This window comes from Rattus norvegicus, chromosome 10 (assembly GCF_021556685.1).
Source record: "Rattus norvegicus strain SHRSP/BbbUtx chromosome 10, alternate assembly SHRSP_T2T, whole genome shotgun sequence".
Taxonomy (NCBI): domain Eukaryota; kingdom Metazoa; phylum Chordata; class Mammalia; order Rodentia; family Muridae; genus Rattus; species Rattus norvegicus.
Window position 1 is genome coordinate 33,987,494 of NC_141543.1, and position 143,665 is coordinate 34,131,158.

Sequence of the window (143,665 nt, forward strand, 5' to 3'; positions counted from 1 at the left end):
GCAAGGGTGAAGTACGAGGGGACAGAGAGATGAACAGGACTGGGGTGCATGATGAGAAACTCACAAAGAATCAATTAAAAAATGTGTTAAATGCCTCTAAACCAGAAAGCATGTCTAAAGACGTTCCAGAAAAGATGGTACTAGCTAAGGTTTAGAAGAAAAGCGAAGTTTCTCCTGTGGCAGTGGGGTGTGAAAACACTCCCAGCAATGGTAACAGTATGAACCACAGTATTCCTTTTCATAAAGGAACGACGGGTGAGAAGGTGGGGACAGCAGGAGGAAGACCAAGATGGTAGCAATGGGTTGTATGTTACTATAGAAACCCTGAGCAGTGGGCTCAGAACTACTCTCAGGAAGACTGAAGCTAGCTGGCCGCGGCAAGGAGCAGTGAAAGCGAAGAGGCCACTGAGGAGACTGCTGTAACCGGTTCTGACAATGAGCCCCAACACCACAGGGTTCCAGCTCTCAACTAGCATCACAGAATGCCAAAGCAGAGACGAAGCTTGGAGGTCAAGCCAACTCCATTCCCGGTGACAGATGGGAAAGCTGCATCAAAGGAGATATCAGATGCTAGGCCACACAGCAAGTGAGGGCAGAGGCGAGCCAGGCACCTGTGTTCCCACGAGCATGCATGTCAGTGTGCTTCCGAACCATACACTCTCACAAAAGAAAATCGGAGGTCTGGCTGCCTATGCGCTGAGGTCAGAGCAACCCAACATAAAATCCGAAAGCAGCCGGAAAAACATACGCAACCATCCAAGTAACTCCAGTTCCAGGGAATTCAGCGCCCTCTTCTGGCCTCTGAGGGCACCAAGTTTGCATATGGTTTACATACATACACGCAGGCACACCGCTCACAAATGGAATAAATACAATTTTTTAAAAAATCTAAAGGAAGTTTGTTTCTAAAATAAAAAAAGAAATGACAGTTACTCGTACATTTAAATTTTTTATTTTATTTTTATTTATGTTCATGTATGTGTATGCACGTGCTTCTGTTGGATCCCCTGGAGTTGGAGTTACAGGCAATTATGAACTGTTCAAAATGATTGCTGGGAACAAAACTTCATTCCTTCTGCAAGAACAGTATGTATTTTAAACAGCTAGGCCATCTTTCCAGCACCAGATACTCATAGTTCTAAAATTCTAGTTTTTCTGGAGAGCAAAGAAATATGAATAAAAACCATGTATTTAATTTCACAGTCAATTTGAGGGCAAGTTGAAATATACATATTTTATATTTATACATTTTCATATATTCACATATATTTGCATTTCATATATTCACATATGTATTTCTCATATACTTATAAATACTTCATATAGTAATATATATATACATATATATATGTATATATGTCAGATGTTAGACCACACAGCAAGTGAGGGCAGAGGCAAGCCGTATATATATATATGTGTGTGTGTGTGTGTATTTTTTTCATTGGCAACTTATACTTGGTGAATGTCCTACTCTAACATTGTCATCAATATATTTTATTATAGTTTTCTTGGTGGTCAATTTATGATCTGTCTCAGAAGTCACAAAACTGTTGGTAACTTTATATAAAGTCAGGATTCTCCAGAGACTTAGGATCAACACAGCATTGAATGAATGAATGAATGAATGAATGAATGAATGAATGAATGAAAGAAAGAAAGAACGAATGTAGCAGAGTTCTTCCCTGAGTGCTGGAAACTCAGGAAGAGAAATGCATATTCAGAGTCAGAGACTAGGAGAACGTGATGTCTTAACCCAAAGGCATCAAGCAGAAAGGACTCTTTCCTATTCAGCCTTTGTCTTCTGTCTACAGAGCCCAAAGTTACTTTCTACTAGAAAGACTTTCCTAGTCACACTAAGAATTGTGCATGACTCACTTTGTGGGCATCCCATTGCAGGATGAGGTTGATACACAATATCAACCATCACACCTTTGATCATGGCAATTTTACTTCTAGAAATGTATGCTCCAGAGTTCCTGGCCAACTTGGGCTGTGGAATAAGACTGTCAAAGAAAGAAAGAGGGGTGGGGAGAGAGACAAATGGACAGGCATACACAGACAGGTTGAAGGGAGGAGGCAGGTAGCTAGCTTTAGAATACAAGTGATGAAATATGAAACATGGCTTGAATTTAAAAAAAATTATGTGTATATTTTTTTTGCCTGAATGCTTTCTGTGCACCTCATGCACTGCAGTGCCCTTGAAGATCAGAACAGAGTGTCAGATCCCTTGGAACTGGAGTTACAGGTGGTTACGATGAACGGGTGCTGGATACCAAGCCTGGGTCCCCTGGAAGAGCAAGCGAGCAGTGCTGTTAGCTGCTAAACCATCTCTCCACACCTAAAGATACTCTGCTTTAGGCTCTTTATTTCAGTGTGTGTCCTACAGAAAGAAAGGCCAGGATCTGTATTAGAGTTACTGATAGATCTGAGTTACATTTTAAAATGTTTAACAATTTTAAAACTGGTTAAATACACTACAGGGCTGGGGGGTGTAACTTAGTGGTACTGTAGTTGTCTAGCTTGGGTGAAGTTGTAGGCTAGTCCACTACCACGATAGATAGATAGATAGATAGATAGATAGATAGATAGATAGATAGATAGATAGATGGATGGATGGATGGATGGATGGATGGATGGATAGATGGGTGGGTGGACGGACGGATGGGTAGATAGGCAGACAAATAAACAAATACTTTTTATGTTAAAATATTACACAGCCATTAAAATGTTTTGGGGAAGCCAGAAAGATAGCTAGCTCATCAGCAATACTGGTATCTCATGACCTGAGTTCAATCCCTGGGACCCACACAATGGGAGCAAAGAGCCAATTCCCCAAAATTATTCTTGACTTCCACACATGAATGCTCATGTGTGGAATGCTCATGTGTGGAATGCTCATGTGTGGAATGCTCATGTGTGGAATGCTCCTGAGTACACATGCTTACACACACACACACACACACACATACTAAATAAATAAGTAAATAAATAAATGTTTAACCAAAAAATTTAAACATTTTGAAAGATTTTTTTTAAAGTGACTTATAAAAATTTACAGGAGGTAATTTGGGACTTAAAGTAGCAAAACATTAAACTATGTACACATCTGATGGCAACTTAATAATTCCATACCAATTTGGCTCATATTTACCTGGTTATCATCTACATGATACGTATTCTAATCGTTTGTACTTGACATAGCCCTATGGAGTGGACACTGTTACCATTTGCAAATGAGGAATCTGAGTTAGCAGAGTTTCCAGCAATCATCAGTGGGACAGAATGGAGGCCAAAAGTGAATCCGAGGCAGCCTCACTTAGAAGCTTAGCTCTCCTCTCTGAGCTGGTGGGATGTGGGCATGGTGGTGCATGCTTGGTGCAGACAGAAAAGTCATCCCCATAAATGTTCAGATACTCAGCAGTAAAACTCAGAGCCACCCCAGCTCCCTTCTCTCCCTCATGCCCCACACTAGTCCTCCGGACAATCCTATCAGCCCAGGATTTCAACTCGACTCAGCCTATTCTCTTCTTACGCCCGCCATTTCTCTTCCAAGTCGACTTCCCTTTAGAGGTGGGGCCTTGTGTACCTAGGCTGGCCTGGGACCCCCCACCTGCCTCCTGAGTGTTGGAATTATAGCCAGGACACCCAGCTATATTTTTAAGAAGTAGATTACTGGTCCCTCCCCCCACAGAGGCCGCAGCCTCCTCTGCTGGGCAGGCCACTCCTCACATCTTCAGCTCCTCTTTCTTCTGTCCGCACACCTGGAAGCGTTGACTTCCCGGTGGCCCCAGGGAAATAGCGCCCTGTGGCTGGCCGGCAGAGTTTCCTCAGCTTGAAGGAGTCTTGTCTGGTCACTTTTTACTGTTCAGTCTCAGCCTTCTTCCTGTCCATTGTCTGTCTGTCAGGGGAGGGAGGCCGGGACCGCTCCCTTGGGGTCTTTGAAGTTAATGACTCCTTTTATTTCTTCCCGCTGCAGTCGTGAAGTTCCGACGTCTTGCTTCACTACTCCCCACAGAAGCCTAATGGGGCGGCCCGGCTTCTATCATACACCTTGTTTAGGGCTCCCAGGCTGGGGCTGGAGCTGGGGGCTGTGTGTGGCCTACATGGAGTTAGAAAGAGACAATAGATTTTAAAGTCAGGAGATACAGATATATTCAGGAATTTTCACAGAATTTGCTTCAAGTAATGAAAAGCAATGTCCTGAGAATTTTTTAATAATAAAATCGTATTATTCAATCGGTACAGTCATTTTCAATATATTTACTAATAGGCAGGGGAGAATGTATCGTCTGTGGAGTGACTTGTTATTTCAATCAGAGACAAACTAACCTTAGACTAGGGTAGACGCTCTCGAGTCTTCTTTCTCGGCCGTATTGATCCTGTAAGGAAGGTTTGTTCCTTTTGCTAATATGATCAAAAAAGGTTCACGGAGCAGAAGTGGCTTAGCCAAGGCAACACAATCTTCCAAGTCTCACCTGGGAAACGGGGAGTAATTTTGTGCAACGTGGTTCCTTTAGCTGTCTGTCCCCATTGTCTGCTTTCTGTGACTGTAGTTTACTGCTCACATGAGCTGTGTACTAGTGACTTGAATGCGAAAGAGACACCTGCCTTCCTTGCCTTCAAGGGTCCTGAGCCACCGTTTAAAAACTAGGATCAGCCTGGCATATGCCACTAAGTGCCCCACAAATGGTACACCTTTCTCAAAACTATTCTCTCTCTCTCTCTCTCTCTCTCTCTCTCTCTCTCTCTCTCTCTCTCTCACACACACACACACACACACACACACACACACAAAGAATTACCATAGCAGCAGAGCTAGAGAGATGGCTGAGCTGTTAAGAGCACTGAATGCTCTTCCAGAGGGTCCGGGTTCAATTCCCAGCACCCACGTCGAAGCTTACAACTGTCTGTGATTCCAGTTCATACATGCAGGCAAAACACCAGTGTGCACAAAATTGAAAAAATGAAAATTAACCTCTTCTTCCATCTTCCCTCCCTGCTCATCTACATTATATACCTCGGTTCATCCTGTGAAGGAAGAGGAAGAGGAAGAGGAGGAGGGGGAGGGGAAGGAGGAGGAAGAGGAAGAGGAAGAGGAGGAGGAGAAGGAGGAGGAGAAGGAGGAGAAGGAGGAGGAGGAAGAGGAGGGGAAGGAGGAGGAAGAGGAAGAGGAGGGAGAGGGGAAGGGGAGGAGGAGGAAGAGGAGGAGGGGGAGGGGAAGGAGGAGGAAGAGGAAGAGGAGGGAGAGGGGAAGGGGAGGAGGAGGAAGAGGAGGAGGGGGAGGGGAAGGAGGAGGAAGAGGAAGAGGAGGAAGAGGAGGAGGGGGAGGAGAAGGAAGAGGAGGAGGGGGAGGGGAAGGAGGAGGAAGAGGAAGAGGAGGAAGAGGAGGAGGGGGAGGAGAAGGAGGAGGGGGAGGGGAAGGAGGAGGAGGGGGAGGAGAAGGAGGAGGGGGAGGGGAAGGAGGAGGAGGAAGAGGAGGAGAAGGAGGAGGGGAAGGAGGAAGAAGAGAAGGAGGGGGAGGAGAAGGAGGAGGAAGAGGAGGAGGAAGAGGAGGAGGAGGATTACCACAACAAATAAATAATAATTTTTAAACCAGCCAATAGGAACATTTTTCTCAATGTCTCCACAAGGACAATGGAAAGTTCAGGCTAATAGCAGTGTAGCACGGTGTATCTTTAGAAGGAAGTATAAATGAATTTCCTCCAGGGATAAAATTCAGGAGACACAAGATGGAAACCTGAGTACATAATTTGTGAAAGCTGTGCAAAGCGAAAACATTGGGCCTTTGCTCAAACAGTAATCTGGGCTTTCTTTTCCCTTCCATTCACATGATGTTTTTAGCAATTCTTTTTTTTTTTTAATGTTATTTACCATATGTGTATGAGTATTTTGTCTGCCTGTATGTCTGTAAACCATATGCATGCCTGGTGCCCTTGGAGGCCAGAAGAAGGTTCTGGATCCTGGAACTGGAATTAAAGGCAGTACTGGGCTTAAAGATAGTTGTGAGCCACCATATGGGTACTGGGAATCAATCCCAGGTCCTCTGGGAGAGTAGCTACTGCTTTTAACCGATGATCCATCTATCTCTCCAGACCAACCTTGATGGCTTGGAAATATAGGCTTGCAAAGAAAAGTTCAACCCATCAGTGTGTGTTTATCATTTATTTTTATATTGTAAAGTTCCCATTTTAAATGCAATTATTGGCCTAGTGATCTCAGTGGATAAAGACATTGACTGCCAAGCATTATGGCTTGGGTTCAATCTTTAGGACCCACGTGATGGAAGGAGAGAAAGAACTCGTGCCTGCGGCCTCATAAAATAAGTCAATGCAAAATAATGCAATCACAACCATAACTTTAACTTACACTCAGAACCACTGAACTGCATAGCCCCCTGTTTTGTAGTGGTCCGTGCATGGATACTTAATTCTTGCACAATGGTGGAAACACTACATAAAATGGATGTGCTTTTTATTTGACGTCTTGATACATGAAATTCCAATCAACACTCCCTGCCTTTGGCTCACTGATGAGTTAAGCAGAGATGAATGAAAGGGGAGTGTGGATGGCCCCATTGTTTCCTTTCCCCAACAAGAAAGCAGACCGGGTTTTCTTAAAATGCTATTCCCTCTGGGAACCAACCATGTCCCCAAATGATGTGCTAAAGTGACTTTATCTTGGAAACAAGGTCATTGTAGACCTTCATTCATTAAAACGAGGCTGTCTTGGGGGCCAGGAAGATGACTCCATGGTTGAAAGCCCAGAGTCCAGGAATTCCTCAGAGAATGCTTACAAGCAAGAACAGCAATATTGGGTAGCTCTGAGTTTGATTGCAAGACCATGCCTCAGTGAATAACAAAGAGTGATCAAGGATGATTCTCATAAGTCTCGGGCCTCCAAATGTACCCCTCACACGAGTCCCCACGTGCTCACATGTGCACACATACATCCATGCAAACAGAAAATGAAAACAAGCCCATACAAGAGAAGAGTGGCCTCATAGTGCAATATTATTAATGTACAATATTTGGATGTCTAGGTAAGGACCGGAGGAAGACCGTAATCGTGCAGCATAGTTTGGTGTCATGTGACTACACAGCAAAATAGAAAAGGCATAAAATGATTCTTTAGTAAATTCAGAGGCAGCATGGCCCTCCTGACAATGGACTTGAGACTTCTGCCTTCCAGAACCGAGAGGTCACTTTCTGTGATGTTAGGCCACCCAGCGAGATGCTCGGTCACAGGGGTTCCCAAACTCACAACGCCTTCTTTCTGTGCTCAAAGAAAGTTCTGTTTCAAATTGAATGCATGGCTTTTCCAGGTTGCCATTGATCCCCACCCAGTGTCTACTTGTAGATTTAGTCCACCTGCCTTCAACTCCCCTGGAATCTCATGCATCACAGATTTGCAGGAATTCCGTGCTCCCAAGGCATAAGGGATGTAATATCCCAGTGGGCCACAAGAACAGAACACTTATTGCACATATCTGCTGGCTTTACCTATTCTAGAAAATGTCATTAAAGAACACAGAATCGAAGATGAACTCTTAGCGTGTCAACAGACTAAGGATATAGTTCAGTGGCAGAGTGTGTGCCTAGCATGCTAGCATGGGTTAGGTTCTGGATTTGATCCCCAGAATTGCCAAATGAAAGCTCAAATGTATTATGTAGAGAGCCCCTCTAGCACTGTGTGCCATACAGCTACATAACTATATAGTCAGACACCTATGTGTGTAGCTAGTCCTAAAGGAAATGCACTTTCACTTTGTATCTTGTAGGTTTTACTTTTCTTTTTTCCTTTTAACTTAAAAGGGTAATGTGGACCAGCTTTACAGATGTCCTAAACTCTGTGTTTTGAAGCAAAATGTTACTTTTTTTTTTTATCCTTCCTGCTTGATTGTTGAGCTTAATTGCAGAATTATTATCCAGGCCTGGATCTTAGAGGGCTTGGCAAATATGTTTATGATTCTTCTGGACACATGGCTAGAAACAGTTTGAAAAGGTTGCTTAGTTTTGGTCAAAGACCAAAGTGTAATAAGGCAAGTGTTTTCCTTCTGTCCCTATTAATACAGCCAGCTCTCACGCTCTGGGCTCTAAATGTAGTGTGAACTACTAAGACCAGAGGGAACGCTACTCAAAGTGTTGGCTTCATCTTCCTGTAAGAAGCTATTCTGAAGAAATTGTGTTACTATGCTACAGGCCCAGGATCTTCTCCACAGTGTGACTACAGCTACAAAAAGCTGCAAACAGTCTTGGTGTTCAGCAAAAAAAAAAAAAAATGCCCATCATGATGGGTCCAACTGTGAGACACCAGAGGACCATGTAGCTCTGGAGACATGGCCATGAAAGAACAAGAATAGAAGGATGTTTGTAGCGTATGCCATTAAAGGAGCAATGTCTATGTTGGTAAACACAGATCACTCCATGTGTATGTGCATGCGTACACATGCGTGTGTGTCTGGTTATATACTTCTTGTTGGCCTTGTACTTTCTATCTAGCTCAAGGTGTCCTCAAACTCATAGCAATTCTCTCTCCCCAGTCTGCTGAGTAATGAGCTTAACAAGGATATAGCCCCTCCCTATATCACTGGTCACTTTTGAGGGGAAGGAAGAACCAGGCTCTAGCCCGGGCTGGCCTTGAACTCACTACATAGCCAAACTTCTGAGTCTCCTGTCTCTCTCTTGAGACCTCTCTTGAGGTCTGTGTCTCCACACTTGGTTTATGTGATTCTGGGGATTAAACACAAGGTTTTGCGCAAATGAGGGAAGCACTCGAACTCAGCCTTGCCTTCATCAGCCACTTGAGAAGAGTATTTTTATGTATGTGCCTGTGTGTGTATGTGCAGTTGTGTGCAAGTGCCTGAGGAGAATGGAACAGCCAGAGTTACAGGGAGTCGTGAGCTGCCTCACGTAAGTTCTGAGAATTGAATGCCAGTTGCCAGTTGTCTGCGAGAGCAGCAAGTACTCTTAACCACCAAGCCATCTCTCTAGCATCCTAGTCCTATAAGTCACTTTTGAAGGAAACAAGCTAATGGCCATCCTTAGTAACAGAATGGGCCCAGGGAGAGCTTGTATCACATGAAAGGGGGCGATGGGAGGAAGGCAAGAGGAAGTTTATGGCGGAGTTAACAGTCAATAGTAACGTGGTGGAAATACTAGACTCGCTGTCTCTAAGTGAGATTGTGATGGACAGAGTTTTCTCCTCTCTCTCTCTCTCTCTCTCTCTCTCTCTCTCTCTCTCTCTCTCTCTCTCTCTCTCTCCATGGGAAATTTGAAGGTAGCTAGAATGGTTTTGCTTCAAAGCTCTGGTTCCTTAACTATGGGTGATGTTTGAGGTGGAGGGTGGGAGAGCAGTCATTGGTCCATAATTTTAATTAGTAAAGAATTTACTTTTTTGAATGATCAAAAACTTTTGGCCCGATTGGGAGAAGTAAGCCCAGCTACAATGTTTCCCAGCAGTCAGCACAGGAAATGGCCTCTGCTAAGGGCACCTGTGGGCAGCCACCAACCTCTCAAGGCATCAGTTTATTGGTACAATGTATTTTTATTCTTCAGAGATAGTGGGAAAATGAGGGAACCTGAGGACACACAAAAGGGGGCCGGGTGAGTGTGTTTAGACTCCTCTTAAAACAGCTCCTAGGGAAAAGCCCAAAGTGAATGTTTCTCCTTCCATTATCAGCTTCCTCGCTAAACTCACTGCTCATGTTTAGGAAAAGGAGACAATAAACTAGTGAAGGATCAAGGCCTTTCTTATTTCCAGATAGCCAGAATAGGAAGGTTATTGCAAAAGAAATATGTGGTCTTTTAAAAAAAAATAACTAGCAAAACACAAATAACAAAAACCAAGCTGTTGGTTGTTCAAGGCAGGCCTCCCCAGCAACTGTAGCATATGGGTATTGAAAATAACATTCACCCTTTTTTTCTCCAGTTATGAAAGCAATATATGTTTCTTGTAGAAGATTTAGAAAACACAGATATACTGGCAGGGGGTAAATTAAAGATTTCCAGGACTGAAGATGAAACTGGGAGGCGAATGATGCTTGCCTGGGATGTGCCAGTCCCTAGGTCCAATAGCTGGCACCAATTCCTTCTGCTCCCTCCCTTCCCTTCCCCTCCCCTCCCCCCTTCCTTTTCTTCCCCCCATAATTACCACTCTGATTATAGTCAAGACTTTTATGGATATTTTTCAATTTCTTTGGGTGTGAATAAATACGTATGGAAGTAGTAAAACCACATTCTAGCCTCCTGCTTACTTAATATATTGTGACTGTTACCCTCCCCCCAACTCATTACACATTGCATAGTCATTCCTTTCAAAAACATTTTCATAAGATCATCCTTAGCCAATTCCAATTCCTTGGTCAAGCAGTTTGCCACTGCCCGCGTGTGTGTGTGTGTGTGTGTGTGTGTGTGTGTGTGTGTGTGTGTGTGTGTGGTGTCTGAGTTAGTTTGTTTTTTTGTTTTTGTTTTTTGAGATGAGGTCTCATTGTGTAAGCCTTGGCTGGCCTAGAACTCACTATGTACAACCAACCTGGGCTCAAACTCACGGAGGTGGAATGGTTGGATCAAATAATACTTTTAAACTTGTTGAATTATGTTGTTTTTTTCAGAAAGATGGCATTTGTATTTCCATGGACACTGTATATTACCCACCTTAGGATTCCTGTGCTAAAAATAAACCCTTGCCAGTGGGGGAGGGTTGATGACTGAGAACAATGTATAACGACACATAGGTGCGAAATGCCACAGTGGCCCTCATTACTCTGTATGCAGACCTAAAAAATTAGCACACACACACACACACACACACACACACACACACACACACACACAAGAAAACATCCTTGTGTTAGTGAATGTGGGCACGCAATTTTTTTTTTTCTATGATGGCCTGCCTATCCATACTTTTCATCTGCTTCTGCATGAAGGTCTTAGGTTATATTGATCTAAAGATAGACATCTATGCATTCATATATATGACATTTGTTTAATCCCAGTTTGTTTGTTTTTTAAAGAGGGCTCATGAATGCTAAAAACTACTTTTCAGTGCAAGTTCGTCAAAGCTTTACAAAAAAAAAATCTCACATAACCTAGACAGGGCTCAAACTTCTGTGTATCCCAGGCTGCCCTTGAACTCCTGATCCTTAAGCTACAGTCTCCCGTATACTAGTGTTGCAGGCACGCATCACTGTTAGGCTTTCAGAACTAAATGATATTTTTAACAGGTAAAATTTTATTTGTGGCTTGGTGATGGTGGCACACACCTTTGGTCCCAGCGTTAGGACTCTGTAGTCTTTTTCTTCTAAGATCTCCCACAGATCTTCAAGTTCGAAGCCAGCCTGGTTTATAGAGCAAGTTCCAGGACAGCCAGGGCTACACAGAAAAACCATGTCTCAGATATATATATATATATATATATATATATATATATATATATATATATATATATATATTAGAAAACTAGGCAGAAACGAAAGTCTTTTTCATCTAATTATTTATTGACTGGTGACTTTCTAACAGGCCTAGTGGTAATCCTATTTCATATCCTTTCTCATTTTTTTTTTTTTTTTTTGGTTCTTTTTTTTTCCGGAGCTGGGGATCGAACCCAGGGCCTTGCGCTTCCTAGGTAAGCGCTCTACCACTGAGCTAAATCCCCAGCCCCATCCTTTCTCATTTAATCATAATGTATCCCCAGCAGATTATTGTAGTTTGTATCCCCCTATTACCTGAAGCCAAGCGGGGTGGGCAAAAACACCCAGGTAGTTGGTGGATTTTATTCCAAGTTAGTGGAATCACCAACGGGCTCACAAAAATCAGCAAAGCGGGATGTCCATGCCATTATACCATGGACTCCAGAAAATGCCTTTGTGAAAATAAGTGAATTTAAAGGGCTTTCTATCCCGCAACCAGCTATAAGGACCGTTTCCCTGCAATGCTCGGCACGGATGCACGCTTAAGAGCACAATAAAATACTCACTGAGCCCCTTTATAAAGAGGAACTCGTGCGTATCCAAGGGTGGCTTTTCTGGGGCTCCTGTGGGAATTGTTTGAAAATCTACATCCCCATCGCAGGACAGGCTGAAAAAGAAAGAAAGACAGGTGGAAGCGTCTGCAGGTTGGCAGGAGCAGCGCATGCGGAAGTCAGAACTTTCTGGGGGCGTCCTGGACGCTGGATCCTCGCGCGGTGCACGCAGGTGGCGCCGCGTCCCCTGCTCCCCAGGATCAAGGGGGCAGGGTGACTGGGGACCCCACCCCCCCAGAGTCCCAGGGAAGGTGAAGCCTAGCTTTCCGCCAGGGCGAGGGAGGAGGGTGGGCAGGAAGCGCAGCCCAGCGCCGGGGAAAGAAAGACTGCCATTCCCAGCCCCCCGCCCCGCGGGGCGCGGGGTGCTGGCAGCGCATGCGCGAGGCCCGGCCCCCAATTCCCCGAGCGAGGGAGGGAGGCCCCCGGCGGCCCGAACTGCGAGCCGCGGCGGGACCGAGCGCAGGCAGGGGCGCGCCGGTGGCCGGGCGGGACGGGCTGCGGAGGCGGCGGTCGCGAGCACGCGAGGCCAGGGGCCGGGCGGCCACCGGAGGGCACTACGTTCCCGGTGCGGGAAGGGACCCGCCACCCGCGGACCCCCACTCGGGGACAGCGATGCGTGAGTCTCTCCCCGGCTCGAGGGCAGGATGTGCGAGCAGGACAAAGGCTGGGCGGCGGGGGAGGAGTTGGGGACTCAGAGCCAGTGACCCAGTCAGCCCCGGGAGAGCTACCGCAGCCAGCAACTTTGCAACTTTTGCAGAGGGGGACATTGGATATTCTGCAAGTTGTTGCACACAGTTCCAGATCGCCCCAGGTTGGGCGGGCGGAGGGAAGGGAGGGGGACACTACTGGCTCTTCAGGACAGCGGGCGACAGCCAGCTCCACCGTGCAGGGCAGGAGGGGGCGCCCGTCCGGGACTGGGACGGGGACCGAGGAGGATCAGGGTCACTGAGGGCGGGGTGAAGGAAGTGTCTCAGATCGCTGAAGCTCCGGGTATCCTCACAGGGTGCGCCCCAAGATCCCGATAGCCTTATATCTGCGGCGGTGATGGATGAGCCGTGGTGGGAAGGGCGGGTCGCCTCGGACGTCCACTGCACTCTGCGCGAGAAGGTCAGTCCCTCCCCGCCCTTGTCACTCGCAAGGACTGGGTATTTAAAGTCACTTTCGCTCTCGTGTAAGTGTCTTCAAGATGCCTCGCGTGGGAACTCAGAACTCTTGGTGCCTTTCTATTTGTGCGCCTGCTCCTTTACCTTCATGGGGAGTGTGTTCTTCCTCCAGGGAAAGGACCGGAGCTTGAAGTCCGTTTTTCAGGAGTAGAGAGCTCCGGGCAACTAAATGAAGAATAGTTTGTACCCCATTGGATTACCTCCGGAGATTACATGGAACAAGAATGGTCTTTAAAAAGAAATTGTGTATCCATGTCAGTGTGTAATTCAAAGACACATAACACAGGGGGTTCTGCATACTACACATGATGCTGGATTTTCCCTTTATTGTAATGATGTTGCAATTGCTTTTAAAATAAAATTATTAGACTGGTGCATAGCTCAGTGGTAGAGCAGATGCCTCCACAAATTTATGTAAACGTAGTAAAGTTGCAGTTCGGTGTAAAGAAATATTAGGTAGATGGTGGCAATTCATTGTTAAGGCAGGAACTGAATGATTGAAATTTAAAAGTCAGGCCCGATGGTAATCCCCGCACTGTGGAGACTGCAGAAGGATCTCCACAAGTTCAAGGCCAGCTGAGCTGAGTCAAGGTGAGCTCCGGGAAGGACAGGGCTACACAGTGGGACACTTAGTCTCAGAACAAGAGAAAGAAAAAACACACTAACCTTAACCGAAGGAGGTTACAGACTAGAAAGCTAAGGGAGAAAACACAAACTCCCCTGCTGGTTGGCCTCCTGTGGTAGAAGGTGGGATGGCTGAAACTTGATCCCCTCTCAGTTCACCTCTGGAGGCTGCCGTTGGCCACTGGGAAGCTGGGAAAACCCAGAGGACTGGAGGCTTCTCTGTTTCTTCCTTCCTGTACCTGGACCGGGAGGGAGTGTTTGGAGTGTTGGTGTGAGGCATGGAAACAGAGCTGCTGTAACCGAGTACTAGAGGCTGGAGGGCGTCCTGCAGCAAAAAATGTATCCTCGGCTTTTGGAAGGGTACAGAAGAGGATCTTTCCTTTTGCTTTTGAGACAGGGTCTTGTTATGGAGCTCAGGTTAGCTGTATACTTTCTGTATAGCCCAAACGGTCCTCAAATCCATGGTCCTGTTGCTTCAGCTTTCTGAGTGCTCTCAACTTCCTCACAGTATCTGCCTGTGTCATCTCCTGTCTAAGAGTCTGTGTCTGTTTTGTCATAAAAGCCCACCCTATCCCAATAAGATGTAACTGTATTTTAACTGGTACATCCGAAAGGATATGATCTTCAAGTAAGGTCACATTCTCAGATTCTAGGTGGGTATGAATTTAGGGGAGAGGTATTCTCAACTGGTTTGTCAGGCCAGGGTAGGACAGAAGTTGTCTTATTGGGACCTGGGGGTCCCTGCAGAATTGGGCTCCCACTTTCAGCTCATACATATTCAGTGTCTGTGGCAGACCTGTTATAGCGTCCCCAGATTCTCAGGTGTGGTGTGTATGAGTGGGGTTGCCTCATTGGAGAGTAAATCTCTTCTAGTCATACTAATGCTTTATTTTTTTCCTCTCTTTTCCTCTACCTGCTGACCTGTCTCCCTCTGACAAAGCTTTCCCATGTTACTTTGCTCTGTCCAGAACAGAATGTTCCAGTCTGGGGAGCTGGAGACAAAATTGGGTCCTGGTGGTTCTTTGCAAGAGCAGGATGGCACGGGAGTGAACACATTTAACTGAGCTCTCAGAGGTTGGAGGATCAGTAGTGCAGGGCCAGAAAGCAGGGCCAGAGGAGGTAGGGGTGTGCATGAAACGGTATATTCTTAGCTCTTTCTAGAAATATTGACTGGATGCAGGTAGTGAGGGCCACTGGGGAGCATGCCTTCCTGATTTAACGTAGCTCAAGTGGTTGCCATTTCTGCACGTAGCTTAGGGCATAGAGGAAAGCCAAGGCTTTGTGGAGACAATGTAACTCCAGAGTTACTTCCCTGAGGCACTCCAGGCTTGAAGCTGACCTTAGGGTCAAATCTCATGTCCTTTTAGTTACAATGTCCCACTTCCTCCAAACCACTGCTAACTATTCTTGCTGTATTTTTTTCTCCCTCTTCAAAGATGTTTAAGAATGTTTGGTTTGATGGCGTTTTGAGTAAAAATACACGGTAGAGGGACTGGTACCCCGCTGATCTCCTGTGTTTGAGGAACAAGGGCTGGCCTTTTGTCTTTCCCTGACAGGATAATTTTTTTTAATTAAACACCAGCTCTAATAATGTGTTCCTAGTACCACAGAACAACTTTACAAGTGCCTGGCACATGCTGGGCATTCACCCTTTGTTCAGTGTTGCAGAGGAACACAAAGCATGCTTGCATACAGGCTGTGCAATTGTTTTTGTGGAACCACTAACAGCCATCCTCTCCTGGTGGCTGCAGAAGGTACAGCTGCCATCTCAGGAATAGCGGGAGCCTCACTTTGTTGGATGAGAGAGTCTGGGGTAACACCGTACTGACAGTGTGGAAGATTTATACCATATAAACAAGTCTAGGTGCTGTACGCACACTAGTAATGGTGGTGTCTCCCGAGCTGATGAATTCACCTCTCAGCCCAGAGGCCGTGGTTCCTTCTTCCCCTATAACCAAAATCCCATGGTGTCAGTTTCTTCCTTCAAGACCTGTTGTACTTTAAATAAAATTCCCAGGGGACTGGAGAGATGGTTCAGTGATTAAGAGCACTGGTGGCTCCTGTAGAATACCCAGGTTCAATTTCCAGCACCCACATGGCTGCTCACGGCAATCTGTAACTTCTGTCCTAGGGTATCCAACTCCTTCTCTTCTGGTTTCTATGGGCACTGTGTGCACACAGTACACAGCTATACTTGTAGATAAAACACCTATACTTATCTTCAAATAAAGTTACTAGTCCACACTATTGCCTGGAGTCCCTGACGTAGCCTCCCTGGCCTACTCTCTTATCATGTCCCCTCTCCCTCCCTTGGAGCCACACAGACTTCCTTTCTGTCTCTTGAACATGTCGAGTGTCTTTCTGCCTCAGGCCCTTAGTACTGGCTTGCTCTTTTGCAGTCTGCATTTCTCAGTCTGTCTCATAGTAGCCTCCCAGTAATGTATGTATCCCTCATGGGATTATTATGTTTTAGTGTCCTTATAGCATTTATTAGTATCTGAAATTGAACACTGTTGATTTCCTATCTTTCCCCTGATTCTAAAAATATATGCTTCACAAGAGTCTGCCTGAGTCTGTCTCAGGCGGTTATGGGGCCTCCAGGCCTACAATGGAGGCTTCCCTGTATGTTCAGATGATGAAAATAATCAATCAATATTTTCTCCTGTAAACTGAGGAGAAATCATTTTTAGGAATGTAAGGATCAAGGGAGACAATCTAAGAATATGAGTTATGTAGAAGGTATGTGGCTGATGTCCTGCCTTCTCCCTTAGGATTGTTCTGTGGGAGACCAGTGAATCCCTTTATATAATGTGCGCTCACCTAAGGCTTGGATTTTTGTTTCTCAAGGGGTCCCTAAATGTGACAGTGATACCTGTAAGAAAGGTATCTCAGGGGTCTGGGGAGGGGGGCTCTGTAGATAAAAGTGCTAGCCATGCACGTTTGAAGACCTGAGGGCAAATCTCCAGCATCCTCACAGAAACCAGGAAGGCAGGGAAGCCCCTTTAATTCAAGCACTTGAGAGACAGAGAGAACCTGTCGTAAGGGTAATGGGAGTTCCAGGTTCAGCGAGAAACCATTCTGTGTGAGCTTCAGGCATCTACACACATATGCATACTCACACTCACACACTTGACCACACACATGCAAACATGCATCACACATGTTCCATTTGGTTTTTTTTTGTTTGTTTGTTTTTCTTTAAAAAGACAGCTGTGTGTGGTGGCACACACCCTAATTCCAGCACTTGGGAAGTAGAGGCAGGAAGATCAGGAGTTCAAGGCCAGCCCTGGCTATGCAGCAAGTTGGTGGCTGGCCTGGACTACATGAGAACTTACCTTACCCTCCTCCCTCCCAGAAAAAGAAAGGTTGTCAAAAGCCTTCACCTGCCTGAATAGGCAGCAGGAACTCATTGGGGGCAGGGTATTTCATACTGAATGTCTCTGGAGAAATGTCTCCCACCTCTCCCTTTCCAGACCACCATCCCACATTAAGGCCTTAAGTTCCTCCCTTTGGTCCCTCTCAGCCCTGCAGCATCTCTGAAAGACCCCCTTAATCCTAAAACACACTGCCCTTAGCCCCACCCCTTCCGACCTGTCTGCTTGAGTTGATCATCAGCTGTAGCTCCTACAGGAGAAATGGGTTCACCCATGCACTGAACACAAGAGAGGACCATATCATGGTCACCTGGGAGGCATGGAGGATGATGGTAATGATATTTTTTATGACCTATACTCTCTTGAGTATCTGATTAAAACCTAGAGGTATTTTTTAAACCCCCAGAAAATGCATCCTCCTCAGTCTTCTACCTACAAGGTTCGCATAAATTTGGGATGCACATCGAAGTAGGGCACAGACAGAACCTATCTTGAGGCTCGCCCTCCTCATTCCGCAAGCTTTGCCCTCCCCACTATGTGTCCCAGCCCTACTAATCTTAGACTTACTTTTTGTGATCTTTTTTTAACCTGTGCAATAGCTACTCCCTCCAACTTGACTAGGAGCAGCTTGTGGGCTTTGTGACACAACATTCCCAGGCCAGTGTCTGGTGTAGAGAGAACAGGGGAGCTGTTGCCTTACTTGATACAAGCACAGCATGCTGAGAAAGGAAGCAGGTGGACCTCACTGGGACACGTTGCATAGCTGTGCAGAAGTGTTATTTCTAGGACCCTGTACCTGGTCTTTGGCATTGGGCTGGGTTTGGGGGCAGTGAGGGCTCGTGGTTCAGCTGAAACAGATCAGAGCCATGGCCAAGGGGAAAGCACCTTCTTAGCTCCCTAGACACCTGGGTACTCTCCTCTCAGATAATGCTGGGAGGGGTCATGAGAAAATAATTAGCCACAGAGGCAGGTGTCCTGTCCTAGACCAAAGTACACTGTAAGTAGCTTGGGAAAATGACTACATATGAAGCTCACATAATAGGAATGGTTTCTCCCAGACCTCAGTCAGGGAGGATCTAGTTGCCTTCTCGATCTTATCCCCAAATGAGCAGCAAATGTAGATAAAGCTTTCTCTCATCTCCTTTGGACTTATGTTCGATTTACAGCCCTTACTCTCCAACTAGGAGGAGGAGGTTATGAAATCAAGCAAAGATGGTGTTTGAGGACCCTTCTTCTTCGTGCCTACCATTCAATGCTGGCTTGGCACGAAGACCTGACTTTGGAGGTTTTAGGGGTAGATTCACCCTTCCAAAGCCACAAGGCCATCTCCCACCTCGACATGACATAGTAGATCTAGTTCTCTGGGCTCTAAGGAGCCTAAAGCCTAGAAGCCTTTTCACCAGATCCTCCCTGTCTCCTGGAATGGAGTCAAAGATCCCTTAGCGTCTCCTCATCCGTCCCCAGATTATTATCTTCCTCAGCACCTTGCCGTCAGGCACACCTCCCCTACTTCCTGAAACTACAGTGCACACTGAGAAGACCTCGCTACGAGAGATGTATGTCTCTAGTTCCTTCGGTTTCGTTTGTATTCCTAAGGATCAGACCTAGGGCTGGCCTTTGCTAGGTAAACATTCTCCCCCTAAGCTATGTCCCCAAGTCTGCTAAACCAATGGATTAGTAAAGGACATTTTTAGTAGTTGGTGATTGCATTTATCACGGTCGTCTTCCAAAGCCATGACGACAGAGGTTTCGTTCTGGGATGACACTATTGGGGCTTCTGTACTCAGTAGAAATTTTACACCTTGCTAGCATCTGTCCATCTCTATCTTGTTGATCCCCATCTTGGTTCCATTGCTGGGATTTGCCCATTTTGCAGTGGGGACCTGTGAGGCACTGAGTGGATAACTGTCTTAAAGTTACTTTTGGAAAAAAAAAAGTGTTTCAGCCAAGAGGAGAAACAAAAGCTGGGCTGGAAGGACATTTAAGCTCTGTGGTTCAAGACACTGTAGTGTGTTTTGTTGCACTGTGGTCTCAGGAATGAAGCTTTTCCTATACCACCCGAGAGGCTTGTACCTGCAGGCGCTGGCCTCCCTCTGGGCTGTTGTCAAGTGCAGCCTCTTTGATTGATCCTGGCCGTGATCAGTGTCTCGCCTGTGTACGATACCGCTTGCCTCAAAGAAGTGTGGCCTCTGTCACCGCCTGTCCTTCGGTAGACCGAGCAGCTGTAGTTACTTACCAACTCTTTCTCTTAAACTCCTTTAATTTCCCTACACTAGGCCAAGCCTCTGTCTCCTTAAAAAAAAAAAAAAAAATTGTGACCTAGGTCCGTGTTCAAAAATCTGACTAGGAGGCAGGCCTAATGGTGCAGGCCTTCGATCCCACTACTCAAGAAGCTGAGGCAGGTTGGAGGTTCAAAGCCTGCCTAGGCTACAGAGCAAATTGAAGGCCAGCCTAAGACAACTTACCAACATCCTGTCTCAAAAGTTAGCTTTAAAAAGAAGCAGAGGAAAGCTGGGTGAGGTGGGTCATTCTGCAATCCCAACACTCAGAAGACTAGGTCAGGAAAACTACCTTGAGTTTAAGGACAGCCTGCATTCCATAGAGAGCTTTAGGCCATCCTGGGCAACAGAGTACAACCTTGTCTCAAAAACCACAAAATAAAGAAGTCATAAATAATGATATCTAGGTGGAGAAATATAGCTCAGTGGAAGAGTGCCTGCCTGGCATTTCTGAGACTCTAAGTTCAATCCCTAAAAGAACAAAATAAATTGGCCAATAAAGCAGTCCGTCTGGTTACAGTCTACTTGGGTTTCTCACTGTCTTTTCTCTTTTGGCTTCTAAACACACGAAGGGCCATTTCCCATGTGTCTGAGACACATCCAATTCGTGCTAACCTACTTATAACAGCAGGGCTATCTCATAGCTGTGGTCTTTACTGTCACTCTAAGCAGCTGTCCTCGGTGGTTCCTTCCTGGAAGCGAATATAGCATAAGATGATAAGGGCTTTTCCTGCTGTGTGAACTGCAAAGCTGACTTTGCCACCCTGTGTCCAGAGTAGTCATGCCCTGTTGTATACCTGGCTGGACTGGAGGGAGGGAAGTTTAGCATGGAGACGGAGGGTGCTGGGGGTGGGGGAAGGATGCCGCCAGATCTTGTTGGTCGGAGAATGCACACCTGGGAACAGCTTTGAGAACTGGCTCAGTTTATTGTGGGGAACAAAGGCTATTTAAGCCTTTTGTGGATGAGTGTGCGTCACTGGCCGGCCAGGGTTGCCTCATCTGCATGAGGAGTAATTCTAGGTACTTCTGGACATGATCTTAAAGGGGAAAAGGAACTTTAGCCTGGCTACTGACTACGTGACCTCCTCTGGTGATGCAAAGGTGTGGGGTATAGGGTTATATGTGCTAGGACTTTAAGGCCTGGGGCAGTGTCGGGGAGCGATCCTATCTATTCCTGTCCATCTAAGGATGAGATTTCCAGGGTTTGGACATGCTTTGGCACACACACACCCTTGACCCTACTCTTCCTTCTGGCCTGCTCCTCCGGTCCCACTGCTCCGTGGCTATACAGACTTGAGCTGTCCAGGAAGATACTGGTGGAAATGGAGAACTGTCCAAGAAGAATGGATTACTGCTTCGGACCTAAATAGCATTTCAGATGGCATTCAGCTATCTGGCTATGCAGCCCCGGATCCCAGTGAATCACATTTGTATATTCGTGTGTGTGTGTGTGTGTGTGTGTGTGTGTGTGTGTGTGTGTGTGATACTGAGAACTAAACTGAGGATCTCACACATGCTAGCTAGTAGAGCACACAGCGTCCTGCCACTGAGCTACATTCCCAGCCTCCCCCCCACCCCCATTTTTCTTTTACTTTTTGTTTTGAGGCAAGATATCACTCTGTTGCCCAGGCCAGCCTGAATTTTGATCCTTCTGCCTCTCCCCCTAAATAGCTGAAATGACAGGCCTGTACCAAGAAGCCCAACTCCCCGTAAATGTCTCATAAGAGGAGAGTACAAAATATGAAGGACTCTGTGTGTGCACTTGAGACGTCAGGCCTTAGGGTAGCAAAGTACTTGGTGTGAGCACAGGACCCAGTGGAGACTTGGTCTCGGGGATTCTTGTCTTTTGGTTTCTGGACCAAACATTGTCTCTGAGAGAAGACAAGGGTGCATGCTTTTAGTGTTCCTCCAGTTTTTGAAGCAAGGGATGCAAAGACTGGGCTGGCACCCTGGTTGCTGGGGAAGCCTGTACTCGATAGTGAAGACAGAGCTTGTAAGGCCAGCGCTGGCCCTGAGCCTTTGCCCCTGGCATGGTCTTTACCTTCTTAAGTTATTCAGTCCTTGGGCAAAGGGAATGTAGTCAGGGATTTTCTAGAATGTGTACATTTGGCAGAGTGAGGTGACACTGACCTTTGTACACACACACACACACACACACACACTGCAGGTGTCAGTCAATCTCTTCTCTAATCAACTGGGCAGTGGCTACATGTTCCTCCCTACTTGCCCCAGTGTTCCGGGTTCCTGAATGAAAGACACACACAACACAGCCTTATATTTTATGCCTTAAGTAGCTTAATGGTCAGGTCACTCCCAAACCTCCATGTGGCTAGCACCTCCCCTTTGATATTCCTGAGTTATCACTTACTAAAATCTCTACTCCTTCGTTGTTGTCCTAGACCCAGTTCAGGGGGCTCTTCTCTGGCTCTTAAATGTTGACTGTCTCTCTGTCCTTTACTTCTCAGGTGTGACAACTACTCCTTTCCTGGCATGGCAGCTAACTCCTTCCTTTTCTCTCAATCCTAAAGGTCCTGCCTCTGTCTCCCTGTCCCGCCATTGGCCACTGGCCACCAGCAACTTTATTTACCAATCAAAACCAACTGGGAGCAGGGTTTGCCAGCATCTTACATGTAGATTCCCATGTAATTTTGGGGACCAAATTAACATAAGTAGCACTAAACCAAATCCACAACATTTCCCCCCTTTTCATCTATTGAAAAGGCCTTTCTCTCAGATATACACTGAGCATAGTTATAACAGTTATGAAAATGATAAAATATGACATACATCAATAGTGTCTAGTCTACTCTAACATTTATTCTAACTTAAAGAGTTTATAATTTTATACCTGAATTATGTTTTGATTTTTAACTTACATTAATTACCATCTGAAAACCACCCTTTTAAACCCACATCATCTTCCTTAATGTTAAACAACTTAATTTTGATTATGAGACTATAATTAGTCTTTATTTACCAATCAAAACCAACTGGGGGCAGGGTCCCTCTACATCTTACGTACAGAATTTTGGGTTCCTCTGTAATTTTGGAGACCAAATTGACATAAATCACATTAGATCAAACCCACAACACAAACACACACACACAGAAACAGAGAGAGAGAGAGAGAGAGAGAGAGAGAGAGAGAATGAACGACACACACACACACACACACACACATACACACACACACACACACACACACACACACACACACAGTGGGGTGAAGGGTTTTGCCTGTTTTGAAAATTGCAAAAAAAATAAACACAAGAGAAGTTGGAAGGATAGCTCAGTGGTTAAGAGCAGTGACTCTGCTCTTCAAGAGGACCTGGGTTCCCGGCACCCACATGGTGGATGACAACTATCTCTAGCTCCAGTTTTAGGGGGATCCAACACCCTCTTCTGGTCCTCCTGGGTGCTGCACTTACATGTTGCACAAACATACATACAGGCAAAACTCCAACACACAATTCAGAAAAAAAAAAAATCCAGGCAAGTTGTGACCCTGTGATCCTCTTTCTGTAGCTGCAAGTCCTGAAATTAAGTGCCTCTAGTCTAGCCCACGTCTTTAAATTTTCATTGTCAGCGTCATGCACTATGTTTTACTTTAGGGTTGTGTCATGATTTGGTTACTCTCCTTGCCGTAAGGTTACGTTCCAACATTGATTTGCTTATATCAAGTTCAAGTGTGATCGACACACACTGGCACATAGTAGGATGTACTGGTCGGAGGTGTGCGTACAGTTTACAGCATATTGTGAGTTTTCAAGGATGCACATAAACATGTAACTAGCACGATCAAGACAGAGGACGTTATGTGAACCTAAGAGGCCCCCTTATTTCTCTCAGTCATTCAATCCTGACCCCCACCCCAGACCATCGCTAATCGACTGCTTCCTCTTACAGCTTGGACTTGGTTTTATGTGCATGTAAATGGAGTCACACATGCCCTTACTATTCGGTTTAATATGATGCTTTTGCAATTCATCTGTACTGTTTTGCCTTTCAGGACTATGTTATAGCAGTTTGATCAGCCATTCTTTCCCCGAATGTCTATCGGGTTGTTTCAAGTGAATCACGTAACTGTCTGTAGCCTTGAGGTGACAAGCCTTATCTACCCGTCTGTCTAGGGATAAATTCCTAAAATGGAGCTGTTGTGTGACAAGATATGATCATTAAGAACCTTACATGTCACCGGTCAAACTCTCAAGAGGGTCCAGCAATGTACACTATTGCTGTTGAAGACGTCTGCTTCCCAGTAACTTTGCTGGCCAGATAAAATCTCTTTTAAAAAATTAGTGCCCTTGGATTAGCTAAAAACGATGTCTCATTGACTGTGTGTACAAAGACCAGGACCCCAGAGCAAGAAGACCCCAAAACAGAAAGGCACAGCCAAGGGCACCCTCTTATACCTCTCAGAGGCCCATGAACTCCCAGTTGTAGCAGGGGATGGGCCCAAGACCCTGCAAGGGGCTGGCTGGGGGCTGCTGGTAGTCTGTGCTGGAAAACCCTTGCCCCCTCTTAACCCTGGCGCTGCAGCGTGCACTGCAAGTGGCAGGCACTCGGTAATTGGATGCTTTGGAAGCAGAGTTTCAATTATCCTGAGGCTCGGGGTCCCTCGCAGGTCACTGGAGCAGATGGTGCCAGAGTCTGGAGTCATTAGAGTGAACCTCATAGATAGCCTTATCTTTTCCAATGTGGATACTTTTAGTCAGAAGAAAAAAAAAATCCAATCAGTCCAGAGTCTCTCCTCTGCCTCTGAATCTAGCCATTACAATTTTTTTTTTTTTTGCTTGTTGGGTCTGTTCCCTTGATTTTTTTTTTTAACTATTAAAATTTTTTAGACAAATTTATTTTGCACTCCCCTCCTGTGCGTGTGTGTGTGTGTGTGTGTGTGTGTGTGTGTGCATGTCCGTGCACACACAAGCATGCACATATGACAGGCCCTCCTTATGCTGCCTTGGCTGACCTAGAACTCTTTATGTAGAGCAATCTGGCCTTGAACTCACAGAGATCCACCTGCCTCTGTGTCCTGAGTGTCAGGATTAAAGGTGTGTGCCACTCTGCCTTGCTTACCTTATATTTTTGAGCCAAGGTTTTTCAAGCTCATCTATTCCCTACACTGGTGGCCATCAAGCTCCACAGATCCACCTGTCCCTGCCTTCCTGCCATATGGTTAACTTCTGAGGGCAAGGACTGCATCTCCTTGTCCTAAGCAGGAGGTGCTGTGGCACAGGGGTCCTTGTCAGGGCGTGCACAGATGTTTTATGCAACCAAGGACTGTGCATTACAGCCTCCTGCAGACTCCCCTGGCCCTGTTTCCACAGTCTGGAGGTTCAGCTAGCTCAGGTCCTCGTAACTCTATCATACCTGTAGAAAAACAGTGTCAAGACCTGAAATGTGCCCAAGGCCCCTAGTAAGTAGGAAGGGTATATTTGTGACACCTTGCTAACTGCTGTACCTGGAGCTCCACCTTAACCAAGACATAGCATTGTTGTTGTTGTTATCCCTATATATCCGTGACTGGGCTAGAACTCTTATGTAGTCCAGACCGGCCCCTAACTCACAGAAATCCACTTGCCTCTGCCTGCTGAGTGCTGGGATTCAAGGCTTTTCTCAAGAGTTAACTTTTAATGGGTGTTTGCAGTGAGTCAAGAAGTTGATAATGTGTCTGTATATGCATAGACAGTTGCAAATGGGGATGGCAGCCCTTGAACAGATGACAGCTGGGCTATCACCGGGCTAGGCGAGAAGGCTGGTGTTAGTTGTACAGTTTTCTGACTTTGTGCTACAATCTCCTTTTCTGCTAACTCCGGTTCTGACAGAGCTGCGAACGAAGACTCAACGTTGTGAACCTTTAACACTTCTTCTGCCTTCTCATCCTCTTCTCTGCATACATTTCCTGAACCCAGCCTCAGAGACAATGCTCCATCTCCCTGAATACTAAAGCGTCTAGTTCTCATAGTTTTGGGTGTTTATAGACAGAGTCACTATGTAGCCCAGGCTCACCTCTAACTTGCCATCCTCCTGCCTTAGCCTCTAGAGATTATAACCTTGTAAACTTCTGTCCAGTTCTTACCAATCCTTTAAAAACTGTGAAGTTGTTTCTGGAAGAGCTTGTCGGGTGGATGGGGACCACCCAGGAGGTAGCATTTCTCAAGGAGAGTCAATGTATCCACTTAGGCTTTGAGGCCTCTGAGTGGGGTGGGGGGAAGCAGAGTTCAGCGTTCAGCTATCTATCTCTTCGGATCATTTTAGCTTTATTGGCACTCAGTGTGGCCCACTCTGGAGCCTCTTCATCTTGCAGCACTTAATGAGCTTCACATATAATCTGCCATCCCGATGCTCTGCCAGGGGAAACCGTATCCCAGAATCTGCCCTGAGAACCTTAGCATACCTGAGGACATTCCCATAAAACTAGGTACGGCCAAATGCTACTGGCCATGAGAGCCAGTAATGACAGCATACCTTTAACGGGTGCTTATGGTATGCTAAGATGTGGCTATCTGTAGCCACTATTTAATGAGTGCTCAGCTGGCTGCTAAGAGATGGATTTCCCTTCTGGTGCTAAGCCCTCTCGAGACCCCATCTAGTGGGTCCCAAGTCTTTACAGATGGGACGTGCTAAGTTTAGAGAATTGAATATCTTTCCTGAGTCCATGAAGTTAGTAGGTTGGAAAATTCACTATGACTCTGCAACGTTCACCCCCTTTGCTTAGAGAGGATGTTGATAGAAAGCTGGGAGCAGGTAGAAACTGGTATGAAGAAGTTGCTCTAGCACAGGCCAGGGCAGCATGGGAAGGTCGTGCAAAGTGTGAGCCCACAGGAACTAGCCTGGTGATTTGGAGGAAGATAGGGAGATGGACCAGGAGTGTTGGCTTTGGGGGTGCTGGTCTCCCTAGAAGTTCATGCTGTATCCCTGTGGGAAGAATGTGAGGCAGGCAAGCTGGCTCACAGGTATTGGACCCTGCTCATCAGGGGTGTCGTGGCCTTCCAAGGCAGTGGTGTGTGGATCAACACAGGAAGGGTGTACGCTGCTAGGTTTTGGTACGAGAGTCAAGAGAACCAGTGGACAGAAACAAAAGGCTGCACAATGCTCCCCGGTTGGAGTGTTGGAGTTCTGTAGCTGGGGCATGTCCGTCATTTTCAGAGCAAACATTGTTCTTGGAGAGTCTCAGAAGGAAACGCTGTCTAGTGATGTTGAAGGACATGCTGCCCACTACAGGACTTTGCTCGGTACCGGACACCTTTCCGGGATGGCTACCGGAGACTGCCTAAAAATCCCTTGTACGCATAATTTCATCTGGTAATCAAAGTGGCTTCAGAGACACTGAGAGTGTATGTAGCCCAGTTGGTCGAGTGCCTGCTAAGCATGCACAAACCCCTGGACTGTATCCCTAGCATCACATGAAACAGCATGGTGGCACATACCTATAATTCCAGATCTCAGGAAGTGGTGGCAGGAGAGCCAGACGTTCAAAGTCATCTTTGGACACATAGCGAGTTGGAAGACAGCCTAAGTCCCTGTCTGAAGAAGGAGGGAAAGGGGAGGAGAAAGAAGTAATTGTTCAAACATTCCTCGCATAAACATCCTTTTATGTGGTACTTTTCATTCCCCCCCTCAGCTGACTGCACACCCAGCACCAGGAGCCCCTGTGATTTGACTGTAGAGCCCTTTTCCCTCGTTGAGGTATATGGGAGATCTACAGCTGTCTCCTCAACTCTTGGTTCCTTGAGTCCGGAGTTTGGGAGATGAATGCAGTTGCTCCGGCTGCTGTAACAAAGATGGAGCTCTGGGATTTAAAATAGCAGGAAAGCACTCTCCTGCTTCAGAGCAGCAAATGTGTAATCATTCTGTCACAGAGGGGGTCCGTTCCTGCCTCTCCCAGTTTCTGGGGGTTGGTGGCAGTCTGTGGCTTGTGGTTTTTGGTTGTATCTCTCCTGTTCCTGCTTTGTCTTTAACAGGATTTTCTCTTTACCTCTTCTTTCTGTGAGTCTGGTTTTTCATTTGTTTGTTTTTCCACTTAAGAAAGATTTAAGATTTATCTTACCTTATATGTGTGAGTGTTTTACCTGAATATATATATGTCTGTATATTACCTGCATGCCTGGGGCCTTTGGACATCAGAAATGTCCAATGGCATTGGATCCCTTGGGCTCAGGAATAGTTGTGAGCCACAGTCATTCTGGTTCTGGAAACTGGGCCCTGATTCTATGCAGGAGCGAGTGTGCTTCACTACTGAGCCACTGATCTAGCCTTAATTTCTTTCCTTTAAAGGAAGTATCTTAATCCATTATGACCCCCATTTTAGCTTGATTTAACCCGAGTCTAAGTACGGTCACATCTGGGGTTCTAGGCAGACGTGGATTTGAAGGAGAGGCTGTTTTCGAACCCTGTTTAGGGAGGAGCCTCTGTTTGCAAGCCAATCTTCAATAATTATTGGTGCAGGTTATCAACGGACCATCACCTGAGAGACTCAGGCGTGAGTAGGCAGGGGACTGGGCAACTCATAAGTAACGTTAGAAGTTAGTTTCCCATCAGGTGCCTAGGAGAAGCCATCAAAGGAATCTGAAGATGGGCCACAGGAACTAGGAGTCTCCGTGAAGTGCTTGCTGTACCAGAGGCGTAAGTCGAAAGGCTGACTGGTGTCAAACAGCGCTGGTTTAGCACGGGCCGTGCCTAGCTTCCCTCCCCAGCAGAGAGAGTGGGTGCTGGGAGAAAAGAGAAGCAGGTACTGCTCACCTGGGCTGGCCATGAGAAAGAGAAGGGGAGAGGAGGGAAGGAGGAGAGAGGGCAAGACAAGAGAAGGAGGTGAGAGAGGAGAAACCCAGAGAAGAGAGTTCTGAGGACTGGATCAATTACACAGTCATCTGTGAAGAAGGGTCACACTGGCCTGACCCTAGATAAGAGGATGTAGGAGGATGAGTATCCACAGTCCAGAAGGTGTGAGGGATGTGGTCATCTCTGGAAGCTGCCTGACTTGAAGACCTTGGGGGGCGGGGGTATGAGAGGCACCATGAATATTATCTATGGCGGTGTTTGGAGGGCTCGGGGACATGAGCGGGGTGGCATACCAGTAAAGGGTGAACAGGCATGTGTAGTGTGTGGTCACTGTCAGACATCCTGGCTGTACCTGGGCCTGGTACTGAATGCCGATTAGAGAGCCAGTGACTGTGGCTCTCAGGAATGAGACGCTGTGTCAAACGCGTATGTGGAACTGCCGTTTGCCCAGGAGTCCAGGGGGACTGGGACAGATGTCACAGACATGACTTCCCAGCCCGCCGAAAGGAAGTTGAGCCCAACTTCTGCAGAACAGGATGTGACTGGCACTGTTGGTTTTGAAGAATGTCAAAACAGTGTCTGAGTAGCTGTTCATGCCCTGAAGATGCGTCCTCAGGCTGAAACAGTAGGCCGTGAGCAGGAGAGGAGACTGGGGTTGAGCTCAGAGGCCTTTGAAGACCCTTCCCCCCTCGAATACTCTCTTGTACTTTGCAAGTCCGTACTTCCTCCCAGTCACCTTAGTTGCCAATGGTATTTCCTCACCTCCTGCTTCCTGATAAATGTATACGCTCCCAAATGGTGTGTTTCAAGTCTGACTGCATGGCTGTCGGGCAGACCTCTGCAGCTATCAGGAGGCTATGCACAATTGTTTATCATACTGAGAAAGCCAAACACGCATGAAGTCCTGAGAGACGTGTCAGAGCTTAGGGAGCTAGATCTCAGGAAATAAAAAGAAAGGCCTCGTCCTTCCTTTGCCTTAAGGTAGTCATGTTGCTTAGTCTAGTAAGCAGTAGCCCAGGGAGGGCTTCCTTAGAGGCAGCAGGCCAGCGTTTACAGAGGACTGGAAGCCACCAGAATTGTATATAAAGTGTTTTTGCACGAAATGGGGGCATGGTGTGCATTTTATCCTGACCCTAGTCCCGGTGCCTTCGGTAGCCACCCAACCCTTGGCTGCCTGGGGCTTCCTCACCCCAGCTTCTCCAGCTTGTCAAAGATCCCTCTCAAACTGCTAATGCCATGGCCACGGGGAAATTCTTACCGAGGCAGTTTGGCAGGCGGAAGCTGCAGTTCTTAATCTCTGGAAGCTTTTCATAAGTCTCTGGGCTTAGAGGAATCATCGGATAACGAAGGCCTGGGACAGGGGTTTTCACCGGAGTCCCGCCTTGTGCAACACTCTGGACTTTTCCTCTTCCCGGGACACTCTGGTGCTCACCAGCCAACCCCCCCCCCCCCGAAGCACCGCTTCAGTCCAGGCTTTCTGGAATGCTGTTGTTCTGCCTCCCAGTGCACACCCCCAAAAGGAGGTGGTAGCGGTGGTATTCTGTGGCAAAATCAATTGAAGGTACAGTTCTCTGAAATTGTATATATATATCGTCCTCACTGAACAGATGTTTCAGGGAGTGTGTTACTGTGTGTTTTAGGAGTGTGCAGGGCGGTATGTGTTGTTTCCCAAACCGGCCCACAGAACACTTTTCTTCAGGAAGCATGTCACATAGCACTCACGTTGGGAAACTTTGGCTTCGAAGTGTCTGATTGGTAGGTAGATACTTCATCAGTTTTCTCATGGTCTTCTTATATATTTGGTTGTGAGCCTAGCCTTTAACGGCTGAGCCATCTCTCCAGCCCTTTGGTCTTCTTAATATATCCCGTTACATGCAAAATAATGGGCTTCATTACGGCATTTTCGTGCATATGCATCAGGGTACTCGGCTCACGTTTGCAATCCTTCGTGGGGTTCGCTGTCCTCCCCGAGAGCACCTGTGCTATCTATACCTAGCAAGAGAAATGCTTCCTCTTTCCCTGGACTTCCGTTCACCCTGTTTGTCAGACCTCCCCGGTGGTCTTCATGAGTGTGAAGGCCCCACTGTGATAAGCCTGTCAACCTGTCCTCACCCGTATAGTCCTACTAGTATGTGACGCTCTCAAAAATAGGAGCTTTGGACCTGTGCTGAGCATCTCTTTTGTATAGGGTATTGGGCTCACAGGCTGAATGACGTGAGCCTAATCCCCACCCCACCCCCACCCCCCGCCCCGTGCTGTGAAGTCCATCAGGGAAGGGCAGTGGGAGTGAATGACTGAGATGCTTAGGGAGTGACTGACAGAAGCTCGACAGGGAAAGGATTTTTAAGCCAACGTCGGAAGAAAGTAATGCAGAGCAGGACACAGAGGGTGAAAAGCGGGGGCTGTCACTTCCGCTCCTGATAGAGAAAGCCAGCAGAGACTGGATGCACGTCACAATGCCCTGACCTTCAGATGCCAGTGTTTCAAGGCATCTTCGACCTCCACGGCTCAGTAACTACAGCGATAGCTGCCTCTGAGCTCCCATCTTATGCACCTGCACTTGGGGGCTGGCCCTGCACACCAGAACTGCCAGCCACTTCTAAGGCCAACACAGACATCAAAGAGTTTGCTACTCTGCCAAAGGAGGGGTGGCGGAGCCGGGTGGGGCAGATATCTGGGATCTTTGCAGACCTGGCCAGACGTCCCAACTGCCTATATATGTGACTTAGTGTGGGGGCTTTGTGCAGATTGCGATTCATGTATCCTCACTTGGTTCTTCAAGCTCTCCCTCTGGAGTAACCCTCTTTCTAGTGGAACCCCCCCCCAGGCAAAGCCGAGAGGCAGAAACAGTGGTTCTTTTAAATATACATTGTGTCCGTTTTCACTTGTTTTGTGTATGCATTCATATGTATCTGTGTGTGAGCACAGACACGTATACCACATGCGGAAGTCAGAGGGACACCTTGTAGCGCTTGGTTCTCATCTCTTCAATACGTAACGTGGGTCCTGAGGACCATCCGGCATGGTGGCGAGCACCTTTACCTTGTGAGCTAGTTTGCTCACTGGCCTCAGAAGCAGCGGTTCTAAAGCAATCCAGCCTGACGACATCACCATCCTCCTCCCCTCTGAGTGGTTCTTCCTGGCTCAGAAGTGCTGCTCCTAGCTATGTCATAGCAGAGGGGAGTCCCTCCATGGGCAGTGACAGCCCAGAGAAGGATGCAGGACATTTAAGGGGGCTTGTGGGGGGGGGAGGACAAAATGTCAAAGGTGCGGGAAGGATTTCCCTGAGACATTCCATTCATTTAGCCACACATGCCTTCACCAACTCAATAGGTATTCATTAGCCCTTCCTGGGTGGACAGTGCATGGCTGCATTTCATGAGATGAAGGGAATTTAATGGAATAGCACCTCGTTGGAATTACCCGCAGGTTGTGAGAAACTCCTGAGATACTGTCATATGGGACAGAGGTTGGGGACGGTCTCTTCTAAAAAACAGTGGCAGAACAGGGCTGAAGGAAGAGAAGCAGTTCACGTTTCTAAAGTCAGGGTTTATTACACATCGTTGCCACGGAATCCTATGCAGTCATTGCAAATGTCCAAGGAGCTCCCTCTTGAACAGGAAGCTGTTATGTGAGCCTCTGCTCTGAGAGTTGCATGAGGAAAACTCTAGGGAATTCACTGTCCTTCACTGTGAATTTCTCCGCATCAGAAATCAAGCAGCATTTGGGTACTTCAGTGAAAAGCTGGAGAGATGACTCAGTGGTTAAGAACACTCGATGAGCTCAACGAGGACTCAGGGTCAATGCCCAGCTTTCACAATGGGTGGCCTTCAACCGACTTTACTCCAGTTCCAGGGATTTTACGCCCTCTTCTGGCCTCCAGGGGCACTATGCACAAATGGTGCCCATAAACTCATGGAGGCACACACCTGCATACTCATAAGAACAAATGCATCTTAAACTTTATCCCTGAACATGCAAGTTAACTACTCAGTAGTTGGAAAGACATTGGCATGCAGTGTACATTGTAAGGATGCTGTGGGATGTGCACTAAGCAGGACAGCTTCACAAACAGAGCTGATTAAAGGGTCAGGGGAAAGAACCTTTGAGTTTGGCCTCAATACAGAAGTGACCTGGTTCCCTCCATACCTTTTTGTTTTCAAGCTGGAAACCTAGTAACTGAATTATACAATTATATCTTGAGGTTTTTGTTGTTGTTGTTTTTTTGTTTTTTGTTTTGTTTTGTTTTGTTTTGTTTTTGCTTCTTAAATTCAGACAATGTTGAAAAGTTCAAAAGCAAAACTCATGCAAAATATTGGCCTATTTCATCCCCTGCCCAGATAGCCACTGTGAGCGTTTTGGTGTGTGTTGTAAAAAGTATTTCTTTAGTCAATGGTAATTATTTAAAAAAAAAAAAAAGAAAAAGAAAGAAAGCTGCCATACTGCCATGATAACAAAAGCAGGTTTTTATAAGGTATATTTCCCTGAATTCTGATGGCCATGGCCATCTGTCCCTGGCCTCCATCTGCTCATCCCTACGTGCACCTGGGACAGAAGGCACTCCTGCCTGGCTCAGGTGATAAGGGGGCCAACATCTGGGGAGTTGGGATGGTCAGGGAGCCCCTTCCAATCTGTCCCTGTTGTCTCCTCCCTCCTGCAACCTTGGTACTGGCTCTACTGCCGCTGAGAGGAAGGTCACCCTGCCTGGCAATGTTCCCGCAGCCCACCCTGCCAAGCTGGTTGTTGATGCCTGCCAAGCCCCTGTCTGGTCTTGAGAGAGCTTTGCAAGCGGTCCTGGGCAGGCTGCTCCTTTGTCCCTGAAATCCAGGCCACTCGCCAGGGAGGCCTGCTTCCTGTACTCAAGCTGCTAGAAGGCTTAGGTCAAGAGAGCTTGGGGGACGAAGAATGCAGATCCTTAGGGCAAAGCCCTGTGTAATGAGCGCCTCTTCCCTGCTAATTGGGTTAGCCACGTAACCAGCTGGACTTCCAAAGTTAAATGGGGCGAGCGGGCAAGCCCTGTACTGCTGTTCCTATGACAAAGTAGCACCCTTTTCTGGGGGCACAGAAAGAAGCCCAGCCTCAGTGTGACTAATTCCATTTGGTTTGGGGACCTGCAGAGCAAGCTAATAGACAGTTGTCCTTCTCACCAGAGGCCTCCTCAGTCCCAGCTGTCTACACGCCCCAAGGTAGAAAACTTTGTTCTCTGTTATACGGAGCAAGTTTCCTTTACTTTGAAAGTCCTGTAGCCTTCCACTAGGCTCTGGGCCTCAGATAAAGGCTGTTGCTTATCAGGGTTTTGATTACTCAGCTCCAGGGAAGGGCCATTCTCCGTCCTCATTTGGATGACTGGTGTGTGCCAAATACGTTACATTTACAACAATATGACCCATATTTCTCAGACAAGGTCGATGAAAGTCAGAAATCTGTACCCGAGGTTAGTAAATAGTGCAGCTGAGTTTTCCAGCCAGTGCAGACTTAGCTTAGCGCTGCTACCACACATCGGGGAGTGTTTGATACAAAGAAGGATGACCATTCTTTTTCGCTTAACATACATTTTTCAGCACCTGCTTGCGTATCCGCCTTTAAATTGGGCGTGGGGCAAATTGTATATGCATCACCTGACCTTGGCCTTCTGGAATCTGTCGTTCAGTAGGAAGGCACATAAGCAAGCAGAATTCCGGCCATGACGAACAAACACGGGGAATGTAGGTCAGTGGGTCATGTGCTTGGCCTAGTACGCGCACGAGTTCGTGGTTGCACACACTTGTGATCTGTCATCCCAGCACTTGGAAGGTAGAAGTAGGAGGACTGGGAGTTCACGGTCACCTCTGACCACATCTCGAGTGGAGGGGCCCATATGAGCTACATAAATACACCTCTCAAAAAAGGAGGATAAGGAAAAGGAATAAGCAGAATGGGAAGGGAGAAAGAAAGAAGAACCCCACCCACTTGGTAAAAGAGAAGTCAGGAGAGCCTCCCTCGGAGTATTAGAGCGTCAAGATGAAGCAGGAGAAAAAGTCTCAGAGAGACGGCTGCGGCTGTCAGGATCTTGTCTGTGCCTAGTCTTTCCTAAGAAGCCCCCCCTCCCCTCTCCTGCTACCCGGCATGCACTGCCACCTGTTACCTTTTCCTACATCTTTCTCTATGCTTCCTTTTCCAGAAGCTGCTCAAAGAAAAAAGAGCCTTCCTGCAGAGGACCCGGCAGGGCACTCACCCCGGGGAGTCTTTTTCCCTCACTTGGCAAGAAGGTGGGAACTGGAAGGCGCTTGCCTGCCTTGAGCTCTGAGGAAGGGAAGCCAGGGCCTCGCATATCTGACCCTTGCCTTGTGGTTGCGCTGCCCTGATGAGGGTAGCATGGTCCAGGCAAAGGTCATTTGGCAAAAGCTAATACAGCAGCTGCAGCCTGACAGACTGCATGGGCTGAATTTAGAGCCTCCCCCCCCCCCCAGAGGAAATACCCAGGCAGCTGCTGAAGGGTGGATGCTGAGGGGCTGCAAGCCCAGGGCAGCCGCTGCTCCTGCCTGCCTGGCTTGAGCCCAGGACTGGGCTGGTGCAGAGATCTTAGGGAAAGCTTCTCAGGCAGGTAGGAACCCTACTCTAAACCTTTCTATGGCTCCTCATTTTTCTCAGGGCAAGACAGATTTCTTGCATCCTACAAAGCTGGTACCCTACCCACTTGCTCAGTCTGCTTTAGCTAAATTCGGGAGTGCTTGGCTCAGTTTTCTTCCTAATTAATTTATTTACTCACTTTACATCCTGACTGCAGTCCCGCTCCCTCCTCTTCTCCCACTCCCACCCTCACTTCCCCCTCCCCCATTTCCTTTCCCCTTCTCCTCTGAGAAGGGAAAACCCCTTCCTCGTGGGTACCAACACACCCTGGCACATCAAGTCACAACAGGACTAGATGTCTCCTCTCCCAGTGAGGCCAGACAAGGGAGCAAGACTAGGGGAAAGGGATCCAAAGGGAGGAGGAGGAGGCAGAGTCAGCGTCAGCCCTTGTTAAGGGACCCACAGGGAGACCGTGCTACACATGGGTTTCTCTTCCTAGCCCTGGCTGTCCTGGAACTCACGCTGTAGACCAGGCTCCCCTGGAACTCACAGAGATCCGACTGCCTCTGCCTCTGCCCCTGCCCCTGCCCCTGCCCCTGCCCTTACCCCCACCTCCTGAATGTTGGGATTAACAGCCAGCTCTTTTAACTACATAAGACGTTACCTATGTTTTGCAGGTACTCTTAAGCAACCTTCTGTTGCTCCATGTTCATAGGCAAATTCTTACACTCCACTCAAGGCTTGGCACTCTAGTTGGGCAAGGCACACATTGGTGATTCCAGGATTCAGGAAGCAGAGACAGGAAGAGCTAACATTCAAGGCCAGATCAAGCTAAAGAAACACTTGTCTTTGTTTCCTTTTTGATGTTCTCCTGTATCTTCCAGACCTAGAGCTGTGCCTTGAATACACTTCCCTCCCTCCATTCCTCAACAGTTAGTTATTAAGCAGCCAGTGGTCGTATTCATACTGAGGTGCTGGCATTTGAAACCCACACTCTTGGAGTGGCCACACCAATCCACCAAACAATACAGGCAGAAAGATGGCCACGGAGGCATCCGTCTTCTTAATTTAAGCTGGGAATAAAATATCTTTATGACTTCAAGCATAAAATGTTGGTCTCCTCATGGTGCCTCACACTTGTAATCCCAGAAGCTACTGGACTAAGGAGGGAGTTTGAAGTCAGCCTGGGCCAACTTAGCAAGTTTGAGGACAGCTTGGATGGCATTATAAGAGACTGACTCAAAAAATAAATAAATAAAAATTAAAAAAACACATCAGCCAACCACAAGGACTCCTACATGTAATCCCTGCACCTGAGAGGAGGTTATGGCAGAACCAGGAGTTTAAGGTCCTCCTGGGCTGCACAGTAAACTAGAAGTCATCTTAGACTGCAGGAGACCATGTCTTGGGGGGGAGGGCAAACAAACCATTTACTGGGTCACACTGAGCCATAGGAACTCAAGGCAGCTGGGTCTGCCCAAGAATGAGCTCGTCAGCAGTCAGGCTTGGATGGGGGAGGGGCTCAGGGAACCTCGTTCCTCTCCCTCAAGTTTGCTACTGTCAGCCAAAATTCCTCTCCAGGGGGAGAAGTTAGTCTATCCCTTCTCCTGAGGTCTCAGCTACTAGTCGTTACTCAGCCACACTTCACCCTAGAGGAACCAAGAAGCTGGCATGACTTCCTTACAGAACATGAGGGGTTGAACTCACAAGGGTGAGAGTGCTCCTCCACTGAAAAAGCCACACCTTGACCTAGCGGGGATGATGGCTTCCAATGGCTTGGTAGTTGGAGCCTCCCTCCCAGTGGCTCCCCAGTCCTATAGTTTATCCCCTCCCAGAAGCCATGTGTAATAAAGAAGGCATTGGGACAGAGAGTAGAGAATGGATAGATACTTAGGTGACAGCGTTGTGATCCTGAATGGGTATAAACTGGTAACAAGCCCAGCTGGGATAATCCTTTTGCAAGAGGACATAGCTGAACGTCCCAAAATGGTGTGTGCTTGGAACACTTATAACAGCTACTGTGTGGTCGTTGCGCGCAGTTGTGCACCAACTGGTGACCACACAAGGCTGAAATGGGTAGGTCTAATCTAGTGCTCACACAGATGGCTCTGGCTAAACTACCTGAGCCACACACACACACACACACACACACGCACACAGAGAGGGGGGAGGGAGGGAGAGCAGTGTACAATGATACATGCATACGAAAATGTCAGAATGAAACCCGTGATTTTGAAAGTCTTCTGGCCTTCAGCTCTCTGGCTAATTCAGTAAAGCCTTGGGATTAAAGGACTTTTTCAAACTCGGTTTCTTCATGAGTGAGCCTAAGAGATAGGAAGGAATTTATCCAGGCTGTGTGCATCTTCCGTTAGCAGAGCTCTAGGGCTGCAGAGACAGCTAGCTGATCCTGACTTCTTGACCTCTGAGGACAAGCCAGAAGAGAAGAAATAATCAGGAGATCAGAACCTAAGTTTCAACCAAGCCAGCCTCTCTCCCTTTAGGGAAGATGGACTGTCACGAATCTGCAACTTTCTTTGTAGCACAGCCATTTTGTTGTTGCTCTCAGGTCTCTGCCAGGGCTGGAAGTGCTGGCTCATGTGGTGACAGAGTGTTAATAGGTGGATTTGCCATGCCGCTTCCCACGGTAGATGCCCTGTCTGACTCTCCTACTGCCTATATACAAGAGTTCTGATTTGCCTGCATCATCATCAACACTTGTTTGTTTTAAACTTGTTTTTTTGTTTGTTTGTTTCTTACTTGTTTTGTTGGTTTTGTTTTGTTTTGTTGTTGTTGCTTTTCATTTTTAAAGTAATATCCATGCCAGGAGATGTGAAGTATTATTTCCCTGTGATTTGATTTGTGTTTCCCTAGAGATTAGCAATCATATCTTCTCATTTGCTTACTAGCCATTTTTAATCTTCTTTTGAGAAATGCCCTTTTGATCCTTTGCCCATTTGTATTTGTTTTATTTTTTGAGATTTGTTTTTATTTTGTTTGTATGTATGTATGTATGTATGTATGTATGTATGTATGTATGTATGCATGTATGCATATGTGTACCTTCAGAGACCAGAAGAAGGTATCAAAATCCCTGGAGCTGGCGTTGGTGGTATAGTGGTGAGCATAGCTGCCTTCCAAAATCCCTGGAGCTGGATTTACACAGGGGGCTGTGTGTCGTTGGCTTGGGCTCAAACTCAGGTTCTCATGAAGAGCAGCGAGCCCTTGATCACTCAGCCGTCTCTCCAGCATGAAAGTCTAATTTTAAAATGTAGCTTATATTTCTTTTTAATACTTCTGCGTTTAGAATCATATTTAAGAAACCATTGCTTTGGGGTTGGGAATTTAGCTCAGTGGTAGAGCGCTTGCCTAGAAAGCGCAAGGCCCTGGGTTCAATCCTCAGTCTCCGAGAAAAAAAAAAGAAAAGAAAGAAACCATTGCTTTGGAAGCTGGAGAGGTAGCTTAGCAGTTAAGAGCACTGACTGCTCTTCCAGAGGACCTAGGTTCAAATCCCAGCACCCGTGTGGCAGCTTACAATTGCCTATAATACCAAAATCTGACACCCTCACAAAGGCATACATGCAGACAAAAGCACAAATGCATGTAAAAATTTTTAAATTAAAGAAAGAAAGAGAGAAAGAAAGAAGGAAGGAAGCCATTGCTTTAAGCTCGGCAATGGTGACACATGCCTTTATCCCAGCACTTGGGAAGTAGAGGCAGGAGGAGCTGTGAGTTCAAGACCAGCCTGATCTATACAATGAGTTTTAGAACAGCAAGGGCTACACAGAGAAATTCTGCCTTGAGAAACAAAACAAACAACAAACAAACAAACAAAACAGAAAGAAAATAAAAAGAAATCATGCTTTGTCTAAAGTCCTATGTATTTACTCCTGTTTTCATTTAAGAATTTCAGTTTCAAATTTTACATTTATGTCTGAGTCTGCATTACTGAAGCTATATACCCAGGGCCTAAAATAATGCCCTCGTGCATGTGTGGGAGGTTTGTGATACTGAGTGAAATGAATGAGTTCGTGTCTCTAGTGAATGAATGAACAGACACTTCTTTCTAGTCCTGCTCTGCAGCTGGTTGAGTAAAGAATTAGAGGGACATCATGCTGGGCACAGTAGCAGGGCCCTGGCCTAGCATGCACATAGAACTGGGTTCAGTCCTCAACACCATTTGAAAGGTGGACTGACACAGAATGGGGGCACCAGTTTGCTTGATGTCACTAATCAGTGTTCATAATTTCTTACCTGCCAACCTCCCTCCTGTTTTCCTTCAGTTTTGTTCCTTTCTGTTTCTCTATTTGACAGAATGTCACTAAGATGTGTGTGTGTGTGTGTGTGTGTGTGTGTGTGTGTGTGTGTGTGTGTGTGTACGAGAAAGAGACAGACAGATGAACAGATGGACGGACAGACGGGCAGGCGGACAGGTACACATGCTACATTCAAACAAGCTTGAGAACTGAACTAGTCCAGCATGCCTCAGGTCCAGGCCAAAGGACCAACAGGGAATGTTTGGGTGTGAGCAACACAGCCTCAGAGGTAGTTTCAGCAATGAGATGGTGGTGATGTTCTAGAGCCAGTGAGACATATTGTTGACAGCCCAACAGCATGTACCAGCATCCAGCCACCAGCATTCCTTAGCTCTGTGTCTGCAGCCTGCATGGGCATACAGACCAGCATGCAACCTGACCTCTGCCTCATCTTCTCCTGACTCCAGCCTGCCTGTTCACGTCTTCCTCCACTTTGCTCTCCTGAGCTTCTAGAAAGAAAGTAGCACTAAAGCTGAGAGCACGGAGATATTCCTAGACAAATAGTATCTCACCTACCTTGCTTAAATGGCAAACAAATATTGCTAGGAAGTGGTGTTTCACACCTTGAATCCCAGCAGTCAGAGGCAGAGGCAGTCAGATCTCTGTGAGTTTGAGGCCATCCTGGTCTACAGATTGAGTTCCAGGATAGCCAGGACTACACAGCCTGGGCTATGTACATACTATTTTCTTTTAAGAAGGGGAAGAAGGAGAAAATGGAAAGAGAGGCTGAGTAGAGAGACAGCCCAGGAGTAAATCTGCTCTTGCCACAGGGCACTTCAGTTACCAGCAGCTTACAAGCGCCTGCTCTGGGAGATCTGATGCCCTCTTCTGGCCTCCTAGAGCATCAGGAATCTGCAAAGACATTTGTGTGCACGCTCACATGCATGTGCACGCACACACATACTACACATATACACATACATGCATGCATGCATACATGTATGTAAGCCGATACTCACACACATAAAATGAAAATGAATCTCAAAAAAGAAAAAAAAAAAAAAGACTTGATGGCTTACATCTGAAATCCCAGAAGCTCGGAAGGAGAGACAGCAGGCTTTGTATGACTTCAAGACCAGCCAGGGCTACACAGTAGGTACTAGCTAGCCTGACTCACAATTAATATTTTTTTCCTCTTCTTTTTCTTGTGTTCAGCAGATACATTCAGAAAACATGGCAGTGTAGGAATGACAAAGTTTCCTTCTTGGAGAGAGGAGAATGAACCATGGCGATAAGAACCTGGAGAGGGAAGCCATGTGTGAAAGGGTAGACAGAAGGCAGACTGTCAACCTGTAGTGATCGCGTGGACAGTCCCTTGAATTAGTCTTTCAAATCTGTTTGTTTACACGCTGGCCTCAAACTTTCCGCCATCCTCCTGCCTCTGCCTCCTGGGCTCTGGGATTACAGTCATGTCCAGCAACACATTCTAGTATTGTTTAGGTTCCCCAAAGTGGAGGAAATGATCACTCACAGTCCTATGCACAGAGCGGGTCTCCGTGACCTTGACCTTCTCTGTTCACCTCCTGCAGGAACTGAAGCTGCCCACCTTCCGTGCCCACTCCCCGCTCCTGAAGAGCCGGCGGTTCTTTGTAGACATTCTGACCCTGCTAAGCAGACACTGCCATCTCTGCCCCTCGGCCCGGCACCTGGCCATCTACCTTTTGGACCACTTTATGGACCAGTACAACGTCACCACCTCCAAGCAGCTGTACACTGTGGCTGTCTCCTGCCTCCTGCTGGCAAGTAAGTAGAAACGTCTGCGGTCAGCCCAGTTGCTGCTAAGCCATTACCTAGCTCCGTGGGTTTTCCACGGCCTCTGTGTTCATCCTTGGCTGGGTATGAGTTGTCTTAATAACTGCTGTTATTTTTTGCGCCTATACTAAATGGCTAAGGATATTCACAGCTTGATCTTAATGAATCTTCACAGCGACTCTGAAAGACCATCTTGGTACCCTGTGTTATCAAGGCTCAGAGAAGCTTAGGAAGTGGCTTTGAGATGCCCAGCAAGGATACAACAAGCAGAATTTGAGACCGTAGCTTCTTGATGCCTGGCTTGTCCCCTTAACCTCATGTCTCTTGCTCTCTTCTTTCTATGAGAGCTCCCTGAATAGGCCCTAGCACTCACTGTTTGCAGAGATGTCTAGAGATGGGACAGTTTTACTTGGACCTAAGCTGAATTCATGACATAGTACCCAGGCCGGAACACATTCTTTATGGGGTCTTCACCTTCTAAAAAGGTCTCACTGAGAGCAGCCGATCTCTGGCCCCCTGTCTGTGGGACAGTGGACCATGCCAGGAAACTTGGTAAGGTAGAGCGGTCTGAGTCCCCGGCCCCCAGCATCCACCTGAGATGGTAAGCAGCTCCCTGCTGCCTGCCAGATTCCTGGCCTGAAACACATGTCTATACTCCCCACATTGGTCATGTAGCCCAGAACAGAATTCTCCATGCTAATGAGGTATCTAGAGGTCCTGAGGGTTTGGCCAATAAGCTTCCCTTCCTGGACATTCCTCCCTGCCAAAGATATTTAATCTCTGGTCCACCCTGAGAAGTGGGCATGCACCCATTCTTCACGGTGAACAGTCAATAAATAGTATAAATAAACATAGACTGTCTCTTCCATCGAAGCCGCCGTGGGGAGCATGGAGGAGGCCTTCGCCTACAGAGACGCAGCAAGTCTTCCATGGAAGGCCTTTTTGTGCTTCCAGAAAACTGTCAACCAAGCGAAGGGCAATCACAGATGAGCTAAGCCAGAGTACCTATCTCCCCATCCCCACCCACCCTGGGCTAGTCACCATCCTCTGCTCAAGAGCCCCTCCCCCAACTCTGCTCTCAACTCCTCAAGACTCAGTAGCACCTGAATGTCCAGGAGTTTGGGAGTGCCCTGGCCTAGCCTGGCCTCGTCATGTCACAGGCTGTGGACCCCCAACATTTCATTCCTGACTTCTGTGTGGTTCCCCAGTGGTGACTGGAGGCCCAGAAGTCAGGAAATGCCAACTTCGGCCTGCCCACATTTTAGACTTAGAGTTCTCCCACCTCCTGAGCTGTGTCTGGGCGCTTCCCTGAAGCCTTAAGTGCTGTCAAGCTCCCAGCACTTCGCCTTCCCAGCGGCCATGCCCAGCATCCCAGTGGCTGGGTGAAATGTAGACCAACACCTGCCCTGGGTGAGGTTTACTGCATCGCTATACTGTAGCTTGGATGAGCTCCTGGCCACACATCTGCTATGTCACCTTGCCACTTAAAACCGCTCCTTAGTGGACCATGAGCCTCAGTATAACGTCTAACCCTCTGGATTCCTATCTTCCTCCTCATCGCTCCCTGGATGGCAGCCCCACCGGGAAAGCTCTGTCCCATCATTGCGTATGGTACACCCTCCACCTTCATTGCTTCTTGATGCCTTTCTAGACTTGGGCTGCCCACCCCTGTTGGAAATCTTCCCGCTCTTTCTGCACAGCTGAGGTCACAGATATATAGACACACACACGATCATGTACTTAGAATTGACTCCCACTAGGGATGGAGAGATGTCCCAGTGGGTAAAGTGCTTGCTGGAAGTTTGAATCTCCAACGCATACATAGAAGCCTGGCTAATGTGACAGCCCACGGATAATCCCGGCATTCTGGAGGTTGCGACAGGGAATCCGCAGGGCAAGCCGACTAGCTAGACTAGCTGTGAGTTCAAGTCGGAGATCCTGCCTCGGTCTATAAGGAGGAGAACAATCTAGGAAGACGGCTACTGTCAACCTCCAGCCTTCTGACACACGTGCACACAGCATGTACCCATGCACATGTGAGCACACACGCACACCACACACGGAGTTGCCGAGAGGGAAGAGAGCTCGGCACATGAGACCCTCCTAAGAGCATTTGTGGAAGTAGCAAAATGAACAAAGCTTGGGGAGCCCCCCCGAAACTGGGGTTCCACCCCTCCATTCAGGGAAGCGGAATGTTCTTGATGTCTTGAGCTCAAACCATACAGCTGCCACTGAAGACCTCGCCTTAGTGCTTGGCATCTAGCATTAATATTTTACACTTAACTTGCAATCAGATTTGACATTCTCTTTCATGCTGTGCTACTAACCCCGTGTTATGGAATATTTATTGCTCGATGCTATAGGAGGGTGGCACCCATTTTCTGCTGTGGGTTTTGTTTTGTTTTGTTTTGTTTTGTTTTGTTTTTTTGTCTCATCCTGGCTTCATTGCTCCAAACCCCATGGTCACCATCACTCGGTGATGGTCATCACACACACACACACACACACACACACACACACACACACACACACAGCTGTTTTTTAGAATCTATTTGGTTGGTTGGTTGGTTGATTTTTGAGACGGGATCTGGTTATGTAGCCCTAGTGAGTCTGGAAGTCACTGCCTTCAAACTTTGTGATTCCCCCAGTGTTGAGATTATAGGCATCTGCCGCAGTGCCTGGCAAGAGAATGCCTTTCAAGTTTCCCAAACTCCATCTCATTTTCCCCTAGGACCTACCCTGTTGTATACACTGTCTCCAATCCTGGCCAGCTAGAATTTTCGAGTTATCAGTGCGAGCTAATTTCGCTCAGAGCCAAGCCTTTTGTAGCATCTTATCATCTCTGAAAGAAAGGCAGGGAGACCTGTGAGATGTCTCCATCAGAGAAGGGCAGAGCAGGCATCATGTTTCAGGCACACCATGGCCTTTGGCCTGCTGCTTCTGTGATCTGTGGCCTGCATCGAGGACCTGCTGGGGGTAGGGGACTTATATTTCCTCGGGGCCATGGAGCTCTCCTGGAGCGTCTGTCTAGGGAGCCAGGATGCAAGGCTCACAGTGGAGACTCCATTGTATTGCTGTCGCCATGGTGGAGGAAGAGGGTGCCTTCCAGATGGAGAGGCAGACGCCCCCCACCCACATGTTGATGGGCTCGGCCAGCCCGGGGAGACAATAATGGGGTTTCAGAACACCAGCCATATGCTTCAGGGCCCGAGCAAAGCCAAGTTCCTGTGGCAGCCTGAAATCCTATTTACCCTTCCTTGCCTCTTTCCTGGGCTCTGTCTGCCACAGGGGTAGGTGGTGGTGGGATGCCTTGCCTGGGCAAGCTTGAAGTTCTGATGATTCCGTTCCAAATTACTCCGAGATAAGAAAATCCAGCATCCCCACCTGTGAGTCTGAAGAGTTTTGCTTCTTTTTTTAAGATTTATTTTGAGAGAGAGAGAGAGAGAGAGAGAGAGAGAGAGAGAGAGAGAGAGAGAGAATCGGTACATGCATCTGTGTCTGTATGTCTGTGACTGTCTGTCCAGAGGATCTGATCTCCTGGGAGTTGGAGTTACAGGTGATTGGGAGCTGCCTAATGCGGATGATGGGAATGAAACCGGAGTCCTTTGCAAGGGTGAACGTGGTCTTATCTGCTGAGCCATCTTTCCAGCCCCAGGTTCTCAGGGTTTTATGTGTTTGTGTGAATGTGCACATGTATGCCCCTGCATAGGGTGGGAGGCCAGAGATTCACCTCAGGTGTCTTCGGTCACTCTCTGGGTTATTTTTGTGAGCTGGGGTCCCTCATGAAACCCGAAGCTTGACCATTTGGGTGGGCTGGCTCAAGCCCCAGGATCCCCGTGCCCCGACCTCACCAGCACCAAGATTACAAGCACACGCAGCTTTGTACACGTGCGACTTTGTACAGGGCGCAGGGGATGCAGCCTTGGAGCTCTTCACCAGCTGAGTCATCTTCCCAACTCCAAATCCTGAGTTCTCCCCCCCCCCCCCCGCCGGGGGCTGGGGACCGAACCCAGGGCCTTGCGCTCGCTAGGCAAGCGCTCTACCGCTGAGCTAAATCCCCAACCCCTCAAATCCTGAGTTCTTATAAAGCTGTTTGCAGATACAGAATTTTGCACAGATGGAGTCTCTCTCCTACCTAAGGTCCCTCTGTTCTCCTAAAATGAGCAAGGGTCTAGGTCTTTAGGACGTGGCAGAACAGCAAGAATCACATGGCAAAGCAGCCCCTTAGTCTCTATGACTGAGTTCATTGTGTCCCCTACCTCAACACAGCATAGACTCATGAATATCATACGGGGCTGGGGTTAGAGTTTGGTAGTGAAGAATTTGCCTGGCATATGCACCCCTCCCCCCCCCAAAAAAACCCTCAGTTAATATCATGGTATCACAAATCTTTAACCTCAGCACTGAGATTGGAGGCAGAGGCAGTTCTCTCTGAGTTCACAGCCAGTTTGATCTCCATAGTGAGTTCTAAGCCAGCCAGGGCTGCACATTGAGACCTGTGCCAATAATAAGAACAAAACAGTAGGTGTATTGTAGAGTCACTGTCCTTTGAATCTCTCATCTTACCTGTCCTCCGTCCCCCAACTGTCTTTTTAGTGTTCCCGCTTAATTTAAAGGATTACTTGACAACATGGAAACTTTCAAACCTCCGGTGAGTTGCTTTAGCACGTCCTGATAATTATTACAAGGGGCCTCCATTTTATTCTGTCCTGGTCTCTTTCCACAGGCCCAGACCAGAGTCCACCCAACCGGCATGGGAGGGCATGTTTCATATGTCTATGATTTTTAGGTTCAGAGAGGCTGTGTAACTTCCCCAAAGTCACGCAGCTTGGTGAGTTTTTTTTGTTGTTGTTTTGTTATTGTTGTTTTTGTTTTTTATTTGCTTTATACTTAAGATAAAATTAAAATTATAGTGTCACCAGTTTAGCCACTTTAAAGCGTACATACAGTTCAGTGGGATTTAATGCATCTATTCCATCTGCTGTGCAGCTCTCTGTCTAGGTCTAGAGCATTTTTTTTTTTAATCCCTTGTGATGGCAGCTCAGGCCTATAATCCTAAGTATTCCAGGGGCTTAGGCAGATTCAAGGCTGGCCTGGGCTACAAGTGAGTTCAGGGCTAGCCTGGGCTACAAGTGAGTAATTTAGTGACACCCTGTCTCAAAAAACAAAAACAAAAAAAAAAACCAAACAAACAAAAAGGTAAAAGAGGGCTGAGAATGTCACTCAGTGACGGAGCGCTTGTTCTGATGGACAGCCACCTCTTGTTCCTTAACTTCGCAGCGTTGGCCACCACTCACCTTGCATCTAACTGTATGACTTGTGCATTCTGGGAGGACCATACAGTGTGGGAGCAGTATTTCCTGTGTCCGAGCTTTAGCTCCTGTCAGATCTTCTGCTGACTTGTGTCCTCTATGAATGACAAGTCAATCTCTCCAGTCCTCTGCCCACAGATCTTTGGGTGGTTTTTACTTCCCTGGGGCTGCTGTGAACTTTAAGGCACAAGTCTCCATGGGAGCCCTTTTCCCGGTCATGCGTTAAGGCTGCGTCCGAGCCCTCTAGAGACCCTGAAGACACCTGGGGCTACGCTCAAAGGAACTATAGTCTGTTGAGTCCTTAACCTTGGACAAGGAGAGTGACCTTTGTGTCAGACCCCCTGGCCTTGGATGTAAGGCCTAATGTCATTTTTTGTTTTCCTTTAAAGAAAGATGTTTTTATTATTTTTAAAAAATGATTTTAAAAAATCTACAGGGCTGCTAAGATGGCTCCGTGGGTAAAGGTGCTTGGGGCTTGACCCCAGTGACCTGAGTTTATGATTTATGAACCTCAGACATTAATGTAGATAAACCACTCCCCAACGATCCTTCCGTGCACCCCATGGTTTATGTACGGACATGTAAACATCTTGAACAAGCATGAGTTATGCATATACGTAACATTTTTTTAAAATTATACGTATGCTACAGAAGTTCCAACCACAAAATGTTAATGTCCCCCTGTACTCAGAGTCTATATCCACAAACTGGCTTTTGTTCTTCCTGACTTGGGTGTCTCCGTAATTGAAGGGAAGAGAGAAACTATTCTCATTTCCTGGCCGGAAGACAAGCTATAGATTGTCACATCCTCGTAAACCCCAGTAGACACAAAGCCAGGCTCCCTCTCACTGGCCTTCTCAGTTCTTCCCCCTCTCTTTCAACTTCATGAGCTTTGTCTACACAGATTTCTGTTGCCTTTCATGGCCGCTTCCAGGATCCCACACCCTCCCTGGGAAAACAGTGCTCACTGCTGAGTGGTTTCCTGTGGGCTAAAAGCCCATCCGGCCCCTGGCTGATCACCTCAGGTCTGAAAAGCCATAGAAGGTGGGGGTAGAGGGATGATGGTCCTCCTGCCTCTTGGGGTCAAGTTCTGACAGTGTGTGTGTGTGTGTGTGTGTGTGTGTGTGTGTGTGTGTGTGTGTGTGTGCATTTGCACACATCCACCTTCCATACTGTGCATGTGGAGGTCAGGGGACAATCCGTAGAAGGATGGGTTCTCTTTCTATCCTGAGTCCTGGGGATCAAACTCAGGTCATCAGTCTTGGGAGCAAGTGCCTTACCCTCTGAGCCATTTCATCAGCCCCTGACCTTAGTTTTTAACAGGTGAGTCTGAGTTCTTCGCTACCTGTCATGTTGGGGCCTGATTCCATCCCCAGGAGTCCCCAGGAGAGAGAAGAGTGGAAGGTGACCCTGTGATCTCTCTATCTGGAAAGGACCCCCTATCTGAATAGGGTCCTTTCTTTTGGTTTTTAGCCCAGAGTCAGCCTGTAGCTCACCTGCACAGAAGCCTGTCCTTCAGTATAGGTCTTTAAAATTAGAAATGCGTTATCGGTTAGAAGTGAGATCCAAAGAATAAAATACAGTCAATTTCCACCCTACTGGACAGAGGAAACCTCTGGAAGGCTCCTGCATCTTCTTACAAACTGATCTAGTGTGTTTTTGTGGAGACGTTCTATGTCTGTACAGGCGGCGATTTCATACTTAAGGCTCATGAATTTGTCTGATACCCACCCCTCTCTGGTGCTGGGGAACCGCACAACGAGGCCACATGTTGTGCTAGGCTGACACTCTGCTGTTGAGCTCGCCTCCCAGCCTTTCATTTAAGAAAAACAAAAGGCAGAGCAAAAATCAATGCTGATGCTTTTGTGCTCGCACGGGGGCAGGACATTGGGACTTTTCATCGCCTTTATGTGTAGTCCCAGGTGAGATAGAAGGGGGCAGTGCTCTGCCTTTCTTTCCTCTCCCCCGTGGTAAACAAGTATTCTTCTATGTCTGGTAAGGGCTGTGTTTCCTCCATGTTTGTGGGTTTTATTGATGGCTCTGCTATTTCAGGTGCCCACCCCTCTGTCCCTCCCCCCACCCTCGTCCCCACCCCCACCCCCACCCCCAGCCGTGCAGGGCTATTGTCCCGTTTCCTACTCTCAGGAAAGCTGTGTTGTCTCTTCGAGAAGGTACAGGTATTACCTCCCAGGCACTCCTTGTGTTGTTTTTTTTTTTGCCCCGGGTTCAGAGTTAAGGAATCATCAGCACCTCCTGTTAAACGGAAAGAAACAATGCAGAGTTCTAGGAGCTCTGTGTTGGCTGGCTGACGGAGTGTGCTTGCTCCCCCTCTCTTTCCCCTAAGGGCAGCGAGTTCAAGGTGACTTTGTAGAATATTACCTTTGTGAAGAACAGAAAGCCTCTTCGGGATAAATTCACCTAACTGGGGCCTGTGAGATTCCTCGGCAGGTAAAAGCAGCTTGTAAAAAGCCCTTTACGGGCTGGAGAGATGGCTCAGGGGTTAAGAGCGCTGACTGCTCTTCCAGAGGTCCTGAGTTCAAATCCCGGCAACCGCATGGTGGCTCACGGCCATCTGTGATGGGATCTGATGCCCTCTTCTGAAGTCAGCGACAGTGTACCCACATACATGAAATAAATAAATAAATCTTTAAAAAGCCCTTTACATGGATTCCCAGGCCCCAACCCATGGAAGGGTAGAGGGGAAGAACTGATTTCCCAGGGTTGTCTTCTGACCTCTCTGCGTGCTACGCTTGTGGCCCATGAGCCTCACCCAACAATAAATAAACAAACAAGTAAACAGGCCAATCATAAATGAATGAATATGCCTAACCGGGCTCTTATACCCAGTGCTTTCTTCAGTCTTATCAGGCAGTTAGTTACCTGCACTCTTTCTCAGCTATGAACCCTCCATTTTATCAGCAGCATTTATTTAACGAGCTCTCTATTGTTGAGACTTTGGGCTGGCGTCCACTTTTCCCCCTGCTGTTTACAGCCAGAAAGCCACTGTCCTGTCCTTGTAGCATCCCCTGCTTACACGAGTCTGCCTGTAAGACGAAGTCCTGTCCCACAAGTAGAATCTTTTGGCCATAGGGCAAGTAAGGGGCTGGACACGTAGCTTGATGGAAGAGTATTTGCCTATCATATGTGAGGCCCAAGGCTCAATCAATCCCCAGTAACACACACACTCACACTCTCACACACACAATCACACTCACACTCACAATCACACTCACACAGAGAGAGAGAGAGAGAGAGCGAGAGAGAGAGAGAGAGAGAGAGAGAGAGAGAGAGAGAGAGAGAATGTTCTGGATGTTGTCAGGCAATGTTACAGTGGCGACTGACTGTTAAAAGCACATGCTGCTCTTGCAGAGGACCTGGGTTCGACTCTGAGTACAGACATGACAGGCCACGATTTTTATAACTCTAGTTCTAGAGGATCAGATGGCTTCCTTATTCTGGCCTCCTTGGGCACTGCACACATACGGTATATGTAAACAAACACTCATCCCACAAGTAAAAATGGAAATCGTTTTAAAATATGGTGGTAGGTGTTTAAATTGAACTAGGAGATAGGTCTAGGTTGTCCTTGTTTGTTTGTTTGTTTGTTTGTTTTGAGGATTTTTTTCCCCCGTTGAACAGACTAGCTTGGCTTGCTATATAGCCTAGGTTGGCTTCAAATTCTCCATCCCCCTGCTCCATCCTCCTAGGTGCTAACAAGGTTGTAACCATGTTCCACTCCCACCTATACATTCCTCAAACAAATAAGCAATAAATTGTCAAAACTGAGTGGGGTGTCTCCCTGCCCCTGGCTCTCCTCAGGGTGCCCTAGTGGCCAGCCCTCCCTCTAGGGGTGCATTTCCATTTTGCACCCGTCCCTTGCCCTGTCTAGGATGCTCAGAGAAGGAATGGGAAGATACTAGTTGCTTTTAGGACTCCTTAAAGTGGAAATCAATAGTCTTGTCTCTTCGGACAGAAACCAGTACAGGCGAGTGCCTGTCAGGCTCCTGCGTGAGGATCTCAGGAGATTATAGGAAAAGCCTGGCCTTCCCCGAGGAGATCACCTTCACACAACTCCCCCCCCCCCCCGTGTCCCCCTCACCCGTGTAAGCCTCCCTGGCTTTGATCACTCCCTTACTGTTACCTCTGCCCAGCTGCCGCTCTGGCAATGGAGTGGGAGGGGCCACCCTTTGGAGATCTGGCTGAAGATTTCTGGAACTTGAAAGCTGTCTTAATCCCTTGTGGTTGGCTGGGAAGAACTAAGCCTGGGGTTCTGAGTGTAACAGCTTCCCCCATCCGGTCACCTCGCCCCACCCCGCCCCTCAGAGCTAAGAATGCTTAAGATGCCTCCAAGGCTTTCGTTGTAGCAATGGTTCTCATCCTTTGGTTCAAGACCCCCTTTGGGGGGTGGGGTCGAACGGCCCTTTCATAGGGGTTGCATATCAGACGTTCTGTATGTCAGATATTTACATTACAATTCATAAAGCAGCAAAAAATACAGTTATGAAGTATCAACCAAAATAATTTTATGGTTGGCAGCCACAACAGGAGGAACTGTATTAAAGGGTCGCAGCTTTAGGAAGCTTGAGAACCTCTGCACTGTAGGCAGCAGAAACAAAGGGGTGATTTTTTTTCTTCCCCCCAGGTTTCTGGCAAGGTGTGAGAGTTCTGGCCAGAGTCAGACCCAAGTCTCCAAGGAAACAGATCCTGGAAATACAGGGGGAAACTTACTGTTTCCTCATAGCTTGTGGGAAAGCGACTAGGAGGGACACTCCTTTTCCTTTGTCCTGCCACGGGAACCTTTGCAAACGGTTCAGCACTCAGGGATGATGTCACACGGGGCCTTACATTTTGTGCTTCATCCTTACCCCCTCCCCCAACACACACACACACACACACACACACACACACACACACACACACACACACACACTGCCATGCAAACACTGCTACAGCATCCTGTGGCTCCTTTGCTCAGCAGTGGGGTTTGGGTGGTGGCCACAAAGCCTGGGAAGGGTCGTCTTCTCTTCTGAGAGCTGTGTAGAGCAGATCCTAGCACCAGCTCGAACATGACAGCCCAGAAAGCAGGGGACATGGTGATTTTCCATTTCCTGTTCCCATCTCTGCCGCTGGCAGGCTTGGAGCCATTTCAGGAGAGGGATTTTGTGTGTGAGCTGCCTGTCAGACAGCTGAGTGGGCCAGAAGCTCTTAAACTGTACAAAATGCCTTAGCAGGTTAGAGCCTAAACTTGTTTGTCTGGGAATGGAGGTTCTGAAGATTTGTAGCCTCGGCTCCCCAGTGAGTCTTAGATTGACTGCTTGAACGGATGGTCGTACAGCATTCAATAGGCACCCCACAGAGGTGTTAGGACCCCTCCTCCCATTCTACAAGAGACACTGTGGGCTCTAGAGAGGTGATAATGAACGGAGGTGATGTCCGCAGCACCCCTGGATGAAGACCACTTGCCCTGAAACCTTGTACCTACTTGACAGAGAGTGGGCCTGTACCCGTCCTGGGCTGAGAGTGGGCCATAAAATAAACCCAGCCCCCCATCCTCAAGTTGCTCATCGTCTGAAACACTCTCCTAATGATGCAGGCTTAGCCTGCATTGCCAACACAAGAGGAGCGCCTTCTAAGAGAACAAGATGTCCTTGCTGTTAGGGGATAAGCAATTTGCACAGTAAGCAAAGAGAGCACCGGAACACTGGAGTCAGGTGCCCCCTCTGAGTTCCATGCTACCTGAGAACTGGTGTTGGGCTCAGCTGTGAACTCCCTCTGTGGTGAATGTTTGCATATTTTTAAAAGTTTTTTTTTATGTATATGTATTGTTTGTCTGGCTTTGGCTTGTTGTTGTTGTTGTTGTTTGGCTTGTATGTATGTCTGTACACCATGTGCTGCTGTGTTTATGGAGGCCTAAAAAGTGTATCAGGGGCCTAGAGAGATGGCTCGGTGGTTTGACTCCCAGCACCCACATGGTGGCTCACAAACATCTGACACCGCTTCTGACCCCCACAGGACAGGCACCAGGCACACACACACATGGAGCCCTCACATATATGCAGGCAAAACGATCATAAAGCAAAATATAATTAAGTCTTAAAGTAAAAATTATAAAGGTTTCAGATACCCTAGAACTAAATGACAGAGAGCTTGAAGCTGCCATGTCAGTGCTGGGAATTGAACCCAGGTCCTCTGGAAGGGTAGCCAGAGCTCTCAACTGCCAAGGCATTCTCTCCAGCACCAAATATTGGCATCTTAACCACATTGGGCACCTTATCAATGCCAAGACTACCTTATGCCCATCTCCTTTTGTTTTGAGGGCTTGGGACCAAACCCAGGGCCTCCTGATGCTAAGCTTTCAATATATCGCTAAACCACTCCTTCCCCTATGCCCAATTCTCCTGTTTCCTACTGACATCGTGCCTTGCCTTCCTGGGATGCTCAGCTTCATGGGATAGCAGTGTGTGAGCCTTGGTCACAGCTGCTTCCCTTTCAGCTGCCCAATCCCCATCCCCACCCCCATCCCTACCTGGTGGGTTGTGGCAGTCAGCCTTAAAAACCATTTCATACTCCAGGGAAGTACACCGCCCTAGTGGCGAGATGAGGACTCGCTGCTGTATTTGTTGTGCTAACATAAGAGTTTTAAGATTGGCTTTAGAAAGCCTGCGTGGCCTCTCCCCTTTCACGTCTTAATTTTAATTACAAGCATTTTCATGTCTAGACAGGAAAAGGCTCCTCTTTGTCACCGGGCATGGTGGGGTTTCTGGGACTCTTCTAGGAAAATCTGACATCTCCTGACTTGCGGGCACTTGTTAAATGCAGGTTCCTGCCAGGATATTCCTGGAGTCGGCGGGCTCATATTCTGGAATCTCCTCTGATAGGTTTACTCTGCCCCTTCTGAGGTCTAGGTTCCCTTCAGCAGTGCCTTGCCTTCTGAGGAGCTAAAGATGTTTTTCCTCCGTGGGAGAGTGATCTCTGTTTCCTGTGGAAATTTAGAAAACAGAAAAAAGAATTTTTTAAATATAGAAGTGTCTTAAGGCTTCTATATTTACCCCCGTCATCAGCATGTGGAAGTGGAAGGTAAACCTTCTGTAATAAATAGAATCACGAATGTTTTTGGAGAGTGTATGTGCTATGCGACATTTTATATATTTTTATACATTTTTACTCCGTTAATTCCCAAACGGACCCCAAGGAGGTAAGCATTATTTCCTTATTTAACAGAGGTAGAAACCAAGGCTTAAGACATCAGGAACTTTTCTAAAAAAGGACCCAGCTAGGAAGAGAGGCAATTAGGAAGGAGGAGGACCAGGCAATTGACCTGGAATGGCTTGGTGGGTCTGGGCTCATAGCGGCGGTCTCTGCCTTTCACCCGATCACCTCAGTGCTAAGTGGTACCAAGAAGACGCCCGGGTCAGCAGACAGGTTGTGCAAGCTCCTGAGACCTCTGCTTTCTAAGCCACAGACCCACTCTAACTGGAAGGTTGCATCAGCCCTCAGGAAGTGGCTCTCTTCCTAACGCACAGCAGCAGCCATGCCGCCCCTCTCGTTCCTTCTTTCTGCTCCCAGCAGATGTTGGAACAAAAGATCCAGAACCTACACCTTTGGCCCCTCAACTTGGTTTGCTGTTGTTCGATACCAGAAGCCCCATCAGACCCAGACCGTGACAGTGGGAACGAACATTTTACTCAGCAGTTACTAAAGGAGCTTTATTCCTGGCAAGACTCTGCTCTTCTGCACAAAGCCCTTACCCAACCCTGGCCCTGGTGCCAGCCACACATGTGACAGACGTCTCTTATCTCACAATCCTAGATTTCAGTCCATAGAGTTATTTAGGTCACTTATAAAGTGGGACACAACAGGACCAGGGATTGGCTGAAGCTACCCTATAAAGTCATCGTTCCTATTTCTGCATCCTGAGGCAGCGACATCCTCACAGCGAGAAGGGAAGCCTGTGTGTGACCCAACTGGCTAGATGCCACCACCAACCCTGGGAGGCATTTCCACAATTTCCTCTGGAGGAAAACAGCTACTCATAGCTTCACCTTAGGCTCCGCCCCAAACCGGACTCGGGAGTTGATTTGGGCCATCGGAAATGTGCTGGCTCTCCTCCCTCCACCCATCCGTCCGTCTGTAGGTCCATTCACGCATTATTTATCCAGCCTGCCGTATGCACACACTGGAGACAGCCGTCGACATCATGCCTTTGCTTTTCAGAAAGATGAGAGAGAGGAGGGTTGCTCTCTCTTTGTTCTTAAGGGGAGAGGAAGGCAGTCCAGGCGGACAGTGGTACTGAAGGTTTGCTCCTCCAGGATGATCCTAATTCCAACATCTTCGCAGAGACCGGAGATCTTGTACCCGTCTCATCAGACCCATAGGTACAGTGGGGTTGAGGGCTGCCTGGTCCCCAAGCTCTGTGATTGTCACAACTGCCTTTCTTTCCCACGGAGCACCAAACACTGATGTAGAGGGGTCTTTTCCTCTCTGCCCCTGGCTCTCTCTGTCTCTCCGTCAAGGTACAACCAGAAACCTGTCATTGTACCTCTAACTGAGGATGCTGCTAATTCTGGATGAAGCAAGATCTGTGAAGGGCACCACTCTGAGCACACTAGCCCGGCACACCACCTCAACTCATCCTGTTATTTCCATGTCGCAGGGCCGAGACTCAGCCCAGAGTAGATGGCAGTAGGTGACTTGGCTGAGCCTCTGTCTCGTCGTGCACATGTCTTCAGTGTGTCCCCACCTCTGTGCTACGCTAGGTGCTTAACAATCTCTTCAGAGGACGATGTCCTCAGGCGGTTTCTGGGCTATTGTGTGATCAGCTTTTCGGCCATTTTGCCCCATGTGTGTCCCAGTTCCTGGAAAGATACTTCTTGTGCCCTGCTTTGGGGAAAAGTAGGAAGTACCCTTCCTAAATGCCACCATTAACTACAAAAAGACTGGGGTTGGATGTTGTATGGCTTTCAGGAGAAGGGCACCTTCACGAGGGACCACCATATCAGGTAGTGTGTCACCCTTTTGATTTAAATTCTATTGTTCATAGAAAAAGCAGCATCCTGTTGATCATACGGTCTTCCCTAGAAAGGCTCTGGAATCCAGTCGCTCATTAGCATAAGGGAAATTGAAGAGGAAAGTGTTTGTGGAGCGGAGCACGGGATGGTGGCTAGACCGGAAGAGTCTGCCACTGGCCTCACACCCAGGCCTATGGGGAACTTACCCTCCACAGGGTCATCCTCAAACTGTGAGTTGCCTTGGGACTGTGTCTATGAGGTCTATGCTTGTGGTATAGAGAGTTCTAGACCTTAAAACCATTTGCTCATTTATGAAAGAAAACCAAAGCTATCTGTTGAGGAGTATTCTCCTTAGGCCAGAAGCGGTTCTCTGGTGGTTTTCATGGCAGATGTGTACCCTGGCATCATGAAGCAAGCAGTCAGGGTCGATCCTGATTGGATGCAGGATAGCCAGGTGTGTGTGGGGGGTTGCCTACTGCATAGCAAGCTGGGGTGCAGCAACAAACCAAGAGTCCACCTCCCATAGCTCACAGCTTGGTGGGCAGATTCCCCGTCTCGTGTGCTAACCAACTGGAAGCAATCCCATCCCTGAGGAGACATGAGAGCGGGGGAAAGATTCAGAGCCAGCACTGCTCTCTGTCCCACGTCTACCCTCTGGGCATCGTAATTACCAGCTGGCTGTGTTCGAGGTGCCATAGGTAAAGGAAGGAGGCCGGGACTGCAGCATCCACTCTCCCAACCCAGTACAGCCTGTGCGGTGAGATGGAGCTGACGGTGCCTTTTGTCGGGATGATTTCCATCCCTTGTCAGAACCTTTAAGAAAATGTCTTCTGGGGCTGGGGATTTAGCTCAGTGGTAGAGCGCTTACCTAGGAAGCACAAGGCCCTGGGTTCGGTCCCCAGCTCCGAAAAAAAAGAACCAAAAAAAAAAAAAAAAAAGAAAATGTCTTCTGACATTAGCTACCACACTAGCAGCTCATCTGTGCCCGACTGACGAGACTCTCTAAGTTGCCAGTTTGATGTAAAAAAATATATCATATTCTGGAAATAATACAGTAACAGCTGCTACTGCTGATGGGCACATCCCACATGTCAGGGGATCCTTTGTCTGGTATATTCCCTGGGATGTCCCTAGAGCCCTCTCTGCTACCATGTGAGGCATCAGCTCAATTGCTCAAATTCACAGGAAGGTAACTAAGTGGGGATAGGAAACTTAAGCCTCCAGGGAGGGTGTCCTCCAGAAGCTCTGTTCTCTCTGGTCACTGTCTCCACTGCCATAAATAAAGCTGGCTGAGTTGTCCCCCTCTGGTGATCACATCTCTCTCCTCTGAGGAGAGCAGAATCTGAGGGGGGGGGGGAGACAACACAAAGGGAAAAAGAAGAATTGATTGTGCAGGCATTTCTTGTTAGCCTGCCCTGCTGCTTGGGCTGCCGCTCCTGGGACCTTGATCTCACCCTCCCTGGCAAGAGCTGCAACCTGGTAGGGGGCTTCCCATCCAAGTCCCTGCAGGAGAAACAAGAAAGCTCTTTATGGGTGAGGTTCCTACCTCTGCTACCTGATGTTTCTTACACTTATCTGGAAAACTGTCAGGATCCACGTGGGCATGAGGTAAAAAGCCAGGAGCAGCTTTTTGTCCCACTGTCCCAGCTCCCCTCTTGCCCCCGTCACCACCATGCAGGGTAGGAGGTAACCAGCTACTATGGTTCTGCCTGGAGGCCACACACAGAGTCCCAACTCCTGATCCACGTATGCTTCTTGTACTCAGAGGAGGGCAGAGAGGTTTTTTTTTAAGATGGAGACCAACCAGGGTTGTGGATAACAAGTGGATCTGTTTTCAGAAACATCGCCAGCTGTGGCTGCTTTAAAACCCAGTTCTTTGGAGCCAAGAAACTCTGAGGCCCTCTCTGAGCCTAGGCTTGCTTAGCCCTGAGTGGGCAACTAGAGAGAGTCTATCATCTTCCAATCACAAAAGAATGCGGGAGGGGGGTGTCAAACTAGTTGCGTCCTGAGCCTGTGAGAAAGGACAAGGATAAAGCCAGTCACTATCGGTTCCTAGAACCTCCTTTTTCTACATGTGTTTTTGTTTAAGAATTCGGGGGTGGGAGAGAGATGGCTCCTTTTGCACAGGACCTGGGTTCAGTTCCCTCACCTTCATAGCGTCTCACCAGCACCCATAACTCCTATTCCAGGGGATCCTATGTCATCTTCTGACCTCTGAGGGCACCAGGCACACCTGTGGTGGTGTCCATACAGGCCTTCAGGCAAAACCTTCATGCACGTAAAATAAAATAAAATGTAATTTTTTTTTCTTTTAGAGGCAACACAGGTACCGTGACAGCTGGAGATGAGTGATGTGCTTACAGGGTTATTACGACACTCTCTTTCCTTCCTGGTTTTCTTTCCTTTTCCTTTTTAATAGCTTTTGTTACCATACCATAAATTTTCCAGAATAAAGAGGTGGGCTTTTTTTTTTTTTTTTTTTTTTGAACGGCAATTAACAATGTCACTTCTCTTGGCTCTAATTCAGGCCAGAGAATCCTGTCTGATCTGCCTTGTGGTTGGGTCAGTTGCCAGGACAAGTAGGTAGGAACAGACTAGCCAGTCTTCAGAGAAGCCCCATTCATAGAGAAAGAAAGAATGGCAGTTGCCAGGGCTGAAGGGCAGAAGTTGGGAGCTAGTGTTTCATGAGGACAGTTTCAGGTTTGCAAGATGCTAGGTTCAAGATGCGGTTATGGCCAACTACAGAATATCACTGAATGATATATTTAAAAATGGTAAACTTCCTGCTGTGTGGGTTTTAGTCTGTAATAACAGTCCCTTCCTTCCTTCCTTCCTTCCTTCCTTCCTTCCTTCCTTCCTTCCTTTCTTCTCTCCCTCTCTAAAAAGGAAAATCTGGGGCAGGATGGCTCAGTGGGTAAAGCACGCGGACCTCAGTTCAGATTTCCACACTGCATGGAGTAAACGCTAGGCTCTGTGGCATGCGTCTGTGATCCCAGAGTTATAGGAGTTGGGGAGGGGAATAGAGACAGGAGAATCTTTGGAGCCTGCTGACCAGCCAGCCTGTCAAGCCTAATGAGCAAGATCCAGGTTGAGTGACAAAGCTGACTCAAAAAATAAGGTGGGGAGTGATGGACGTAGACCCCCTGATGTTGATGTTTGGGCCTCTGCGTGCATGTGCACACACCTGAATTTGAGAGTGGTGACGTCACACGAGTTTAATCTCGGCACTCGGGAGGTAGAGGCAGGCACACCTCTCTGAGTGGCCAGCAAGCGTGTGCTCTAACGAAGTGAGTTCCAATACACCAGGACTTCACAGAGAAACCCTGTCTCAAACAAACAAAAACAAACAAAAAAGATGTCAGGAGAACTCTTAGCCATTAAAAATGATGCAAGGAGAAAATTAAAAGGAAAAATGTCTGTGCAATCACAGCATTTGCAAAACGTCCTTTTCCATTCCAGGGTAATAATTTATTCGGGAAAGTATCATCCACAGATGACAAGCCAGTGAAACAGTTGCTGGAAGACAGGATGTTCCACCCCTGGCTTTCACCTTGGCTTTACAGGTTACTTGTGAATCTCACAGGGAAAGGGGGAAACCTTTAGAATAGAAAGAGCCCATGTCCTCACCTTAGCTAAGAAATACAATCTGGCCTTTCTGGAGCTGGGACACATCGACCATACCTGTAAATCCCAACATGACTCAGCATGGAGGACTGGACCTCACCTCTGTGCTTTTCCTGCACACCCTTCCAACTGTGCCTAACCAGAAGGAAACAATCCAGCCAATCAAAAATGGGGGACATTTTAAAAGATAGCTGGACTCTATGTTCCCAGAACACTAAGAAGTAAAACTGAAAAGATTTTAAGACTCTTTGTTGTGTGGACCTAGTTTGGCCCTGGGATACAGAACCAACAGGGATAGAAAATGTGTTTCAGAATCCCTGGAGCGAGTCAAATAGGGACTGGACATAAGAATGTTATTGCCGGCAGGCTTCCATCCCAACACTTGGGAGGTAGAGGCAAGAGGACCAGAATGAAAGGGCAGCCTCAATTGCATAGTGAATTTGAGGCCATCCTGGGCTACATGAGACCCTGTCTCCAGAACAAAAGATGGGGAATTGAATTCAGGGTGGTGTTCTAGTGCTATTAATATCTTACTGTTTGTAGTAAGATGTCCTCAGGAAGAGACGTCAGGGTGCCGGGGATGGTGGCATACCCTATCTGTAACTTGAAAAGCCAGTGTTTATATGCACCACACAGAAACGGAGTAAGTATGAACCAAGTGTCTGCAGCTGGGGAAAGGGGGAGAAGAGCTGGGTGGGTTCCCCATCCTCTGATTTCTATTGATTAAAAGACTTTCGAAATTAAAAGTTTGCCAAGGAAGTTGGGGAAAGACCAGCCCTTGTCTGACTCCTGTCTGACTCCCGTTTGTGTCCTAGCATCTCTCCGGGAGCAGCCCGGAAGACTTACAGACAAGTCCTCTGTGCATTTTGTCCGTAAAGAGGAAGCAGCGAAGTATAGTGGTGCTTGGTGGTGTCAGCACTCGGGACAAAGAGCTAGAGCATTTAAGATGTGGGAGGAGGGGAGGGGAGGTCTGCTGGGCACGTGCAATGCTAGGAAACTCAGAAAGCCCGTCCTGGCTGCTGAGTGTGTGTGTTGGGAAACAATGTGGACGCTGAAGTCATCATGGGTAACAAAGAGAAGGGACTCCTGAGGCGCTTCTGGGGCTGGAGACCACATCGCTCATCATCTGTGTTTGGAGCCCTGGGAATGCTGGGTGTTCCTTTGAGGACTCAGCATGGAGAGCCTGTGTACTGGGTGCTGGTGAAGCACTTTCCATTCTGTAGGATCCTCCCCTTTCCACCGTGAAGTAGAATCCTAGTCATAAACAAAAGAACAGCCCGGAGGGTTTCAAGCCACTAGCTAGCACTGGAGCAAACTCATTGAGGATTCAGGCCCAGCCCTGCCTGGCTGCAGCCTGCAATGTGGAGGGTCCCCCGAGAGGCCTCCCCTGGATGTATGGAGTAGAGGGAGCTGAGAAAGTGAGGTCCCTTCTCAGTAAGCTGTGACCACCCCCCTCCTTTGGGGGTTAATCTTCTGAGGCCTGGTAGCCAGGTTCTGAAAGGTTTGAAAAGCAGGGAGGGGCAGAGGAAACTAATCTGATTGAACACATCAGCTGTGCCTCCAGATAGAAGATGGGAGGCTGCCAGTGACCCTGCTGCAGAGTCCAGTCCTGCCTGGGCTAGGAACCTTACTCTGCCACTTTATGTCCCTGCTACCCCCTTCCCCTCCCCCCAAAAAAACCTCATGGGGACCAGGGTGTGGCTCAGTGATAGAACCTTCCTTGCACGTGTGAGGATGAGAATCCAATCACCAACACGAAATCCGGGGCGGGGGGTGGGGGGGAGGGTCAATTTAGTATATGTGACAAAGACTAGCTCAATTCTGTGTAAGGTTCAGGCAAAGCTGGGTAATTTGGGGGCAAAATTGCTGCTTTTTCAGTGATTTGTTTAAAATATAGTCTCTTGCCTATTGCACTCTTACTGACTTGACTTGTTTTAAAAGGGGGGGGGGGGTCAAGACCTGGGAAGATGGCTCAGTAGTTAAGAGCTTGTGATGTTCTTGGCAGAATACTGGTTCCCAGGACTCACGACAACCTTTAACTGCAGCTTCAGGGGATCTGATACTTTTTGGCCCATGGGAGCACCTGCAGTCATGGGCGCTCGCTCTCTCTCTCTCTCTCTCTCTCTCTCTCTCTCTCTCTCTTCCCCTCCCCTTCCCCCTTCTCCCCTCCTCTCCCCCTCTCCCCCCTCTCTATTTCACATACATACATACATACATACATACATACATACACACACACACACACACACACACACACACTTAAAATTACTAAAAAGCAGGGTATGACTGTACACGCCTTTAATCCCAGCACTCGGGAAGCAGAGGTGGGTGGATCTCTCTGAGTTCAAGGCCAGCCAGAGCTATATCATAAGACAATGTCTCAAAATAAAAGAAACAGCAGAAAAAGGAAACTGATAACAATTCTCTAAAGAAAAATTTAAATTCTTAAAAATTTATTTATTTTTCTTTACTCTTTAAAAGAAAATTTAAAAACTTAAAATGTTAAATAAACACATGGTTATTGGAGAACTTAGGGGATGTAAGCTCCCCAGAGACACTACAAATACGATAATTCCACCGCAGGAGAGAAGAACCACCCATCCACTCATTTGTCCGCCTACAGGGGGTCTTAGAATCGGGTAGTGTCGAGAGATTAACGTGGTTTTCAACTAAGCTTTGAAAGACACAGGATGAGTGAATCATTGCAAAAGCACTCCACAGAGGAGGAGGGCCCTTGGTCCACGCACACAACCACAATCTGCGGGTGAAGAGGAGGGCACCTGGATGTAGCTGCAAATGCCAGTGGGGCACCGAGTGCAGCCATAGAGAAGCTTTTTCCTGATTGGACAGTTTGTGCTGACCCGCCCCAGCTCACCATGGAGGCCACACCCTCTGCGGGCAGCCCCATTGCAGCAGCAAACTGCTCTCTGGAAGGAGATAGCCCCTGACCAGAAAGAGTGGTCTCCGCTTTCGCTTTGAGATATATTTGCTTTGCCCTGGCATCCTTGCATTTAGAATAGGAGGGTCTTCAGAGCACCCTAGGGCGGGTGCTTCTTGTCTTTACAGAGAGATGGAGAAGCTGGTGACTGATGGGGTCCGAGAGTCAGTGACCACCGCCATGAAAGGGGTATGCAAAGGCACCTGTGCCCTTCCCACCACATTTGTTCAGCAGCTGCCCTGCACCCTATGAGGCTGCTAAGCTTGGCTGAGTGAAGAGGGAATGGAGAAGGGTACTCTGGGCTACAGAGCTGTGCAGACAAGGCCAGGAGACATAGTGCTTTCAAAGAACCTCCAGGGATGGTATGATGGTTTATATATGCTTGGGCCACGGAGTGGCACTATTAGGAGATGTGGCCTTGTTGGGGTGGGCGTGGCCTTGTTAGAGTAGGTGTGTCACTGTGGGAGTGGGCTTTAAGACCCTAGTCCTAGCTGCCTGGAAATGACTCTTCCACTAGCAGCCTTCAGATAAAGATATAAAACTCTCAGCTCCTCCAGCACCATGCCTGCCTAGATGCTGCCATGCTCCCACCTTGATAATAATGGACTGAACCTCTGAACGTGTAAGCCAGCCCCAATTAAACATTGTCCTTTATAAGAGTTGCCTTGGTCATGGTGTCTGTTCACAGCAGTAAAACCCTAACTAAGACAGATAGGGTCCACTGTCAGATATGAAGTGGTATCCTGAGAAAGCAGTGCCTATTCCCGAAGTCTCCACCCTGCAGAGCTTCACAAAGTGGGTCTATCATGTCCCCCAATAGTTTCCAGTCATGACCCTTAGTGCCGGAGAAGACCCTCTTTACTGTTGTTGAGGGTGTAACCCAAGGTCTAAAGCCTGTAGTTTTAACCATTTCTCAGATTCCCTTTGTATGTGGTCAGGCTCCAGTTGTCCACAGCTGCACCTCTTAGTGATTCCTTTGGGGGCTCTCTTCCTTTCCCTCTTGCCTTCCCCAGTTTTCCAGTCCTTTTTCTGAACTCACCTTCCAAGCAACCTTGTTTCCGAGGCAACCCAAACTAAAACCGACTTGGTTAGACTAGGAGGTCCATGGAGGACAGTGATGAGCATAGACAGCCTCTTCCCCCCTAGAAAGATGGGGTGAGACTTGCAAGGCTATATGGCTCTGCCTGGGTTGATGATAGCCAGAGAATGTGGGAGCCTCTCTCCTAGAACCTAAAAGCTGCTCCTGACTGCTCTCTGGTGCCTTTGATGTTCCGGCTGTCTACCTGAGCATTTGTGTGCGTTTCCTTGTGGACTCAAACAAAAGCCTTATTGAACCATCAGTCTCTCCTTTTCTTGCAATTTGGAGCCCCAGAGAGATTGAGACATCTCATCACAATGACAAAGCAGGAAGTGACAGGCCTGAGGATTCCAGATCCAAATGTGACCTTCCATTCCCCGGCAGTCCCTCCTACCTGTCCCTTCCTGTCCATATTGTCAACACCATCCAGACATCCTAAGGGAGAATTTGCTATCCCGTTTCGGTTTCCTCCAGTCAATTGCGCTTCTGCCTCCCCGTAGGTAAGTTTGAGGACAGAGAAGACCGTGTGCCCAAATTGGATCAGATAAACAGTACAAGGATCCTGAGCAGCCATAACTTCTCCCTCACCAAGAAGGAGCTGCTCACCACAGAACTTCTGCTCCTGGAGGCTTTCAGCTGGGACCTTTGCCTGCCCACGCCCGCCCACTTTCTGGACTACTACCTCTTGGCCTCCATCAGCCAGAAGGACCACCACTGCCACACATGGCCCACCACCTGCCTCCGAAAGACCAAAGAGTGCCTCAAGGAGTACGCCCACTACTTCCTGGAAGTTACCCTACAAGGTGAGAGTGGAAAAGCAGTGGGCTAAGGGAGGAGCAGGGGCTGGGATCACCCGCCTCAAGAGGGCTGTCATCCAGAGAGAGGGCCTTCCTTCATGCTTAGAACCCCTACGGCCGTATCACGACCATTTTGCAAAGAAATGCAGAATGTACCCAGTGCTGTAGCGCAATGCAGAAATGGAATAGCAGTTCACCTCAGAAAGTCATCAGTACCTAGCTAGAGACTAGCAACTCGCCTGGGAAGTTTTCTTACGGGAACCTTTAAGTCACAGCAACTCACACAAGTGGGCTCATTCCCAAGGAGCTGTCACCGCACAGATTAACAAGGATGGGGCAGGCAATGTTCACATCTGCATGGGCAGTAAGTCGGCTTGTCTGGAGCGCTGGGAAGAGAGCCCAGACTATAATGTGCTTGCTGTGGTAGTGTGAGGAGTTGAGTTCAGGCATCAGAATCCACAGAAAAAGCAAGACGTAGTGACAGACACGCCTACAATCTGGGAGACAGGGCGTCAGAGGCAGGAGAATCTCTGGTGTTTGCTAGCTAGCCAGCAGGATGATCAGCAAGCCTTAGGTTCCAATGTGAAACCCTGTCTCAAAAGGCAAGGTAGATGGCCAAGGAACAACACCTGAGGTTGACCTCATGCATACGTGCAAATGTGTACTTACACACATGAAAACACACAAGTTGAAAACACACGTTAGCCTGTTTGGAGAAAAACAATAGTGTTCTCTCTCTCTCTCTCTCTCTCTCTCTCTCTCTCTCTCTCTCTCTCTCTCTCTCTCTCTCTCTCTGTCTCTCCCTCGTGTGTGTGTGTACAGAAGCCAAAAGAGGGCAACAGGCCCATCACTCTATCTATTCCTTTGAAGTGGGGACTCTTGAACCTGGGGTTTGCTCAACTAGTCTAGAAACCTGCAAACAACAGCATTCTTTAGTCTTGTTCTCATCACAGTCCGGGTTGCAGGAAATGGCAGGGTGGCCAACTTGGTATGTGGTTGCTGTGATTCTACCCCATGATTGTAGAGGAAACACTCTACAGAGGGCCATGTCTGCTGCCCTCCAAAACAGATTTTTAAATCTAGGTCTTAGGTAAGATGCTGGTCAGAAGTACTATTGACACACCTTAAGACAAATAGCCCAGAGCAGGGATATCAGTGATTTGGAATTATTGGGCATTAATTGAGCACTTACTGTATGCCTTGCTGCAGAACTTGGTGTATATTAACTCATTTGAGCTTCACATTGACCCTGTGCTGGCTTGACACAAGGTAAAGTCACCTGAGGGAAGGGAGCCTCAATTGAGAAAACGCCTCCGTAAGCAAACCTGTAGAGAATTTTCTCAGTGATTAACGTAGGAGGGCCCAGGAGTTAGGATATAAGCCAAATAAACCCTTTCATCCCCAAGTTGCTTTCTTCATGGTGCTTTGTCAGAGAAATAGTAACCGTAACCAAGACAGACCCCTTTCGAAGTTATTTCGGCCATTCCCATTTTATAAACGAGGGAATTTATACTCACGAAGTGAAATCACTTCCCCGAAGATCAGGGGCAGGATTTGAACCTGGAAGTCTGACTCTATGACTCTCCCTATAACTACTGTTCGGCCCTAAACTGATTGACACTTTCAACGGCAGAAATTGAAGTAATTGAAAGTCATGAGCAATTGATAACCAATAATAATGCACCAGATATCATCCATGAAAAGTATAGGAATGTTGGTTGTACCCATTAACCTGTCTTCAGAAGTCTTAGGAAAATGGAAATTTTCTGGGGCCAGTGAGGTTGCTCAGTGGAACATGGAGCTGAATTCGATCCCTGAATCCCACTTAGCACAAGGAAAGAATTGACTCTAGTGAGTTGTCCTCTGACCTCCACATGTACAAATATCCTACACACTTCGTGTGCCTCTCTGGTAAGATAAATAAATGTGATTTAAATAGCTTTAATATTACTTTGTAAGCCTAGACGAAGTTACTAATATCAGACTCATGCAGACATTCATTTGTTTTTCATCAGATTTCCGGTGCCTGCTGAGGACCAGACATTGTTGCTCTGCAAGCAGCCGTTGGCCGGATTCTGTCCATCAATAATAACCTCCCACCCCCCACCCCCAGAAAAGAAGATTTTTGTGGTTCTGTTTGTAGCCCATCAGCAAGCATCTTGAAGCTTCCTGGGAGTGTAGACAATGTTTTAAAAAATTGTCCCTCTAGGCTGATGCCAGAAGCCACAAACTGAACACCAAAACCTTTAAGCCCAAACAATGGCACCTGATGTTTTCTAGTTTCTTACCCCATTTGTAAAAAGCCAGCACTGCATAGCCCTCGAATGGATTCATTTGTCTGCTGTTTGACAGACCAAGCAGGAGACTCCGTGGGGGCGACTTTCCAGCACTAATGCCCTCTGCAATTCTCTTTCAGATCATATATTTTACAAATTCCAGCCTTCTGTGGTCGCTGCAGCCTGTGTTGGGGCCTCCAGGATCTGCCTTCAGCTTTCTCCATACTGGACGAGAGACTTGCAGAGGGTCTCGAACTACTCCCTGGAGCATCTCAGCACGTGCATCGAAATCCTGCTGGTGTAAGTCCTCTCCTGATTGTCTACATTTCTGAAATGTTGACCTTCTGTTTGCTCTTGGGGCCCCGCTAACGATTTAGTGGGATTTCCTGAGTCTAGGGCAGGTAGTAGTTCCCACAGATAAGGTGTTGCATGCAAAATGGGCAGAGTGACTCCTGACAGAAGTGGTATTTGGAAAGCGGGTATGGCGGTTAACAGTCGGGACACTGAAGCAGGAGGATTAAAAGCTGGAGGCCAGCTTAGGAGAAACAGTGAAACTCTGTCTCAGAAAACCAAGAATGGGGCTTTGAGAGTTGGCTGTTTCCCTTTGTATTTTTAAGATTGTACTCATCCTATCATGGTATTTGTTATTGAGACAGGGTGTTACACAGCCCAGGCTAACTTCAGTCTCACTTTGTAGCTAGTGGGTTCTCCTTGAACTTCCGGTCTTTCTGCCCCTCCATCCTGAGTGCTGGTATTCCAGGTGTGCACCACCACACCCAGTTGATTTAGTGCTAAGGGTCAAACTCAGCTTCATGCAGGCTAGGCAAGCACTCTATCAACTGAACTCCATCCTGCCTGGGTTCATTGGTCTGAGTCCCAGTGTGATTTGAATGATCGTGAATTCATTCTCATAAGTTCTTTTTTTCTTAGCCAAGCCACAAAAGTGACCACTTAGCCAACAGGTCCAAAGTCGCCTCAACTAAGGGATTACAGCCTCTTTTAAAGGGTCAAGAGTCATTTTAGATCTACCACTGTGAGATAGAGATTGGCAGCCAAAGAGATCAATAATAGCTATCAGGCGTACAGACAGAACAGAATAGCCCTTGAGTGGCTAGCTCCGTCTTCCACCAGCAGGTAGTGACAACCTCTGTATGATGGCCTGACTGACAGTCCCCAAAGAGCCACCTCTTGATGTCCCAATGCCAGCAGTTTTGCTGTGCTACCGGAGCTCCACTGTAAGGTGTTAGCCCTGCTCCCTAGGCTGAGTCTTTCTTTAACTGTACACTTTTGGAAGTGCCCAAGTCAAGCCAGGTGATGGTAGTGCGCATCTTTAATGCTAGCACTGGGAGGCAGAGGCAGGCAGATCTCTGAGTTCAAGGCCAACCAAGTTCTAGGACAGCCAGGGCTACACAGAGACACCCTGTCTCAAACAAACAAACAAAGTCCCCAAGTCAAAACACAACCTGTTTTGACCACTGATGACCAGTATCAGCCACCAGGCCCATGTTGCTTGTCATTGTTGACTGTCACCCTGGAAAATCCTTGCTCAAACAAGTTGCAGACTCCACACGTTTCTTTCTTGCAGATGACTCTAATTGTACTTTTGCAAAAAGGTTTGTTTGAGATGGGAGTTGGGGGAGGGGGTGGGACAACAAAAAACTGCCCGGTGTGTCCTCTTTATTCAAATGAAGTTTTCCAGACCTCAGTCTGCTAAAGATTCATCCAGCTGGGGATGGAGCTGGCCCAGAAGAACCTAAAAAGTAGTGATGATACTCTGCCAAGTGCTGGGATGCGGAATGATCAGAAGCAGGTGGGACCCAAATTACCTGAGACTTTAGCAGCCAAGATGTATTGGTACAGGGGCTGCAGGGACAAGTTTGACTGATCTTGCACAGGATCAGAGAGGTTTAAGGACAGAAACAGCTGCAAGCTAAGACTTGGAGCCTGAGTCTAGTCCAGTAAATAGCTGTGGCTGTGTTACAATGTGTCATCACAGAGTGGTATAGCACTGTCACACTTACTGAGGAAGTTAAGTAGGTGTCTAGTGACCTTTGATCTCCAAAACTCACTTGAGCCTTTTCCTTTTTAGAGCATATGACAATGTCCTCAAGGATGCCGTTGCAGTCAAGAGCCAGGCACTGGCCATGGTGCCCAGCTCATCATCAGCTCCCACCCAAGTGCTGTTCCAACCACCCACCTACCCTTCTCTCAGCCAGCCACCGCCAACAACACTAGCCCAGTTCCAGAGTCCAGCGCAGGACTTGTGCTTGGCATATCGGGACTCGTTGCAGGCCCACCGCTCAGGGACCCTGCTCTCAGGAGACACTGGTCCATCCCTCCACACGCCATACCCAACCCTTCAGCCCTTGGATATGTGTCCTGTGCCCGTTCCTGCATCCCTTAGCATGCAGATGGCCATAGCAGCTGAACCCAGGCACTGCCTTACTGCCACCTACGGAAGCAGCTACTTCAGCGGGAGCCATATGTTCCCCACAGGCTGTTTTGACAGCTAGGCCACAATTGGACCATAGGGAGAATCCTGGAAGACCCGACCAAGGAAGTAAATACCTAAGAAGAGAACTAGTCCAGGTGAGGCAAAGAACCTAGTATCTTTCAATAGAGAGGGTCTGTGCTTTTTTTTAAAAAAAGAAGAAACCAACAAAACAAAACATCCAGGGACATATCTCACCCAACAGGGTCTCTCTGGGAAACCTCTTTCATGTGTGCTTGGAGGACAAAGACATGGCTCTGTGACCATTCCCTTGAGCTGGGGGATCCAATGGAGCGTATCAGACTGGAATTTGAGGACTGCATACAGATCAGTACTACATCTGGGCTTCTCAAAGACTACTTTTCACAGCTATGCCACTGAAAAAGAAGGGGCACCTGGCACGTTTGTCTATGTCCCTAGAAGATCCATCCTGAGTGTTCTTCACTCCCTAGCTCTGCTCCATGGGCCCCATGGCCAGTGTTTATGCCGAGCACTGACCCCACGGGGCCCAGTGAGCAGCTATCTTGCCCTCTGTATTTGAACCCCCGATCTTTTCATTCTTCTAGATATTCCACATGCTGCTGCTTCCTGGAACAATCTAGCTTTCTATCCTGCAAAAAATCATCTTGTTTACATACCGTGTCAGGGATTTTTGTGATACTTGAAAATTCCGTAGGAGCAAAAAGTTTTAATTGCCTCACTGTCTGTCCCACACGAGGCTGTATCTTTTATTAACCCAACTCGGGACCAACTGGTGGATAACAACAGCGAGGATGAGGATGCCACCCCTCCCCGTCTGGAAGAGTCCACCCCTGGGATGCTAGTGTTCTCCTGTTGGACTTGGATTACTGCCCCCTGGTGGGGGAATGTTGTTGAGAGGAAGACAAAGGTTTGAACTGGTCCTCACTTCCCTCCACCACATGCTCATAGTTCTTAAACCGATCCCAGCTTTGAGTTTGGCCGATAATTAATCATGCTGTGGACTGTTATAAAAGTGGGGGGACAAATGGGGTATGTGACACCAGCATGGATAGGCAAGAGACTGCTGGAGCAAAAGCCCATGTCTGGGATCTGCAGTGCAAGGGCTCAGGAACACCGTCACCGTGTGCAATATGTTATGATTGTGACTCACAGCCTGTGCTTAAGATGTTCTTGTGCTTGCGGTCTTTTTTTTGTTGTTGTTATTGCTGTTGTTGTTTTCTGGTCAGGGGATTTGCTGTTCACCCATCAGAATTGGAAGGGAGGTGCAAAAGACCACAGAAACAAAAATTGTAATTTTGTTTCAGTTGGTTTTTGTTTTCTTTTACTTTGCCAGGAGATTTTTTTTTTTTTTTGAGATGATCAGATGTAGCTAAGGCTACCCTCAAACTTAGTGCATAGCCAAAGCTGGCCTTGAACTCCTGATCCTCCTGCTTTAGCCTCCCATGTTTGCCACCACACCTAGTCTCCCGGCTTTGACACATTTTCTGATCCAAGAGACCCTAGCAGGGACTGCCGGGAAGGTGGCCACATGCTACTGAGTCGGATTTAACAGTGACAGGGCTTTTCTAAGCAGATGAATGTCTCATGGAAACAGAACAAGGAAAGAGCTGGAGGCTGTCATTTTCTCTATTAGCATAGGAACCTGCACATTCGTTTGTTATTTGTATGTGTGTGTGTGTATGTTTTGGCTCCTCCCCCTCCACCTCCTCCACCAGCCTCTGTATTTATATGCAACTGATTTGGAGTCTGTTATATCTGTCTATTCTGGGCTGGGGCTTTTGAGAGAAGTATCTCCACGGGAGCCCCAGAACTAGCCTGATTCTCAGGATCAGATGTCCTTCAATAAACACATCACCTGCTCTTGGTCTCCGCTGCCTTTGTCTGGACATGTCTTAGCAGGTCAACCCTCCCCCACCTCTCTACTCAACCTCAGTGAGAGTCTCCTTTGGGTGAGAGGTAAGAGAGATCAAGAGGTTTGTGAGCTTTCTCATGTCTGTGACAAAATGACCCAATAAAGCAACCTACAGGAGAAAAATGTTTATTTTAGCTCATGGTTTGACATGCAGTCCGCCGTGGCAGAGAAGCCATGGTGCAGGGCAAGTGGAGTTTGTGATAGCTGTGGTTTGTGATAGCAGAAGGTTGTTTGCTCATGTCTCCATGGATCAGGAGCAGAAATGGAATGGGGAGTAGAGCCAGGCAGTCATTGTCAAGGCCGGGTCCCTAGAGATCTACTCCCTCCAGCTAGGTCCCAAGTACAGAAGGTTCCACAACCTCCCAAGACAAGACCACCAGCTGAGGACCAAGTGTTTGAACACACGAGCCTGTGAGGGACCTTTTACAAGATTTGGAGCTGTCAGCAGCAAGACCAAGGCCTCTGGACCCGAGTCCTTCCCTCTAAGCAGGAACTGGCCTTCCCTGGGCAGAAGAATGAGTAGGGCTTGACCTCCCAACCTGCTCTCCTGCATCCGCCATTGCTCTCCAAACCCAAACCAATAATACATTTGCTGCAAGGAATTGACACACACAGCTATGGAAGTCGGCAAACCCAGAATTCTTAGACCTCCTGCCATCAGGTAGCAGTTGATATGCTATAGCAGTGAGCTCTAAACTTTGCAGGGTTGGCCATCAAGCCAGGAACTTGAGACATTTCTTTGTTGCAACCTTGAGACCACATTTCTCTTCTGGGAAACTTTTAACCATTGTTCTTAGACTTTAGCTAGTTCACTGGGACCCCATTCACCTGCTGTTCTTGAAGTCACACATGATAACATTGGGGGAGAAAAATCATCACAGCAACGCCTGGATTAGTTTTCTATTAAATAATGGCACCACAGTCTCACAGAGCGAACCTGCATAATTAGCTATAGTTAGTAGCTGCTGCGAGACAATTGGCCAGCCTCTCCTAACCTGTCTTCTTCTTACATAGTAAAACGGGGGTGGTGACCACACTTGCCTGCTGGGGTCTCATGATCAACAATAGAATGTGCATCAAGGCCAGTATCCTTAAAATGGTGGTGGTTATTACGCAGCTCCTCAAATATAAGATGGACCTGCTATTCATTATAACAATAATTGCATTTTGTTTGTGGTAACAGCAGACTATGTTGCCCAGGCTGGCTTTGAATACCTGGATTCAACTGACCTTCTCATCTTGGCCTCCCAAGTAGCAAAGACAGATGCAGGAGGACACTGCTTACCTAAGACACCTTTCAAGGGCTGAGAATGTAGCTCAGTGGCTGGGCTGGGAGTACTTAGCTACCATGCACAGAGGTCTGGTTGTAATCCCCAGTACCACAAAAGGTGGAAAGGGCAAAGAGAGAAAGAAGAAAGGGAAAGCGAAAGGCAGAGAAGACGGCTATGTGGGTATGGTGCTTGCCTCACAAGGGTGAAAACCTGAGGCCAGATCTCCAGAATGCACGTCTTTATGTGCCAGATACAGTGTTGGACATCTGTGATCCCAGCACTTGTACAGCAAGATGGGGGTTGGAGGAAAGACTCTTCGTATGCTCTAGTCTGGCATATGCAGCAGCAAGAAGAGACCTAGTCTCAAGCAAGGACCAATGTCAAAGGTTGCCCTCTGATCCCCACACATGCCATGACATGGGTACACTTGCAGAAACACATATATCACACATAAGTTTTTTTTTTTAAAGGTAAAAACCAAGCTATCCATGGTGGCCTAGGCCTGCCATCTTATCACTCAGTGTGTAGAGGCAGGAAGATTCTAGGTGAGTCTGAGCTACACTGTGAGACCTTAGTTCAAAACTATGATGTGTATGGTAGAATTATGGACTACAGTCTCCACCATGGTGGAGTGTCACAGTCTACTCTCTCAGCCGCTCTGCTCTGTACTGCAGGAAAACCATTATGAGTGCTGCTGTCATGAGGGGTCAAGGGGTCTTCACCCAGCACAGATGTCTTGCTGGGTGATATTCTAAGGCATGAAGATTAAGACCAGACTGAGGATGTCATTCAGGAACCATGTCTTGGTACAGAGCTGGAACAGAACTCACACTGTACACAAGACCCATCAAGACAAGGAACTCTGGGTTTAGGGGACTTAGATAACATAAATTGAGTGTATGAAGAGTAATGAATTCTCTTTGGACACATCTTTCCTGGGCTTTATTCCCCATTTGTTACCATGGAGACCATTGAACTTTTGGCCTTGTATGAGCTCTAGGCAAAGCTGAGTGACAGAGTCACAGCCCTAGCTTTCAAGCAGAAAGAGCAACTGTTTTCTTCCAGACATGGATACTCTGTTTAGACTTTGTTGCCACACCAGATCATGACTAGAAAAGGTTAAAAAGCCGAGATGGCGTCATGCATAGTGTGCACGCACATACACAACTTTAATCCCAGCAGGCAGGCTGATTTGTTGGATCTGAAGCCAACCTAGTTTACATAGTGCCAGGGCTACATATTGGAACTCTATTAAAACACACACTCGGGCGCACGCACACAGAAGTGGCCTTAAAAGCTCACAATGGCTGTCTGGTTGAATGCAGCAGATCAAACCTGAGCAAGGTACAGAATGACCTTGAGTCTTTCCTAAGAAAGATGGGGCCCAGAATCTGCATGTTTAGTCAGCTTCCTCATAGGACAGATGGGAGAATTTTTCAGAAATCTAGGGATGGTTAAATATACAAGGCCTGACTGCCATGCTCATTGGAGAATGTATATCTAGACCTCGTGAGTTCTCAGCTTCTCTGTTGTACAGCTAGCTAGGCATGGACATACACATCTGTAGTCTTAGCCCTGGGGAGACTGGTGAGTGGAGATCTCCACGAACAAACCAAAAACCCCACCTTGGTCCCATACAGTATTTCTTTCACTTAGCTGAGCTCTGTGGAGGGTTGCAACATCCAGACTCCTTTCCAAGGAGAACTTGCTTCCTTCTGGGCTCATACTGTAAATATGCCTGGTCCCTGACTGCAAAGCTATTTGACTAATCATCTAAAGTGTTCTCACTTCATCCCCATGCAACGGGCTCCTTGCCTATTGTGCCAACGAACTGCAGCCAAGGTCACATTGGGAACCAAAGGAATATTTGGTGCTGCTGAACATACTACATGCAGAGTACAGTCCTCCGTGGCAAAGGATGGACTCTCTGCAAATGGCTGTATTCTGGGGTTGAGAAGGGTGCTTGATGTCTTGGCTTACATTGGAAATGGATTCTGCAGTGCCCTTGAATTCTCATTATTCCTGTATTTGCATCAAACCACCAAAGATGCTCTGCTTACTATCTCCTTGGTGTAACAGTGATGCCCTAAGCTCGAACTTTTGAACTATCCTGTCTGCTGCTCACAAGTCCTTTCCACACAAGAATTTTTTTTAAAGATTTATTTTATTTATTATATATATAAGTACACCGTAGCTGTCTTCAGATGCACCAGAAGAGGGCATCAGATCTCTTTACAGATGGTTGTGAGCCAGCATGTGGTTGCTGGGAATTGAACTCATGACCTCTGGAAGAGCAGTCGGGTGCTCTTAACCACTGAGCCATCTCTCCAGCCCAATAATTTTTTTTTTTTATGACCAGGATATATAGGGATATAGAATAAGCATACAAATCAAATGTTTACTGATATTAGACCATATTCATTTCAAAACAATTCTAAATACATAAAATTTAGCACTTATTAAAGAAAGCAGATTTGCATACTGATGAGATAGATATGCCTTTTAGAATGTTTACATAAAGAGCTAAGATTTTGGCTGAACATTTCATACTACAGAACATACTGGCATCTTTGATACAGTGAGTTTGAGACGAGCCTGGGCTAGATACCTTGTTACAACCAATCCATAAACAAATGTAATTTTTTTTAAAAGTTAAAACATTCTACTGTACATAGTAACACATCTTTAATCCTAGCACTTAGGAGTCAGAGGCAGGTGGATCTCTTTCAGACCAGGCTAGTCTACAAAACAAGTTGCAGGACAGCCAGGACTGTTACACAGAAAACTCTTGTCTCCAAACAAAACCAAAACAGAGCAAAAAGATCGAACATTCTAACAGGATACATCCAAAGATACACTAATTTGATACATGATGAAGAATGGGAAGATATTGCGTGCCTTTGCATCTCATCTCATAACTGAACCGTTATGTTTGTATAAGAGTAAGAAATCTTGTATGTACCAGACAAACATTGCAATCTATAAAATAGTCTGGAATCTGAGTTGAAATATTTCAGTAATATTTATTGGTAATGTTGGCATGCCAGCATGCACAGTGTAAAGGCTACAGAGAATTATCCCAAGGCAACGTGGGTGCCTTAGGGTTTTATTGCTGTGAAGAGACACTGTGACCAATGCAAGCCTTATAAAGGACATCATTTAACTAGGGCTGGCTTAGAGGTTCAGAGGTTCAGTCCATTATCATCAAGGCAGGAATGGTGCAGGCACAGTTGAGAGTTCTACATCTTGATCTGAAGGCTGCTAGCAGAATACTGACTTCCAGGTAACTAGGGTGAGGGTCTTAAGCCTATGCCCACAGTGACACACCAACTCCAACAAGGCCACACCTTCTAATAGTGCCACTCCCTGGGCCAAGTATATACAAACCATCAGATTGGGCAAAGGCTGTTAGAAATCTCAGATCTGTTGTCTATTTTATCTTGAATTTGTTGTGGAAACCTCTTACTTTAAAAAAAAAAATTGAGGCTTGAGCAACCTCCTTTCAGTACAACTGGTGATGGTGGCAGGGGTCACAGCAACTGGTGGTAGCTAAGCATTTACTCTGCTCCAGGCCCTGACTAAGATTCCTCATAACCATTTTAGGAACCCTCAGAAGAAGGAGCTGTTCCTAGGCATGGTGGCACACGCCTTTAATCCCAGCACTTGGGAGACAGAGGCAGGTGGTCACTGGGACTTCAAGGCCAGTCAAGGTTACATAGTGAGACCCTGTCTCAAAAAAATAAATAATAACAACAATAATAAATCAGGGCACAGAAAAATTTGCTGGGTGGAACAATAAAGGAAAGAACCATGGGGAATTGAAACCCCGTGGCCTGAACCTGTCTATGGCTAAAAAAGACAAGGCTTTGCTAACCCCTTTTAACCCAGGGACAAGGTGAGCTAAATGATGTTCAACGAGGTCCAGTGATGCTCCCACGTGACTTAGAAGCTAGTGGCAGAGGCTAGTAACACTGACTTGAGAATGGTGGCTGTGACAATGGATGTGCAACTCTATTAGGGTAAGTTCACCTGTGGCCCCACTTACAGCTGGAGAAATGGGCTCAGAGAAAAGGTGGTTTCAGGAAAGGAGGCACAGCTACTGGGTGACAAAAGAGGGTCTTGACCCCTGGCAGTGTGGAAGAGGGACTTGAACTCCAGTGTAGAAGATCTGAACCACTTACCTGCTCGCAGGCTTGCAAGGTGACACTTTGCCCTTGGTCCCTCACTCCATATGCCTGAGAAACTGTGCTCTCACTCAGGGGAGGAAGCCCAGCCCCACATATTCTCAGGCTCGCCTGGATTCCTGCTCTATGCCCTTAGGCAGATGTCTACCCCTCTCTGAACCAGTTTCTCTATCTGTGTAATGTATTTTAGTCAAGAGCTAAGGTTGTTTGATTACACATTTCCTGAGTCTGGGACACTCAAGATACAGACTTAAGACTGCCTCCCTCTCTGTCAACTTGTTTAATTTATTTTGGGGTGTGTGTGTGTGTGTGTGTGTGTGTGTGTGTGTGTGTGTGGTACCTGTGTACTAACTGCACATGCATATGTGTAAGGTTATGCATGTGGAGCCCAGAGTTCAATATTAGGTATCGTTGCTTTTGTTTATTTGTTTGGTTGCTTTTTTTTTTTTTTTAGAAACTTGGAAATAAATAAAATAACACACACCTTTTTTTTAAATTGAATGCCAATTCTAACTATGTCAGTTCATTAAGTTGTCTAGTCATTGAGTTTGGTTAACTGCCTGTATTTTTGAGATAAAGTCTCTTGAACCTGAGGTCACTGACTCATCTAAGTTAGCAGAGCCACTGAGTTTCAGGGATCCGCCTATCTCTACCCACCTAGCATTCTGGTTCCTGGCATATGCCACCATCCCTGGCTTTTAGGGTTCTATGGGGATTCGAACTCAGGTCCTCAAGCTTTTCAGCATAGCCACATTACCAGCTATGCCATTTCACCAACCCTTGAGTTTGTCTTTGAATCAATGACAGGGATGAACTCTCCCCTACCTTCCTATCCTCTGTCTCCTGCCCTCTGTCCCTCTGTCCCTACTCCCTCCTTTCTTGGCTTCCTCCCTGGGCTCTCTCTCCTCCCTTCCTTCCTCCCTTCCTCCCTGTCCCTTTTACAATTTTCAGCCTAATTATGGTTAACTCTGTTATTCCACAGCTTACGGTTCAGGCCCACTACGAGTAATTATTCAGTCTGGAGGGGAAACAGCCTTGCTACTCCTTTCACTTAACGCTTACCTAGCTCACTTAATTAGTAGTAAGTCTTGGCAAAACGATGGAATTCACGGGGTTCTGGCCAGGGCGGGGTGACTGCAACCCTGTTCTTGAAAAGATGGTCAGAGCCTTGGTGGAGCAAGGAGAGATGCAGGGGACGCTGCAGGGGACGCTGTCAGTGAACAGGGCAGACCTCTGTCCAAGCCAAGGAATCTTTGCAAGCAAGACTAGAGATTACATGAGGGAGAAGCACCTTAAGGACCACTCGGGTAATTGCCTGTACTACAAGACAGATGCTACATAGGTTCTGGGTTAACTTTTTTTTTCTTTTTTCTTTTTTAAAGATGTATTTATTTTATGGACGTGGGTACACTGTCTTCACAGATGCCAGAAGAGGGCCTCAGATCCCATTACAGATGTTTGTGAGCCACCATGTGGTTGTTGGGAATTGAACTCAGGACCTCTGGAAGAGCAATCAGTGCTCTTACCCGCTGAGCCATCTCTCCAGCCTCCAACTTTTTTCTTTAAGACAGGATCTTGTTTTGTATCCTTGGCTGGCCTGACGTTTGCTTTGTAGGCTAGACTAGCCTCAAACCCACAGAGATCTGCCTACTTCTACTTCTCGGTGCTGGGATTAAAGGCATGTGCCACCATGCTCAACTAAACTCTCTTTCCTATGTCTTCCATGCAGTGTTTGTATATCCAAGATGATCTTGGTGCACCTACATTTTTCAACCTTTTCTTTTCAGTGTTGGAGATTGGACCCAGGGCCTCATACAGATTGGGCAAATTCTCTGCCTCTGGGCTCCATTCTCAGTCCTCTTTGTACTTTCTGGTTTTAGATAGGGTCATATTAAGTTGTCCAGGTTAGCCTTGAACTCATTCTAGCCCCAGGTGAACTTCAGACTGGCTCTCTAGTCTGTATCAGTGGTTCCCAACCTGCAGAACATGACCACTTTGGGGGTCTGATATGTCAGATATCCTGCATATCATATATTTGTTAACAGTAGCAAAAGTAGTTATAAAATAGGAACTAAATAATTTTATGGTTAAGGGTTGCCATAACAGGAGGAACAACAGTATTGAAGGGTTGCAGCATTAGGAGAAGCACTATATATAGTTCTTGTACTTACAATCCTCCTGCCTCAGCTTCTTAAGTAATTAGGGTGACAGGAGCATGCCGCAAAGCCTAGCTGTTAACTCATGTAGGAACACATCCTCTTCCAGGAAGGCCTGTACCACTGCACTGCCTTAGGAGCAAGCGTCCCAGTGGGCACAGCCGTGGCCCCACCTCCCTTTTCACAAACAAAGGCAGGCAGTGGCTCAGGGTTGGGAACAGGTAAAAGAATCCCACCTGCACGTCAACAGCGCTCACCTTTGACCTTTTAACAGTTTCCGCTTTGCCAACGGCAAATGAGCTTCCGTTTCCGTATAGAAAAGAGACCTCCAGTTTCCATCACAGGAAAAACAAATGATACTTCATTAAGACAACAACAACAACAACAACAACAAACTACTGGATGAAAAGAAGTCGAGTGAATGCCCAGATGTGGCAAACACTCCAAATGAAGGAGATGGAAACAGGCCTGTTCTGTGCTCTGGTCAGGCCCACTGTAGTGAGGGGACCGGCAGGCTGCCTGCCAGCTCTGCTCCATGCCTGGACAGACTCAGTTTCCCGTGAGTAGGCACCAACCCAGCTGCTAAACTCAAACACTGCATCAGAGTACTTCTCCATGGCTCAGTCCCCACCCCTGAGTGAGCCCCGTCCTGACCACGCTTCCCAGTGTAAGGGTCCACGAGTCATCGAAGAATGATACGCTGGACTCAAATAGTTTGCAAAAGCAAATAGCGTTTTATTCTGGAGCGCGCAGACATCCGGCATGCTGGGGGGAGGGGGAGGGTCTTCCATTTACCAAGATGGAGACACCCAAGTGAGCTAGCAGAGCCAATTTAAAGCACATTAGAGGAGTTCCAGGGAAGAGTAAGTGACCTTTATCTTAATTAGTTGACGCTACATCTAGGGACACTCCAGAACCATTGCTAGTGGGCTGGAAACTGTGGCTCTGGGAGCCTCAAAACCGTTGCTGACTGCCCTTGCCTCAGGCCAGGTGGCAGGGCAGCTTCTGATTGGCTGCCTGAGGGGATTTTTCCAGTTACTGTCTTACCTGGACTTGTCCAGTTCTAGGAAACAGAAATTTAGGCCTAGTCTCCTGACTTGCTCATTTGAAGCCTGTCATGGAGTCAGCCTGTCTCAGCCTTCCTCCCAGACACCAGATTCCATTCCAGGATATCTGGGGAAGTCCCTCCCGCTGTGTCTGTGAGCCTTTGCTGTATCATAAACTACCATTTCCTTCTATCCCCCATCGGTCCTCAGGGCCTCTTCACCAGTTGATATGCTGGCACCGAAGGACAGCTGTCCCACAGACAAGCTGAAATGGCTTCCGTGGCTAAGTGCTGAAGAGTCTGTGGCTGCCCTATCCTAGAGCAAGGCCCTTCCTAATGGTGGAACTGCCACCCCCACCATCCCACCACGAGTCAGGATAGTCTTGTCCTGTGTTGAAAATTCTGTCACCCTTCTCAGACAAAGTGCATCTGTTAATAAAATCCCTTCTTAGGGGAAGCACGAACAATGATTATGCCTTCTCAGGTCCCAACAGCAAACCAAGGCTCGATTCTGCCAAAGTTCACTCCAGGGAACCAGTGAGTTTATTGGGCTGCCTTACTGTGCACAGGTTACTTACAGGGGTGTGGGTACTTCTCCCCCAACAGGCTGCACCTAGAAAGCCTTATCCAGCAGAGGGCTTCAGAATAGCCATAGATGGAGCCTTCTTTACCTAGTCTTCTAGGACCTAGAAGTTCCTCCCTGAAGTTATAAGCAATTAAGTCAGCATTGCATGCAACAAGTGGTAAGGCTATGCTGGGTTCTAAGGGTCCTGTGACCCTCCCTGCCCCTACCACATGGGGGTGTAACAGTCAACAAGGCCAGCTGCAATAATCCTTTTGCACATGGGCATGGCTGAACCCCCCAAGATTGCGGTTGTTTGGCTCAGAGGATATTTGTGCTGTGCAGACAGTGCAATCTCATATATGTGTGTGTATCCGTGTGTGGAGCATGTGCACATGCATGGCAGTCACAGGAAGATACAGGGTGGGGGGAGTTCTGTTCCGTAAGTCTGCCTTACTACCTTGAACCAGGATATCTCTCTGAACCTGGAGGTAGGCTGAAGCCCATGAAGCCTTAGAGATTCTCCAGTCACTACTCCAGACAGAGCCGGGGTTACAGGTATAGGCACAGCCACCTCCAGCTTTTTACTTAGGTGCTAAAGATTTGAACTCAAGTCATCGTGCTTGCTGAACACTCTTACCCTCTCAGCCATGCCTCCAAACTGGGCCCTTAAAGGAGCCTATCAACAACACAGCGGCAGATGGTACAAGATGTCGGCCGAAGTGGGCCCCAGCGCTCCATCTGTGGCTGCCCCCAAGGACAGAGCACTGCTCCCACATTCAACATTCACACCTCCCTGTGTCATGGGACAGCCCCCTCAGGCATCTCAGGGCCAACTTTTGGCCTTCGAAGCCTCTTACTGCCATTCAGGCAGGGCCTGCCCTAAGACTCCCAGAAACAAAGAAACTCTGGAGTTAGTGGTGATCCATGGTGCACTTTTATTGATGGGTTGCAGTCCCTCAGAGCCCAGCCTGGTGGCTCAAGCCACCCTCTTGCTTACACGCTCGTAGGTCACATCCCCGATGGTGGAGATCTGAAAGAAGAAACCAGATCAGAGGGAGGGAGTCAGAGTATTCCCTCAGGCGGTGGCCCTGACATGATCGAGGGGCACAGCTGAAGGGAAGGCCAGCTACCATTGCTAATCCTGGGTGGATGCAAGGCAAGCACACTGCTTTCTGGGCCTTAGATTCCCTGTCAGTTACGGGAGTCACGCGGCAGAAAAATGGGGTAAAAGGCTGAGCAGGGGCAAGAGTGATGGGCTGCAGACCTGTTAGCCTCTATGTGATGACTGCTCCTTTTGACTACTCCATGCCAGGCCCCTTTTCATACTATTCCATCTCTAATTCCCAAGAGCCCCAGTTGTTCCCATTATACAGAGGGGCAAACTGAGGGTTGGCTCATTGTTTGAAGATTAAGTCTTGTGAACACAAACCTGCTGCTCCATGTCTCCTGCCCTCAGCTCTCCCTGCACACCTCAGGCTGGGGAACATTGCTTTGCAAATCAAGACCTACAGACTGACATTTCACCACGGAAAAGTATTCAAATCAAATCAAAAGGTGCTCTCATCAAATCTTCCAACGGGCCAGTTTTCACCCAGAGCAGAAGACACTAACTTTGGTTCTTTTCCTTATGCCCTATATCCTCTAGGAGAGGCTGAGAACATCCTCCAGAAGTCAGCTGGTCTTGCCTCCATGGTGTACTAGCTGTGTGACCTGAGGCAAGCCACGGGCTGTCCCTGAGCCTCAGCAGGCGCCCCTTTAAAATAGAAATAGTAGGGGGGTTGGGGATTTAGCTCAGTGGTAGAGCGCTTGCCTAGCAAGCGCAAGGTCCTGGGTTCGGTCCCCAGCTCCGAAAAAAAATGAAAAAAAAAAAAAATAGAAATAGTAGGAACCTTTGCACACTCACCTCCACCAACTTGTCACCCACGACCTCCGAAGTCTGGTGATAGTTGGGGAAGTCTGCCACCACCTTGCCACCCTCCATCTTCACGGTTGCCTACGAGAGAGAGGGAGCATTGAATATGAAGCCTCTAGTCACGGCCTAATGATTCCTTTCTGGCATCGCTTAGGTCGATTTTAAAAATAACACCTGTAGGGCTGGCTCCGTTGACAAAATGATTGCCTGCCCTGCCCAAGGGTCTCGAAACCAAGGGGAAGGGAGGGGTGGGGGGAAGATTGCTCAGTGGATAGAGACTGGAGTTCAGATTCCCAGCACTCTTATTTTTTTTTTAAAGCTGCTCATGACAGTGTATGCCTCTAACACTACCCCCATACCACACAACCCCTATACCACACCACCCTCAATGATAGATACGTGGACAGATAGGAGAGAGAGAGATGAGAGATTAAGAGATGATAGGTATGTAGACAGCTAGGCAGGTAGGTAGGTAGACTATTCAGTAAGTAAGTGTCTGAGGTGAATTATGTTAAACGTTCAGCAAATGCTCAGCTTTTTTTTCCTTTTTTTTCTTTCTTTTTTTTCTTTCATTCCTTGAGACAGTATTTCTCTGTGTATTCCTGGCTGTCTTATGTAGACTAGATTGGTCTGGAACTCTGTCCCCCAAGTCCTGGGATTAATATGCACCGCCACACCCAGCAGCATACCAGCTCTTTGTATCTATCTTGGTGTTGTGTTTCCTGCTGAAGGAAGCCATTACCTAGCAGAAACATTAAATTTCCAAGTAAGAAAGGTTTGCATGGGAAGAGGACAGCATTTGAAATGTAAATAAATAAAATAACCAATTAGGAAGAAAGGAAGGAAGGAAGAAAGAAGGAAAGAAAGAAAGCTTTTTATGCTGAAGGCTCAACCTGAGGAGCAGAGGGGTCATAGCTGAAGTAGAGAAGCTGACTTCTGGCTGGAAGGACGGCCAGGGGTCTCTCACCTTGAACTTCTTGCCCCCCATGGTCTGCATTTCACATTCTTTGCCAATGGTGAACTTGTTGCTCATGATGTTGCCCCCAGAGTAAGACTGGGACCAGGTGAAGTTCTCTCCATCCTGCTGGACCTCTGTGATGATCTTGAAGTTACGTCCCCTTTCAATCACATCTTCTGGAAGACCTGGACCCAGTGACAAACAGAGAGACCACACACTTACAACCCTGTGATTTGAGGAGGGAGATTTTTCTCCCGAGAGGCAGTCTTTTCCTGCAGGTCTGAATACAGTGTCTGAGACATAGACGGAACATGCTTCAAATCCCAGTTCTGCCATGAGACCGGTGCTTGAACACAACACTGTCTCACTGTGTTTGCGCTCACAAAATGAAGACAGTTAGGTCCAGCTCTCAGAGCCGATGTGAGCATTAAATTCAGTGTGGTTGTATCTCTCACAGCTCCTCACAACTACTTGGTGCTCTTCAATAACAGCAAATTGTGGGGGCTGGGGCTGGGGAGATCGCTCAGCAGCTAAAAGCACTTGTTACATAGGACCTAGGTTCAATTCCCAACACCCACATGGCCCCTCACAACTTTCTGTAACACTGGTGAACAGACATATATAGGAGAAAAGCATTCATATACATAAAAAAATCCTAATTAAAAAAATAATAGCAAATCTACAGTAATATATCAATATTGCAAAAACTTACCAAGCCCAGGAAGTTTTAGAATGAATGCAACCTTTCAGATTGCGTCTTCTAATACTTCTATTTTATAAGACATGGGGCTGGAGAGAGGCCTCAAGAGTTAAAAACACTTAACTGCCCTTACAGAGCACCAGGATTCGGTTCCCAGCACCCACACGGCAATTTACAGCCATCTATACCTCCAGTTGTCAGGAAGCTAGTGCCCTCTTCTGATGTCTGGGGAACCCAGGCACTACATACATACAGGCAAAACTCTAACAGATATAAAATAAAAATAAGGGCTGAAGAGATGGCTCAGTGATTAGGAGCACCGACTGCTCTTCCAATCGTCCTGAGTTCAATTCCCAGCACCACCTGGTGGCTCACAACCATCTGTAATGAGATCTGATGCCCTCTTCTGGTGTGTCTGAAGACAGCTACAGTGTACTTATATATAATAAATCTTTAAATAAAATAAAATAAATAAATCTTACAACACACACACACACACACACACACACACACACACACACACACACACACACACGAAATGAAGACTCCGAAGAAAAGGCAGCCTGTACACGAGGCCTTATGGGACAGAGAGACAGGGCTCTGCTCTCAGGGCCACTCTGACACAACAGAAGGACAAAGGACACAAGAGGATACCACAAGTCCCATGGCACTGTCCTTCCTTTTTTTTGTAACAGCCTGAGTGCCCTGGGCTGTGGATGACCTTGGACTTCTGGCCTTCCTTCCACAGTCTCCTGAACGCTGGGATGATAGGCACTCACCACAATGCCTAGCTTATGCAGTGCTGGTGATGGGACCAGGGTCTCATGCATGCTAGGCAGACCGTCTACTACCTGAGCTCCACCTGATCCTTGACAATTGCATGGCCTCAATGCTAGTACACGGAAATGTTAGTAGGACTGTCAAATCTACTTTCCTTTTGACACATCGCAACTGACAGGTGTCAAAGGTCAACTCACAACAGATCACTTGTCAAAAGGCGAGCAGGAAAAATAGTAGTAGTAGTAGTAGTAGTAGTAGTAGTAGTAGTAGTAGTAGTAGTAATATTAATAATAATAACTGGTCTCTGTATCCAAAACAATACAGTAAAGGAAGAAAGTTTGTTGGTCAGCTATGTGGATTTTCTTGTTAAACCTGGTTTCTATATTAACTCCTTGGTCATCTCTCCCTAACAGGATATAGTGGCACCATTCATGATAGGGGTCTGAATGTTAATGACCTCTGTCACTGACTTAGGTAAATCATGCTGGGGTGCCTTGTCAAGAATATTGGGACAGTGGACTGGAGAGATGGCACTTAAAAATAAAACCCAAATATTGGGACAGGCTTTACATGTAGCAGACATTCAATAACTTTGAGTAGGAGTAGGGATACGGCTCAACCGATGCAGTGCTGACCTAACATGAGCGAAGCCCTGGTCCCCAGCACTACATAAAACAAGGTATGGATATGCCTGTAATCCCAGGGATCAAGACTTCAAAGTCATTCTCAGCTGCATAGTGATTTGGAGGCCAGCCTAGACTACATGAGACCCTGCTTCCAAGAACAGCAACAGTAATAAACATTTGAATAAATATCTCCACTTTACCAATCGCTACTACGTGGCCTTTAATGTTGATGCAACTTGTCTGAGCCTCATGCCTTCTGAACATGAAGTAGAGATATTAAAACTCTCCAAGTCTTTTAAAATCAAAAGATGTGTTACAGCTTTGATTCTCTTTAGAGACAGAACAGAGTGTTTGCTCAGCAAAAGTGTGGATGAGTGGGTGGGTGGGTGGGTGGGTGGATGGATGGATGGATGGATGGATGGATGGATGGATGAGTTCTGTCCTAATATACCCCAAGAGATAGAGTTCCTATCCCAAAGCTGGTTATAAGCAGCCAGACCTGGGGAAGGGACACAAAGAAGTTCACTCACCCAGGCGCTTCATGAACTCGTCGTAATTCTTCTCACTTTCAAATTCGTATTTGCCGGTGAAGGCCATAGTGCTGGGAGAGAGCTGGCAGCAGAGAGGCAGCTGAGGAAGAAGGTTGGTACTGAGGAGTCTGGAGTCTCAGCTTATAAACACTGCCAACTGCCAAGGTTCAGCCCCAAAGTCACCCCACTTCTCAGTCCTGCCCCTAACCGGGAGGTGATTGATATTTTATGATGTGGGCAGGAGCCCCAAGGTTATTCACCTTGGAGAAAACCACCTACAATACCACTACCAGTCTCAGCCAGGCCAAGGCCAGGATGGCCACAGAATGCGTCATTCACCTCTCTGTTCATCCCACCCTCTGCCCATCCCCGAGCTCCCCTCAGCCTCCGTTCACCAAGCACTGTGCACTGAACTGTACGTGGCCATGCAGAAGAAGGAGGCATGAGCCTTTCCCAGGGAGCCTCCAGGCACAAGGCACACAAGTGCAGTCTGTAAGCTAGATGTCATAGGTGCCACTTTACATACGGGGCTCAAGTCTTTAGGGTGACAGATGCCAGCTTTGCTTGTGGGGTGGTTCCTGGGCCACACAAAAGTAGCAGTGCAAAAGCCCTCGTCAGAATCATCACCGTTACTACTGTTAATTACAAAGCTTTGCCTGGGCACTGTGGTTCACACCGATAATCCTGGTACTTGGAAAGCTGAGGCAGGAGGATTGTCATAAGGCCAAATAAACAATGGGCTACAGAGCAAGATCCTGTTTCAGGGACAAACCAAAACCAAGCAAACAAAAACTCTCCTGTTCTGGGGTCTCCTCTCTATGGGATCCCATCATTTCTATTCAAAGCAGAAGTGACCTCACTGCTGACTCCCAAACCAGGAGTGTTCTCTCTCTTTGTCTTTCTCTCTCAATCTCTCTCTCTCTCTCTCTCTCTCTCTCTCTCTCTCTCTCTCTTTCTGTCTCTTGTGTTATCTGTCTGTCTGTCTCTCTTTGTGTCTGTCTCTGTCTCCGTCTTTCTATCTCTCATGTGTCTGTCTCTGTTTCTCTCCATCTTTCTGTCTCTCATGTGTCTGTCTGTCTTTCTGTCTCTCTCCATCTTTCTGTCTCTCGTGTATCTGTCTGTCTGTCTCTCTTAGTGTCTGTCTCTGTCTCTGTCTTTCTATCTCTCATGTGTCTGTCTCTGTCTCTCTCCATCTTTCTGTCTCTCATGTATCTGTCTGTCTCTCTCTTGTGTGTGCTTACACATGTGCCATGGTGTGTGTGTGTATATGTGTGCGTGCGTAACCAAATTTTAGAGATTCAGGTGATACCTGGCAGCAAACATCTTTCTCTGCTGAGCCACCTCACTGACTCGGTGCTTCCTGAGTTGATAGAAAGTCAGCTTTGCCACACACATACAAACACACACACACACACACACACACACACACACACACACACACACACCAGTCTTCAGTCTCCAATCATAGATTTGCTTATCCTAACCAGGTTTTCCTCTTTGTTTTTTATCTGCTTGTTTTTCTCTTTTGAGATACAGTTTTGCATAGCCCAGACAAGCCTCAAGCTCCCTACATAATCTAGGATGGCCTTAATTGCCTGATCCTTCTGCCTTACCCTCCCAAAAGGTGGGACTCTAGGCACACACCAACACATTTGGCGTTTCTATCATTTTAAATAGCTCAGTGGCAGAGAGCTTACCTACCATGGGAATGGTCTATCTCCACAATCCATCCATTACATTCTATCCTATGTAGAATTTACTTTCTATCAGGACCTTTGGGTTGTTTTGAATCTTCTTCTAACACAATTAAGTAATATTACTCATACTTCTGGGTGTAGATATGTCAGATGGTAAGTTAGGACTAAGGATGAATTCTTAAGCAAGAAAGGGGCCCATATGATGAGGGAGAAAAAGAGTCCAAGGGAGAGGGTAGGAAAGACAACAGAGAAGTATTGAAAGGGCAAATATTGGGGGGCAAAAGGTGCCATGGGGAAGAGGGCACGGAGGATGAGGAGAGAGCATAGGAGAGGAAGGAAGGACCAATCAAAATGAAGTACATAGGAAAGCTCCATGTGTTGTACAAAACCCCTATTGTTTTTCTTATTTATATACACACAGTGTTCTGCCTGCATGGCAGAAAAGGGCACCAGGTCTCATTACAGATGGTTATGAGCCACCATGTGGTTGCTGGGGTTTGAACTCAGGACCTCTGGAAGAGCAGTCAGTGCTCTCAACCTCTCAGCCATCTCTCCAGCCTGCCCCTATTGTTTTGTACAACAAATTTAAAAAGACTTAAAGGTTGGATTACTGAGCATGCTCTTCCTGGGACAGTCTGAGACAGGGTGTACACTTTGTAGACCAGGCTGGTCTTGCACTCACAAAGATCTGCCTACCTCTGACTCCCAGGTCTGGGATTAAAGGTGTATGCCACCACACCACACAAAAACAGCCTCATATTTAAAATATTAATATCTAGAAGGGCATTGTGGTACATGCCTGTAATCTTAGAACTTGGAAGACTGAGGCAGGAGGATTATTCAGAATTCCAGGACAGCTGGTGCTGTAGGGTGAGACAGTGTCTCTGAAAAATAATAATTGATTAATTTAAGAAATAATAAAACGGGATCAGCAGCAAGATGGTTCATAAGGTGAAGGCCCTTGCCACCAAACCTGATGGCCTGAGTTCAATCCCCAGGACCCCACATGATAAAAAGAGAGTAATGTCCTTTTGTAGACATGTGCTGTGACATGTGCACACACACACACACACACACACACACACACACACACACACACACGTGCACACATAATCAGGACAAGGTAATAAATTCCTTCCATAGCTATATGTGAATACAGAGTAATAATACTGATGAAAGGACACTGACAGTAATAGCTAACAGGTATTGGGCATTTGTGGCTGATCTGATTGACTCTTCAAAACAAGTGTGTGAAGTAGCAAACAGAATTTCAAAGTGGTGGGGCCAGAAGCCATGAGTGAGAAGCTAGCAGGATAGACTCATGGCCTCTCTAGTCCCCACTTGACTCCCTGTCCACCAACTTCCCCCAAATGGGGAGAAATGCTTCTCCCAAGCTACTCAGTCAAAAAGGACTGGAAGGGAGTGACGAAGTATGGACGGATGACGGACAGAATGATGTTAGCACCCGGGTGCCGGGCTCGGCTGCACCCTCTTCCCATGGTGCATCTGAACTGTCGCCCTCCATCCACCCACGCCCATACCTCTCCTCTTATTCTGGGGTTCATCTGTTTGAACATTCTCCCAGGAAAGATAAATGAACTCTAACTGCAGGTTTTATGGGGCCATTGAACCGGTGGCGCAAATATACCTGGATGGAGATAAGGATGATGCCAAGGCTAATCTTCTTGGGCACCTGGACTTCCCACCTAGACTCTGGCTGCGTCTCAGCCACCGCCATCCTGAGGAGAATATGTAGACAAAGGAGTAGAGACCTGGGTGCTTGGGTCCCTGGTCAAAGGGGGGAACCCTGGACTTTTTTCATGCTCCCTATCCAGGCCCTCACACAGTCCTGTGAAGTATATTTGTCCATTAGGTCCCTCAATACCCTGAGGTTATGAGAGAGAGAAAAGTGACACAGCAGATAGTCTAGACTGGCAGTTTATCCCCCTCCTGCACCCTCTCTTTAGCCCCTACCCTGTAGCGTACTTCCTTCCCCATCTAGCCCTTGGATATACACTTCCTCCCTCAGGATTCTCCTCTTTTTTCTTTCTTGATGGTGGTTGGGAGAAGAACTCATGTAGTCTAGGCTAGCCTCAACTTATTATGTAGCTAAAGATGACCTTGAATTTCTCTTCCTGTCTCCTCCTCCCCAGTGTTGGGCTTACAGGAGTGAGCCATGACACTCAAACTAACACTGGGGATTGAACCCAGAACTTCCTGCACACTGCATTCTATAGCTGAGCCCAGCCCAGGAGGCTCCAGAGGGCTTTTAACAGCTCAGCTGCCCTTCCCTTCCACACTGAGCTCACCTCACTCTCACTACTCTTAACAATAGACAGGGAATAAACGTCATCTTCCTACCAACTCTCCAACCACGTTCCCACCAGTTGGGGCCACCCAGACCCAAATGTTCAGAGGCTTGGTCTCAGCCCCAGGATGGCCTGGGACTTACTATTTATTATGTATTATGGTTTAAAATGTTTTTTATTTATTCTTGGAGAATTGCATATACTATATATTTTGATTGTCTTCTCCCTGCCCCACCCCTGCCCAATTCCTCCTGGTTCTTCCCCTATCCCCTTGCTCACCCAAATTCATGTTCTTTCTCTCTCTTAAAACAAGAAACACACACCAAAAATAACAAGACCCCAGAGTCTGGTTTATGCTGTTGCAAACTGCTGCCGGGCATGAGGCCTGCTCTGGAGGGCAGTGGATACCTCAGCTTCTTTCTATTGAAGAGAACAGATTTTCCCTCCCCTGGAGACTATCAATTGCAAATAACACCTTGGTTCAGGGTGGGGGTGCTTTGTGGCTTCTCTGTGCTTGGATTTTGTCTGACTTGAGCTCAGGTCTTGTGCATGTTGTCCCAGGCTCTGTGAGTTCCTGTATGCCCCAGACCTGATGTGTCTGGAAAAATGTATTTCCTTGAAGACCTCAAAAGAGAAAACCAACCAAACAAACAAGCAAATAGTAAACAAGCAAACAAGCAAACAAACAAAAAAGACAAAAAAGAAAGAGGAAAACCTCCTGGGTAGGATAAGGAATTCTACGATTGGAGACTGAAGACTGGTGTGTGTGTGTGTGTGTGTGTGTGTGTGTGTGTGTGTGTGGCAAAGCTGACTTTTCATCAGCTCATGAAGCACTGAGTCAATGAGGTGGCTCAGTAGAGAAAGGTATTTGCTGCCAGGTTTCACCTGAATCTCTGAAATTTGGTTACATACACACACACACACACACACACACACATACACACACACACACAGACACAGACATAGACATGCACACACACACACAGACATGCATACACACAGACATGCACACACACACACAGACACAGACATACACACACACACACATACATACACACACACAGAGACACACACACAGACACAGACATGCACACACACACAGACATGCATACACACAGACATGCACACACACACACAGACACACAGACACACACACAGACATGCACACACACACAGACATGCACACACACAGGCACACACACACACACACACACACACACATACACACACTCCCCTCTGGCTCTAACCAGCTTTGCATGGGCTCTATCATACACATTCCTGACAGGCTCATGCTGCTTTAAATACCCAGTCCCTAGCTTGTGGCATAATTTTGAAGGCTTTGGAATCTTGAGTGTGTGGAATCAGGATGGCGGAAACAGGCCACTGAAGAACGGTCTTTGAAGGTTATGCTCACTACCGCTTCTGCCCTCCTTTCTCTGTGTCCTGGCTGTTCTCTGTGAGAAGCTGTGATCACAGACTCCTGTCTGGGCAGAATGGACCACTCTGTCTCCGTGGTTTTTCCACTATGACGGGCTGAGGCGCTCTGAAATCATGAGACAAAATTACTCTGTTCTAAGTTATTGCTCTCTTGTATTTTGTCACATAGATGAAAAAAAAAATTCACTACTACAACTGGGCTGGATACAAACTGGTGATCCCCTGCCTCAGTTATTCCTGTACTGGGATTACAGATGTGCGTCACCACACCTTGTTTGTTGCTGTTGTATTTTATTTTGAGATAGGATCTCTCTGTGTAGTCCAGGTTAGCTTTGAACTTCGAAACCCTCTCCTTGCCTCAGCATCCTGAATATTGGTGTTCCAGGACACCAAGCTCCAGACACTGTTGTGAATAGCCAAATTTTCATTCACTGTGTGGATACATCACAATTTATTCAAGTAGACTTGGAGACTGAGGTTAGAGAACGTGCAGGCATAAGTAAGAATAATAAAGGCATTACGGACACTCGGGCACTGACATGAACAGTATTACTTGAGGTGTGCAGGGCAGGGCTGAACTTCCACCGACTGTTCAGATCATAAGCAAAGAGAGGATAGTGGGTATTGGGTGGCATATCACTAGCCCAGAGGAAGAACAAAATTCAAAGTATGGGGCTTGATGTGTATTAGTAGAGATAAAATGTGAGGATCCTGGCGTGGTGGTAGCACTGTGTCTGCATCCCTAGCACTGTGCCCCCAAAGTATGGTTTCTACCAAATTCACATTGTATCTGTACCAAAGTTGTAGGTAAGCTGCCATAAACCAGTGACAGCCTAACTTAACAAATATTAGCTAGTATGAAAATATGGGCTGGGACTGGTGGTCCATACCCTTAACTCCAGCTCTTAGGAAGCAGAGCCAGGCAGATCTCTGTGAGTTGAAGGCCAACCTGGTCTATGTATCTATCCAATTACAAGGATGCCAGCGCTAACTGGTGAGAGCCTGTCTAAAAGAACAGAGGAGGAGGAGGGGGAAGGGAGGAAAAAGAGGAGAAGAAGAAGAGGAGGAAAAGAAAAAGGAAGAAGAGGAGAAGGAGGAGGGAGAGGAGGAGGAGAAGGAGGAGGGGAGGAGGAGGAAAAGAAAGAGGGGAGGAGGAGGAAAAGGAAGAGGGGAAGAAGAAGAAGAGGAGGAGGAGAGGGGAGGAGGAGGGGGGAGGAGGAGGAGAGGGGAGGAGGAGAAGGGAGGAGGAGGGGGGAGGAGGAGGAGAGGGGAGGAGGAGAAGGGAGGAGGAGGGGGGAGGAGGAGGAGAGGGGAGGAGGAGAGGGGAGGAGGAGGGGGGAGGAGGAGGAGAGGGGAGGAGGAGAGAGGAGGAGGAAGAGGAGGAGGAGGAAGAGGAGGAGAAGGAAGAGGAGAAGGAGGAGGGGGAGGAGGAGGGAGGGGAGGAGGAAAAGAAAGAGGGGAGGGGGAGGAAAAGGAAGAGGGGAAGAAGAAGAAGAGGAGGAGAGGGGAGGAGGAGGGGGGAGGAGGAGGAGAGGGGAGGAGGAGAAGGGAGGAGGAGGGGGGAGGAGGAGGAGAGGGGAGGAGGAGAGGGGAGGAGGAAGAGGAGGAGGAGGAAGAGGAGGAGAAGGAAGAGGAGAAGGAGGAGGGGGAGGAGGAGGGAGAGGAGGAGGAGAAGGAGGAGGGGAGGAGGAAAAGAAAGAGGGGAGGGGGAGGAAAAGGAAGAGGGGAAGAAGAAGAAGAGGAGGAGGAGAGGGGAGGAGGAGGGGGGAGGAGGAGGAGAGGGGAGGAGGAGAAGGGAGGAGGAGAGGGGAGGAGGAGGAGAGGGGAGGAGGAGAGGGGAGGAGGAGGGGGGAGGAGGAGGAGAAGGAGGAGGAAGAGGAGGAGAAGGAAGAGGAGAAGGAGGAGGGGGAGGAGGAGGGAGAGGAGGAGGAGAAGGAGGAGGGGAGGAGGAAAAGAAAGAGGGGAGGGGGAGGAAAAGGAAGAGGGGAAGAAGAAGAGGAGGAGGAGGTAGAGGAGGAGGGGGAGGAGGGGGGAGGAGGAGGGGGGAGGAGGAAGAGGAGGAGAAGGAAGAGGAGAAGGAAGAGGAGAAGGAGGAGGGGGGGAGGAGGAGAAGGAGGAAGAGGAGGAAGAAGAGGAAGACCACTAGAGAGAGGAAGGTAGCTCAGTTGCTGGGCTGCTAGCCCAGCATGCACAGAGCCTTGGATTTAATCCCCAGTATCACATAAACTAGATGTGGTGGCCCACACCTGTGATCCCAGCATTCTGGAGGTAGAGGCAGGAAGATCAGAAGTCCAAGTTTGTCTTTGGCTCCATGGAAAACTGAAGATCAGTCTAGGCTACCCTGTCTCAAAAAATATACCAAGAGAAAAGCTGCAGTTGGCCTAGTTAAAGATGGTGGTTTTGGTTGGGGGTAGCCTTGATTGATAGTTCCATGAATAGTCATTGACTGCAGGATCTTCAGAGATCAGCTCTTTGAGGAACATGGTAGGATTGTATTGGAAGAGAGCTGGCTGATAGTGAGCAGGCCAGAAGATTAGAGCACACTGTAACTTCGCAGTTCACCAGAGAAGACCTCTCAGACACAGGTTTAGGCCAATAGGAAGTCTTTATTAGCTTGCCAGTCACTATACTGAGTGTTTGGATCCCAGTACAGCCCCAAACCTTTCTCAGGGTGAGTGTGTGTGTGTGTGTGTGTGTGTGTGTGTGTGTGTGTGTGTTGCCTGCATGTATGCGTTGGAGTATGGGATGCCCTGGAACTGGAGTTAGCAGACAGTTGTGAGTTGTTTTGTGGGTGCTGGGAATTAAACCTAGGGCCCCTGGAAGAGCAGCCAGTGCTCCGAAACTGCCAAGCCAATCCTTCCACCCTCAGAGTGAACTTTTAAGCACAGAAACCATATCTTGGGTTGACATGCTTCAGTTAACTCGAATAGAAATGGAGCTATAGGGGCTGGGGATTTAGCTCAGTGGTAGAGCGCTTACCTAGGAAGCTCAAGGCCCTGGGTTCGGTCCCCAGCTCCAAAAAAAGAACCAAAAAAAAAAAAAAAAAAAAGAAAGAAAGAAAAGAAAAGAAAAGAAACAGCGGAGCTACAGAAGTCAGAAAGCAAGGTTTGTACATCCAGGGACCTTCCCAGAACTATGGTGGGTTGGTTCTTTGTTTGCATTTTGGCAGGTGGAACTATCTACATACTGAATTTTATGGCCTAAACGATCATGGAGTCAGTTGCGCTAAGTCCACCTTTTACAATCGGAACTGTGTCTGCGGATCCTATATCCAAGAGGGAGGAGGAAGAGTGAGGAAGGCAGGTCCAACAACGTCTAACTAACCTCACCTGCCAACTTACACCTAAAACAGTCTATGACTCTCGAAAACTACTGCTCCAGGCCAGAGTCAGATGCCAAAGGATCTTCCCACTCTGCGTGCAATTATCCATCACCCACTTTCCTGCCGCTGGCTAACCATGATTAATTCCTATGGCAGCCACAGGAATCGTGCCTAATGAATTTCTAATGAACTCATTTGGTGTTAATGCAGTGTGTAATTCTGCAGGACACTTATTATGACTTAGCCTTATTAAGCCTCTAGTTATTGGAAACTACTATGGCCGTAAGCTCAGATGCAAAGAAAAGTAATTGCATAGGGCGGGCAGTTAAATTATGGAAAGGATTGGACATGCAGATAATGCCAAGAAGAGGCCCAGCAACTCCTATATTCCTCTTTCTTTGGGGTACCCGAAGGTCAAAATGTTTTAAAGTCATCCAGAAGGCCCTATCCCCTGAGGATACACATCCCACTTCCCTGGCTGCTGCTTAAGCCTAGGTCTCTAACATGAAGAGGGATGATTTTATGTTTGAAGTGCCACTCCAGGCTGAGAGGAGAGATAGAGCAGTCAGAGATAGCTTATCTCATCTAATCATCAGATTATACCATTTGCTATCACTGAACCCCTTTGACAGATAAGGAGGTTGAGGTTCACAGAGGTGAGGCGGCTGAGTTCCAGAACCCATACCCATGGGATTCTCTTTCCAGCTTCCTCCTCATTTCTTGCCAACTATGATTTTTACCTGTGTATGGTTCATGGTTCCACATGGGCCCTTTCTAGTAGTTTATCCCTGTGTTTTCTTGCCTTGTTTATTGTATATTTTATGTTGTTAAAACAAAATACCACAGGCTAGGTAACTTAAAATGAAAGGTAATGTACTTTCTCATAATTTTATATGCTGAAACTTCAAATGGCATACCAAGTCTCAAAAGGGCTTCCTGACTACATTGTATAATGGCTAAGAGCCCAGGAGCACTTATGAGAGACAGAGAGGTCACATGGTATGGGGTAGTCCAGAGTTAGGCACGGTGGTACATGCCTGGAATCCAGTGCTTGGAAGGGTAAAACAGGAGGAGTGCCAAGAGTTTTGGACCACTCTGGACTACATAACAATGCCTATTTCTGAGGGCTGGCTTTTGATGGCCCACTTGATAGAGTGTTTACCTGGCATACAGTAAAGCCCTGGATGAATGGCCGTGCAAGCTTAAAATTCAAGCACTAGCAAGGGGCAGGCAGGAGGATTGTGAGTTCTAGGTCATCCTTGACCACAAAGGGCCAGCCTGGAATATATAAGACATGTTTCAAGAATCTCGAGATTCTGAAAGATCAAGAATTTGTTAAGGGTGTTGCTGGATGGTCAGATGGCACCCCATGGGTTTGATGACAGGCTGCTAGGTTGGGTTCACTTGGGTGCCCGGCATACCAGTGCTCCTCAGTATGACTCCCCTCTCTCTTCATATGACTAGCTGGGCTTCGTTCTAACACAGCAGCCTCAGGCTAGCCAGACTCATTCATAGATGACTCCCTCCTAGTCCTCTTCAAGCATGGGTGCAGAAATGTCAGAGCGTTGCTTCCACAAACACTCAAGAGGAGGAGAATAGATTTTTTTTTCCCTCATTGACAGATGGTGGGGAAGATACAAGACTCATGGGCAGCTGCCTTTGGCAACTGCCACTGTGGGAATTTGTACCGAGCATCAGGGCGGCTGTCTGGGCACACTGTGTGTCTGAAAGTGTCCGTGGAATGGGCGATGTATATGTGGGTGTTGAAAGTGAGTGTGCACTTGTTTGTTTAGCACGCAGGCCTGTTTGGGCACGAGTGAAGAACTGTGTCTGCCTATACACATAAGGAGATGCACACGTACAGGTCTCTCTGTAAATACTGAGCTAGGGGCTGTCGCATGAGGAAAAAGGAAATGTGTGCAAGCTTAGTAGAGGAAGTTCATGGAGCTGACCCTCGTTAGCAGAGTCCCTCTTGGCTAGGATCCCTGAGAGCAAGTCTCAGATGATGTAACACACTAATCAATACTGGGATCTTGTCCTTCACAGGAAGGCCTTGGGTCCCCAGCCAAGCGGAAGATCCTGCCCTTGTCACACCCATCAAAAACATCATGTCAGCAGTAAAGAAGTAGATGTCTGTATCGCTTTGATTCCCTAAACAACTTCCGGGCCTAGCAGTCAGTGGGAAAGCGTGGTCCGCCCTTCCTGCTCCCTAACCCCCACGATGCTGTAAAACTCCTTACCCCTTTCTCTCCTCTCAGAGCTGGAAGTCAGAGCTCAAGGATGCTAGCAGGGTGAGGCTTCCTGCCTGGAGAAGGCTTCTCCACATTCACCACAATGTGTTCCAGAATAAGGAAGCACAGTGGTACCAAGTACTCAGGAGGCTGAGTGGAAGGGTCACAGGTGTGAAGCCTGCTCGGCCTACAGAACCAGAACCTGTCTAAAATTAGGAAGGAGAGGCCAAAAGACAATACACTCAACACCTAACCTGATAACCTGAACTCAATGCCCAGGACCCACATGGTGGAGATGACAGACTCCCATAAGTTATCCTCTGGCTGCATGCATGCATACATGTGTGCGCATGCGCGCGCGTGTGTGTATTAATTTAAAAAAATTAAGAGGGAGGAAAAGATGGTTCAGTAGTTAAGTCCACTTTTTCTGGCAAAGGACTCAGGTTTGTCAAACCCAATACCCAGATGATTCACAGCTATCTGTAAGTCCAGTTTTAGGAGACCCAATGCCCTCTTCTAGGGCACCAAGCACACGTATGATGCAGATGCATATGTGTGGAGGTAAAACACTCATAAATAAAATTAAAATGACTAAATATGATTTTTAAATTTGTTAATTAAAAGAGGATTGGAAGGAAGATAAATGTGAGAGTAAGAGGGAAAGAGAGAGAAAATAAAAATAGAAGAAAGAGAAAGAAAGCCAGGCATAGATGTGGTGCTGTGCACTTGTAATCACAGCACTTGGGAGGCTAAGGCAGGAGGATCATCTTAAATCTGAGGCCATCTTGGGCTACATAGTGTGTTCTTTTATTTAAAATAAAAAGTAGAGGGCTGGAGAGATGGCTCAGTGGTTAAGAGCACTGACTGCTCTTCCAGAGGTCCTGAGTTCAATTCCCAGCAACCACATGGTGGCTCACAACCATCTGTAATGGGATGCTCTCTTCTGAAGTGCCTGAAGAGAACTACAGTGTACTAACATAAATTAAATAAATAAATCTTTAAAATAAAAAGTAGAAAGAGAAGAGAGGAGAGAAAAAGAGGGGAGGGGAGAGGAGGGAAGGGGAGAGGAGAGAAGGGGAAGGGAAAGGAGGGAAGGGGAGAGGAGGGAAGGGGAAGGGAGAGGAAGGAAGGGGAAGGGAGAGGAGGGAAGGGGAAGGGAGAGGAGGGAAGGGAGAGGAGAGAAGGGGGAGAGGAAGGGAGGGGGAGAGGAGGGAAGGGGAGAGGGAGGGAGAGGGAGAGGAGAGAAGGGGGAGAGGAGGGGAGGGAAAGGGAGAGGAGGGGAGGGGAAGGGAGAGGAGGGAAAGGTACAATGGCCTCTGGGGGTCATAGAGTAGGGATTTGATCCTGGTGGGAAGAGGGATTTATCCTCATTTTTGAGACAGAATCTCATGTAGCAGGGCTAGCCTCAAACTTTCTATGTAGCCAAGACTGGCCCTGTTCCACCTCCTTTATACTTGGGTTATAGACGTGCACTGCCATGACTGACTTTGACTATTCTGTTATGGCGAGTAAAATGGTAGCTGGAAACTTTGTGCATTGTTTTATTTCCCATCTCTGGGAGTCTGCCTACAGGATCAATCCCCTCAAGCAGAACAGCTAGGTCGGAGATCACTGGCAGAGCTTCCGTAGGGTGCCACCAGTGTACCCCTCACCCCTGCCTCAACAGTGGTCCTTCCCACCACCTGGGCTGCACGTGAGGGGATGTCAGGTATGGCGTGGTCAGGAGGAAAGGCTTCTTCCGTTCTTTGGTTAAGGCTTTTCTGACTAACATATTGGTGGACATCATCTTCTTTAGAGAGATTGAAAGCTTTTGGCTTTTGCAAGCTCTTTTGTTCCTCTTTTGTTCACTACACCCTTCTCTCCCTTCTTATACAACCACATTGAGAACAGCCAGGCTGACATTGATCATGTATCCCAAACAGACCTGTGCGTCTCTGGGACTTCCCGGAGAGGTCCATGGGACAAAGACAGACAGTGCTCTTAAGGACCTAAGGACAGGGGGCTGGGGATTTAGCTCAGTGGTAGGGCGCTTACCTAGGAAGCGCAAGGCCCTGGGTTCGGTCCCCAGCTCCGGAAAAAAAGAACCAAAAAAAAAAAAAAAAAAAAAAAAAAAAAAAAAAAAAGGACCTAAGGACAGGAGTTCCTGTGGCATTGCCTGACCCAGGGACCGCTCCCCAAAAGAAAAGCCCAATCAGAGGGGGCATCTTGTTTCCTGTGCTCTCTGCCCAAAAGAGTTTCTGCCTGAGGGTTCAAAGTCAGGGGTATGGTCCCAGTTCTACCTTAGCTGGTCAGGCGGCCTTGGCCTATAGACTAACTCCAGGAACAGCTGTAAGCATTCACAGCCTTGATAAATTATGCTCAGAGTTTTAAGCAACCTGTTTAAGCTCATTTAACTGCAGGATTTGAACCTGTTTAACACCACATTTCACTTTGGGCTGGAGCTTCAGTTTATCCTTCAGTGTTGTTTTCCCTCAGTTTCTGTCTCAGAAAGAGAGGTGTTGGGCAGCTAGCTGCTCAGTCAGCCAGCCAAGTCGCTGGGGACAGGAGTGTGGAGCCCCGGAGTTAAACCAATCAAGTCTCCCTTCAGTTTTCCTTAGGCAGGCCTCCCAGGAAGCATCACTGTCCTTCTGGCTTTAGGGGAATTCAGGTTATGCTGTGAGCTCCCTGGTGAGCAGACCGATCCCTGTCTTCTTTCTGTGTCTCACACTGGCGCAGATCACAGGATGGGACCAACCTGTATGTGCTGATAAAGACTGAGGAGAAGAGCTGAGGGTAAAGTAGAAGAGGAAAATCCTGAAGAGAAGAGAAAGAGAGGAAACAGCAAGGAACAGAGAAGAGAGAGAGGAAGAAAGACCTCGGAAACAAAGACAGCACGCCTCCGGGGCAGCTGGCGGCCCTGGAGACAGATGCTGTGAGTTGGAGCGCCCCCTAGTGGTCACCTTCATATAACCTGGCCAGGGAGATGGCTAGCCTGGTGGACAGGTGCCCTACCTGCTGCTCTCTCAGTACCGTGCGCTACCCTAGAAAAGCCAGTCTGGTAATAGCAACCACTGAATCCCCACGAAAGAGCCACAGAGACAACTGCAAAGAGGAAAATACTCTTCTAAAGTATCACATGGAAAGGTGTCAAGGAGGCCCCGAGCATCCTGATCCGGACCTCTTTTCCTTTTGCCCCAAATGACTTCTTCCCACCTCCGCACACATACCACTGCCTTCATTACTTCTGACCGGGGACAGCTCACACATACCACAGAGCAAGGCATGGCAATATTGCCAATGGCGTGCAGAGCCAACACACCAAAGATCTCTAGAGACCCTCGAGGTCCTCGCTCATTTGTCTACTCAATACACACACGCTAAGTGTCCACTGTGTGTGCCACACTGTAGGCCCTAAAGGGTACAGCAAAGATAGGCACAGAGGTAGGTTATGGAGACAGGGAGGGGCCACCCTGGGCTATGCAGCAACTTCCTGTCAGACCTTGTTCAAATAAATGAATGTGGAAGGAGCCAGCTGTGTTGGTATTGATCAGTAGTCCTAAAACTCAGGAGGGACCAGTAGTTTGAGGTCAACCTTGGCTATATACAGTTTGAGCCAGACTGGGCTAAATGAAACTGCCGTACCCCCCCCTCCCCCAAAAGAGAGTGGTGATGTGCCCCTGTCATCCAGCATTTATGAGGCAAGGCTAAATTTGGTCATACAGCAAGAGCCTGATCATGAAATAAAAGGCTAGAGATGGCCCTCAGTGGTAGACTACTTGCCCAGCATGGCCAGGACCTAGCCCGGGTCCCCAGTAAGAATGAGGAGTGTACAATGGGTGATGCACAAAAAAGGGGAAAAGGTCATTTTTAGATTGGGAGGGAAGGAAGAAAGGACCTAGTCTGACAACCAGTGTCTGTTGTAGACTCCAGGTGGCACAGTGGATACAGAATAGGGACGAGCAGGAGGGTTTCAGGCAAAGGTTCAGCTTGTACAGAAGCTGGAGCAGCGGGAATGTAGCATACTGAGTGCACGGGTGGAAGCAAAGTGTGTGTGGCTGGAGCTTGGTGGCCAAAGGAAAACGAGATTAGCTACAGTGAGAGAGGAGCATGGAGTGTGTGTGGACCGGGCTTGGATTTGCAGCTGAGCCCAAGTCAGTCATCAGACAGCTTTGATCACGCGGACATCGTGAGAAGATCTGTACTGCCCGATTGATTTATTGACTGATTCGGGGTCTCATGTATGACCCTGGTTGGCCTGGAACTCACTACGTAGATCAGGCTGACCTTGAATTTCAGGATAGTCTTGCCTCTGTTTCCCACGGACTGGTTTTCAAGGCTGGAGTCACCACATTTGACTGAAACCCAGGCTGAACTTGCACTCACTGTGTAGCCAAGGGTGACCTTAAATTCCTCTTCCTCTTGCCACCACCTCCCAAGTGTTTGCTGGTTTCTCACCATCCTCCAGGTCCGATTATTTAGTTGTTATGCTTTTGTTTCACTTTGTTTGCTTGGTTGGTTTGGTTTTTCAAAACAGCATTTCTCTGTGTAACCCTGACTATCCTGGAACTCCCTCTGTAGTCCAGGCTGGCCTCAAATTCATAGAGATCTTCCTGCCTCTGCCTCATGATGGGATTCAAAGCCTGCACCACCACCACCTGGCTTTATTACTCTTTAAAACTTATTCGTTACTTATTTTTGGCTGTACTCAAACTTAGAATTAGAAACTTTCAGTGAAGACTCATGGCATCTCTTGGCAATCAGTTCCTAGTGTTTTGTTTGTTTGTTTGTTTGTTTGTTTGTTTGTTTGTTTTGTTTTTCGGAGCTGGGGACCGAACCCAGGGCCTTGGGCTTGCTCTACCTCTGAGCTAAATCCCCAACCCAGTTCCTAGTGTTTTCCTTTGGCTTCTATCATTTTCTCAGCCAAAAGCTTAGCGTGTTCTAGAGCCTCCTCCCCTTCATTTTTCTCAGTGTGTCATTTCTTCTTTTGAGCAACAGGCCAGTTGTGTTACAGGACACACGGAGAGACGAGACACTGAATTGTGGGTGCTTTGGTCCTGGGCTTCTTGTTTAAGAGCTCTCTGATTAACATATTGAGGACATCATCTTCTTATTTATCTATTCATTTATTATTTAATGTATGAGTGCTCTGCTGTATATATACCCACAGGCCAGAAGAGGGCATCAGATCCCCTTTTAGATGGTTGTAAGCTACCATGTGGTTGCTGGGAATTGAACACCATGAGGTTGCTGGAACCTCTGAAAGAGCAGCCAATGCTCTTAACCAACCACTGAGCCATCTACCAGCCCAAGGACATCATCTTCTTTAGAGAGATTGAAAAGCTTCCGCTAAGAGTGCTTGCCTAGCAAGCCCAAGGCCCTGGCTTCGGTCCTTAGCTCTGGAAAAAAAAAAGAAAGAAAAAAGGGGTTGGGGATTTAGCTCAGCGGTAGAGCGCTTGCCTAGCGAGTGCAAGGCCCTGGGTTTGGTCCCCAGCTCCGGAAAAAAAAAAAAAAAGAAAGAAAAAGAAAAAGAAAATCTTCTGCTAACTCCTTTGCTCCCTAACCACTAAGGCAACTAAGGCACAGTAGTATCTGTCAGTCTGGGAACATCCTTCTCTCCTCTCTCATATAACCAAGTTGAGAACTCTCAGATTGGCATCCATAATGTATCCAAAGAGACAGTTCGCCTTGGTCTACAACAACATAATAACAATGCCCTGACTGAACAAAGGGGGCACTCTTCATAGGTCAAGACACTTTGCTTCATGAAAAAACCTTATTTGTTGTCCCCATCACTGCCTCAGACCACATAACCTTTCCACTGTCTTATTTAGGATTTTACTGCTGTGAACAGACACCATGACCAAGGCAACTCTTATAAGAACAACTTTTTTTTTTTAGATTTATTTATTTATTATATATAAGTACACTGTAGCTGTCTTCAAACACACCAGAAGAGGGCATCAGATCATCATGGTTGTAAGCTACCATGTGGTTGCTGGGATTTGAACTCAGGACTTCTGGAAGAGCAATCCGTGTTCCCAACCACTGAGTCATTTCTGCAGCCCTTAAGAACAACATTTAATTGGGGCTGGCTTACAGTTCAGAGGTTCAGTCCATTATCATCAAGGTGGAAGCATGGCAGCACCCAGGCACGCATGGTACAGGGGGAGTTGAGAGTTCAACTTGTTGTTCTGAAGGCAAACAGGAGAAGGAAGCTAGGACAAGGGTCTTAAAGCCTATGCCCACAGTGACACGCTTCCTCCAACAAGGCCACACCTCCTAATAGTGCCATTCCCTGGGCCAAGCACATACAAACCACCACACCACTCTTCGCCCAGAGCATCAGCTACTCCTGTAGCCATGGGCTCAGCACAAAGATGTCAATCATCCACTTGGCAGCTGGAGGCTGGGAATGAGATATTCAACTTCACCGTAACGCTGATCACCTAGGAGGTGCCACAAAAGAGCTGATTTTCATTTTTAACAGGTTCTTCCATCTGCTTTGTGGAGAATAAAGGCTACAATGAGTGAGAGTGGAAGCAGGAAAACCAGCAAGTCTCCATAATCAGGAGTCAATGATTTTTTAGGAAAGAATTTACTTTGACTCACCTTTGGAGTGGATACAGCCTGCGGTAGAGGGTAGGTGTGGCAACAAGACCTTGAGGGTAAGACAACCGGTTACATTGTGTTTGAAGAGAGACGAATACTGGTTACATTGTGTTTGAGGAGAGATGAATACAGACGGACGCTCCCTAATGAATTTAAAAAGCAAAGTGGACAGGACCTGCAGTGGAGCATCTTGGATGCAGTGGAGCATCTGAACACAGAGGAGAATCTAAACACAGGGGAGAGCATTCCTACTCCCAGGCGGGTGGGGAGCTCACTCAGCATCTCTCAGGTTACTAAGAGGAGGAGGAAGAGCCCAAGAGTCTGGCTGGAGGGAATGGAGGTCCACAATCTTCCATGTGTTCAGAACGTGGAGAGCCAGGGGTCTTAGGATGGTCTCCCTTTGTCTTCATCCCCTCTCCCCACCTCTGCTTTTCTCTCCTCGTCCTCCTCTCTCTATCCTTCCCTCTGCAGCTCCTTCCCCCTCCCTTCTCCCCTCCCCACCCCCACCCCAAAGGCAAGCAGGCCTTATCTGGAGGAAGGCAGCTGGAGGAGCTGCCGTTTTGGTGAAGCGACTGAAACGCGCTCTGCCTTCCACATTCCTCATAGCTTACTGCAGAGCTCCTCCCCAAATCCACAGTTCACAATGGGAGACCAATTTGTCTCCCTGGGACCTCTGGCAATTTCTAGAAATATTTGTAGTTGTCATATTGAGAAGCAACAGATCTGGCATGGATCTGGGCTGTGGGCATCATGCCTGCACTGGGCGGGCCCCCAGGACATAGAATGTCAACAATATTGAGGCTGAGACTCAGCCCCAGGCTCTGCTGTCACAGCTGGCAGGAGCTGGATCCCCTTGAGATTGTTCTGTCCGCATGTGGCCATTTTCTTAATGGGACTGTGTGTCCGTGTGCTGTCTTACCCTGTCCTTCTCAGTATGGAGTAGGCAAAAGTATTCTGCCCAAGGTCCCCACAGGCAGTGATAGAGGTGGAGCCCAGATTTGTAAAGCCTATGTTTAGCTGGTCTCTCTCTCTAACGAGAAAGGGCTTTTGCAGCTTATGTCAGTGCTCTGAGCAAAGGAACACACTGTTTCAAGCCACGAATGTCTCCCTGGTGCATACAATGTGCCCAGAAGATGAGAACTGCCTGGATTGAGGCAGTGTGGGAGGACTCCTGAGGCCATCTGTGCACCCTGGCAGGGCCACTGCACTGAGACACCCAGTCGAATACTGCACAAGGCTTGGGGATGCCACTCCTATAGGCTACCTAACGGGACCAGTAAGGATTAAGCTGGAGGAACCGTCAGGTTCTGTGTTGGGTATATACACATATGTTTGGTATGAACACATATGGCTTAACATAGAGTCTTTAGCTTGCTTTCTGTTGCTATGATAATTGGGGAAGAAAGGGGTTTGTTTGGCTTTCAGGGTACAGTCCATCAGGGAAGCTCAGGCAAGAACTTGGAGGCCAGAACTGAGCAGAGACCATGGAGGAGTGCTGCTTACTGGCTTATTCATGGCTTATTCAGCACGGTTTTTTTGTTTGTTTGTTTGTTTGTTTGTTTATTTTTTAATACAACCAAGGCTCTCCTGCCCAGGGGTGGCAATGTCCATGGTGAGCTAAGGCATAACACATCAGCCATTAATCAAGAAAATACCCTTCACAGACTTGCCTAAACACTAATCTGATAATGGATGCACTTGTTCAGTTGGGGTTCTGTCTTTCTTTTTTTTTTTAGTTAACATATTTTTTAGATTAATCTAATTATTATATGAATATACTAGCTGTCTTCAGACACACCAGAAGAGGGCATCAGATCCCATTGCAGATGATTGTGAGACACCATGTGGTTGCTGGGATTTGAACTCAGGACCTCTGGAAGAGCAGTCAGTGCTCTTTTTTTTTTTTTTTTTTTTTTATTGGTTCTTTTTTTCGGAGCTGGGGACCGAACCCAGGGCCTTGCGCTTCCTAGGCAAGCGCTCTACCACTGAGCTAAATCCCCAACCCCGCAGTCAGTGCTCTTAACCACTGAGCCATCTCTCTAGCCCACGGTTCGGTCTTTCAAAATGACTCTAACTTGTGTCAAGTTGACAAAAGCAAGCAAGGAAGCAAGCAAGCAAACTAACTAACTAACTAACTAACTAACCAACTAACTAACCATCTCAACAGACAAGTTTCCAGAGTCAATGAGGTCTGGAGAGAGAAGTATTCTAGTGGCTGTGTGTGTGTAGTGTCTTGCTTCACTACCCTAAGACATGGTAGGAAATAAATTCCACTATAGTAGAGGTCCTGCCCCTCTCCACATCTTGCAACTCAATGGTAACTCACAAATGAAACCATCAATCTCTTGCTGGAACAACAAAGAGAACAAAAAGGCCAGGTGTGGTGGCTTAGATGTCACCTCAGAACCTTGAAGGCTTGAGACAGGGGTTTGCAGTGAGTTAAAGAGCAGTCTGTGATCCCCCAAAACAACACCAAAAGGTGCCTATCTATGTGGGTTGCCCCAGGGAAATAGCTACTCACCCATGGCCTCTTTCCCCAGAGCACTGCCAGATTTCCCTTTGGGCTATTCTGTTATTCACCTTAACCTCATGTTGCCTGATTTTTTTTTTAATTTATTTGCTTTACATCCCACTGTTCCCCCCCCCCCCTCCCAGTCACCGCCTCCCACAATCCTTCCTCCATTCCTCCTCCCCTTTTCCTCTGGGTTGGGTGGGGGCCCCTGAATATCCGCCCCCCAACCCTGTTCTTCAAGTCTCTGCAATCACCTGGATTCTTGTTTGAACCGATATTGGGTTTTGTTTTGTTTTGTTTTTGCTGTTTTATCCTGCCTTCTTATTCTGAGGTAAGTTCTGAGTAGCTCAGTGGTATGCTCTCTAACAAGCACATGGTCCTAGGTGTAGCCCACAGCACTTATGGTAAATTAACAGGATTGATAAATACTAGAGTGGGAAACGTACTCATAATCCCAGCACTTAGGGGGTGGAGGCGGGAGGAGGGTCAGGGCTTCCAGGCTATTCTCAACTATCTACTGAGTGAGGTCAGCTTGTGCTGTGTGAAATTCTATCTTAAAATATCACAAGGAAGCATAGTATGGTGCTGGAGAGATGGCTCAGTGGTTAAGAACAATGACTGCTCTTCCAGAGGTCCTGAGTTCAATTCCCAGCAACCACATGGTGGCTCACAACCATCTGTACTGGGATCTGATGCCCTCTTCTGGTGTGTCTGAGGACAGCTACAGCGTACTCACATACACAAAATAAATAATTCTTAATAGTAGTAACAATAATAAATACATAGCAGTTTAGGGGCTAGAACTGGCAGCGGGAGTCTGCAGGGGGATGACCTTCTATATTGCACCCCATGGAGACATCTTTCTCTCTATCTAGCCTAATCTCACGTTTCCTCAAACCCATCGGCACCTCACATAGTTTAGTCAACAGGACCAGCAGACATCCTGGAAAATCAGACAGGAGGCACTGTTCTGTGTATAGACTCCAAGAGCTTAGGATCTTCCACTGTGGAGTGAACTGTTCAAGCAAGTTCCCTCTGCCTGTATTCAGTCCTGTTCCCAGTTCCTGGGATGCTGAGCTGGCCCTGCCCACGGAGGGGAAGTAGTCTCTGAGGTTTTCCAGAGCCTGGAGACTTAGGTGCAGGGCTCCCTTTGATGAACAGAGTCACAAACAGGAGGCCAGCCCAAGGGACTTCTTCAGTACCTGTTCTGTTCTAAGGAGGAAGAAAAGGAGGGGGCAGAGAGAGACTCCCTTTTGCGCACCATCAGCAGCCTATTTAAGAGAAAATTAAATCAAGAGAAAGGATCACTGTGAGGTTTGGCACCTGAACCTTTAGGTGAGGCGGTATCGAGGCTAACATCACACTGAGGCTGGGCTGGGCTGAGGCACAGGTGTCCTGCTTCTCATGTCTTTGTCCTGACTGCAAATGCACATTTGTTCATTCTGTCCACACAGACTCAAGCCTACTATGTGCTTAGTTGTACTGGACCCAGTGAACATCCTACTTTCCAAGGGAGTTGGGGTGGCAAGATGGTATTCTTGCCAGTAGAGCCCTGAGTGAGAGAGCGGTCCAGCTGGGGCACCGAGAAAGCATGGGGGTTTCTGATGGGCCTCAGGGGCGTTGTTTGTGCTGCCATAGCCGCCCTCTGCAACCAGGTTGTCTTTCAGCACAGCCTGGGCCCATAAGCTGCCATGTGTGGCCTCATTGTGTGCGATGGTCACCATTGTTTCTCAGCCCAGGACTGATGCTATAGATGATTCTATAGATCCTGTAGCTGGTCTGCTGGTTCCGTTGGAGGCACACTATAGGGCAAAATGCCTACTGGATGATTCTGTGCCAAGTTTATGATCTGACCTAGAGAGAAGAGAGGCAAGGGACATCAGGTGTATGCTCAGCACAATGACAGTTACACACAGAGCTGTGCCAGATGTGGGAGATCCCTGGGGAGTTGCTGGGGGATGGAAGCAAAATGGCGCGTGCAGGAGAATTCTGAGGAGAGAGTGACTGCTGGGAACATGATAAAACAGGATGTGGGATAGGAAGGCAGGCAGGAGTGGCCAGGAAAACCTGATGGGGAAGGTGTCTGGGGCATCCATATGAAGACCTGCAGAGAATACAAGGAGTCGTAATGAAGAGGAGGGGAGATATCTCTTTTGGGAGTTAGAGGAATGGAAAGGACATGACTGAGACCGAGGGGGTGAAAACTGAGTAGGAAGATAAAGGAAAAGATAAGCCAGGTGTGTAGGTGAGACTACATCCCAAGGTGCATTTGGGGTTTGCTTTCAAATCAGCTAAGAAAAGCTGGATTTGGTGGTATATGCCCATAACTTCCGTTCTTGGGAGACTGAGGCCACCTTGGATATCTTAGTTTTCTTTCTATTATTGTGACAAAACACTGACCAAAAACAACTTGGTGGAGAAGGATTTATGTCATCTTATGGCTTCCAGTCCACCCTGAAGGGAAGCCAGGGCAGGAACTTGAGGGAAGAACGTAGACCTGAAGCAGAACCACAGAAGAACATTGCTTCCTGGCTTGCTTTTCTATGCAACCCACGACCACCTGCTCTCAGGTAGCACCGTCCACAGTAGTAGGGCCCTCCTACATTAATCATTAATGAAGAAAAAGCCCCCACAGACTTGATTACAGGCTAATCTGATGGAAGAAGGTATTGTCTCAACTGAGGTCTCCTCTTCTCAGATGACTCTAGTTTGCATCAAGGGGATGAAAAATTAACCAGCACACTGGGCTACACAGTGAGCTCAACGTCTAGACTACAAAGACCCCATCTCAAAACCAAGCAAAACCAAACCAGGGCTGGGAGAGCTGGCTCAGTGTTTAGAGTACTAGCTGTTCTTCCAGAGGACCTGGGTTCAGTTCCCGGCACCCACATGGCAGCTGTAACTGCAGTTCCAGGGGATCTGATGCCTTCATCTGGCCTCCCGAGGTACCAGGTACACATGCGGTTTTCAGAACTCAATGCAGGCACCTATACACATAAAATTTAAACATTAAAAAAGTAATAAAATAAAACCAACACAGCAAAATGGAGCCAAGGCACTTGTTTTAAGCCTGGTAGACTTGAGTGCCATCCCAGGGACCCACCAGGAAAAGGGAGTGAACTGACTCCCCCAAGTTGTCCTCTGACTTCCACGTGCATGTTGTGAGACATACTCAGATGCTCAGACACGCATCCAAAATACAGGAATAAATGTGATAAGATATTTCTCTGCCAGTGGAATGAGACAATTCAAACCAGGTTAGATTATATTAAATGCAGGTTTATTGTGATGTTGCTCTTGGTCAAGTTTACTGGCCCCAGAGACTGATGATGCTGGGGGAGTTGCCATGGGAAGAGAGAGAGAGAGGAGGGAAAAGAAAAAGAGAGAAAGAGTGTGCATTGAGAGAGAAGGCAAAGGAAGAGGAGAAAAAGAAGGAAGAGGATGAAGAGGAGGAGGAGGAAGAGGAGGAGGAAGAGAAAGAAGAAGAGGAGGAGAAGGGGGAGGAGGAAGAGGAGGAAGAAGAGGAGGAAGAAGAGGAGGAAGAGGAGGAGGAAGAGGAGGAGAAGGGGAGGAAGAAGAGGAGGAGAAGGGGGAGGAGGAGAAGGAGGAGAAGGAAGAGGAGGAGGAGGAGGAAGAGGAGGAGGAGGAGGAGGAGGAGGTGGAGGAGGAGGAGGAGACTAAAACGTAAAATGTCTTGATTATGTAGGGAAGAGCCTCTTGGGGGAAGGGCAGCCCTACCCCTACCCCTGAGCTGGACCGTTCAGGGTTGGGGGCAGGGTATGCCAGGTAGGGACTGAGGGATCCTGGGAGAACCAGGAGACCATGTCTGCTTTGGTATGTAAAATATACACCTCAGTCCCTCATCCCCCTGGTCTAAAACTAAAGGAAACATTTCTAAAAGCTGTAAACAAACTGTTACTTGGGATCCTGAAAACAGCCCTAGTGAAACTATTGGTCACTAAAAAAAAAAAAAAAGAAAGAAAGAAAAAGAAAAAAAAAAAAGACCTGAAAACAGAAGGGGGCGTGGTTGGGAAGAGCATAGGAAGCAGTAGGGGTGAGAAGTAACAAGGGCATAAAGGATAACCATAGCCAACATGCATCATGCTCACAGCAAAATGTCCTGGTGAAACCCATTGTCTCACGGTGCCATGGCTGTGCAGAGACTCCACACCACAGCAGCTCTTATAAAGGAAAAGAGTTCACTGGGGCTGGCTTACTGTTTCAGAGGTTTAGTCATCTTCATGGTGGGAAATACGGCCCATGCAGGTAGACATGTGTGGTGCTAGAGAAGGAGCTGAGAGCTCTACATCTTGATCCGCAGGCAGCAGAAGGAGACTGTGAGCTGCTCCAGCCTTAGCTTGATCATGGAAGACCTCAGAGCCCCCACAAGTGACACACTTCCTCCAACAAGGCCACACCCCCAATAGTGCCCCTCCCTATGGGCTAAGCATTCACACACATGAGTCTATGGGAGCCATTCCTATTTAAACCACCACACCGATTATTATGCATACTTGATATAGTAATCAAAACTAAGGGAGCTGGAGAGGTGGCTCAGTGGTTAAGAGTACTTGCTCTTTTTGGGGGGGAGGGGACCTGTTAGGTTCTTAGCACCCACATTGGACAACTGAAAAACACCTGTATAACTCCAATTCCAGGACACCCCATGTTGGTATCAGGAACTTTCATCTCCGAACCCAGCGATGATGTCGCCCATAGGCCACAGGGACCCATGCGCCTGTTGCCATGGCAATGGTCATACATTCCCAGCATCCATTTGGTTTATCTCCCACCTTTACAAGGGGTTGCGTCACAGTCTAAATAGAAAGCAGACCCTTCCTGACCTTCGCCCTTCCTTCTTCCCCTTCTTCTCTCTCTTTCCCCCTTTGTCTCTGTCGCCCCTTTGTCCCCTTCTCCCACAATAAACCTCTCCCACAGGGAACTGCATTGGCCTGGTGTGGTCTGTCTGGACAAGAGCCACGATTCTATCACAACACCCCATACTCTTTTCTGGCTTCCAGGAGCTCCTGCACACACATAGGATGTACATGGACCCAAGCAGCTAGGCATACATATAAATAATAATTTTATTTTGTTTCTGAGACAGGGCCTCCCTAGCTGTCCTAGAACTCACTATGTAGATCAGGCTAGCCTTCAACTCAGAGGTCTACTTGCCTCTACCTCCCAAATGCTGGAATTAAAGGCACATCCCACAACAGCTAAAAATAATTTTTTTAAATGTATTTTTTAACCTAGGAAAACTTGCATAGTTTGAGGCAGTGTTATGCAATGGTTCATTTAAAAATATTAGTACAAGGAATGGAATTCTCAAGCATACTAAGGACATAATCAACAAAGTATATGCCAGCCCCTAATTTAGAATATCAAAATAAGAAGAAACTAAAGAGATGGGGAGGGGGGATCAGAATACCTAGAGATAAAAATATCAAAGTACTTGTCAGAGAACCTGCTTAGACTATATGAGGTCTTGGGCTCTATGCCAGCACTGCAATAGGAGTGGGGCAGATTGGGGTGCTAGAGAGATGGCTCTGTGGGTAAGAAGACTAATTCCAAAAAAACCTAAAAGAAGAAAACAAATGAACGAGTGAACAAGCTCTCAGTTCTGATCTCTTCTTGCCCATAAATTGGGGCTGCATCATTTTTTTTCTTTTTTTTTTTCTTTTTTTATTAACTTGAGTATTTCTTATATACATTTCGAGTGTTATTCCCTTTCCCGGTTTCCGGGCAAACATCCCCCTCCCCCCTCCCCTTCCTTATGGGTGTTCCCCTCCCAACCCTCCCCCCATTGCCCCCCTCCCCCCACAGTCTAGTTCACTGGGGGTTCAGTCTTAGCAGGACCCAGGGCTTCCCCTTCCACTGGTGCTCTTACTAGGATATTCATTGCTACCTATGAGGTCAGAGTCCAGGGTCAGTCCATGTATAGTCTTTAGGTAGTGGCTTAGTCCCTGGAAGCTCTGGGGGCTGCATCATTTTAATCTCATTTATCAAAGATACCTGAAGTAGAGCATGGTAGGAACACACACGAGGTGTTGTCTCTTCATAAGTGGTGAAGGAGTGGACAAACCTGGCATGGTGGCATCTGTCTACAATCCTAGTACTCAGGAGGCTGAGGCCGGAGGACTGCCACGAGGTCAAAGCCAGTGCAGACTATATAGCAAGAACCCATTTTGAAAATAAACAAACAAACAAACAAAAATCCCCAGGAAAATAAAAGGATTAAATGTGTGTCCAAGGTCACCATGCTAGCCCCTAAGTCTCCATATACCGCTGAGGATATATACACCAACAAAACCCAGCCACAAAACAGCGTTGTGCACCTAACCCAGCTGCGGCCAAGACTGCATCCCTCCCATTCTACCTGTGGGATACCAGAGCCTTTAGGTGATTTTGCTGTCTGCGTATTTTGTTTGTTTGCTCATTTATGTGAAAGGGTCTCTTATAGTTCAGGGCTGGCCTCAAACTCCCTGAGGCGCAGAGCATGACTTGGAACTCTTGATCTCTCCTCATCTCCTAGGTACTAGGATTACAGGCAGCAGGCACAACCAACTAGTTGTCAGCACCTAATTGTTAGCATCTTTATAGATAACCAGTTCCGGGAAGACTAAGGGACCAGCCCAGCAGTCCACAGTACAAAGCCATAGTTCTGTTTTAGTACAACCTGGTGACTATGGGTGGTTTTTAAGGTTTTAGATGGATGGGAAAACAAAAAGTAAAATTTCTTGACACTTGAGCGTTTTAAGGAATTCAGATGGCTTTGCCAGGTGTGGTGGAACCCACAGTAATCCTGGCATTTAAGAAGTGGAGACAGGGGGTTGGGGATTTAGCTCAGTGGTTAGAGCGCTTGTCTAGGAAGCGCAAGGCCCTGGGTTCGGTCCCCAGCTCTGAAAAAAAGAACCAAAAAAAAAAAAAAAAAAAAAGAAGTGGAGACAGGATTGGGAATGAATGGTCAGCCTTGGCTGTGTGAGACCTTTCTTAAAAAGTCTAAATTACGGGGGCTGGGAATTGGGGGCTGGAAAGAAGGCTCAGTGGTTAAGAGCACTGTCTACTCTTCCAGAAGACTCTGGTTCAATTCCCAAGACCCACATGACTGCTTACAACTGTTCCAGGGATTCCACACCCTCTCCTGGCCTCAGTGAGCACTACATGTATGTGCATACATGCGGGCAAAACACCCATACAGATAAAATATTTTTTTAATTATGGGGCTAGAGAGATGGCTCAGCAGTTAAGAGCACTTGTTTTCTTGCAGAGGACCCAGATGCAGTTCCAAGCACCACACAGTGGCACACAACCGTCTGTAACTTCAGTTCCAGAAGATCTGATGCCCTCTTCTGACCGGCATAGACACCAGGCACATATGTGGTGGACATATATAGACACATGCAGATAAAAAGTCATAAAATATCTAAAAATAATAAAAATCTAAAAAAAATTTAAGTCACAATTAAAAAATATTTAGAGGGCTGGGGATTTAGCTCAGTGGTAGAGCGCTTACCTAGGAAGCGCAAGGCCCTGGGTTCGGTCCCCAGCTCCGAAAAAAAGAACCAAAAAAAAAAAAAATATTTAGATGAGATGTAGCTTCCACAGACAAGTTTTGTAGGAATATATCCACATTGACTCGTTTATATCTTACCCAGCTTTTTTTGTAATGAATGGCAGAGTTGAGTCATCAAGAAGAGAGCTTCAATAAGCAAAGCCCTTCTCCAGCCTCTGAGGGCAAGGGGATGAGGGCTGCTGCCCAAACTATACCTGCCCACCATAAGAATGTCTGAGATGACCCAGGGTCTGCCCGAGGCTCTGGAAGACGGAGGTCGCTCAGGCAGACCAAGAAGGACATGGCAGGTTACTTCAACTAGGGAGGACCTTGGAGAAATTCAAGCCCAGTTTTGCCCCCTCCTTTAGGCTCAGTCAGAAAGTAGAAACAATGTGCCAGAGGCAAGCATCCTCAGAGACTGTCCAGAAGCAGCAGGGTCTGATGCTGCCTCCCTCTTAGCTCGGGAGACACAGACCTACACTGAGAGTCCTAATGTGTAGTCGGGCTGTACCTTGGACCTCAGCAGTCTCATTTGTTCAGCTGTGATTTCTCCAAGCGAAAAGGGGGAGGTGCCTGCAAAATCAGCCTCCTTCCTTTTTTCTTTTCACTCTTGGCACAGCACCCATTTTGACTCTGGAGCTAAGCCCTCTGTTTCTGCAATCAGCCTGTTACCTGGGCACAGGGAATTTTCCTTTTCCCTTCAAAGCACAGAAGACACACTCTGCTTTCCCTAGGCTCTGAGGCAACATTTGATCTGTTTTGAGTAGATAAAGAAAAGCAGAGAAACAGCTGAAGGGCAGCCTCGGACCCTTCACACTCCAAGGCTGCTTTCCTCAGTCTTCAGCCGGGCCTCCCACCTGCTGGGATCCAGCAGTGTCCAGGCTGTTTCTTTCTTGAGTGCTATCCCGGAGGAATTCTGGACGCTGCTTCTGGGGAGCCTGGGGTGGGGGTGGGGAGGTGGGGTGTAACGGAAATAGTTGGAAAAGCCCAGTGCAGGTTCTCGGGTTTGTAATCTCAGCACCACAGCCTGCTCTACACACTGAATTCTGAGACAATGTCTCAGAATAAAACAAAACAAAAACTGAGAACTGTTTTTAAACTAGACGTCGGGCGCTGGTTCCCCCCAAGTCTCCCACATTACTCAGCACCCCTAGCTAGATCTGAATACTGGCTCTACCTTCTTCACAAACCATCCTTCCAGGGTGTCCCCAGGCGCTATAGATCCGCAGCAGACACCTACTGGATCCTTCCCTCCCTCTGTTTGGATCCTCCTCTCCCCTTCCTGCTCTGAACCTGGTGCCAGTCCCCTCAATCCCCAGGTCTTGTCAAAGGAAATAAACTTTTTTTCCTACCCTAGGGACCTTGTACTATTTGTTCCCTCCCTTATCTGGAAAGCTCAATGTCACCTTCCCTATGCCCAAGGAAAGCATTTTATTTCATTGTCATAAAAAGAGGGGTGGGGTGGGCCAAGATGGTGCCCTACAAATCAGCGATTGAAGTGTCTCTGGTGCTTTTAACGCATGCTCAGAACCAAGTGAACACAGCCTCTGGGACAGTTCCAGACCTTAACCCCTTCTTTGCCCTTTAAAGTTCACGGCCTTCCCCATCAGCAGCACCCAGCTTCTTCGTGTTCCTGACGCAGCCTGACAATGTATTATTTCCTGCCCTCTCTTGGCTATGTCCTTTCCCTGTGACACAGAGGAGCACAGAATAGGTGCTGCTGGGTGTGACAGACCCGAGGGACCCCATTCTACCCAGGGCCCTGGGATATCTCTTAAGCGCGTCCAGTGCTGTTGAGAAGGTTAGCTCTAAGACCTAAGCACCACACGATTCTGTTGTTTTAATGAATGAGCCATAAACACACATCCGGAAGTAAGCAGTTCGTGCCTCTGAATGGTAGCTGAGCAGCCTAGCATTTTTGTTAACTCAACAGAAGCCAGAGTCATCAAAGGAAAGGAACCCGCAATCGGGAAAATTCCTCTCTATAGATTAGCCTGTAGGCAAGCCAATGGGGCTTTTCATAGATTCGTGGTTGATTGGGTTCGACCGTTGTGGGGGGTGCCACATCTGGGCGGGTAATTCTGGGTGCATAAGGGAGGGTCTGAGCCAGCCATGGAGAGCATTCTATCCAGTAAGTAGCACTCCTCCATGGCCTCTATGCCTCCGCCCTGCTTGATTGAATTCCTGCTTTGACTTCCCTCAATAACGGAGTAATAACCGGAAGTGTCAGATGAACTAAACCCTTTCCTCCCCCAAGTTATTTTTGGGCAGTTTTATCACAGAAATAGAAATCCTAACTAAGCCCAGAGTGGGCAACAGTCAGCTGAGAAGCCCTTTCCTGGCAGGAGCCTGGACTAGCAGCTTGGAGGGGTTTGGTCACTTTCCACTTACTCTGAGAACCCTCTAGCTGCAGGGACCACACTGCATTGAAGACTCCCTGCTCCAGAAGGCACTGCTCTGCCACAACCGCCCCCTCCCCAGACAACTCTGTAGGACCTCCGGGAAGACAAGCCTGAAGAAATTTAGGTGACCTTTGACGTTTCGAGATGAGAAAAGCGTACCCTCAGTACCTCAGCAAGAAGCTAGTGATTGGCCAATCGGGATCCAACCTGGGGATATGCCTCAATTGTGGCCAATCAGGATCCAACCTGGGGATATGCCTCAATTGTGGCCAATCAGGATCCAACCTGGGGATATGCCTCAATTGTGGCCAATCAGGATCCAACCTGGGGATATGCCTCAATTGTGGCCAATCAGGATCCAACCTGGGGATATGCCTCAATTGTGGCCAATCAGGATCCAACCTGGGGATATGCTTCAATTGGCAGTTTCTGCCTACCATTCATGATGCCCTGGGTTTGAGTCCCAGCAACATATGAACCCAGATACAACAGCTCACAGTGATCCTAGCACTGCAGAAGTGTGGGTAGGAGGATCAAGGTTATCTTTGGTTACATATTGAGTTCTAGGCCAGCCTGAGCTACTTAAAGTCTAGCTCAAACACACACACACACACGCACGCACGCACGCATGCACGCACGCACGCACGCACACGTGGATAGGTTTGGTCATTTGATATGTTACGATTGTTATTATCTACGATTGTTACTATCTATTATTAGCCCGGGTAGAGGGCTGTTATTGGTTATGATCAGGGATTGATAAAAATTTAAAGTCATTTTGTTTGAATTATTGTATATTGATAGAAATTCAAGGTTGTTTTGTTAGACTGTTGTCTGTATCGTACGTAAGCCATTTATTTAAAATATGATGGTTTTTTTTTTTTTCGGGGATGGGGATCGAACCCAGGACCTTGTGTTTCCTAGGCAAGCGCTCTACCACTGAGCCAAATCCCCAACCCCAAATATGATGGTTCTTATACCTATTTCTATTGTGTGTAGATTGCTAATGCTAGAGAAAACAAAAATTTCTTAAACAGAAAGAGGGATATGAAGTGTAAATTATGGTTTCTCTGGAAAGTCAGTTATGTCAAATGATGTTTTGCTGAAGCAGACACAGGTGAAAGGAAGGATGTCTTGCTACAGCAAATATGTGAAAGGATGCAGGATATTTAGAGAGAATGTAAATACGGCCCCACAGACAGTGGGGGCTAGAGCACTGTTCAGTTTGCTCTGCTCTACTCTTCGCTGACAACACACATTTACTGGTTCACTTTACACTGCGTTGCTGACCTTCACTTGTGGTGACTTCATAGAGAGAAACTCTCCAAAGAACTTCTTGTGAGGTTCCTTCTGTGGGCTTAAGCTGGTTGGTGAGCCTCGTGGACTCTTCTGGATTGAACTGCCCTTGTTAATTCATATGTGCTGTCTGCTGAGTGGACTGGACTGTAGCTGTTGATTCGTGTTTGGCATTTGCTAGTGGATTGGACTAAGACAAAGAAGATTGAAGTCTCCCCCAAAGAACGATTTCTAAACAGGTCCACTTCCCTCATATCCTGTTAACCTTTCTTTTCCACTGTCTTGGGTGGGAGGTGGGCTAGAGGGGAGGTTGAACCATTATCAAAGTAAGTGGAGAGGACGGTGCTTAGAAGCACTCAGGATGGTCCAGCGTTTGACATATCGTCTTAGGCCTTCCTACAATACAGCCTCTAACAAAACTAGGCTGTCTCAAACCCTGGCAACAGGATTGTTTACCTTTACACCAAGAAGGGTGGGAAAGCACCTAAATCTGCATGTGGCGAATGCCCAGGCAGACTGCGAGGGGTTCGTGCTGTGAGACCCAAAGTCCTTATGAGATTGTCTAAGACAAAGAGGCATGTCAGCAGGGCCCATGGTGGCTCCATGTGTGCCAAGTGTGTCCATGACAGGATCAAGCGGGCTTTCCTTATTGAGGAGCAGAAAATCATTGTGAAAGTGTTGAAGGCACAAGCACAGAGTCAGAAAGCAAAATAAAAGTGCAACTTTTTTAAGTAATAAAAATCAAGACTTGGGGGCTGGGGATTTAGCTCAGTGGTAGAGCGCTTACCTAGGAAGCGCAAGGCCCTGGGTTCGGTCCCCAGCTCTGAAAAAAAAAAAAAATCAAGACTTGGTCCAAAAAAAAAAGTAAGTGGAGAAAAAAAAAAAAAAACACACACACACACACCTACGCATATGTGGGGCAGTGGACCATGCCAGGAAACTTGGTAAGGTTGAGTGGGTTGGAAGCTCCGGAACCCAGAGAAGATGATAGGAGCTTCACCCGCTTCCAATCAGGCCTCTGTCACATGACCATACTCCCTACATAGGAACATGACCTCTGCTCAGGATCAGATCAGAACAGAGTTCTCCATTGCCAATGAGCTAGTGAGACAAAGGCATCTAGAGACCCTGAGAATTTAGCCAATAAGCTTCCCTTCACGGACACTCCTTCTGGTCTACCCTGAGGAGGTGGTATGCTCCCGTTTTCCACAATGAACAGTCAATAAGCAGTTTGGAATCAAGGACTGCCTCTTTCATCAAGAACCACTGTGGGGGGGCTGGAGAAATGGCTCAGCGGTTAAGAGCACCCGACTGCTCTTCCAGAGGTCATGAGTTCAATTCCCAGCAACCACATGGTGGCTCACAACCATCTGTAAAGAGATCTGATGCCCTCTTCTGGTGTATCTGAAGACAGCTACAGTGTACTTATATATAATAAATAAATCTTAAAAAAAAAAAAAAAAAAAAAAGAACCACTGTGGGGAGAAAGCCTTCATCTACAGAGCCCCACAACCTAAGTCTCCTGCAGAAGGCCCTCTCCGCATTCCCAGATAATCACTACTAAGCTAAAGACAAGCTGGGCCCAGCTCTGTTCCCAACTCCCCATGACCCAGCAGCATCTGGATGTCCAGGAAGAGGAACCCCTGACCCCAAGCTCTTGATCACAGCCTGTGGACCCACACCGCTCCATTCCTGACTCCTCTGCATGGTTTTCAGTGGAGACTGGACACCTGGGAGTCAGAGAACTCCACCTCTAGCCTCCCACATCTTAGGCTGCGTTTTCCCCACCCCGAGTGGTGTATTGGCGTTTCCCGAAAACCCAGCACCCAACAACGGACATAGGGTAAATGCAGCCTAGTGCCTTGCATTTCATCTGTCCAGCTGAGTTCCTATATATCAGTGGTGAGGCAGAACACAAACCACACACACACACACACACACACACACACACACACGTGTGTGTGTGGTGTATATATATGTAAATATATAAATATTTACACGTATATATAAAATTAGGGGGCAGTGAGATGGCTCAGTGGGCAAAAAAATACTTGTGAAACAAGCCTGAGGACCTGACTTCCCACACATACACAACTACCATCACCACCAATAATAATAAATTTTAAAAATTTAAATATCTGAGATTGACATGCAAGACTTGTGATTGAGCCCTCTGTAGGGCCTCTGATTGGTGGAACTGGAAATCATGCTGTGATTGGTGCAAATATAATCCTTCATTTGCATAACGCATCATCCATACCGCAGTTGTACCTGTACACCCCTTCTTCCTACTTAACTAGTCTATACAACTCACTTTTCTTTCGTTCTTGTTTTTTGTTTTGAGAAAAGGTCTCATGTAACCCAGGCTATCTTTAACTCCTGATTCTTCTGCCTCTCCCTAAGAGAGGTAGAGACGTGATTACATGTATGCATCATCATGCCTGTAAAGGTTTTTCCATAATAATCTTTCTTTGTCTGCACACTGTGATCATGGGTAGACACCAACAGGAAATAGCGTTGGGACAAACAGAAAAATCAGGGAGGTAGCTGAAGAATTGCACAGGGCAGCTAGAGTGGGCAGGGCAGGCAGAGATGGAGTAGGGGGAAGACAGAGGAGGATGGAGAGCCCCAAATGTAGGACTCCATCTCAGATTCTGAAAGAGTTCCAGGAAACTCCCGAGCCTTCCAGATTTCAATGCTCTAACACTAACTAGTGCTGGCTGCTCCTGCTACAAGCTGCTGTAGGAAACTCAAGGATGGCTAGCTGCTGGCTGCTGGGTACTAAGCCACTCAGAACCCAAATCTCCAACCTGACCAACCAGGGACCTCGAAGTCTCTGGCTTCAAAAGCCAGGAGTTGGGGCTGGGGATTTAGCTCAGTGGTAGAGCGCTTACCTAGGAAGCGCAAGGCCCTGGGTTCGGTCCCCAGCTCCGAAAAAAAGAACCAAAAAAAAAAAAAAAAGCCAGGAGTTATGTGTCCAGTTCTTGAGGCTTGGAGTTGAAAGCTCTGAGCCTGTCAGCCCACCTCGCAATTCAGTCAGAGACCAGCTTCGGAAAAATGGCTGTCAGGATTGAACTGTTATCAGGCCAAGAGTTTTACCTGCTGAGTCACCTGTTAACAGCCCTGTTTTCTTTCACTTTTGAAGCAGAATTTGTCTCTTTCCCCAGAGTTCTCTTCTTCACATGCTTATTTTCTTTTTTTTTTTTTCTCTTTTCTTTTTTTTCAGAGCTGGGGACTGAACCCAGGACCTTGCGCTTGCTAGGGAAGCGCTCTACCACTGAGCTAAATCCCCAACCCCCACATGCTTATTTTCTTAGTCCTTTTGATGTCCTTTCCTTTCATCCTAGTAAGAAGCCAAGAACTAGCTTCAGGCACAGAACTAGCTTCCAGGCACACATCCTCTCCAGGGGACTCCATCTCTGCCTGCCCTGCCCACTCTAGCCGCTCTGTGCAATTCTTCAGCTACCTCTCTGATTTTTCTGTTTGTCCCAATGCTATTTCCTGTTGGTGTCTACTCTACCCATGATCACAGTGTGCAGCCAAAGAAAGACTATTGGATCCTTAGCCTCCAGACACACCCCTACACTATGCAGCCTTCCCCTAATACCCTAAGCTTTCTATGCCCATCTATACCATCACGGCTAATACCTGCAGTACCCACTGACTCTGGGATAAAGCTCAGACTCCAGCCACTCGCCAAGCCTCCAGTTTCACCTCTCACTGTGGAGTCCAGTTCTCCAACCTCTACAGGATTCTGTCTGTCCGGTTCCTTGAGAAATGGCAGATTCTTTTAAGAGGAAACTGAATAAGTGACTTCCCTTTCAAAAGAGGTAAATATATTAGAGTGATCACGGGACAGACAGAGGGGTTGGTAGGTAAGATGGGCATTGCTGAAAAGGCAGCAAATAGCACTTGAGTACCCAGAAACAGAGAGAAATGGCTGCTCACAACAGAAAGGCCAGCTGGGTGTGCTCCAGAGGCAGAGGCAGGTGCACCTCTAAGAGTTCCAGACCACCCTGGTCTGCATAATGAGTTCTAGGACAGCCAGGGGTACACAGTGAGGCCCTGTGTCTTAGTCACTGTTCTCTTACTATGAAGAGACACCATGACCAAGGCGATGCTCATAAAAGAACGCATTTAATTGGGGGCTTTCGTTACAGTTTCAGAGGTTTAGTCCATGGTCATCGTGGCAGGGAACATGGTGGCGTGCAGGAAACACTGGGGCAGTAGCTGAGAGCTATATCCTGATCCATAGGTGGGGGTGGGGGGTGGGGGAGGGATGAGAGCATGAGCCTAGACCTAGTGTGTACTTTTGAAACCGCAAAGCCTACCCTCAGTGACACTCCCTCCGACAGGGCCACACCTACTTCAATAAGGCCACACCTCCTAATCCTTACAATCCTTTCAAACAGTACCACTCCCTGGTTCAAATATATGAGCCTAGGGTGGCCATTCTTAGGGCACCCCATTCTTATCCAAACCTCTGCACCTGTCTCAAAACCAAAAACAACGAAAGGAAAGACTAGTGCGGTTTGAGCCGAGAATGGGAAGAAGGCAGAAGGGGCTGTGAGTCTGAGCCCACAGAAGTCCCCTCCTCCATGTCTTCCCTCCACCCCACAGCACACACAGCTTCCATTTCTTTCCAACCGTCGCCCCTCAGTCTTATTGGACAGTCCTTGTCTTTTTATTTCCCTCTGCACAGACACACCTTTCTCTAAAGTACTCAGCCCCCTTTCTCTTCTGAGAAACTACCATGGAGCCAGGCTAGTCTTGAACTCACTAGATAGCTGAGGAAGACTGAACTAATTCTCTGTCCCTCACCTGGGATTACAGGCCTGTGTCCATGGCTGAGGACCCTGTCAGGGATTCATGCTTGTCACCTGAGCGACATCTTCAACTTCTGAGCCCTCCACTTTCAACTTCCTGCACAAAGCACAGTACTGCTTCTCCTTTAGAGGTACCTGGCCCTGTCAGCACAGTCTGCCCATGTTGGTGATGGTGCTACCAGCTATGGAGCAGCTCAAGTGAAAACGGCAGAATCGCCCTGGACATCTTGACTTTGATTTCCTTCCTCCCAGGAACCCAGGAAAACACTTGCCCTGTCTTGTCCTCGGGCCACGGAGAAATCTATTGTGGAATCACATTGGATGCCACCTCAACTCGAACCACTAAAATCCAAGGATGCCATTCCCAGACCACTTTGGTCCATGGAGCCTCTGAGTTGAAGGTATCTAGGGAACAATGGGGGCATATCTATGAGCATGCCACACTAGCAATACTTGCCTAAAAATGGTAAGAACCTCACACTTGATATTAACAGTTCAGTGTTTCTGAGCATGTTGCCACAGGCCTGTAATCCCAGCCCTTAAGGGATGAGAGCTGGAGGGTCAAAGGTCAAAGTTCAAGGAAATTCCTAGCTATACATGCAGGTCCAGGCCAATCTGGCCTATAGGAGACCAGAGGGAGAAGGAGAGGGAGAGGGAGAGAGAGAGGGAGAGAGAGAGACAGAGAGAGAGAGAGAGAGAGAGAGAGAGAGAGAGAGAGACTGAGAGAAAGAGACAGAGAGGGACAGAGAGAGACAGAGACACAGAGAGAGACAGAGAAAGACAGAGAGATACCACCCCCACCCACTGGATGTGAGTGAAAGACACCTAGAAGCCTGGGCACGGCTAAGGTGGAGAGATGGGAGAAAGAGAAGTAGAACGGTGTGTGCAAATGAAGAGAGGCACTGGTTTAGTGAGGAACTGCCTGAAGTGAGTACCCTGCACTGCCACCTGAGGCCACAGTGAGGTCCTAGACTGTGCTGCCACTAAGGACCTTGGCTGAGTCTGTGCCCCTGTAGCAAGTAGTCGTCTGTGCTGATGTCTGATGTCGTGGCCATGTAACTACCAAAGGCCATGCAGCCACCTCTGGTCTGGGCTGCTGCCTGGAACCATGTTGATGGCCCTCACTGCCTATAGCATGTGGGAGAGGAGAGCTTGGGAGAGCTGGGTCCAGCCTGGGCAGGGTGGGAGAGCTAGCACCACCCCTCAAGGGCCCCAGCACTCCCGTGAACTGGCCCTGCCCCTTCTCAGAAGCATTTCTGTAAGGCTGGCCCTGATGGCCTAAGCATGAGAGAGCTATCAGGCTGACCAAGTCAGCTACCAGCCTTTGAGTTCAGGGTTTTGAGTTGATGGACCTCATCTATGAACTGCTGGAGTGTGTGAAGGGGTTGGTCCTGCAGAATCAAAGCAGCAGGACCTCCATGACACAGGGCAACAGCAGGCTATCAGATTAGTCTCCGTGAGGATCCAGTATTGTTTGTGTAGCAAAAGCCAGAGGCCTCGAACCAGGCCAATGACTCACTGCAATGAACATTTGCAAATGAAACTGCTTAGGCAGAAGGATATACTGTGCGACACACCGTGACACACCGTGACACACAGCACCTTCCACAGCAAGATTTTGTTGGGGGGGGGGCTGGGGGAATTCTTTTGAGTGGGTTGCAAGTGCAGGGGCAGATATTCAGGGCGGGGGGATGAATGGGATTGGGGGGGGGTACATGATGTGAAATTCACAAAGAATCGATGAAAAGTTTAAAACAAACCAAAACATAGAAATGGCTCAAGTGGTAAAAGTGTTGACAGAACCACCTGAATTTAACCTCCGGGACCCACATGATAGGAGAGAACTGATTCCCACAACTAACTCCTGACCTTTACAAGTTACACTTTACACTCACAGGCGTGCTGTGATACACACGAACCCACCCCCACAAATAAGTAAACACTCTGAATAAACAGAGTACACTTGGATGTGATGGCAGACATGTAATCCCAGCACCTCAGAGGCAGAGGCGGAGGCAGGAGGATTGATGCAAGTTCAAGGCCAGTTTGGTCAATAGAACATATTTCAGACTGGCTGGTACCACCTAGTGAAATCCTATTTCAACAAAAGGGATGCATGCGTGTATTTAATATAAATATTACACATCGTAAGATCCTTCTAACAGAACTTAGTTGTCATGAATCCCCTTTCATGGAAGACTTTGTATGACATGACGGCACAGCCTTCATTCCCTCACACACCTCCTTGTCTTCTTGCCATCTCTCCTTCAGAGGCTGAAAGCCCCTGCTCCTCTCTGTAGCTCTGGATGCTGCCGGTTACCTGGGTATGGAATTAAATGTAGGATTCCCCCTTTTCCTCTGCCTCATGTCAGCTCAATGCTCAGCTCAGCCAAGGAACCTAGCAGGGAAGGGTAATCATTTTCAGCTTGCCCAACCCACCACAGTAGCTGCTCAGACACTTGCTTCTAACCACCCACCCCCTTCCTTTCCTCCCCTGCTTAAAATACTGGCAACTCCTTCCTTCTTCTTTTTTCAACCGCACAGTCTAAAAAGCAAAACAAAAACTAAAGCGCAGTCACTTCCTACTGTGCTTAAAATAACATCTTCGCCCAGGCCTTCGAGCAGCCCGGTCTGCCTTATCAGGGTTCCGGTCTCGCTTTCTCTCTATCTCCAGAACTCTGTCTTCCTTCAGCCCTCGGGTCACTAGAAGCGCTTCATCTTCTGGTTATTGTTCACTCCCTTTCAGCCTCCAGTCTCCTCCCTTTACTTGAATCTCTCCGTTTCTCCATTCAATTGTCTGTTTATCTCCACTCTTCCCTGCCCCCCTAAACCCACCCCGCCAGGATAAACCGCCCAAGACCAGGACCCCCTCTGACTTGTTCATGGCTGTGGCCCCTGAACATCACAGTCCCCCACGTATGGACTCTTGGGTGAATGAGAGAAAGCATGGCTCTTTCACAAGTCAGGCTCTGTCCTAAGCAATTTACCTGTACAGAATCCTCCGGGGATTTCGCTGCTGTTCATGGAGGCCAAGGTCACACAGCTAGGAAGGTTGTATTCAAACCAGCCTGCTCCTCTAAGAGGACAAGAGCATTACTGAAGGCTGCCGAGCTTTAGGGCAAACCCCCACACTGTGTGCATGAATGAATGAGTGGGCCGATGATACACATTTGCAGAATAGCCCACCGCAATAAGCAATCTTACTCACTCTAAGCAGCTCTACGGGATCTTCTGGGGTGGGGAGATCTGCTTTTGGAATTTGGAAAGGAGCGACACCTGCTAAAGGAGATCTGTACATTAAGTACTGGAATCAGAGGGCCTTGTGATTTTCTGTTCTGCACAGCGCTTCCAGCACCACTAGCTGCCCAGGCCTGGTGATGGGCGATGGGGGATGGGAGGTTGGGGGGCGGCACCCAGGGAATGTCGCATCCTGGTAGCTGTAGGCTCTCTCCAGGGTGGCTCTGCTATCTTGTGAGAGTCATATCTCTGGCTAGCTGCCATTCGCCTGGCAGCCCTAATGTCTTATCTCATTAATCATCCGGCTACACTCATCCAAGCTGGATCTCCGAATGAGACGTGTGCCGAAGGTGGAATAGCCTGGAGCTCTGGAGGGAATCGAACCCACTATAAGGGAGGCAGGGGAGGACCAGAAGAACCGTCTGAGGTCTGAGTGGATTCCTCTCAGCTGAGGAGGGCCCACTAAGAGAGGAAGGGAGGGCAGGGAAAAGAAGGGAAGGAGAAAAGGAATCGCGGCTGGGGGACAGGAGTAGAGGTGGAGGGTGTTGGTTTTCTATTGCAATTGAAATTTAGACTCCTCTGGTGCCCTGCCAGTTTCAGCGCACCTCCGCTCTCTGCCCTTCCTCCCCCACCCCCGACTAAGCTGACAGTCTAGGAAAGCAGGCAGGTTAGGGAGGTGATTTATTGCAGACTCTGCTTCTTCTAACACCAGACTCCCAGGCCTGGCTTCCCTCACCCTCGGCTGCCCCAGCACTTCCGGGTAGGAACCGTCTGGGAAAGTCTGAGCTTCTCCCCGCCTAGCTGCCACTTGTCTGATTTTCTTTCCATCCCAGCCTCTAGGGAGAGGAATTTGTGTTGTCACCCCCGCACCCGTCACCCCCAACCGGTCTGCTGAAAGTCAAGATGTAGGATTCTAGGACTTAGGCTCCCCAGAGATTTTTCTAGTCCACCCCTTGGATTTTGTTTGGCTTTTCAATGTAAACAATTAAAAAAATAATAATTGCCAACCTTAAACTGGAATAGATTGCATTTAAAAATTGTTTTTCTCAAGCCGGGTGGTGGTGGTGGAGCAAGCTTTTAATCCCTGCACTGGGGAAGCAGAGGCAGGAGGATCTCTCTGAGTTCGAGGCCAGGCTGGTCTACAGAGTGAGTTCCCGGTCAGCCAGGGCTACATAGAGAAATCCTGTCTCCAAACCAAAAACCAAGCCAAACCAAAATAAATAAAAATAAGTAAGTAAGTAAATAAATAAATAAATAAAATAGAAAACAAGCACAGAAAACAACCAGAAGTAACTGGATGCCCTGCTATGACCTAGCCTTGAAACCTACCTTGTTATTTCCACTTTCTTTGTTGGTCTCAATGGCTAACTAGCTGCTCAAATCCAACAGGGCCATCAGCACCTGCTCCTGAATTATTTTCATTAATTAGGCATTGGGTGGGTTGCACAGCACATTGCAAGCGTGGAGGTCAGAAGACAACTTCACTTCAGGGGTTATTCTCTCCTATCATGTGGTGCCTAGGGGTGGAACTGAAGATGTCTTTGTGGTAAACACTTTTCTCCACTGAGCTGTGTGTGTGTGTGTGTGTGTGTGTGTGTGTGTGTGTGTGTGAGAGAGAGAGAGACAGACAGACAGACAGACACACACACACACACACACACACACACTTTTGGCACACAGGTTTTAAAACTACTCCAGCACAATAAAAACTGAAAAAATCAAGTTTTCCTTCTACCCCATCCCTCTAGGGCCCAATTACACTCCGTAGCATCACACCCAAGCTATTCCTTATATGTCTTCTTAGAGAGAATCCACAGAGGCATGAGGATTATAGAAGCACAAACCATCTTCAAAGCATCTGTACTTTGGTCGTTCAACTCCTGTTCCATTTATCCAGAACCCAAATGCATTCGAGCAATGCTTTCCCTTGGATTCGATGTCTAGCTCTTACCACTGCTCTCTAAAGTGCAACCCAAGAGGCAAGGGTTCCAGTTCTGTGGCACCCAGTGCCTCCCGGGATCTCACTCTCTGAACCCAGACGCCAAGTAAGTTTGAGCAGCAAAAACGCTTGTGAAAACACAGGCAGATCCACAAGCCTGGTGTGCTGTGGAATGCCTTCTATCCCCAGGCTGAGGTAAGAGCATCTGAACAGGATACAAGCAAGTTCTAGGGAAGCATGGGTTTCACAGGAAGACCCTGTTGACAAGAAAGGAAGGAGGGAGGGAAGAAAGGAAACAATGAAGAACAAAACCACCCAAATACACACCCCAGTGAATACATAACAGATACTGTCCTCGGGCCTTCCTGAGAAACCGGACAGCCTTAGTTGGATTCCTGGAGTTCGCAAAATGGAAGGAGAGAACCAATTTCCACAAACTGTCCTTTTACCTACACACACGCACTCACGCACGTTTTAAATCTTGTGTGCTTTAACGTTAAAGTTTATCTAGGGCTGGTGGAGCTCTATCGTGTATAAAGCCCTGGGTTTTTTTTTTTTTTTTTTAAATATTTTATTTATTTATTATATATTATGATTACACTGTCGCTATCTTCAGACACACCAGAAGAGGGCATCAGACTCATTTCAGATGGTTGTGAGCCATCATGTGGTTGCTGGGATTTGAACTCAGGACCTTGGGAAGAGCAGTCGGTGCTCTTAACCACTGAGCCATCTCTCCAGCCCAAGCCCTGGGTTTTACCTTCAGCATCACAGCAAGCAGCAGACATGCTGGCACCTGCCTGTAGTCCCAACAACATTCTAAAGATGGAAGCCGGAAAGTCAGAAATTCAGATTCATCCTCAGGTAGATAATGGGTTTGAAGTTAGACTAGGCTACATGAGACCCTGTCTCAGAACAAAAACCAAATTAGTAGCTCATCTTAAAGACCAGCCTGTTTCCATGTATACAGCGCGGCTTCTCTAAGAGCACACTGCATTCCACTGTCCAAACGAATGGTACGTTATTGGCCTTAGCCCCGTTTCTGCTAGTCATAATGTACACTGGAGCAAATAACCTTGCCCAGGAGAGACAGAGGCAGAGACACACACAGAGAGAAACAGAGAGACAGTGACACAGAGATCATCTGCAGCCCTAGAATGAATTCCTAGAAGCAGAATGGAGCATGAAGGGAGGGCTCCTGTGGCCATCCAGACGATACTTTGAAAAGCAGTAGTGTGATCCACACCCCATACCTCTACTTTCTCACCCTGATGGTTTGCCTGCCAACAGTACGACCTGTGGGATTCTGCCTGCTTCCGAGGCAGCCGGTGGCCGCTGCTTCTGAGCTGTTTAACAGCATCCTAAGAAGGCCTGTGCAGAACGGGGCGATAACTGGACCCTGAAAAGGAGAGCTCATTACTTCTGCAGAAGGACATGGGGAGCTAGGCGCACGGCATCTGCCTCCTGGTATGTAGCAACTCCTTTAGCTGCTGCCCTCCACTCAGGAAGTAGGGTGATTCACACACAACGTTCCCTCTCCCTTTAGAAAAGAGTGTGTCTACTTGGTTTATTTAATTCCACAAGGTTTCCTCTGTGTAGCTTTGGCTGTCCTGGAACTTGCTGTATAGACCAGGCTGTCCTCAAACTCACAGAGATCCTCCTGCCTCTGCCTCTGCCTCTCAAGTGCTGGGATTAAAGGTATGTGCCACCACGCCTGGTTTATTTTATTCTTTTTAATATATGTTACGGGAGTAGTATTTGCACATGTGTGGGTGCCCTCAGAGGACAGAAGTAGGTGTTAGATCCCCTGGAGCTGGAGTTAACAGCAGTTATAGCTTACCTGGTGTGGGTTCAGGGAATTGAACCCTGAAAGAGCAAGTGCTCTTAACTGCTGAGCTATTTTTCCAGCTCAAGACTTTGCTTGTAGTATACCAGCCACCAGCCGTAGAAGCTTCCAGTTGTGCAAAAGCTAACGTAAGAAAGGAGACAACTTACCTTCATTAGAAATTCCAAGCTAGAAGATAATGGCAGGCTTGGCGTTGGCGGTTCGGGCTCGGCTCGGTGTCTGGGGTATGAGGGTTCCTGCAAACCCGAGGCTTCGTCTCAGACTTGTCGGAGAGCACGGATACAGGGGCGCTGGCTCCATTCGAGAAGCTGGTGGGGCCTTCAGGAAACGAGAGAAGGCTGAAGAGGATCGGTACTTCCGAGGGAAGACGAGAGAGCAGCTGGCTGCCCTTGAAGAAGCACCATGAAGATGAGATTGACCGCCATTCAAAGGAGATAGAGCATCTGCAGAAACAAATCAAACGGCATAAGAAGAAGATTAAAAACCTAAAGAGTAATGACCATTAAATGCACACAGTCAGTCTCTCAGAGCGGCCCGTATCATTCCCCACTTCTATAGAGATTGTTTTGAATGATTAATGTTTGGCCTGTGTGCTACTAACAGATAATAAATTATCACCAGGAGAAAAAAAAAAAGAAATTCCAAGCTAAATGTGACAGAACGGCTACTGGGCTCCGGATCTCTGCTGAGGTGCCCCACGGGACTTTGGATGGTTTATCTATCTACCTTCCCTTTACTTCAAGGTCATTCTTGAAACTGTGAAGTCCACACAGTCGGCGACTGGTTCTGCAGGCCAAAGAAAAGGGGGTGGAGCCATTCGAAGGAGGAAAGGGGAGAGGAGGATGTTAGACATATTTAGTTATCGTGTGAAAACAGACCTGGCAAAAGCTGGGTTGTACATAGTGAATAGTGAGCTCCAGGCCTGCCAAGGGACATCGGGAGACCCTATCTTAAAAAAACAAAACACATCATCACCATCATCAACATTATCATCATCATCATTTTAAAAACTGATGCTGTCAAAATAATTAAGTAGCTGGGTGGTGGTGACACATGCCTATAGTCCCAGCACAGGCAGAGACAGGCAGACCTTTGTGAGTTCGAGGCCACCCTGATCTACAGAGCAAGTTCCAGGACAGCCAGGACTACACAGAGCTTGAAAATCTAAATAAAATAAAATAAAAATAAATAAGCAAGCCACTTAAGCAGCAAGTGCTCCTATCAACTAACCTAACCCCCCAGCCCTGTAATGACCCTCCCACATGTGTCTGTGGACTTCTGTGGATACATGGTTAAACCTGTTCTTTGTTTCTGATTTTCTGTTTGCTTTGTTTTGTTCTTCTGATAAATCTGTCTTGTCAGTTTAATTTGCAGTTTCCAAAACATGAGAGAGTAGAGCATAGATTGGAGGAGAGGTGGCCCAGTGGTTAAGAGCTCCTGTTGCTCTTAGAGGCCCTGGGTTCGGTTCCTAGCACTCAAGTGACAGCCCACAACCACCCATAACTCCAGTTTCAGAGAATCACAGGTGTGCACACACCTGTGGTACACCCCCGTGACCCCAGGGTACTCCCCCGACAGTCCCTACTTTCTCCCACATGAGCTCTTTGCAGCTTGTGAGGACAGGAAATGGTGGTGGATGAAAGAAAGGCACTATGAGGGTCAGTCATTCCTGGCTTCTGCTTCTGGTTGGACCATTTATTAACTTTCAACTGAGCCTTGTGGTACAGGTTGGTAGTTGCAGATACCCTAGAGGGCTGAGGCGGGAGACTCACAAATTCAGTGTCAGCCTGTAGATTTTACCAAGATCCTATCTCAGCATTAACATTAAAGAAAGAAAGAAAAAAAGAGAATAAAGAGGTCACAGTATTCATTCATGTGTTCATGAGGTAGATTGACCCTGTAATGACCCTCCCACATGTGTCTGTGTCTCTCTGTTATGCACACCAGCCTAGAAGACTTTGAGTTTCCAGGGATTCTCCTGTCTGCCTCCCACACTGTAGGAACATTGTGTGCTCTCATTTCTGGCTTTACATGAATTTTGCGAATCTGAACTCAAGTCCTCAAAACTGTGTGACAAATGACTTACCTGCCAAGGAGCCATCTCTCTAGCCCCCTAAAGGTGTACTCTATCTGGACATGGTGGCCCAGGATTACAATCTCAGCATTCAACAGTCAGGGCTAGGCAGATCTCTTCCTGGTAAGACCATATCTCTAAAAAGGAAAAGGACAAAAAAAAGGGGGGGGGTGGGATTTAATTCTTAATAAGTCATAGAGAAAACCACACTTTGTGTGGAATATCTCAGTCATGTGACATTCTGTGAGAAGGGAATTTTTGTTCAGATAGCTAAAAGGAAAAAATTGTCTTTGCTGTCTATTTTTATTTTATTTTCGTTTATGAGCATCTTGTCTGAATGTATGTATGTATGTATGTATGTATGTCACATGCACGCTTGTGATTCTCTGGAACTGGAGTTACGTGTGGTTGTGGGCTGTCACTTGAGTGCTAGGAACTGAGCCCAGGGCCTCTAAGAGCAACAGGAGCTCTTAACCACTGGGCCACCTCTCCTCCAGTCTATGCTCTACTCTCTTATGCTAGTGTTTTGGAAACCGCAGATTAAACTGACAAGAGAAGACAGACTTATCAGAAGAACAAAACAAAACAAACAAAAAATCAGAAACAAAGAACAAGTTTAACCATGTATCCACAGAAGTCCACAGACACATGTGGGAGGGTCGTTACAAGGGCTGGGGGATAGGTTAGTTGATAGGAGCACTTGCTGCTTAAGTGGATGCACGTTCAGGCCACAGCACGTACACAACTGTCTATAACTCCAGTTACAGGGCATGCCCATTCCAGTCTCCAAAGACACCTACACACATGTAGTATACATATATATATTTTGGCAAAAACATTCAAATAGTTAAGAATAAATCTTAAAAGCAGAGAGGGGGTAATTAGGTTGGGAGGTAGCTCAGTGCTAGGGTTTGTCTAATGTTCATGAGGTGCTGGGTTCTGAAGTGGAAACTTAGTTCTTTGGGAAGTCAGTTGTGTTGGACAGTGTTTTGCTGGCTCAACCATGTGAAGGAACGTTTCGCTGAAGCAGACACAGGTCGAAAGATGTTCTGCTAGAGCAAGCACGTGAAAGGACACTCGATGAAGGATTCTTCACTAACAGCGTGCACGTATTGGTCTGCCTTACATTTTGTAGTTGAGCTGCATTTGTTGGGAGAGAAACGCACCAAAAACCCTCTGGTGATATGCTGTGGCCTATTGTTGCTTCTGCAGCTGATTGTCAGAATGATATCAGCTAAGAGAGATGCACGAGATGAGGCCTGTGATGCTTGGAGAAAGTATAAACAGGACTCGGACAGTGAAAGAGGCTGGGCTTGGCTTGCTGGTAAGGTTAGCTGTGCAATGCCTGTTGGTCTCATATCTTTGCTGATCTTCACTTTGCTGAAAGAGGCACAGCCAAGAACTTCTGCTATCCCTCCTGGTCCTTCCTGTTGACTCGTGCCAACTCGGTTGTACCATCACTACTGCTATCCTGACACTACCTAACTGGACTGCCGAAGTATCCATGAAGTGTTTGCAAGTGGATCAAACTGCCGTTGCTAACCTGTGAACTGAACTGCTGGTTTCCTGACAACGCAGATGGGATCTCCTCCAAAGAACTATTTCTAAACAGGTCCATTTTTCCCTCAGCCTTTCCTTCCCACTACCTCTGGTGGGTTAGAAGGGAAGCTAAAACATTTAAGAACCATCACTAAAAATAGGATTTGAAAAAATTAAAGTTACAGTGTTTAATCCCTACCACGAAAGAAAAACTGAAGCAAAGAACACTAAATTAGAGCTCAGAGCCTATGGAAGAACCTTTGCATAGAGGCTTAGGGGTCAAAAGCAAGAGCACTTAGAGAGACCGGAATGGGTTCTCCACTAACTAGATTGGGAGATAATTCTGTGACAGTATCTGTTTGAGTTTGGTAACTTCCAGTCTCCAGATATCAAAGCCAATTTTCTCTGGTTGGACATTTATGATTTGGGTGTATGTGTGTCTCTGCTTCCAAACAGTACATGATTTCAAGAACTGAGGCCAGCCTGTAGCTCAATGACAGAATACTTGTACTTAGTTTGCACAAAGCTTGTGGGTGCATGGTGGCTCACACCTTTAGTTTCAACACTGGAGAGGCAGAACCAGTCGGACCTCTGTGAGTTCCAAGCCAGCCTGGTCTACATAGCAAGCCCCAGGTCGGCCAAAAATACATAATGATAGCCCATCTCAAAACAAACCAATCAACAAACAAGAAAACCCTATTCACAAAGGCCCTTGGTTCGGTACCCAGGAATTCCTTTGAATTTGAGGAGTTCCTTTCTGCCCCCAAATGACTTTTACATCACAGAAGCACTCTGAACCCTTTCTCAGCAAAGTCCCAGAGTGAAAAAGTGGCCACAGCACCAGCTGTCCCAGGAGCTCCATCCAGTTCAAGTCTTGTCAAACACCACCTTTTTGTCCCCTGAGACAAAGTCCCACAGTTCAGGCTGACCTGGAACTTCCTTGCGTAGCCCAGGTTGGCCTTAAACTCATACTTCTCTTGCCCCAGACTCCTGACTGCATGTGACACCAAACTAGGCTCTTTCTTGTTCTCAGTGTCACCTGTCCTCTCCAGATAGGCTCTAAGGTATCCCAGGCCTGGTTCTCCTGCCGCCACCTCCCACACTCTGAGAATACAGGAGTAGGCAACCAGGCCTGGTTTATGTGACAATAGCCTTCAAATACAGGGTTTCATACAAGTTAGGCCAGCCCTGGCCCACTGCCCTACCTTCTCCAGCCTCACCTCTTTTTGTTGTTGGTGTTTCTGTTGTCTTTCACGTTTATTTATTGTGCCTTCATGTTTTGAGTGTTTTGCCCGTATGGAAGTATGCGTGCCATGTTTGTACTTGGTGCCCAAGGAAGTCAAAGAGCACACTGGCTACCCCAGAACTGGAGTTACTGGGAACTGAGCAAACACTGAGCTATTTCTCCCATTTGTGTTTTTGAGACAGGGTCTTGCTATGTAGCCCAGGCTAGCCACGAACTTATGGACGTTCTCCTGCCTCTGCCTTAGCCTCTTCTCCCTCCTCTGTCTCCTCTGCCTCCTTTCCCCCTCCCTCTCCCCTCCCTCTACTCCTGCTTCTGCCTCCTCTCTCCCTGGGCCTGCCTCTGCCTCTGTGTCCTGAGATTACAGGCATGTGCTAACTAAGGTACCTCACCTTGCTGTTCCTCTCTCTCTCTCTCTCTCTCTCCCTCCTTCCCTCCCTCCCTGACCCATGGGTCTGTTCTCAGACACACTCCTTCTCTGGCATGGCTAGAGGTCCTCCAGTGCTTCCAGATAGGCATTGAGGTAATTACTGGCAAGTTTACTATTCCCAAGAGTTCTAGCAAAATTCCTCGAGCTTGGGTCTGCTGGATTTGGGGTTCCAGGGCAGAGGGATGTAGTCTGGTGATCGGCTGGGCTGGCACACATGCTCATCCTGAAGCCCAATATTTGAAAGTCAAGGTCAGCATCTGGCAGAGCCCAGGGACTGAAATGGGGGAGTGGTTTCCTGAAAGGCAACTCATCATTTTTTAACAGAAGGACCACAGAGGGTACCGGGTGAGGAAAGCCCTCAGATGTCCAGCATGGAATTCCCACAGAGGGAAGGGCTGACCACAGGGTCTCAGATGGTAAGAGCTGAAAGCCTCTTAAAACTGGGCTCCTGGGGACTTTCCTGTGGCCGCAGCTTTTCTGGAGGCCCAGAAGCCCATCCTAGCCTGGCCGATACCCAAAGAGAAGACGTCCTTGGTTCCTCCTCAGTCAGTGTTCTTTTGCCACAAAGACGCTGGATCACAGCTGGCCACCAGGCTCCATGGTTATGCTCCTCCCAGTAAGCTCTGGGCTCTGGCCACCTGCCAGGTTGGCATGACACCAACCACTAACTGCATATTCTTTCCCTGACACAGACTGGGTCGGCACAATTTACGGGGTTTCTAGGGAGCCGGATCCTTGTGTCAGTAAGGTCCACTGGGCCAGATGTTGTCTCTGCCCCTCCCCCAACTCAGACCCTCCCCACCCCCCATCCTCCACTCCCGATTTGAGAATAAGAGCCACACCTAATTCCAGCCTACACTGCAGCATCCTGTTCAGACCTGCTTGCACACGCATAAAGCCTAGGGCGCTGTGCCCAAGGAAAGGAAGAATTAACTCAAACAAAGCCTGCTTGAATGGGAAATCATCTTTCTGTGCTCTGCCCAACTCCAGTTCAGACGCTCAATAGGGACTAAACAGGAGTTTGCAGGGCATTCCCAGGGGTTCCTGCCAGCCTCCTTTCTTTTCGTCTTTCTTCCTTATTCTCTCTCCACCGAACATTAAAAATTGAGAGATTGAAAACTGGTGGTTCACAGTCTAAAACATAAAGTGTTTGTCCTTTCCACTATTTAAGAAAAAAAAAATTACGGGCTTGGGCTGCAGGTCAGTAGGTAATGTGCTTGTCTAGCGGGCACAGAAACCTCAATTTCCAATAAGGCATAAGCCAAGCGTAGTGGTGAAAACCTATGATCCTGGCATTCAGGAGGCAGAGGCCCTCTGTAACCGTGGATTCCAGGCCAGCTTGGGATAGATGAGACCCTGTCACAAACAAAACAAAGCAACAAAGGCTAGTAAGGGGTTCTGTATGAATTGATGACATGTCCACCCACATGGTACGGTTAAGGGGAAGATTTTTATTGTAGTAGATATGAGAGGAGAGAGAGAGAGAGAGAGAGAGAGAGAGAGAGAGAGAGAGAGAGACCGACCAGAGCAGAGAGAGGAAGTAGTAAGCTGAATGTGGCCAGCAGATTGGACCTGGTCTTGAGAAAAGTAGAACCAGAGTGGAGCAGGAGCAGGGCAAAGAGTCTGGGAAGTAGGAGGGGAGAAAGAGAAAGGGAGGAAGGGAGATAGGAAGGGGAGGTGTGTCTGTGGGGTGGGGGGCAGATGGAGAGGGCATAGCTACAAGAGTAGGGTTATAAGGAGATGGAGTAGCCTCCAGGAGGGAAGCCTGTAAGCTGGAGGGTGTTTAGGGCAAGAGAAATGGAGAGAAGAGCTAGGATGCTAGCAGTGTTTGGTAATACGTAACAGATACTTGTGACGCCAAGGGAGCCTGGAGGCCAGCATTCTTTTTGGTGTGCTAAAGAAACCACATTTGTCCCTTCTGCCAGTGATAAGGGAAATGACTCCTCTTTGGTAGACAGGCTTTATCTCAATACCAGAAATCACTTTTGGATATTCGAATTGCCTTTTGGAGTTTGAGGAACTGGAATCTCCTTTGGACCTGATGGGTTCCTTGGGTAAAGTGCTTGCAGCACAGTCCTGACCAGACACCCAACCCATGTAGAAGTGGGTGTCACATAGGGTTTTTTCCTGACTTACATGCCCACAGCGGTACACGCACATGTACATCGTACACATGCAGTTGTGCTTTTTAAAGAGGGGAAAATAAATAAGTGAACGAATAAACAAATAAATATTGATCTGGGAACTGGGAGAGGTTGCAAACCCCAGCACTTGGCAAGTCAGAGGCAGAAGTTAAAGTATAGCCTGGGCTACAGTGTCTTAAGAAAACAAGCTGGATGTGGTCATGCACACATCTGTTTAAAGCCAACCTCAGCTTTATAATAGGTTAAAGATCAGCAGGGGACTCTCAGAAAAAAGCAAAACCAAAGGCAGGTGACATGACTCCACAGTAAAGAGCATTGACTGCTCTTCCAGAGGCCTGGGATTGATTCCCACCACCCCCACAGCTGCTCACAACTCATAGCTCTGGTTCCAAAGGGGATCTAACCCCCTTTCTGGCCTCCAAGGGCACTTCGTGCACACGAACACAGCATACATGCAGACCAAAGACTCTTACAAATAAAGTATAAGAACAAACAAAATCAAACAAACAACATAAAACCAAAAGACAACGACAAAACAAATAAGACTGGGTATGATGGTGCACACCTAAAATCCCAGCAGCACTCTGGAGGAAGGAGCAAGGGAATCAGGAGTTCAAGCCCAGCTTTGACTACTTAGGCAGTCAGCCTGAGTTAACTCTGCCTCAAAACCAACAAAAACAAACAAGAAAGCATTGGGGAGGTGGAGGGAGGAAGATCAGAACTTAAAAGCCTCGCCTACAGGAGACAAAGACACAACAAAAGAATAACGGAAAAAGAGACAGGAGTTCCTTGTCACATTGGGTTATATATATTCTGAGAGCTGACTTTAAAAAATTGAAAGGGGGGGGGGGGGGCTGGGGATTTAGCTCAGTGGTAGAGCGCTTACCTAGGAAGCGCAAGGCCCTGGGTTCGGTCCCCAGCTCCGAAAAAAAAGAACCAAAAAAAAAAAAAAATTGAAAGGGGAGCCTGGCAGCGGCGTTGAATCCCTTTAATCCCAGCACTCAGGAGGCAAAGGCGGGTGGATCTCTGAGTTCTAGGCCAGCATGGTCTACCGAGTGAGTTCCCGGACTGTTAGCATTCTGTCTAAGCTCTGCCCCACAATTACCTGGCAACAGCCAGGTGTGCCTGACATTATAAAAGGGGCTGCTTGACTCCTCCCCCTTGCTCTCTTACCCTCCTCTCCCTTTCCCCTCCCCCCTCCACGTGCTCATGGAGGGCCTCTACTCTCTCTCTCTCTCTCTCTCTCTCTCTCTCTCTCTCTCTCTCTCTCTCTCTCTCCCTCCTCTTTCTCTCTTTCCTTTCTCTGTCTCTACTACCCTCTTGACTCCCTTCCCCATGCCCTAAATAAACTCTATTCTATACTATACCGTTGTGTGGCTGGTCCCTCAGGGGGAAGGGATGCCTCAGCATGGGCCCACCAAGACACCCCTTCCCCCAGTACCTGACTACACTTCCATAGAAAATATCCCCACTCTCTTTATCTTTTTATAAACACATCAGGGATAGCCAAGGCTACACAGAGAAATACTGTCTCAAAAAAAAAAAAAAAATTAAAACCAAACCAAACCAAACCATACCAGAAACAAACATAAAATAAGATAAAGGAAAGTAGGGAAGAAGAGAGGGGTGAGAGGAAGGGAGGAGAGAGAGAGAGAGAGAGAGAGAGAGAGAGAGAGAGAGAGAACACATACACACCACACACACACACACCACACACACACACACCACACACACACACCACACACACACACACACCACACACACACACCACACACACACCACACACACACACACACACCACACACACACCACACACACACACACACACCACACACACACACACACACACACACACCACACACACACCACACACACACACACACCACACACACACACACACACACACACCACACACACACACCACACACATACACACCACACCACACACACACACACACCACACACACACACCACACACACACACCACACACACACACACACCACACACACACACACACCACACACACACACACACACACACACACACACACACACACACACACACACACACACGGGGCTGGAGAGCCATGGATGTGGAGGTATCTGAATAAGAGTGAGGCTGAGGCATGTCCAAACCCTGGAAATCTCACCCTGCGATAGGCAGGAGTCGGATCACTTCCCCCATTCCTGCCCTGGGGCTGCATGTCCAGGAGCATGTAGCCCTGTCCAGGTTAAACTTCCTCTCTGCTTGTAAGACCATGTCTGGCAGCACCTGAAATTCCTCCTTATGCAAATGAGGTACCCTAGTGCCGTGAACCCAGCTGATAATGTACACTCATCCAGAAAGCCCCTACCTACCTCCCAAAGGTATAAGTACCCTTTGTTCCCCCATTAGATGAGCTGTCTCACTGAAGCTGTCTCCAGAGAATCTGTTCTCTCAGAGTATGCACTCTCTTTTTTTCTCCTTCCACACTATGGTGACTGACCTGGCCTCTATCCTTGGGGCCAGTGACCTTGCCTGAGAGCAGCTTCCTAATGAACCTGCACTTAATATAATCTAATCAGGTTTGGATTGGCTCATTTCACTGGCAGAGAAATAACTTATCAATAACCTGCTTAGTTGCATTCAGGCATGATAATTATTGTAGGAGTGACTGCCTAAAAGCCAGGAACACCAAACTACCTCATCTCCTTCGAGGTGGAAGGTGCAAAGATAAGGTTAACTCACCAGGCATCTTCCTGTCAGGGTCTACAATGTCGTTACAGACCCGAAAAGGAGCCTGAAGGTTTCTAGTCATTGCACTAAGCCTGTAGTCAGCGTGGAGTGTAGCATTAGCAGAGTTTCTCACAAGTACTACCTCCCAAACAGAAAAGCTCCAGCTGAGGTAATGGGGCTGGTCCTTTTCAACAACAACTTGTTCAACCACCTTGCAGAAACAGATCAGAAAACAATTATCAACCAGATCACAGCTCGAGACCAGTAAATTCCCAACGTGGCTCACGGAACATCAAGAAAGAATGTTAGAATAAGAATGGTATTTAAGGAGTTGGGGATTTAGCTCAGTGGTAGAGCGCTTGCCTAGCAAGCACAAGGCCCTGGGTTCGGTCCCCAGCTCCGAAAAAAAAGAAAAGAAAAGGAAAAAAAAAAGAGTGATATTTAAAAACTGACATCTGAAGCCATGTCGATGTCTGTGGGGCATGCTGTCTCCAAGAACCATGTTTAGGTCCATGGTCCTACTTCGGACAGGGGCTCTAATGTTCGTGGTCTGTCCTGACAGCCAATGGAGACCATGCTGAGGTCTGAGGCACACGCAGACACCAAAGACCATATAGAAGTCTATGGTCTGTGCTCCCATCACCCAAGAAACTAACAACCTAGACAGAAAGCTATAGGTTTGCACTTCTGCCTCGGCACTGGGGTATGGGAATGCTGCGATACGCCTCTCAGTAGAGGTAAAACCAGTCATTGTTCTTCTGGGAGAAAAACAACGGGGGCTGGGACAGATGTTATATGTCTCAAACTCCCGTGTACCCAGATGCCACTGGATTCCGAGAGGAGTTGGAAACGGGGTCTGCAGACCTGCACTGAGCACCGAATGGGGTAGAATCCGGCTTGGCTCTGAGTGAGTGCAAAGACCACAGAGAGGCTGGGGGAGGAGTCATAGGCCTGGCTCTGCATGAAGAAGGCCTCCCCCAATTCCCATGGTGGTCCTTGATGAAGGAGACGGTCTTTGCTTGTCCAAATTGTTTTATTCATGGCGGATGAGGATGTATATGTCTTACTCAGGGTGAATCAGGGATTAAATACCTTTTGCAGGAAAGGATGCCCAGGTAGGGAAGCTCATTGGCTAAAACACTCAGGGCCTATCTAGATACTGATACCGTACTGGTATGGCGTGCTCTAGGTTTTATGCTATGTGACTGGTTGTCATGGTCCTCTTAGTGGGGTGTTCTGGTCACGTGTTCAGGACAGGCAGTCTGGCGGGGAGCTGATTCTAACCTCCACCTTTCTCAATTCTGAGTATTACTGGGAGTTTTTTGAATTTGCTTGGACCTTGCCAGTTCTTTTGTCTGGTGGCACGGTTCCACTTGTTCCACAGAAAGCCATTGAAGAGAACACTCTAATGACATATGGGCAACACACATTGGGCTTGCTTTATTTATTTATTTATTTATTTATTTATTTATTTATTTATTTATTTATTTTTTGCCTTCTGTAGAAGTTGAGGCTTTTCTATATCCACTCTTGCTCTGAAACCTTTATATTTATTTAAAGCTTCGGGCTCTATAGCTGGGCAGATACTCAGGTATTCCAACACAACAGTGCTGGCCTGGCCTGCTTCCCAGCCACATGGCCCATTACCTGCCATGTTAGTCTTGCCCTAGTGCCTCCTTCATTCATCTTTCGATGTCAATCCTTCTGGACCCCACCTGAGACCCAGAAGGATTTTCTCTGGGCCCAGAAATTCTGTCTTTTCTTTTCCTGCCAAGCTCTAGGCCATTTGGCTCTTTATTTAACCAATCAGAGTGTGACGGAGAACAATGTTTCCCAAAATACTGAGTCAGAAGATGCTTCATAATAATGTTAAAGTCTGGACTGTGACCAGATCTCTGGGTACAGAGATCAGCACCTAAATACACAGTGCACAAAAACATCCGCCAACAACATTCACTTTTAGTCCAGTAAACGGCTCTTTGTCTTATATCATAAACTACACATTATAAGAACAGTTATGAGAGCGATCAGGTAAGAATTAACATTCAGAATATGAAGTCCATTTGTAGTTGGCAATCTTGGAGAAAGTATTCTAATCTATCCCAACTTGCTGAGTTCTAAGTTCTGACTCAATTTTCTATCATAATTCTCATTTATCAACCTATGAATATCTTTTTAGACCCTAAAACGTTTTTTTTAAATCTTTAGCAACTTAAGCTTAATTATGAGACTATTGCTATCTGGTCTTCAACCTTATCAGAGACCTGAAAACGAATAAATATTACCTATGTGTACTGGATGGTTTTGTGTGTCAACTTGACACAGGTTGGAGTTATCACAGAGAAAGGAGCCTCCCTTGAGGAAATGCCTTCATGAGATCCAGCTGTAGGGAATTTTCTCAATTAGTGATCAAGGGGGAGGGCCCAGCCCATTGTGGGTGGTGCCATCCCTGGGCTGGTAGTCCTGGGTTCTTTAAGAAGCAAGCCAGTAAACAGCACCCCTCCATGGCCTCTGCATCAGCTCCTGCTTCCTGCCCTGTGTGAGTTCCAGTCCTGACTTCCTTTAGTGATGAACAGCAATGTGGAAGTCTAAGCTGAATAAACCCTTTCCTCCCCAACTTGCTTCTTGGTCATGGTGTTTGGTGCAGGAATAGAAACCCTGACAAAGACACTATGTAAACAGAAGGTGCAGAGCAGGCAGCTTCCAAATCTATAGAAATGACAGAGATGGCTGTTTACCTACACAGTCACCAGAGATTCCTTTGCAGTGTTGGAACATCAATCGTCAGCCTTCTGGCCCAGTATAGATCTGCCAGTCTTTTCTGTGGAGCAGGAATTATGAAGGTTTTGCTTACCTTGTCCTGGTAAAATCTGGCAGGCGATCTTCCTTCATGTCTTGCTTGTCCATGGTTGGGACAGCCTACTCTCAGCAGTCAAGATAAGGACAGTTTCCTGTCCAGCAGCTAGCTTTACATTTGAAGTGAACTCTTCAGCCTTCACTGTCTTCTTTGAAGTAATATTGAAGTGCAGCCAGGAGCTGATGCATCATCGCCATGAAAAAAAAAAAAACCCTTCTGTTACAATGCGATATTCTGTAGTTCTCCGAAGGGCTTGAAGACCATCTGTCTAACTTAAGTATATCTGAATAGGCAAACATTTTTTATTTCTAGCGACTTGCTATCTGTTCAACTTCGAAAACATTTATGGGGGCTAAATAAACCTTACTTCTATGATTAGCAAAACTAGTACCCAACACAACCACAAGTTTGATTGACTATTAATTTGCATTTCTTAATTATCCCAAACAGTTTGCAGTAGTAGCTCTGAAAGGAAAGGACTAGAACTTACATTGCTTTTTTAAATGAGTTGCATAGGTACACTGCTTTAAACAAGAGTTGAAACATATGCAGCAAGTTATAACAAAAATAACCTTAAACTACTATCAATATACAAATCTCCATACTGATGTAAAATATTTGAGACTAGAAGTTGCTTTTTAGTTTAAAAGTAGACTCAGTCATCTATCCTTTTATCCTATCATTCCCATATCCCCCCTTTTTCATTTTATCCTTTCTCCCCACTTTCTCCTAACATTAGTTAGGGGAGAAAGGATAGAGGAAAGAAAAAGGAAGAGAGAAATCCCTGAATCTAACCTCCTATACTTTGTTTCCTCCCTGACCAAGACCACGAACAGCTTGTAACCAAGCCCCCTTAAACATCCATCACCCACTGAATGACCAAAAACTACCTACCCCATTTTTGGGGAGTGGGGCATCATTTTATTAAAATTGCCTTTTTGTGGGAGTGTCACAAGGGTGATGGGGCAAACATGGGAGGACTTGAAAGTGAGTGTGAACAGAGTTCAGGATGTGACATTCCCAGATCATCAATAAAAATACTATGAAAAGTTTTAAAAAATGATATAATAATGATAATAATATATATCATAATATAATAATGATATTAAAAAAATAGACAGGTATAATGGTACAGACCTTTAATCCTAGCATCCAGGAGGTAAAGACAGGTGAATCCCCATGTGTTGGAGGCCATCTTTCAAGCCCCAAGATAACGCATTCTGGAACTCAAGAAGCTACGTTAGCTAGCTACAGAAGATCTGCACAAGACTGGAACCGTCAACGTACTGTCATGGAAGAGGGAGGGACTTATGAGGATCTGTGAGTAGTTAATGGTGGCTGGCAGAGGCAGAGGCATTAGCTCAGTTGTGTAGCCACTGGGTAACATATCTGTACTCCTGTAACCAGTCCCGTGAACCTCACTGGACCACATCCCCACAGAAAAAAAGACATTGTGCTGGCTAGTCTTATGTCAACCTGACAGCCAAGTTAGAAGTGTCTGAAAGGATAACTTGAGAAGATGCCCCCATAAGATCCATTTGTATAGCATTTTCTTAAAATTAGTGATCGACGGGGCAGGGCCCAGGTCCTTGTGAGCTGTGCCATCCGTGGGATAGTGGTACTGGGTTCTGTAAGAAAGTAGGCTGAGCAAGCCAAGGGAAGTACACCAGGAAACAGCACCCTTCCGTGACTTTTACATCAGCTCCTGTCTCCAGGTTCCTGCCCTGTTTGAGTTCCTGTTCTGACCTCCAATGCTAAGCAGCAGTATAGAAGAGTAAGCCAAATAAACCCTTTTTTGGTCATGGTGTTTCATCAAAGCAATAGAAACCCTGATTGAGACAGACATGGATGTAGAGGGAGGGGTGGTTGTAAAGAGGAAGGGGATTGGCAGTGGGACAAGACAAGAAAGGGTAATCGGTGAATAAGATCAAATACAATATTACAGAGCAGAACAAGATGGCTCAGCGGTTAAGACCACTGACTGCTCTTCCAGAGGTCCTGAGTTCAATTCCCAGCAACCACATGGTGGCTCACAACCATCTGTAATGGGATCCATGCCCTCTTCTGGTGTGTCTGAAGTGAGGAATAGTGTATTCATAATAAAATAAATAAATAAACAATATTGGGTCAGTCAGTCACATGGTTCACAGGTAAGGGCCCTTACCACCAAGCCTGACGACCTGAGCTCCATCATCACCCACATGAAGAGGTAAACAGCTCCTGAAAGTTGCCCTCGTCCCTCCATATGTGGCACACAGAAAGTAAGTGCAATTAGGTCAGGTGTGGTGGTGCGCACCGTTAGTCCAGTGTTCAGAAGGCAAAGGCAGTGGATTTCTGTAGATTCAAAGCCAGCCAGATCAACTTCGTGAGTTCCGGGCTAGCTGTTTTAAAATAAAACTAAACAGAAAGAGATCCTGTCTCCAAAAAAAAAAAAAAAAAAAAGCAATATTTTAAATACAGATAT

General features: G+C 47.4%; 2 protein-coding genes, 2 long non-coding RNA genes and 2 pseudogenes across 6 annotated transcripts; 4 read left to right on the top strand and 2 right to left on the bottom strand.

Moving 5' to 3' along the window:
- Positions 1-3,012: 3,012 nt before the first annotated feature.
- LOC148002825 (uncharacterized) lies at positions 3,013-12,687 on the bottom strand. The gene is made up of 3 exons (XR_015631193.1): positions 11,977-12,687; positions 11,264-11,372; positions 3,013-4,099 (listed from the first exon to the last, which is right to left on the bottom strand). It is a non-coding gene; the product is annotated as an uncharacterized LOC148002825 (long non-coding RNA).
- Ccnjl (cyclin J-like) lies at positions 12,143-70,229 on the top strand. Of its 3 annotated transcripts, none has more exons than XM_087571595.1 (6): positions 12,143-12,272; positions 13,024-13,128; positions 40,634-40,847; positions 63,317-63,619; positions 66,030-66,189; positions 67,979-70,229. In XM_087571595.1, the coding sequence occupies exons 2-6, from the start codon at positions 13,066-13,068 to the stop codon at positions 68,400-68,402; spliced, it is 1,164 nt and encodes a 387-aa protein (XP_087427721.1). In that variant the 5' UTR covers positions 12,143-12,272; positions 13,024-13,065; the 3' UTR covers positions 68,403-70,229.
- Positions 70,230-78,172: 7,943 nt separating this feature from the next.
- Positions 78,173-79,387, top strand: LOC134480675 (uncharacterized). Its single transcript, XR_015631192.1, has 2 exons — positions 78,173-78,444; positions 79,142-79,387. It is a non-coding gene; the product is annotated as an uncharacterized LOC134480675 (long non-coding RNA).
- Positions 79,388-80,408: 1,021 nt separating this feature from the next.
- Positions 80,409-85,108, bottom strand: Fabp6 (fatty acid binding protein 6). The gene is given in 4 exon segments (NM_017098.2): positions 80,409-80,525; positions 81,399-81,488; positions 82,375-82,550; positions 85,002-85,108. Coding segments are annotated over 4 exon segments (387 nt in total). The 5' UTR covers positions 85,069-85,108; the 3' UTR covers positions 80,409-80,471.
- A 31,603-nt stretch (positions 85,109-116,711) lies between these two features.
- LOC108352075 (60S ribosomal protein L34 pseudogene) lies at positions 116,712-117,064 on the top strand (annotated as a pseudogene).
- An 11,301-nt stretch (positions 117,065-128,365) lies between these two features.
- On the top strand, positions 128,366-128,704 carry Atp5if1-ps2 (ATP synthase inhibitory factor subunit 1, pseudogene 2; annotated as a pseudogene).
- Positions 128,705-143,665: the final 14,961 nt, after the last annotated feature.

Bases quoted from the DNA above. Each gene is read 5' to 3' on its own strand.
- Ccnjl (XM_087571595.1), top strand. From the start codon at position 13,066: ATGGATGAGCCGTGGTGGGAAGGGCGGGTCGCCTCGGACGTCCACTGC. The intron at 63,620-66,029 runs GTGAGAGTGGAA...ATTCTCTTTCAG, and splicing joins CCTGGAAGTTACCCTACAAG to ATCATATATTTTACAAATTC. The intron at 66,190-67,978 runs GTAAGTCCTCTC...TTTCCTTTTTAG, and splicing joins TGCATCGAAATCCTGCTGGT to AGCATATGACAATGTCCTCA.